Here is a 144,179-nt window from a genome sequence, read left to right as displayed (position 1 = left end):
GGCTTGGCAGCAGTATCTTACACAAAAATAACACAACTCACTTAACATCAGAGAATCACAAAAGCACAATTCCTGACAAAAACACTTTATTTCTTGAACAGCTTTAGGCTACACAGCAGGGGGGGGACACCAAAGGGCATGGAAGCAGTATCTTACACAAAAATAACACAACTCACTTCACATTAAAGAATCACCCCAAAAAATTGCTGTCAAAAGCACTTTATTTCTGTAACTGCTTTAGGTTACACAGTAGGAAGGCACCACAGAGCAGGAAAGCAGTGTACTACACAAAAATAACACAACTCACTTCACATCAGAGAATCACACAAACACAATTGCTGTCAAAAACGGTGAAGTGGGTTGTATTATTTTTTGTAGTACATTGCTATCATGCCCTTTTGTGCCCTCCTACTGTGTAACCTAAAGCTGTTCAAGAAATAAAGTGTTTTTGCCAGGAATTGTGTTTTTGTGATTCTCTGATGTTAAGTGAGTTGTGTTATTTTTGTGTAAGATACTGCTTCCATGCCCTTTGGTGTTCCCCCCCTGCTGTGTAGCCTAAAGCTGTTCAAGAAATAAAGTGTTTTTGCCAGGAATTGTGTTTTTGTGATTCTCTGATGTTAAGTGAGTTGTGTTATTTTTGTGTAAGATACTGCTTCCATGCCCTTTGGTGTTCCCCCCCTGCTGTGTAGCCTAAAGCTGTTCAAGAAATAAAGTGTTTTTGACAGGAATTGTGCTTTTGTGATTCTCTGATGTTAAGTGAGTTGTGTTATTTTTGTGTAAGATACTGCTGCCATGCCCTTTGGTGTTCCCCCCCTGCTGTGTAGCCTAAAGCTGTTCAAGAAATAAAGTGTTTTTGACAGGAATCGTGCTTTGTGATTCTCTGATGTTAAGTGAGTTGTGTTATTTTTCTGTGTGGGGGACTGCTGGTGTTATGTGTCATAATGCTTTGCCTACTTGTACTTTGGAAGGGAGAAAATAATTTTTAAAAAACTTTATTTTGTGTTGTTCTTGTTTTATTCTTTGTTGTGCAGTTGGTTCCCATCATAGGGAACAATGGGGCTGGCTGGCCAGCCATCTCTGTAGGTGGTGGGGGAATTTGAGGGAGGGTGTCTGTGGTTCAGGTGCTCTTTCACAGGGACCAGCTGGCACTCAGAAGTGTGCCCACCATTGTGGCACCCCTGGGCTGTGCAGAATTGCCCAGGGAAAGAGAGTTTAGAAGTTCCCAGCATAGGGAACAAAGGGAGAGGGCTGGCCTTTGCCAGCCTGTTCCTGGGGTTATGGGTGTGGGGCAGGTGGGGGTGGATTTGGGTCTGTGAGGGGCTAATGTGGGGATTTGGGTCTGTGTGTGGCAGCTGGGGGGAATTGGGTTTGTGTGGAGCTGTAAGGGGTGGAATTTAGGGGCTGAGAGGACCTACTTGGGGAGGCCATGAAATGGCCCCCCCAAGTGGGAGCAGGCTGAGCCTTGGTGGGGGGTGGGAGGAGGGGTGGGAGAAGGGCCCCAGAGGGTTGGGGGGCATTTTGCATGCAAAATGCCACCCCTGGCAACACAAGCCTCCCCCAGCTGTCAGTGGTAGAGATTAGAGCACCTACTTGGGGAGGCCATGAAATGGCCCCCCCAAGTGGGAGCAGGCTGAGCCTTGGTGGGGGGTGGGAGGAGGGGTGGGAGAAGGGCCCCTGAGGGTAAGGGGGCATTTTGCATGCAAAATGCCACCCCTGGCAAAGGAAGCCTGCTTCTTCATTTTTTCCCCATAGGAAATAATGAAGAAGATGCTCCTTTATGGGAGGATGGGGGGACCTGCTTTGGGGGGCCATAACATGGCCCCCCAAAGTCCAATCTGTCTGAAACTTGGGTGGTTGTTAGAGAAGGGTTAGAGGAAGGTCCCCACCAATTTTGGGCTTATTCGGTGGGAAGATGCCTCCCCCAGACGTCCGGGAAGACGGAGGCATTTTCCCATTGAAAAGCCGAATGAAAGACGAAAGAATCCCGAAACGTTTCGGCTTTTTTCTTTCGGCTACCCGAAACGTTTCGGGATTCCCCGAAACGTTTCGGCATTCCCTGAAAGAAGCCGAAACACTTTTGTTTCGGCATTCTTTCGGCATTCTGAATGCCGAAACGCACATCCCTATTCCCCACCAATGGGGAAGGGCCAAGTGTGCTCACTGGCTCACTCATTTTCTCCCAACTTCAATCCTGCCACTGCAGAGGCCAAGCCTCAATGCCCCACAAATGGCTTAAAGCCAATCTAAGCCCTTGCCAAAGGTCATTCAAAAATATACTGTTTCCTCTTGTAGAGAGGTGCACATCATCCCCTCGGTAGAGGTCAGCAAACTTGGCCCGAATTTTTGGATGGGGCAAATAAATCCCCACCCCCCTGTCATAGCCTTGAATAGGGCTCTGTTGGCCTATTGCCTAGCCCATTCCACTGCTTTGCGATCCAATGCCTCCTGAGATACCAAGCGCAGAAGCATTGCAGAATAGAAAATCATGACACCATACCAATGCTTGCTAATCTCCGGCAAGTCATCCCATGCCTGCCATGCTAGGGCCATGCCCTTCATCAAACCAGATCATTACCTCCCAAATGCATGACTGGGGTGTGAGGTGGAGAGGCACTCTTCCCATCAAACAAGTGGCAGCAACCCAGACCAGCACTGGCCTCTTCTGCCCTGCCCCTCAACAGTGGTCCTCTGGCTGAGTCCAAGCTGAGACCCAATCAGCTTCCTCTTTGCTTGGTGAGCCACCCAAAAGACCATACTGTGGCCACAGATGAGGATCTGTGGCCTCTCTTGTCGAACCACAGCACCTAAAAGAAAAACAATGTCAGAAAGGTTTACCCCCATCCAAAGTCTGCACATACATTCTATAGACTGAAAAATGCCACTGTCCTACTTTTTGAATATTGGGCCCCAAGAAGCCCATAGCCATAGCCATGGATGCAGAGCCTATCCTAAATGATTGGGTGCTGAATTTGACACCCACCAGGCCCAATTTTTTAAGTGCCCTGTCCATGACAGTCCCATACTGGTATTTAGTCAACGGGGTGCCATCAACATGGCAAAAAAGAATCCCCTCCGCTTCCCTCTGGACAGTAATATAGCTCCAGAGGGCAGAAACAGGACACAAATCAGGCAAAGCTCATGGGCCAAGAATGATGTCCACACCTTTTTGCCGCTGGTCTGTTTTAGAGCTCTGTATTGTAATAACCACTTGCTCCCCTTTAAGTTTGACATCTGCCGTCATAAGGGCCTGACCTGAGTTGTCCCTATGGGACTGAGGAACAAAGTTACTAACCCAGAGCGCTCCAAAGAACACAATCAGAGAAGCAGTGTGGAACAGTAGCACCTCAAACTTTGAATTGCAAACTGAGGATCACATAGCTTTCAGACCCCTAAGGATGTCTGGAGACATGGGCTACTGACTCCTGATACCAACCCTCTAACATCTTCCGAATGTAGAAATTCTCTGTGGCGTCCGCCAAACCACAGCCTTTGGCAGCCAAAGCTAAAGCAGCCAATTGTCTCCTAATATATTTAACCATGTGTCCCTTACCTTTCTGGACCATGTAAAATCTCATCAAGTGCTCCACAGGGACAGGCCACGATTGGCAGAGACCTACCTCCAGCCTGATGCCCGGAAACAGCTGCACAGCCCGATTGTATGCCATCCTGGCACTAGGGGCTAGGGCTAACTGGATGGCCCTGAAGGCCTAGGATTCCCAATTCTCTACAGCTCCTGAAGCATCAGAGCTCGTGCCAAGTTGGCCTCGGGGGCAAACTGACAAAATCAGTCCATCTGCAGGTGAGACAGGGCATCTGTCACCTCATTGTTTAGCCCAGGGATGTCCCTGGCTGAAAACAATATGTTGAGGTACAAGCACCTTAATGTAAAAGTTCAGACCAGTTTCATGACCCTGGGTGATTTAGAAGAGAGGGAGTTTACTACCTGAAACACTGCCATATTATCACACCAAAAATGTACCGTTTGGTTAGCTAGCTTACCGCACACACACACACACCCCACACACAAGCCAATTGCCGCTAAGATTGGGAAAAATTCTAGGAAAGTCAGGTCTCTCCTGTCAGGCCACCACACAGCACACCAAAGCCTACTGAAATAGACACCAAATCCAGTAGAACCAGATGCATCAGAGGAAACCTTTAGCTCCCCCTCTAATAGTATGTCTTGTCTCCAAAAGGAGACCCCATTGAAGGCCCCCAAGAACTGGTGCCAGACCTCAAGGTCCTCCCTCATACCTTCCATAACCCACATCCTATGCTGCGGGAGCCTTAGAGTCCCTATTGTGTCACATAGGCATCTCAAAAATGCCCTGCCAGGTGCAACCCCCCTGCATGCAAAATTAAGGTGGCCCACTATCTGCTGCAGCTCCAATAAGGATGCCTTACGTCTTCCTTTAAGAATTTGCAGGTGGGCCCAAAGATCATGGAGCTTTCTGGACGGCAACCTCGAGGTTTGCTGTACCATGTCCAATCCAATACCTAGAAAGGTCAGGACTGTCATCAAGCCCTTGGTTTTCTCGTGTGCAAGAGGGACCCACAGTTCTCCTGTGGGGCGGACAAAGTCATCCAAAAGATGAGCACATTGCCCAGACTGTGCTGGCCCCACCAGAAGGAAATCATCCAGATAATGGGCTGTGCCATGGCAACACTGTCATTGATGCAGAGCCCACTCCAGGAACATACTAAAATGCTCGAAGACTGCACAAGAGATAGAGCATCCCATAGCGAGAGCCCTGTCCATATAAAATTGGCCTTTGAAAGCAAACCCTAGCAATTCAAAGTCCTCAGGGTGAACTGTGAGGAGGCAAAATGCTGACTTAATGTCACATTTCACCATCTCTGCTCCAAAGCCACATCTAACCACTTTGACTGCCTGGACAAAGGAGTACCTTTGTAAAAGTGCTCGGGTATAGTGTCATTTACAGAGCCACCCCTGTGACTAGGGTAAGAAAATGGTGAATCAGCTGGTATTCACCAGCCGCCTTCTTGAGTACCACCCTCGAACCCTCAGGCAAGGGACCAGGAGGGAGGGGAAGGGGCCCAAAAACCTGCCTTCAGCACATTCCTTTGCTAATTTGGCCCAGACTATTTCCTTCATGCCCACCAACAAACGTAGGTTGGGTGACATGAAGGAACTCCTGGATCCCTAAAATGGGAGCTGAAAACCAAACTGGAATGCAACAAAAACTGTGCTTCAGCCTGCCTGGGATACTAAGCTAAGATAGCTTCAAGGGCCCTCACTTTTATTGGGATGGGGCCATTTTCCAGGAGCCTGTTGCCCAGCAGGGCCATCTCCTCTTTTGGCAAATGACTTCTGTCACTTACAGGCCGTGAAAAGGTGCAGACCTCTGCATACTGGGCATTCATGCTTGAACCTGCAGTTCTTCTGACAACATACCTCCTGGGAGGGAAACTCAAAGCAAAGCAGTCAGGGCTGAACCGACAGCCCCACAGGGGCATGGAAGCCAGGAGCTGTTGTAGAGGATTGCTGCACGATGTACCCACTATTAGATCGGTCCCCTGTGTTGAGTTTCGCAGGAGAAATTAACTGCAGCTATAGCTGCTGGTGCACTTGGTCCCACGGCATAGAAAGATTGAGGACAGCATGCATCCTAAATTCTTCATCGTATTGCAACCATGCTGCAATGATGAAGTCCAAATACCCCCTGTACATAAAATCTATATACTGGAATAGGGGGCCATCTTCCAAGGTTGGGCACGAGCAATGACCCCTGCATAAATCAGAAATCTTGGTAGTCAATTGCCCCAGGACCTGTCAATCTTGCAGTGCTTAAGTTGCTCTTTCTCCCTATCATCCAAGTCCTCTTTATCCTTGTTCTCCAGTTCCCTGAAAAGAAGGGTAAAGACATCCATGTACTCCCCCCGCAAAAAAATTTCCCTCGTAGCAGGGGTAAGGTGGTCACCTATGGGAATAGCTGTATCGTCAAATGGCAGTGTCCGAAAAGGCACCACCCCATAATTGGCTCAGGGAACCCCAAAGGTGCCACCATCTCCATCTCGGTTTGGGCCTGCGAAGCCACGGGCGGCCAACTGGCTGGTCCAATCATCTGCCCAGAAAAGGGTGGCACACCCCATTGAGACCATCCACCAGCTACACCACCGGCATGAGCAGTTCCCAATGTACTTGCCTGTGTGTAGGTAAATTGAGGTATCTTAGGGGGTGCAGGGGCAGTGAGCTGACCCCAGTGACCTCAAGACCATGCATACCTCTGCTGGGACCAAGAGGACTTACCATCAGCCTCCGATGGTTGAACTACCAGCACCACCCGCCCTGACTCAGGCATCCAGCTCCAATCAGTCCCTTGTGGTCCTGCCTCCTCTGACACTTCCTCCATGGCTTGTCCACTTGCAATCAGTGGCCAGACGTACCCTCCAAAGCTGTTAAACTACAAAGAATATCTGTTAGAGAATCAGCCGTGGAAGCAGCCCTAACAGGCCTCTTGTGGTTTGCACCCACCAAGGGGGCTGGCATCCCAAGTACTTGCTCCAGTGCAGTTAATCTAACTAAATTTTCCTGTCTAGTGGGACCCCCATCCTCTTCTTCAGAGGAAGACAAAACCAGTGTGGGCCTCTTGGGAGGGCACTTTGCAAACTGTTTGCCCTTAGATGTTCCAAAATTTTTGGGGGGAGGCATAACTGCTCCTGAATTGTGCTAAGGGAGCACTGCAAAGACAGCTCATCACCCCCAAGGAGGTTCCCACACAATTAGGGCCTAGTTAACTGAGAATAAGGCAAAAGGTGCCCCATCACTGCACACAAAATGGCTGCTTCCACCTACCACAATCAAGGTGGCTGCCCACCACCTAAGGATGACACAGGCCCAGCAAAATGGCTGCCAGGGCAAAGCTCAAGAAAGAATACAGGCCCAAAGGCCTTTGGCTGTCACCAGGCCAAGCCCATTGAGTAAGGGGGGTGGGAGCTGAAAAGCTCAACAGAATGCTCCTCACTTTGCAGCCCCTAATGACTGATAGTGAGGGAGGGGGGAAGTGGCAATGTAGCAAGTAGCTGCTAGCCTCCCCCAAAAGCACCCCAGCCCAAGAGAATGTGCTGCTCAGGGCAGGCAGGGCAGCCAGGGGTTGCCCCAGGCCTGCCACTGACCATTCCTGCTGAACAGTGAAACAGCCACCGGAAAAGACGTGCTGCAAAAGTGCGGCTTGGGGAAGTGCCTAGAAACAGTGTCCAGCAGCCCCAGCCAAGCAGTCGTGCTCAAAAAGTTGCTGTACTCATAAAAGAACGGCTCCAGAGAGTGCTCCGTCATCCCACACCCCAGCTGGCACCTCAGCTGCACTCACCGCTCAGAGCAACACGCTCCCCAACACAGCCTCCCTCACCACCACCACTCCGCTGGCACAGGCAAGCCCCACTTCATTCACTCTGTTCCTCATGCTGAGTGAGCAAACAAACGTGTCCTGCCACACCTGAGCATGAGGCGCAACTGAGATGCTGAGGATGCAGAGCAGGCTTATAAGGCTACTAGCTCTGCCCCCCCCCCCAGCGAAGACCCAGATGCCCCAGTGCACGCTGCCTGCCTTCCTCCTTTGAGGAGGCAAACTGCGGCCCCTGATTGAAGTGTCTGTTGCCACTGGCCAGGAGGGCTGGATTGTTCAATTTGTATTTTATTTCCAAAATTTTGGCCCAGTTAATCAAACTTTCTTTAACCTGTTCTTCCTCTGTCTCCATTTTCAACAAAAGTTTATATATTTTAACAATAACACATTCATACATAATTCTATTTCAAATACCATTGTAAATTGATCAAATCCTTGCAGTCTTTTATCAGCTTTAAACCTTCCTAATAATTGTGCATAAAAGAACCATTGACAATTATATACTTCTGCAATCAAATTTTCTTTCAATTTCATTTCTCTTTCACCTTGGGAAAAATGTAGTAAGTCACAATTAGAGATGGGCACAATCTGCATTACGATAAAAAAAACCCCCACGATAATGGCGTTCGCGCAATCGGGACCTGGTGGATCATTGTCTTCCACGGCAAATGATCCAGTGGTCGGGAGGGGGCTGGACAGGGTGATCATGATAGGATTGGGAAGCTAGACATTCAGGTGCCAACAATCTATTCCCCTGGCAACGGAGGCAGGGGAATGCCTGAGCTCTGTTTGAAACTTGATAATATTTCCCCTAGCGAAGAGAAGCAAACAGTTGTGAGTGAAAAGGTGGCTTCCTGAGAAAAATATAAGCAAAGTTATTGGGAGAGGAAGGGGTTAGGACTTAAGAGAGAGAGAAAACAAAAAACCCTGGCTTTGAGCACGACTAGCAGAAGCTGTTTTGTGCTCCTCTCCTGAGTTCATTCAGTGCATTGAAAGAGAAGAGATCTCTCCTCCTGACTTGAGTTCATTCAGTGCGTTTTGGAAGACTGGCTGCTTGCTTTTAAAATCGGGCGTGGACGATTCTATCCCTGTTTTTTTTTTAAAGCTGGCTGAAACTTGTTGACGGGGTGTCTCTCTCTCTCTCTCTCTCTATTTGGAGAGGCAGAGATGGGTTAAAAACTTTTTCCCCCTCTGCTCTAAGTGCGTGTGTTTGTGTGTGAGAAAATGTCTCTTTCGGCGGCTCATCGCCAGATTAAAAACTCCCCCCCTGCTCTAAGTGTGTGTGTGTGTGTATGTGTGTGAAAATGTCCCCTCCCTAAGGGGAGGTAGCTCATCACTGGGTTAAAAACTCCCCTCCTGCTCTAAGTGTGTGTGTGTGGGGGGGCGCCCCTCTGCTTTGGCCTCCCCGATCCCCGATCGGAAACGGGACTTGATCGGAGTTAATTGGAGATCTGGGGTCGTCACCAGAACAGATCCACAATTAGCTTGATCGGTATTTGGGGGGGGGGATCGTGCCCATGTCTTGTCATGATACGTCAACCACTTTGGTTATCATTCCCCATCTAAAAAAAGCTTTGTTTGTTGAGATCCACAAAGGTGCAAAACTTTGGCACAGCCAAAGTTTTTTTACAGTTTATAAATTTTAAAACAAGCTACTGCAGCAACTCCTTTTAATGGATCCTCTAAAATAAGACCAAGTCATCCACAAGTGCTATTAATATATGATTCTCTTTTAATATCTTTACTCCTCCAATCTTTTCGTCCTGTTTTATATCTCTATTCAGAATTTCAAGGACTAAAATAAACAAGAGAGGTGAAAAAGGACAACTTTGCCTTGTTCCATTTTGAATTTCACATGTTTTTGTTAAATCGCCATTGCTGGGCAATGATCAGAAATGAACCTGTTACCTAGCACTCCATCTTGGACTTCTATACTTTTAACATGGGTTAAGAAGATCTATGGGCAAAGCAACTGCTTTAATTGAGATGTATTGCCCATATTGCATCTCACTCTTTTCCGTGGGAGGAATTGAATTATTTTTTTATATAACATCATTGTGTCTATTTTGTGCTGGGTCAAATATTTTTTGATTTATTAAGTATATTGACAGAGTGCTGTGAATGAGACAGATATATATACTACTGAGGAAGGCCCATAGGCTGAAATACATCTGTTTCTAGTTCTGTATATATGCAGATAAAATATACTAAGATATCTTTATATGTGTGATTTTAATGTGTCTATACACACACACACACACACACACACACACACGAGTATGATACTTACATGCTGAACCAAACTGTGGATGCTTTTAATCAAACCTATGCACTTTTATTTGTTGAATTAAATAATATACTTCTGTTTTAATTATTTGGTTTCTCTTCTTTTGTAGGGCTGTTGATTTTTCTCCCCTTTCTTCTTCTTCCCTTTAGACACCCCAAAAGACTATGCTGGGGATTGAGGGTTATGCATGGACAAGTGCAAAATGGAATATGGGTGTTAGTAAGGAAAATGAGAATAAACAATAAGTGAGATTGAACAGAGATGCTGGCTATAACTCACCCAAAGTAATTCTTGTCTTAACACATGATCAGTTTGTATCACAATTTTGAAATTGGTTTAAAAATTATGCAAAGGAACTGATCAGTTGAGCACTCAATCATTTCCTTGAACTACTCTTTAAATTTCAAATCCCAAACAAATTCATTTAAACTTCTAAATTACAGAAAAGCCACTTTGTGATTGTCATTGACTTTTGTCCTTTGTTAGTGTTTTTGTCCTACCAATTTTCTTGGATAGTTTTCCCATTGCATCTATTTATTTTACCATACTTTACATAAAAATACATGTGAACTGTATCATTAACATGACTACTGAATCGAATTTTTGACCAGAAAAAAAATTCATCCAGTGCACAAAAGAAACATAAAAGAAATACAAGTTTCAAATCAAATTGGGTAATATTCCTATCTCTGACTTCTAACACAGCAGGTTTTTTGGGACATGACCTCAGGGCATGGAACACAGAACACAGGAAGCAGTCTGCAACTAACAAGGGAGCTGATCCATTGCAATGAAAATGAAAAGAAAAATCAGATTGAATACTCTTAGAAACAAGATTAATTCCTTTTCTCTGTTAGCAGCTTCTTGGAGTTGAGGTCAGGTCTTAGAACAAGAATGTAGCATTTGGGGAGAAAGATGCAAGCCAGTATTCCAGTGTTGGAGGCCAAGATAGCAAAGACTTCCACAGCAACTATCATTTTCCCCTTAGTGCTCAGGTATGCTGGAATAAAGGAGATCCAAACACTGCAAAACACCAGCATACTGAAGGTGATGAATTTGGCTTCATTAAAAGTATCTGGCAGTTTTCTGGCTGGAAAGGCTACAATGAAGCTAATGAGGGCGAGAAACCCAGTGTAGCCCAGTGTACAGTAGAACAAGGAGACAGATCCTTCATTGCACCCTATTATGATTTGCCCAGCCTCTGAATGCATGTCAGCTTCTGGGAAAGGAGGAGAGGTCCAAAGCCATGCAATACAAACACCTACTTGAAGGAGGGAGCAGGAAAGAACAATGGAGTTTGCTACTTTCATCCCCAACCATTTCCTCACCCTGTTGCCTGGCTTTGTAGCCATGAAGGCCAAGACCACCATGATGGTTTTGGCCAACATACAAGACACTGAGACACTAAACATAATGCCAAAAGCCATTTGCCGGAAAAGGCAGGTCATCTTTCCAGGCTTCCCAATGAACAGCAGGGAAGACATGTAGCAAAGTAGAATAGAACAGAGAAGAACACAGGTGAGGTTCCGATTATTGGCTTTGACGATAGGAGTATTCCGATTCTTCAGAAAAGTACACATGGCCAGTCCTGTGATTGTAGCAAATAAAATAGCAAGAGAGACCAAAATGAGGCCTAGAGGTTCTTCATAGCTTAGGAAGGTTTGAAGCTTTGGGATACATTGGTCTCGATTCTTATTTGAATACTGATCTTCGGGGCATATGTCACAATAGACTGCATCTGAAAGAAACAAAGACAGTAATTCATTTCAGTGTTGCACATTGCAAGTTTAATGCTAGAGAATATATAATTACTTCTGCATGGCTTTCCTTTACAAACACAAATAAATCCATAAGACGAAATGACCAATAGAGAGATAACAAGCAATGGGTGTGCAATTTTTTTTTTAAATGTATTTCTCTAAGCAAAATGGCCTTTATCCAGTCATGATTAGTGGCAATTGTCTTACTAAAAGAAATGGAAACTGGGTTTTCATGACTTTTCTTGCATTAGTTTTACTTGGACCAAATGCTTGGCTATAGACAAACATAGATTTAGAATTAGGCTGTGCTCCATCTGAACCCTGGAGTTGGATTCAGCTAGGGTTTTTTTGTTTTTTGCTTACTTACTATTGTCCCTATCCCACATGACCTTTGTACATGCAGGGCCCATGTTCTAAGCATAGTCCCCCTTTCATCCTTTTACCTTACAGACTAGCCAGTTAGATTCAACCCCTTAATACAGAAATCCCTTAATATTTCTGCAATCTTAGGCCTTCCAACTCCAATTTGAATTCAGACACAAACAGTACAGTCCTAAGCAGAGATGGGCATGAACCTAAATACGACCAAAAAAACCCACGAAAAACCCACGGTTCAGGGTTCATGAACCAGAGTTCATGGAAGCTCCTTTCCATGCTGGTTCATTGGGTCGTATTTACAGGGGCAGTTTAAATGTCCAGGGAAATGGCCATTTAAACTGCCCCTTTAAGGGCTCTGCCATGGCAAGTCCCTTTAAACTATCAGCTGGCAGGTGGCAGAGGGATCCTTTAAACTGCCCAAACCCCAGCCGCCCTACCCCCACCCCCACACTTACATTATCCTGCAGTGCAGTGTCCTTTCTCTTCTCCCAGAAGGGGTGGGAAGGTCGTTTTTGGCCTCTTCCGCTGCCCTAGGGGCCTGCAGGGCAACAGAAGAGGCTGAAAATGGCCTTCCAGCCCTTCAAATGGACACTGCGGCAGCCATTTGAGGGGCAGGGATGTCATTTTTGGCTTCCCTGCCCCTCACATGGCTGCCACTGCAGCCATTTGAAGGGCAGGAAGGCTGTTTTCAGCCCCTTCCATTGCCCTGCAGGCCCCCAGGGTGGCAGAAGAGGCCGAAAATGGCCTTCCCGCCCCTCCTGGGAGGAGAAGAATGACTGCGCTGCAGGATAAAGTAAGTGTGGGGCTGGGGCTGGGGTTTGGGCAGTTTAAAGGGACCTGACACTGGCAGGTCCCTTTAAACTATCAGCTGGAAGGCGGTAGGGGGGAATCCCCCCACTGCCTTCCAGCTGATAGTTTAGAGGTACCTGCCGCTTGCAAGGCAGGAAAGGGCCCTTTAAACTGTTAAAAGCCCCTTCCCCTGCCGCTGTTAAGACCAGAAAGGGGCATTTAAACCAAACGAACCATGAACTGGTTCATAACGGGTCCAGTTCCGTGGTTCATGGTACATTTTTTTTTGTTCCGTGCCCATATCCAGTCCTAAGTAAAGTTACAGACTTCTAAACCAATCGACTTCAATGGAAATAGATGGAGGCATTTCTGCTTAGGATGGCACTGAAATGAAAGGATTGGCCAACTAATTGTTTTTCAACCTAAGTTCCTTTGAAGTCTGTTTAGGCTTGCACTGTTAAAGCATTGGTACGAGCATATATCTGACAATTCCAAGGAAAACTGCACTGAAACATACCCGTCTGAGAAGAAATCGTATCTTCTGGACATCTATCACAGCCATAGCAACAAAAATCTTTTCCCTCCAGTACTATCTTGCTGTATCCAAGATGGCAGCTTTCTACACATACAGAAGAGGGCGGTACCTAATCACAATAAAATTGAAAGATGTGTGGCCATGGATTGCTCAAACAATCCCAAGGTGCAGCATTTCCCTAAAGTGCTTCCCACTATCATTTTTCACCCCCCCCCCCATCCTTCTTTCAGGGAATATTAAGATCTTATATAATGCACTAAATGTTACCTTCATTTTATGAAGCATATATTTAATATTTATAGCAAATCACTGCTCTGTTAATAGTAATCTTTGCTACCTTTTCTATTCATGATTTTTATGTAGTTTCTTACATATATAGTCACAGTGTTCTATACCTACAGGTATGATATTATTTCTGTTTGATATCAAAAATTTCTGGCTGCAAAAGCCCTAGAGGAAGATAGTTTGTACTCTTATGATACAAGAGGTGAGGCTCAAATGAAACTCGACTCGCTATTGCATTAAGAAACAAAAAGAGCACACGCACCCTTGTGAATCTGTAAATATATCTTTAACATTATTATATCTTATTTAAAAGCATATGACCATTCACAAAAGCAGGAAAACCAGTCCATATGAAGAGAAGGTGAACTTTTCTAGTTGTGGTTTTGCCTAGATAACAGTATGACTTAGACTGCAATCATATGAACATTTTTCTGGGAGTAAGCTCGATTGCATATCATATATACTTTTGAGGAGACATGCTTAGGTTTGCTCCTTTAACTAATAAAAAAAGAATTAGGTGAGACTGAACAAAAAGTCTGGTCACATCCAAACCTCTGTTTACATTTGCTGCACAATTTCTATGTGCAATTTTGATCTCCTTCATATATATCCTACTATATAAAAGGCTAAGCATATTCAAGACAACTCACTTCTAACCCTGATGCATCTCTAGTGGGTGCTGCTATAGAGGGAAGACCAGAAGAGGCAGCCAGACCTGAAGAGAGTGTGCCATGGCAGGAAGTCCAGGCCAAACATAGGCACAGAGCAGGTGGCAAGGCCTGTCCCCCTGCCTTCACCCAGCTGGGAACAGCGGATCACGTCACAATACCCATCCCTTGTCTTCACCCAGCTGGGATCAGGAGCAAAGCAGGGGTCAATGCCCGTCCCCCACTTTCACCCAGCTTGGATTAGGAGCAGAACAGGTGGCAATGCCTGCCTCCCTTCACAAGGCTGGGATCAAGAGGGGAGTAGATGGCAATGCCCCCCGCCCTGTTAACCCAGCTGGGATCAGGAGCAGAGCAGCTGGCAATGCCCACCTGCTGCCTTCACCCAGCTGAGATCAGGAACAGAGCAGGTATCAATGCCTGCCCACCCTTTATGCAACTGAGATTAGGTGCAGAACAAGTGGCAATATCTGCCCTCCACCTTCACCCAGCTCATATCAGGAGCAAAGCAGGTGACAATGCCCCCTCCCCCCTCACTCAGCCGAGATCAGGAGTGGAGCAGGTGGCAATGCCTACCTCCTCCAATGCTTGCCTCCAATGCTTGCCTCCTGCCTTCACCCAGTGGGTATCAGGAGCAGAGCAGGTGGAAATGCCCCCCCCCCATTTCATCCAGCCAGAATCAGGCACAGAGAAGGAGGCAATGCCCATCCTTTCTTCACCCAGCTGGGATCAGGAGCAGAACAGATAGCAATCTCCCCCACTTCATCCAGCTGGGATGAGGCGCACAGCAGGTGACAAGGCCTGTCCTTTCACCCTGCCTGGATCAGGTGTGGAGAAGGTGGCAATACCCACCCAGCTGAGATCAGGTGCAAAGCAGGACTCAATGCCCACCTCCCATTCACTCAGCAAGGATCAGGTGCAGAGGAGATGGCCATCCCCCACTACCTTCATCTGACATGAGTCAGTGATGAAGGAGGGAATGCTGGCCTGCCTGCCCTCCCCTTTCTAGAGTCTGTTGTAGTTTTTCCCACAACGGGCTTTGTTGCTAGTTCAGATGTATAAAAAACTTGTATAATAGTTATTTCCCCCCATTATTATATCATTTAACACAACCCTTAGTAGTGTTACACCTTCTACAATCCTTGGCATAGAAGGGTTTAACTCTGCTGAGGACTACACTTATTGATTACTGCACAGGAAATACATAGTATGAGTAAGCAATAACAAATAGATGTGCTCTAGTAATTTCCCCATTTCTCTATGGTCATTAAGGGAGATTGCTAGAGCATTAACCAGAAGCGATGCCACATCCTCCCCAAACTCCCCTCTCCCGAGGAACTACCCTCAGAATCTCCCAGGATTTGCCAAGGCAGTGATGGTCACTATAGCAATCACTTCAAGTTTGTTCTTCTTCAGTGCTTCACTTCTGTAGATGTGTGCTCTGATGACATGGGTGGGGGAGACAAATGAACTCTGGAAGCAGTCTAAGAAAATGCACACGTTCAATTAGAATTAAGAAGGAGTGGAGTACTAGAGAGAAATCCTTAAAAAGCAGAGGAAAGGTACATCAGCTAATGTGCATAACCACCATGCCACTTTTTTCTGTTCATCACACAGCCTGGTATCATAGGGCCAAGCTACACATGACGAATGACACTTGAACGGCAAGTGGATTGAGTGGAGGGCAAGTGAACAGGGAGAAATACACTTGCTGTTCAAGTGTCATTCATCATGTGTAGCTTGGCCCATAGAGACCTGAACTTACGGAGTAGGTTGTTTGTTGGTTGGCTGGTTTGGTGGTTTGTTTGTTTATATTTTACAAAATTCCTACCTTGCCTTTATGCCCTCAAAAGGGCCACCAAGGTGGCTAAAAAGTTTAAACATGCATAATATAATCACATTAAAAACATTAAAACCAACAAAAATCCCAATACATCATAGAACAAGGAACACGATCAAAACCATCACCACCATTTGGCTAGAGTCCTCACTTGTCTTGCAGTTATCCTGTGCTGATGATTTCAAGAGACACTAAGGACAAGGCATTTTCTGTGATGGCACTTCACTCCTGGACTACGGATACCCCAAACTTTGTGCCACAGCATCCAGGACAGTTACAAATTTCCATTCAAAGGTGACTTATAAGGTGTGCATATAATTCTTACCTGCTGAAATCTGGTATTCCACACAATGGAATCCTCATTGATACTAAACTCTTGGCCTGGTGACATTGTTCCAACCTGGACTTTAAGGAAGGATTGATTGGGGAAGGTGACCCAATTAATGATATCATATCCAGTCAACAACTCCCCATTTTCAAACTGGAGTTCTTCTCTTACACTGTTGTTAAAGTGGGCATTTTTTAGGAAAGAGTGGAGCTACATTGGGAAAGAACAGAACAAACTTTATAGAATGGACCCTCATTGGCATGTCCTCTACAAACATTCTAAAAAACTTTTAAGTACACATGAATAGCAGTTCTCTAATGGTCCAGGGTGGCACAATCACAACTCATGGGTAAAAGCACCTCCCTGCAGGCAAGCAGGCAGGGTCATCAATCTTTTGGTTGGATTTTAAGAAAACTTTCTCCATCATCATCATCATCACCAACATCAACATCAATCAGTAAGAAAGTAAATGCATGCCCATCTGAAAAACAGGAGATGTTTTGGTCTTCCTTCAGTCAGGGTTGGATAAGAGCATGAGTACTATCACCCTTAAAAGCTGGGTGGCAGGTATCTTTGCTGTAATGGGAACAAAAAAGGAGTGAGATTTCTCTTCCTCGCACTGAGAGGTTCCTTTTCACATTGAGAGGTTCTTTAGGGGAGCAGTATTCTGAATCCACCTGTAGCCCGCACGTTCCCCCCCTGGAACTTAAATACTTATGGGCTACATCCAAAGCACCTTCAAGCCTTTGGCATTATGCCCACAAAGGAACTTTAAAATGGCTTCTTAGTGGCCATTATCTCCACACAGAGTATTCCCATGTTTCATGCTCTTTCTGTGGATATGGACCTTGATGTCTGCCACAATGACAAAGTAGTGTTGAGGACAGATCGTGCATGCATCCCTAAGGTGAATTTAGATTTTCACAAATCTGAGGAAATAATTTCCCTTTGCCCTATTCCAAAGCATCTGCAGGAAACTGAGTAGCACTGCCTGAACATTAGAAGGGACTTGAATTATTATATTGATAGATTCAGGGCTGTGAGAAAATTTAACTCTCTTTGTCTCTTTTAGCACATCATCCATGAGTGCCTGGTATCTGTGCCTACCCTCAAAAGGTGGAGCCAAGGCTACGTGAACCTGGCATACAGAGCCAGAAAGTTGGAAATGCCAATGGGGATAATAGATCAAACTCTTCGGGGCTCTGTTACATCAGAGGCTATCCTTCATTGGAAACTATGTGCTTGATGGCTACTTGGAAGTTGGTACACACCAACTATTGATAGGGAAGCCTCAGTGGATGCCTCCTTGTAATGATTTCAAGGTTTCATTGTGTGTTTCTTTAAATGCTTGGTAAATAGCGGAAGAATACGGGGAGTGAAAAGGGAGGATAAATGAGTGAGGTGATTGCTTGGTGACTGAGAGTGTATTGGGGGGGGGGGGAGCTAAGAAGTATGTGAAGAGAGAGAGTCCACAGTTAACAGCTAGGGGAGTCAGCAGTCTACAGAATCTAGAAAAGCATTCTTCTGATTAGAATCCCATGTACTGCTGTGAAAAGCACTAAGAGAAAAGTAGGACACAGAGGAGCCAAATCCTAATATTGTCAGAGTATGAGTGTGAGAGAAAGAAACTGACAGAAACCTGAGTTAAAAAGGGAGAGAGTACCTGAGCAAAATAAAATAAAGATTGAACAAAGTACATTCTGAAGAGAAAAGGAGGATTTTAAAAGGACTGTTTGTGAAATGAAAGATTGGCTGCTTCCACACACATTGGATAATCCACTTTCAATACTCTTTAGTGAACATTTGAAACTGATTTTCCATGTATGGAACAAAAAATCCACTTCAAAAGGATTGCGAAAGTGCATTGAAAGTGCATTATTCAACGTGTGTGGAAATGGCCATTGTGACCACTCAGTTCAAAGTTAATAACATACACCATTTTATTTACTGAAGAAAAGTTGCTAAACATTTTATTTTGTTTATTCTTAAACCTAGAGTTATATGCTATTACTATACGACAGTCTCATCCTCATGACCACATATTTCAATGAAGGAGTCTTAAAGCTTGGGCACAGTACTATGGGAGAGGTTAATTAATCAGGTTGGAATTAAATTCCTGGTGGTATTGTTATAAACCCAGTAAGACAGAGAAACAACAAGAAAATTAAGACACACCATAGCTAACCACATGATTAAAGGAAAGTAGGTGAGAGACACTCCTTCAGGAGCACACTTCTACAACAGAGTCTGACAAAATAATGAGAAGGCCCTTCTGCTTTTATCAGAGGCAGGCAGTGGCAAATCATCTCTGTTAGTCTCTTGCCAGGAAAACCCCACCTGGAGTTGCCATATGTTAGCTATGAATTGAGGGCACTCTCTACACACTGCTCTTATATATCTCATAAGTTGTGTTTGCTCCAGCCTGGACAATGTTTGTTCAGTTACATGAAGTCCCGTTCACAGTTATCCTAGGGAGGAGCTGTCACAACTCATGGGTAGAAGCTCCTCCTTGGAGACTGGCAGGGTAATCAATCTTTGATGACTCCTACTGGAAGGGGCTTCTTTCTCAATCCCCAGGTCAGTCCAGAAGCCATTCTAGTCCCATCAGTAATCTCATTAACTCTAACAGTCAAGACATAAGAACAAGCATAAAGAATAATAAAGAACAGTAGACACGCAAGACAGAGAAAAGCCATCCACCAAGCTTCACCCACCAGGTCTCTGTCAATATGAAGGAAGTGACCACCCCAACCTAAGACCACAGAGAAGGAAACTTCAAAAAAATAAAAAAAAATCAAATTTCTGTAATCTTCTAATTGATTTATTACCATAGAATATGTCTTTATTAGTATCCAGTCTGGGTTTTTTGATAATTCTTCGATGATTCCAAAGCATTTCTGTGTGACCGATACGTTATATGGTTTCAGCTCTCTGACACAATTTCAAACTTATCCAGAAGTATATAACAATGGGGATTTACCTGCCATTGTTGAATGCTCAACTGATCTGACCCTCTACCCAGCATGCTTCTTTTTCTGTAGAAGTATGTATGCAATATATGAGCTATAGCGTAGACAGCATTGTAGATAGTGTAGCTCTGATCCGTCATATCTAGCTCAAACATGTATCCAGGTAGGCTCTCCAGCTCCTCGTCTCCTGTACAGTTTTTGCAGTTTTCTATATATTCATTGAGAATGCAGCACCTAAACACTATTCGCCAGAATACACAGAGAAAATTCATCAGTGACTTATCAGAATTTAGAGTTTTGAGGAAGTTCGAGAATCCTGGCACTGTATTTGTATGGAATGCAAAAGACAAGGTGCCATTGTAGGTTTTTGATGTGAAGCCGTCCACACTGATTGTATTTATGAGATCCCATTGTGCTGTTATAATCCAGACCTTCCCTATATGATTCTTTTCAGTAAACTCAAAACTTTCCAATAAAAGTACTAAAGGAAGTAGAGACCGAGAATCCCCACTGACAATAATTACATTGGCTAAAGTTGAAGAAAGTACTGGATACATTCTTGCTATGTTTTTCATATATGAAAACAAAGATCTTCTGTCTATGGCTGCAGTTCTATGGAAAAATGCAACACACATTTTATTCTGGGCAAGCAGTGCCACCAGGGTTTGAACAAAACTTTCCCCATCATCATCATCAGAGGCAATAAGGCCAACCCATGTCCATCTGAAATGCAGAAGTAGATGGACAATTCCTGTATACAGCATAGATTCCTTTGGCGCCATCCGGTATAAGAAAGGAAATTCCATTTTCTTACTTAGCGTAGTCTCATATATACTGTAAGTGATCTAGTAGGGAGAATGTAGGTTATTGGAGAATGGAGAAAAAATTAGAACTTTCTAGACAGTTGTCCTCTAGAAACACAAAGTCCTCAATTTTGCCTTTCAGGTTATATTTTCAAATATTCTGAATAATTACTTAAATAATTACTGAATAAAACTTAATTTTATTCCAATATTAAATTTTAACTGCAAATATTAGTTACAAGTAACAAATGAGTTTCTAACCACAAAGACCACAATCCATTGAAGTTTTCAGCCTGCAGAAACAGGTGAGAATAGATTTTTTCCCATGTTTTAATAGCATGCATAACTCTACACTAGACTTCCATCTTTTGTACATACACAGAGTTTAACAGATAGATTTGGAAGAGACCCCCCCCCCCAATTCATCTGTGCTAAAAATACTTATCAATCATTATGTATCATCCTGTGCAATTTGGCTAATAATGACTTTCTGAATTTGATCATTTAACAGTTCTAAAACAATGGAATCCAATAAATAGAAAATGTCATGCGAGGTAGGATAAGACTGATTGATTGCTTATCAAAAGCATTCAAGAAATGTGTATTATTTAGATTACTTTTTCAATAATATCATAATTCTCCATCCAAACGGCACCAAGCTTTTTTAAGAGAGTATTTCCTCAAACACCACTGTTATCTATGTCCCATGTATCTCTGTGCAGCAGTTTATTCCCTACAGCTGCTTCCCCCACATACAAAAACATAAACACAACCTGCTGTTTTGTAGAGCTCTGCTGATCCAATATGTAATTCAAGAACTTTACAATGCAGTATGTGTGCATGTGTTAATATCTGTATAATCTGCATACATAGAGACTGATTTAATTAAAATATCTAATTAGTTGATTGCATTGTTTGTTGTATATAACTTCAATGGACAACAACAGGAGAATCAAAAGTCAAGATCTGATTACAATTAAAGTAGTAGACAGGGAGATTAGTCATAACAAAGATCATAAATTCAGGTAGGGAGAAGACACAAAAATATAACTGGGAAGGATCCAATTGATTTAGATTTTCCATAGATTTTGACTTTCTATGATGATGTGGATTCATTCTCCTCCTCCATCCTCAAAAACTCACATTAATCAAAGGTAGACACACTGGGCTGGACCCACTGATTGTTTCTCCTATCATAAGGCATTTCTACGAATGGAAGTTTGATGCCACCTCCTTCTCACTGTAGCCCATTGATCTTTCCAAAATTCTGCTTGCAGTGGACTGGACACCCGAAACAATATGAAGGGTAAGCCAGCATTCTGCAGCAGAAATGAGAACCAGAGAAAAACACCCTCCCTTGCATTTGTGGAAATGATTAGCAGAATTTATCCTGTTCACTCAACCATCATCTTGAGATACACAAGCCAGAACATAAGCATTCTCTGCTTTGTTATTCATGTTATGCGTGTTTTTTTTTTAATTATTGGATGGGTTAACAAATATAAACATACAAGTCATTGCCATTTTCCACCCCATTGCATTTTCCCCATCTTTTCCCCTCCCCCCTTTTTCTGGTGACTCCCAACAGTTTTCCATCCCCAACTTAATCTAAAGAATATATCATATCCTAAAATCTATAATAAGATATATAATATATATCTAGTCTATTTACTTATATTAACTATCATAATATAATACTTATCTAAATTAAGAGTGTAAAAATTATATAGCCATATAATAAGTACATGTATATATATAAAATATACTATTCCTTAACTCCCTATTCTCTATATTATAAATCTATTACTTCTATTACATCCCTAAAATATCATATATACTTACTATTACCCATACAATCTTGTTATTCAATCTTATACTTTCCCAAATAATTATACTATCTTACTCTTAAATTTATACTACTATAATACTGTAACTCTCTAACTCTATACTATTCCATTAAAATATAATATACCCCCTTTTAACCTTAAGTAAATTTCTATCTCCCCTTAACAACTATCCAAAGACCACAATTTCCCCTTCATGTCCCACTTTTTCTCCACATATTTCTTAAATTTTTCCCAGCTTAATGTATATTCCAGTTCTTCTTGTTCTTTCAATTTCCTTGTTAACTTGTCCATTTCTGCCATATTCAGAACTTTCAAAATCCAATCCTCCATAGATAGTATCTCCTGAGTCTTCCACAACTGTGCATAACACATTCTGGCTGCCGTAATCATATAAAATACCATAACTCTGTCCATTTTATCAAAGTCTTCTAGGTTCATACATAATAACAACAATTCCGGGGTTTTAATTACATTCCTTTGTAAAATATCCGACATAACCTTTACTATATCCCCCCAGAACTGTTATGCATGTTTGATCATGCTGATTCAAGGCAAATTAAATCACCGTACACTTGGACAACAACAGCTGTTTATTTCTGAATATATATGCACATACCTGTGGAAACTTGTAAATACTCAGGATAGTGGCCATCTGCGAGATGGTTTCAACACTGTACCCCCCGATGACAATCAACACATCCTTATTTAAGTGACATTTAAAATTGAGAGATTTCCTTTGCTGAGCAAACAACATATCCACAACAGCCTCATAAGTGCAACTTGCGATAAATTGGTTATCATAGATACCAAATCCTAAAGTGACATTGGGCAAGAGTCTAGGATTTTTATTAATCTCATCAATGGCAAATATCAAGGCCAGGGCTTGTTGATAATTTTTAGGTGCCATGCTGCAATGAGACAGACATTGAGACTTAAACACCTGTGTCAAAGATAATGCGCTGAGTTCAGCCAGTTTTTTCAGTGAGTCTTGCACAATTCCCTTCCTAACTCTTACATAAATTTTATCCATACAGGTCCCATTGTAGTTTTTTCTGTTGGTTGAAGGTAGCACCTCCTTCCTTTTTTACCACTAGAAAAGCTGGCCGCATCCAAAATATACAATATTTTGTTCATTGTAACTAGCAACACAGGCTCAGAGGATTCTCAATACATCACCACTACAAAAATGGGAAAGTGAAATTTACAATTGGAATGAGAAGTGTGACTCAGAAGATGGTATATGGATTGCGCATGTGTATGAGGAGTGAAGTTGACTATAAATCCATATCCTAACCAAAGCTAAGCACTTTTAAGTCTTATTGATATAAACAGAAGATCACTGCAGTAGAAGCTAATGGGATTATGTGAGCACAATATCGGCTGAATTAGATTTTTCTCCCCCTTTGAAAAATTTTTGTCTTGACTTATCTATGTCATGGAAACCTCAAGAAAGCATCACATATGTTAAGTGTGGGTCGCTGCAACATGTTGCCTTTAACAAGTACCAGTGTTGTGTCTAAATCCACCCTGCTCCAAACTTGGTGAACATTACTCAAGTTTTTTCTCAGCCTGTATATCCAAGCTGTCCAAGAAACATTAAGCCCTATCTCCCTCCCCACATATGTTGTCTAAGCAACTAAGAGCTTGGTTGATGCTGCTCAGCAACAAAAGTGTTTCCCTCCCCAATACACTTGGCTGCACAAGCCAATCATGAGCTGTCCCTTCATCTACAGATGCATCAAGTTTCTGACCATATAATACATCAACCTGCAGTATTCCTGTCAACCCCTCATTATGGCTTTAACAGGCAAAACCCAACACAATGTACAAGCAAAAAGACCCCTCTCCAGTCAGTTTGAAGAGATCCCTGAACAGTAAACCAGTTAAGCTATATTATTCAAAATAATTTGTATCTAATCAGCTTTTCTACTAAAGAGAAAAGAAGGGGTATTTCCTTTGTTCATTCCCAAATGGCTACACTGAAGATTATGGGCTTGTCATGGGCAGAGGTTATGAGGGCTGGGGACTGTAGATTACTTAATGGAGGGTAATACTTACAGGTACATTTTATAATTGTTGAAGTTTCTGAGATATTCTCAAAGGCAGCCTCACATAGAATGCATTATAGTAGTCCAATCTGGAGGTCACAGTAGTGCAGATCATCATAGCTAGGTTGGCAAAATCTAAATAAGAGGCCAATTTATGAGGAAAAAGCAGGGCTTTTTTTCAGGGGGAACGCGGGGGAATGGAGTTCTGGAACCTCTTGAAAATGGTCACATGGCTGGTGGCCCCGCCCCCTGATCTCCAGACAGAGGGGAGTTTAGATTGCCCTCTGCGCCACTTGGCGGCGCGGAGGGCAATCTAAGCTCCCCTCTGTCTGGAGATCAGGGGGTGGGGCCACCAGCCATGTGACCATTTTCTCCAAGGGCAACCCACTGAGTTCCACCACCTCTTTTCCCAGAAAAAAAGCCCTGGGAAAAAGTAATTGAAAAGGAACTCCTAGCAGCAATGGTGATTTGTGAAATTCATTGGCAGGCGGGGTCCAAGGATACTCACAAAATCTTAACATGATATACTAAAAAACCCTAGCCTCATCTAAGGCTGGTAGATTAATACCGGCTAAACATTCTGTCTTTCTCAGACCTTCTGGCAAATGGTTATACTACTGCCAAATACGAAACAGCAACTTACCCAAAACGAAAGGGAAACCAATTTGGAGGTGCCTTAAATTCCATTAAACCAACATTGGGATGTATAAAAGATAGGGCTCCACCAATTATTATATCTCCTAACCTATAAATGTTACTTGAGATGCCCCTTGTGAAGTCACATTTGTTGTTCATATCCTCACATACAAGAGGAGAGAACAGGAGCAGCAACAAGAATAGCATGAATAAGCACCTGAGTGCAAAGACATGCCTACTCAAATCACAACTGCCCTTATGCATTGTAAACTAGGCTCTGAGGCAGAAGTATCCCCACAGCAGATACTTGCCAGAATGTAGCACACTTCAGAAAGGAACGGCAAAGGCACAATTTGCAGACATAGATATCCAATTAGAATACTATTCTGGGAATGATTAATTAATTAAACCCAACTCCTCTATGAAACACACCTTAACTTTTGTTACTTTAGCATGGAGATTAGTTTAGAATTTAACTATGGGGCTATTTTTTTTTTGACGATTCTACCTGAAAGAACATTAATGACAGTGATTTTGTTAATTGCAGAGCAGAAAACCATCTCTCTGATGTTCTGTCTTTTCTGTCTCTACTGGGAGTGGGGAGAGAAAACAGGCTGTAAGTCTAATCTCTGCTCCTCACTAAGGCAATGAGCAGAAAAGTTTGTTCCTATTGTCTTACTGGAAGTTTATGAATATCTGTTTTCCAAGTATTGGCCTAGCTTCTTGAAGAAGAAACACTTTTAATGTGTTCCTTTTACCCAGGGCTTTTTTTCTGGGAAAAGAGGTGATGGAACTCAGTGGTGGAACTCAAGACCGCGCAATGACGTTACTTTGGGTCAGCTGGAAAAAGTGGGGAGGATTAAAGTTTAAATTGCCCTTGGTGAAAATGGTCACATGGCTGGTGGCCCCACCCCCTGATCTCCAGACAGAGGGGAGTTTAGATTGCCCTCCACACTCCCGAGCAGTGCAGAAGGCAAACTACCCTCTGTCTGGAGATCAGGGGGCGGTGCCACCGGCCATATGACCATTTTTAAGAGGTGCCGGAACTCCGTTACACTGCGTTCCCGTTGAAAAAAAGCCCTGCTTTTACCACAGTATCAGTGTACAGAGTGGTCTTACTTTCCTCTGATTGGAGGATAGAAGACAGGAAGAGGGATGCTCCATTTGCTGAAAATTATTAGGAGGAGGTCATGGCCTTCAGAAACTGTCAATATCATGAGTATAGTTTTCAATAGCCAAGGAGAAGGAGAAATGAACTAGCCTGGAAGAAAGACTGATCCTTTGATTAGGTCCAGCTACAACCAGGAGAAATTGGAACAGTTAAGCAATTTTTTTTAAAATGTAATAATTGAAATAATCTTACAATGGATTAGGTTGCTCACCTGTCAAACCTATTTTATTTTGATATAAATCAGGTTTTGGCATACTTCATCAGTCTTGAAGTCCTTATGGGCCGATATCAGTGTCCCAAAGCTGAACAATCCATCTGAAAGAGCCAGGTATAGCTTAATTTCCACAACTCCCTGATGATGAATGTTGCTTGTCTGTGTAACAACAAAAACTATTTTTGTATGATACCACTGAGATTATTTTAAAGTAAGGTTGAGTGGAAAAGGACCGGTTATTTACTAACACTTAATCAGTATGTATATTGAACATATAAGCTTAATTTTCTGAATAAATGACATTTTTATGAGGAATGTGAGAATTCCTTCCCCTAAGGTGGCATTCTGAGGCTGTTTGGGATATCCTTTATTTTTTAACATTCCCCACAGCTGCTGTGTGGCTGTGGGGTACCCAAGTTGGGTATGGGGAACTCAGATCCATCTCTTTAAAAATCTGAATGTCTACTTTGAGCCTCTTTCCTAAGACTCTTCAGAGCTTCTGACAATCTAGGTTTACAATGCTCAGCTAGATGGACCAATTAATAACTCAGTATAAGGCAGTCTCATATGTTGTCTGCGATCTATTGTTTAAAGTTCTAAATTTTGACAGAAAGCAAAATGCTTTTACTCTCTATCTCACAATACACAGTGTAGATTGTGTTGGCCAAGATACCTTCTCCTAGGCACTGAGGGGAAAGTTGTCAGTAGTGGTTAGACTACTGGATTAGGTTCTGAGAGACATGAGTTCAAATTCTGACTGACATAAAGTTTGCTGGGTGACATTGGACCAATCTTTCTCTCTTAGCCTAACCTTCCTCACAATGTTGTTGTGAGAATAAAATGAAAGGAGTACTACTTTCAACATCCTGTGTTCCTTGAAGGAAAAATGAGATAAAAACATACTAAACAAATAATTAACAAAATAATAAATAAAGCGATAAAAACATCTCCATGCTGAAGCTGATGTGTTCCGACTGGTTGGTGGGAGTCCTATGAAAATTCTGAGCTCTGCCTGAATCTCCCTTGCTTGAAGGTCTAGTAAGAGGGATGTTTTATTACCTTCCTTTCATTTTATCTGGGGTGTAGTCCATAGTATTTCACTACAAACCATATAAACAGCAAATCCATGTCTCAAAATATGTGGTATTTCACTGTTTTCAGCAATACATTCTTGATGTAATAGAAATGTACTCCCATGACATTTTTATTTGCATATGTAACACAGAAAGTCCTGCCAGTACAAAGACAACTACAGAACAATTAATTCAAAATTAGTGTCAAACATTTATGACCTACAACTCTGGAGCAGAATCTGAGGTACCAGTGAACATCTACTTCAGTTTTCTGTTCTGACACATAACCTTCTTTAAGGCACGTATTACTTCTTTGTTCCTTAAAGTATATATCATGGGGTTCAGTGCTGGTGTGATAACAATGTAAAACACAGATGTAATTTTATTTTGTCCCACGGAGGACCTGGAATGAGGTCTTAGGTACATGGAAAGGACTGTTCCAAAGAACAGAGTGACCACAGCCAAGTGTGAAGAGCACGTGGAGAATGCCTTGTGTCCTCCCATGCTACTGTGACTGCCAAGGACAGTGTGGAGAATCCGGGCATAAGAAAAAAATATGAAAAGCAGAGGGAAGACCAGAGTAAGCACACAACTGATGGACACCACAATCTGTGCTCGACGCATCCCTGCACAAGCTATCCTCACCATCGCTGGCATTTCACAGAAGAAATGATCTATTTCTCTGTGACCACAAAAAGACAACATCAAGGTAGCCACTGTATTCATACTAGAAAATAGGAAGCCTCCAACCCAGGAAGCAATTGCCATGGTTGCACACACCTGCTTGGTCATAGTGAGGTTGTAATGGAGGGGATTGCAAATGGCCACGAAACGATCATACGACATGACTGTGAGCAACAAACATTCTGTGATTCCAAAGGAGAGAAAGAGATATAACTGTGTGGCACATCGGTTGAATGACATAGTTGTCTTTTCCACAAGAAGATGTGTCAACATCTGGGGTACTACACATGTGGTGTAGCTAACTTCAAGGATGGAGAAATTGAAAAGGAAGAAATACATGGGGCTGTGAAGGTGAGAGTCCACTAGGAACAATGACAAAATTAGCAAATTACCAAACATGGCCATTATATAGATAATCACAAACAACACAAAAAGTAAAACACGTTTCTCAGGATTGTCTGAGAGTCTTGTTAAGATAAATTCCTCGAGAGAAAGGGTCTGATTGTGTTCTCTCATGATTTCCATCATTACTGTAAGAGAAAGAGTAAAGGAAAAAACTAAGATCAATACTAATATTGTTGCATGTATTACAGACTATAAGAAAGCATCCATGAGAAACACTCTCAATGTCCCCCATAGAGACACATTTAATGGGAACCAAGCCTTGCTACAGTTATTGTCCCACAGTTTTCAGAGGACAGTTCTCTCTGTCTGTGTGATGTAATTTTTATTCAACATAAATTCATGGGAATTGCCACTGGTGAGCTATGGAACTGTTTGTAGATGGTTCCATGTCTTTGCTATCATTTTGCAAGGAAATTCATCCTTGGAATCAGACTTGTAATTTGCGATGTTAGGACTGTCTTTATGACATTACTGCTAAGCAAAGCTATCTTTTGTTAAGCCAATATATTGACCATTTCACCCCATCCATATGTATAGCTATTAATCAAATCCCTATGTTAATATATGACCCAGTCTAATGGAGACAAACTAATTAGTGTTGATAACCAAATGGCGACATAGATGTGTTTTGGGCAGAATGGCTCAAAACCAGTGGGTGCAATAGCATCATATAGCACTGCTGCTCTGCATCTCACAATAGTGGCATCAATCAGCATATGAGAAATGAAGCATGTGTTTGCAGCACTGCACTGTCCATTATCAACTCATGCACAAACATGGTTGCATCAACACCCCCTTCCAGTAGAATAGCACTGGCTTCATGAGGTCCAAATACCACCTTTCCAGAATAGTAATTTAGGACATAAGCACCACTGTAAGGCAGATTTCCCCTCCAAAACAGTCAAGATTACTTGCTGTGGCTGGGCAGCTTCTGGTAGTGTGTATAATTTAAAGGCTTTTTTGTCCCACACTTTAACACATATATATTTATGGCTTATATCCCAGCCCAAATATTTGGTAGGGGAAAAGCAAGAGCCCATGGCACTAGAGGCTGAGTAAAGTTCAAAAGGAAACAGCAAGTTTATTGAACTGGTAGGGTTTGTATATAGGTAGACAGGGAAAGAAAAACTGAGGTAAATTTTGATTGTAGAACAGAATACTTCATAAGCATTAGGAACAATAATCTTCTTAAAGCTTAGTTTCAGTAGCTACAAATCTTAAAAGTGAGAAGTTAGTAGTTTCAGACAGGTTACTTTAACAAGGCTTCTTCATAGATTTCACTTTTCAGCTTAAGTGTTCTAACTTCAATACAGCACTTTTTACCCTACACACCAGACCAAGTGTCCTCCTCAGAGCCCAAACAGCTTTTTAGAGGACAAGAATTGGGCCATTTCCACACACATTGAATAATGCACTTTCAATGCACTTTAGCAATCCTTTGGAAGTGGATTTTTTGTTCCACACATGGAAAAGCAGTTCCAAATGTTCACTAAAGAGTATTGAAAGTGGATTATCCAATGTGTGTGGAAGCAGCCTTGGACAAGAATTATTCTTCTCCAAAAGACATAACCCTGTTCACTTGGCTGAAGGGGGGTCTCCTTTCACTACCCACTTCCTCTGCCAAAAACACCCCCCCCTTCTATCTTGTCTGTGTAAATTAGCGCTGGCTTTCACACTTAACTAATAAGCTGATTTAAACCTAAAACTGTATCAGTTAGGACAAACTTTTCCTTTTTCCTTCTGCAGAGAATTATTAGTTTGACTCTACTTGTCAAACTCCAAACTTCAGCTCCTCCCACAATTCTGTAAGCACCAGCACCTGTTGAACCCTTCTCACTGAACAGTCACAGAGAACAGGGGGCAGCCTGTCAATCGTTCCCTTCTGGCAGTTTTTGTAACCCTTCCTTTTCATTTTGTGGGTGCTCCACTTAGTAAACCTTTCATCTGACAGCCCTTTCCATCACATAACACATAGGAGCAGCTCTTACCAACATCTTTTTTCTTTTATTATATTTAATTTTTTGAGCTAATTTGCAGTAAATATATAAAGAGGCAAATATCACTTCTTGCTACAGAAAGAAGTCTCCTACTCTCCTTTTCATCAGCACCATAATTATCTCAGGTTTCCTAATACAATATCATAAGGAGATTGTGGGAAAACTAAACAAAATAGAAGACAGCAATTGAAATCCAAAGGCATGTTTTAGGGCTTGTGTTCATACAGTTAATACTTAGTATTTGGTTTTTCAAAGGGCAAATAGAAATGACTTTTAAAACTCCTTGCACTAGAGCAGTTTGCCATAAGAAGAAATGCACTGCTGTTTGAGAGTAACCTCAGGATGGTAGAATAAGTGGAGCAGAGTTTTGGATACTGATTAATATAAAGGAAAAGTTCTTACCTGTGTATGTTCATAAGATTTTTACATCAAAGTGTAGCAATAGTCTCCTCTCAAAATCTGATAAGATTCTAATTGTTTTGATTTTAGGCTTACAAGAAAAGCATTATCTTGCAAAGTTTATCCCCACTCTGGAAGAAGATCTTCATTAATACCTAAATTTTCCACAATAAGCATCACATGTAGAAGCCTAACTGCTCCACATAATATAAAGCTCAACAAAGCAGCCTCTATGACAAATATAGATGAGACGAGGCAATTTGTACCAAATTATCTGCTTCCCTAGAGATGTGTTTCCTAAGCATTAATACACTCAGGAATGCATGAGCAATGCTAAGAATATTAGAAAGATTTTGCCTGGGGTACGTCACACTTGTTATTCCCACTCTGCTTCTGCAAGGTCCTTTGAGTGTATTTAAATTTTATGAGGGTTCTGTGCAAAAGTTACAGCTGCTGAAGTTGTACCTTCATAGAACAAATGATGTAGAAGACTAGGTGCTCCTAAATGGTGAGGGACCTCAACAAACATGTAGACAATATTATGGAAAAATATTACCACCTAAGAGACTTTCCTGCAAAATAACTAGAACTATGTGTCTCATTTTAGGCCTGGTGTTCCGATAGAAACGGCATGGTTGATGAGAAGGAAAGGAGAATGTGACTCAGCTGGATGTCCCAGTGTCCTTTGATATTACCAGTCATGTGATCATCCTCGACTGCCTTCATAAGATATTGATAGGATGCACTGCATTGTAGTGGTTTAATCCTACATAAAGGATAGTATCAAAAGGTGGTGATCAGGAGGACCTTAACCTGAGGAGTTCTAGGGGAATCAACATTTGGACATATCCTACCAGGTTTTTTTTCTCTTTTTCTACTGATCACCAAAAAGGATATGCTGAGGATCGTGGGGCAAAAGATATGGGCAACAGATCCTACACTGAGGAAGGGAAGTAGGTGAAATTCAGCAAAAGATATAAGATCTAATTCAATACCTCTTGTGATTTTTTACTACCAATATGTATCTTCCCTGTTATCTGTACAGAACTCACTATCTGACTGTCTGATGATGCAAGCAAAGCTTTGCCCCTATATTAGTTGGTGTAGATCCAAACAGCAACATGGTTCACAAAATCAGGACTTGTGCTAATTTAGTATCCAAATGCCCTGGAGTTGATGCAGTCTTCACCAGCAAGTCAAAAAGCTGTGCACAAAAATGCTCGTTCAGTAAGAACCTTTGACAAACTGTTTTACAGTCACTCTCCCCCTTTGTTGAAACTGAAAGCATACACACAGAGCAACGTAACAGTCAGATACAAATGCTCCAGCCATTATCAAATATCATCAGTCATCGCACTCAGGTCAGTTATATTAATTGTGATACAGAATTGGCATGATTTGAGTTGGATCTTTATTCAGATTCATCCAAAATCATATCACAGAGAATAACTTTCCTCCTTCAGTAGAGCCATGTACAAAAGTAATGTAGCCAATTATTGCCCTGGCTCTAATCTGCCCTTTTTGCGTAACACAGTGGCTGATCAACTCCAGACCTTCTTGGATAACTAATGTGCTCTAGACCCTTTGCAGACTGCATCCAGCTGGGCTGTGGGACAGAAAAGGGGGTGATGGCTTTAGGCAATTAGTTCTGTATGAATGTAGATTAAGGCCATGTGTAATGTAAAAGCTCCACTCCCTCCTCCACTGTGAGGTTAGATTTTCCCTCCAAAACTGACAAGGTTGTTTACTGGGACTGAGAAGCCTTAGGTATTGTGTATTTGGATGTAACTTAGGGTTCCTGTTGTCCCACACTTCCAGTTTGTATATATTTGCCTTCCACTGCACTTCCCATTTCTTTTCCTCAGATCTGTCTGCAGTAATAAAGAAGCAAAACAATCCCATACAACAGTATTGCACAGTCATATCAATGCTACTGCTATCATCACCCACTGAATGATCTTCCAGCTTTTCTACTTTTAATAATGATACCAACATGCCATCAACATTTTGATCTTGTTTGAAACTTCCCTTTCTCCTTTGAATGGTGCACCCAGTACACAGTTTGGGAATGCCCACTGAATCAGGTTCTGTACAAGGCATTGTGTGTCTAGTTTATAATACACACAAGACTCTAGAGGTGGGAACAGCCCAGAAAATGGACCAAAATTTTGCACGGTCCAGCCCAGTTCATGGTTCATGAACATACCGTTTGTAGGACTCACTTTTTTCACAAAATTTGTTCTGTTTGGGCTGGTCCGTTAGCCCGTGGTCCATGAATCCAGATTTCCTGGGGCTGATCTATCAGTTCCCTAGGCAATGGAGAGGACATCCACAGACCTTTTGCTGACCTTAAAAACTTTATAGGCAGCTATGCCTGCCAAACAGAGAGCTCTCATTCTGCAAGGGAGGGGGTGGATGTTCTGCAGCCAATTTTAGCCCTCAAAACCTTGATAGGCAACTCTGCCTGCCAATCAGATCTCTCATTCTTCTCTATGGCTCAAGGATCAAGAATGAATTCCCTAGGCAATGGAGGAGTGGACGTTCTGCAGCCATGACAACACCAATCTTAGCCCTCAAAATGTAGATAGGCAGCTCTGCCTGCCAACTAGACAGCTTCTATTCTGCTCTATGAGAGCAAGAAGAAAGAATTTATTCCCTAGGCAATGGAGGGGTGGACATTCTGCAGCCATGGCAACACCAATCTTAGCCCTCAAAACCTTGAAAGGCAAGTCTGCCTGCCAACCAGAGAGCTCCCATTCTTTTTTATGAGAGCAAGGGGCAAGAATGAATCCCCTGGGCAACAGCTGGGAAGGTGTCTGTGTGGTGAGAAAGGGACCTCTTCCCCCATTTTTTTCTGTTTGATTTTGCCTCATTGCAACTTTTTGGTGCGGCTAGCCAATGCAAGTCAATTGGAATTTGCAGGAATTCCTGCAAATTCCTGAGGGCGGCCTCTTTGGAGGTCTGTAACTCGGATGTCTGAAATGCAATCTTGACCAAACTGGGAGGGTGGCTGGAGACGAGGCTGCTGAAGACTCTCTGTGAGATTGGGCTCTCTGGGTGTGAAGGGGCAGGGCCCAGGCTGCTGGAAGTGATGTACCATGGACCAACAAACTGGTCTGTGAACAGGGCTGGTCTGTGGAAAGTTCGTGGTCAGTGGTCCATGAAAATCGATGGACCATGGACTGGTGGTCCATGGGGTTTTTCCAGTCCTTGCCCACCTCTACTCCCTTCAATTCATGAACTGCACTTCACTTCTCTGGAGAACTTATTAGAACCAGGAGCATTTGATTGCTTGTAGCTCCTTTAAATCATTAAAGCCATCCACTACAACCAATTATGGTCTGGCATAGTGGGAGAGGAACCGTAACTGACATTCAAAGAACAATGTAACCTTAGAAGAAGATCACATCCCTGGTGATGATGTCCACATACTTAGGATTCTCTTTGCCAAAAAATTCTCATTATTTTCAGTTTATGTGTCATACCTTCCCATATAGCAACTGGAGAAAGAGTCAAAAGGTGGAAGATAATACAAATACAAATACATGTACATGTTTTATGAATATTTTTATATGTATATAAGTATATATGTATATATCTGCTAAGTGTTTATCCTATTTGGGCACAAAGCTTTGAACAAGCTTCGAACTTGCAAGAAGTCTCAGCTTTGGCAGCTCTTAAAAATGCAGATGCAGTGCAAAAAAGAAAATCTTAAGTCAACTTCCTGCTGACCATCACCATTCCTCTCTTGAAGACTTCAACAACCTTAGAAATGCTGGCAGGCTTGTAACCTACCAAGAAGTAACCTAAAATCCACCTGAAATTACTGACCTTTTTCTCTTGGATGATCATATATAGACATGGGCATGAACAGAAAAAAAAACCCTGAACAGGTTGTTTGGTGTTTGTTCCCGATGACGAACACGAACAGCCCACCGGAACCGAACATGTCCCGTTACTGAACATGTTCAGTATTCGGTGTTCGTTGGTGCCAGAGCGGCCCCCTTAGCAATTAGAGAGCCCATATTCACATGGAATGTGCAGAAGGTTCTTCTCCAGCCACACCCAAGATTGGTCAAGATTGCAGTATGGATCTCGGAGTTATACATTACCAAATTTGACACACTCAGGAAACTCCCAATCAACACAAATGGAGCCACCCTCCCCAGTTCACTTGTGCCCTGTGCAGTGGTCCTGAAGGTGTGCTGCCTCCCCTCTCGGGGACAGGGGATCTGGCCACTCGCCAGCAGCATCCCCTATGTGCCCACTCACCAGGCCTACTGGTGGGAGGAAAATTATTCACTTACGCAGCAAGGTGGGTGAAGAGTGTGGCTGCCGGGCCTGGTGGGCACAGGAAGGCATTGGATTGGTGCCTCCCCTGAGGGGGCAGGGAGTCTGGCCACTCACTGGTGGCACCCCCCATGTGCCTGCCCGCCAGGCCTCCGGGTCAGAAATGGACAACTCATCTGCTTGTGAAGCAAGGTGGGTGAAGACTGCAGCCGCTGGGCCTGGCGGGCACAAGGAGGTGGTGGCGTGCTGCCTCCCCTTAGGGGGCAGGGGGTCTGGCCACTCACTGGTGGCACCTCTCATGTGCCTGCCTGCCAGGTCTCTGGGTTGGAGGAGGACAACGTATCCGCTTGTGCAGCAAGGTGGGTGAAGACTGTGACCTCCGGGCCTGGTGAGCACAGGCAGGTGGTGGTCTGCCACCTCCCCTCAAGGGGTGGGGGTGTTCCATTATCAATGGATATGAAATAGTGTACTCATAAACACAAATGACTTTGAAGTTTCAGAACACAGGCCAATAGTGTTGTAATTTCCAAAGGAATTAATGGCAAAGTTATGTGTCCCTTGTGAATTTACTCACAATTTACTCAGAATTCCCTTGTGAATTTACTCAGAATGTGTATTAATTAGAATCTCAGGGAAGGTATATGATCTGGTATAAAATCTTTGTTTCCTCAGTTCCACATCCAGATATTTCAGATTCAATTTTTTTTTAGCAGGATGTTATTGTAGTGGGCCATGGAGCAATATCATAACAATGGATTAACAAAGGGAAATAAATAATCTTCATCCCATGAAGAACTGCATTACACCAATCTACTCCTGAATGCTGCTTTCTGTACCATAAATAGAGGAGGAAGGAGAACAGCTGAAAAGAAGACCCAAGTGCTTATTTATCTGAATGTACATTTGAAGAGCCAGTGAGTGCTAAAGGTAAAATGTTTCATTTTCTGAATGAAGCTAAATGAATGCTTGAGTTTTCTGAATGGTTGATGTCAGGAATTTCAGATGGATTTCAGTGACTTCTTGGGTGGTCATAAGCCTGCCAGGGTTGCTAAGGTTGTTGATGTCTTTGAGAGAGGAAAGGTGATAGTCAGCAAGAGGTTTGGGTTTTTTTGCACTGCATCTGCATTTTTAACAGACACCAGAGATGAATCTTTTAGCAATTTAGAAGCTGATTTAAAGCTTTGGTGCCCAGCAGCAGTTATATTTTTTGTTTGTATTTTCTTCTGCCCTTTGATTCTTTCTCCAGTTGCTATAAAGGACATTTTGACACATAAAGTGAAAATAATGAGAAATTTAAGGCAGAGAACGGGCATCATCACCAGACGTTTCATCTCCTTCTAAGGTTACATTGTTCTTTGAATGTCAGTAATGGTTGTTGGTTGCAGGGGATGGCTTTAATGGTTTAAAGGAATGACAAGCAAGCAAATGCTCCTGTATCTAATAATTTCTTAGTTCTCTAGAACGCTGAAGTGTAGTTGGTGAAATGAAAGGAGTTTTGTATATATTTGTACATTGGACACATAATGCCCTTTACAGGACCTGATTCAGTGGGCATACCCGAATTGTGTGCTGGGTGCACCATTCAAAGGAGAAAGGGAGGTTTCATACAAGATCAAAATGTAGATGGCGTGTTAGCATCATTGAAACCCCAGCCGGAAGGAAGAGACAGACACAGGCTTGGAATAAAGGGCTGTTTATTAAAATGACCATAAATGTAATGCACGGCAAGAGCTAACTAAGCAGTACAGGTCAAGCCCTGGGGTCATACCACTGACCACCGCCTTGCCTGTCTGGGAGAGCCCCACTGCCCCGGGTATAGGCCATCTCATGAATGGCTGGAACCCGGCAGCCAGGTCTTGGATCCACTCTCAAGCACCCTTTACACCCCAGCCGACTAGCATGAGGTTAGGCCTTGCTCCTGGGGATCCCCTCAGGTGCCTGCCCTCCTAGCAAAGAGCCGTCAAAAGCATCCCGCCGTCCTGGCAGACCCTGAACCCCACGCATGGGGAAATGCCACAGGGGCTCACCGGCCCACACCCTATTCCCAAAATCTCCTGCCACCGCAAGGGTCAAGCCTCTGCTTAGACCTTCGCGCCCCACAGGTGGCCTAGAGCCACCCGAAGCTCTTGCCGCAGGTCATCTAGGAAAATATCATTGCCCTCAGGTGCCAGGTGTACACCGTCGCCTCTGTAGAGGTGGGCAAACTCGGCCCTAATCTTGGGGTGTGGCAAACAAATCCCCAAGCCTTGCCCCAAAGACCTCTTAATAGCGTGTTAGCCTTACGTCGGGCCCTCTATATTGCCCTGGTGTCAAAGGCCTCCCACCAAACCCGACGTTGTAGCATCTCTGACCATACTATAAGCACACCCAGCCATCGGCTGCTTATGTATTCAAGGTCCTCAGCTACCTGCATCGACAGGGCCTTGCCCTGTACCAGCCCAAGGTCATTACCCCCCAGGTGAATGACCACAATGTGTGGGGGAGGCTTCGTCTGTCCCCTAAACAGGAGAGGCAGCAGGCCGGGCCATCTGAGACCATGCCTGCCCTGCCACTCCACAGTGGCCACAGCGCTCAGGCCCAGCTCGGATCCAACCAGCGTTCTCTTGGCTCGATTGGCTGCCCAGAACACCATGCTGTGGCCACAAATCAGGATTCTCTTCCTCTCATGGCCTGATACGGCACCTGAGAAAAGAACAAGTAGTTTGCCATTTAAAACTGAGGCAGGGGCCGGACATAGGACCGAAACGCCCTTGACCACCACCTGTCGAGGCCGCCCCAATCCGGAAGGAGTGGGTGCCAAATTTGACCCCTGACAAACCAATTTTCTTAAGCGCCCTCTCCGTCACAGCCCAGAATTGATATTTAGTCAAAGGGGCTTGATCTTCGTGGCAGAACAAGCCCCCTTGGGCATCCCCACGAAGTGTGACATATTCCTTGAGGGCCTTAACAGGGCACAGCTCCTGCTCAGAGCAGGGGCCCAAAAGCAAGGTGGTCCCCTGCTGCCGCGGGTCTGTTTTGGACCGTCTGATCCCAATGGAGACTTTGTCCCCCACAAATTTAATGTCCTGGGCCTTCAAGGCCCGTCCAGATGCTTCTGTATGCAATGAGGCCACCTGCTCACTTACTCATAGGGCCCCAAAAAATGCCGTTAAGGCAGCAGTGTGGAAAAGCTTCCGTTCAAAAACGGATGTGCAGACGTCCGCCCACGCTGACCCCAGCCCCTTCAGCACTGATGGGGAGATGGGCTGCCTCGGGTCACTTGGCGTTTTTATTTCCCTGGCCCAGCCTTCCAGCATCTTACAAATCCTGAAAACACCTGTGAATTCAGGTAAGCCACGTGCTTTGCTGCCAAAGGCCAAAGTGGCCAGCTGTCCCCTGATAGACTTTACAGCAAGACCCTGTCCCTGTTGCACTACACAAAAGTGCATCAGGTGCTCAGGCAGGATGGGCCATGACTGCTGGAGCCCCACCGACACCCTAAACTGATAAAGCTGCCCTACTGCACGGTCGTAGGCCCGGCGTGTACTGGGGGCAATGGACAGCTGGATTGCTCTATTTACCTCCGCCATCCAAGCTCCCACAGCTCCTGGGGCATCCTTGCTGGCTGCCTGTCAGCCCAGGGGGCAAGCTGCCAGAATCGTTCCATCTGTTGGCGAGACAAAGCGTCTGCCACACCATTGTTAACACCTGGAACATGCCTGTCCCTGAACAAAATGTTCATCTGCAAACATTTCAAAGTAAAGGCCCTTACCAGCCTCATCACCCTGGGGGATCTAGATGCCATGGTGTTAACCACGTGCACTACAGCCAAGTTGTCACACCAAAAGTGGACATTTTGGTTCGCCAATTGTAATCCCCAAAGCCACACAGCCACTAACAAGGGAAAAAACTCCAAAAACATAAGGTCTTTGGACAATCCCTGGGCTACCCAATCTGCGAGCCATTGGTCAGCACACCAATGCCCCCTGAAAAAGACTCCAAAGCCTGTGGACCCGGAGGCATCAGAGGTGACCTGGACTTCTGCTTCTAACAGCAGAGCCTCCCTCCAGAAGGTGATCCCATTAAAGGTGGCAAGGAATTCCTTCCACACTAATAAATCCTCCCGCATCCCTTTGTTAATTCGCAAGCGATGATGGGGTAACCGCAAGTTCCCCATAGCATCACACAGCCGCCTAAGGAAAGCCCTCCCCGGCGCCATTGCCTTACAGGCAAAGTTTAAATGGCCAACTAATTGCTGCAACTCGAGGAGAGACACCTTGTCTCTACTCAAGCAGTCTTCCAACCTGTCTCTAAGGTCTGCCACCTTCTCCAATGGCAACCTCAAAGTCTGCTGAACCGTGTCCAGTTCAATGCCTAAAAACGTCAGGACAACAGCTGGTTCCTCCATTTTCTCATGAGCCAAGGGAACCCCCAGTTCCTCAGCTAGCTCCATGAACCCTGCCAGTAGCCTGGCACACTGCCCCGTGCCAGCAGGCCCAGACACCATAAAGTCATCTAAATAATGAACGGTGTCTGGGCAGGCACAGCGGCGACACAATTCCCATTCCAAAAAGTAACTGAAGCGCTCAAAAGCAGAGCAAGATATGGAACACCCCATTGGAAGGGCCCTATCCATATAAAACTTGCCCTCAAATGCGAAACCCAGAAGATCAAAGTCCTCTGGATGAACAGGGAGCAGGCGAAAGGCAGATTTAATATCTCACTTTGCCATCTCAGCTCCCACCCCGCACCGACGCACAACCGTGACCACTTTCTCAAAGGAAGTGTAGTGCACTGTGCAGAGTTCATCGGGGATGCCATCATACACCGAGCCCCCTTAGGGGAAAGACAGGTGGTGAATGAGGTGGAGCTCTCCCGGCACCTTTTTTGGCACCACCCCTAAAGGAGAGACCCACAGGGACAGGACAGGAGGGGCATCAAAGGGGCCTAAGACCCTGCCCTCAGCACACTCTTTTAAAATCTTAAGGCGGACCACATCTTCCATGCCAGCCACTGACCTAAGGTTGGCTGCCATGAAAGGTGTCCTGGGACCCTGGAAAGGGATCCTAAAACCGAACTCAAAACCTAAACGTAAATACTCTGCGTCCACGCGCCTTGGGTATGCTTGAAGCAATCGTTCAAGTACCCTCAGCCTTACTGGACTGGGCCCCTTTTCCAGGCCCTTGCTGGCCACCACCACCCCCAAAACGTCTTCCACCTTGTCCTCCCTGGCATCCCCTGGAACAGGCGGAATGTGCATGAGGTCCCGCACAGTTAGGGCACTTGTGCCTAAATTTGCACGCCCTCCTCTGGCACACCCCCTTGGACGTAAAGTCCCAGCAGAGCAGCTGTGATTGAACCTGCTGCCCCGCGAGGGTGCGGGAACCGGAGCCCTGAGCGGGCCGAATAATCATATGCCCGCTGTCAGTCCTGTCTCCTGTGGTGGACTTAGAAGGGGCCATAATCTGGACCCAAAGCTGGACCAATATTTGATCCCAGGGCAAACTAGGGGTCAAGGCCGTGTGCATGCGGAATTCCTTGTCGTAACGAAGCCACACACCCCTCAAAATCAGTGTACCCCCTATATATTATATTCATGTATTGAAATAGGGGGAGGGCCCTTTGTGGCTGTGGCCTAGCCAGAACCCCGGCATAAACCAGGAACCTGGGCAACCAATGAGCCCAGGTCCTGTCAATCCGCTGCTGGCGGATCTTTTCCTTGTCCTGTCCTCAAGATCGTCCTTATCCTTCTTCTCCAGTTCCCTGAAGAGAAGGGTAAAGACGTCCACATACTCACCCCTGATAATTTTCTCCCGAGTGGCCTGTGTCAGATGATCTCCTAGCGGCAAGGCAGTATCCCCCGGGGGCAATGCCCTATAAGGGACCATGCCGTATCCTTGAGCCACATAAGAGGTTAAACCTGTCGGATTGACATATCCGTAAGGCCATCCTGGTGCAGAAGGTGGAAAGGAGTGTCCGTCCCAACTGGCTGCCCCACCCGGAAAAGGCAGGACTGAAGCCTGTTGCTGGTGCAAGGCGCCACCGGCATAGGTAGGCCACACCGAGGGGCCCGCAGCAGGCCAACCCTGTGAGGGGTAAGCACTCCCCACAGAAGGGGCAGAAACACCTGAGGCAGCAGCTTGCCCCCAGGGCCCCCAGGGCCAAGCAGTGCTCTGCTGGGGCAGGGGATCCTTACCCTTGGGTATTGGTGGTTCCACCGTGATGGCAACGTGCCCACTGTCCACCTGCCATTCCTGGCCACCGTCAGCCACACCCTCCAGTGTGGTCGGTTGTTCCAGGGCTCCGCCACCATCACTTGCTGCTACACCTGATAGTTGCTCAAGGGCAGAAAGGCAAGAAGCAAAATCCTTGTTAAAACCCACCTTAGCTACCCGTTTGGCACCCCTACGCAGCTGAGCGGGCATCACAGCAGGCACCAAGCCCCCTTTTTCCCTCTCGAGAGCCATACGGCGCTCCATAAGTTCCTGTCTACTCAGGCCGTCATCCTCGTCCGATGATGACAGAGTTGGAGGAGGGTTCCTCGGTGCAAGCCTCTTAGCAGGCTGCTTCCCCTTAGAGGGGCCACCACCCTTCTTGGGCAGCATAACTGTCACAAAAGAGAACCCTGATGCTGTTAAAGCAAATTGCTGTATAGGACTGGTACCCAGTCCGTTCACCTAATCAATTACAACCCCTCCCTGCAAGGTAGGCCAGTGCCAGAAAATTGTGCAACCAAGAGACAGTAACCAAAGGCCACCACCAGGTGGCACTATGATCCCCGGCACAGCCTACAAGATCAGTCTCCAACTAGGTGGTGCCGAGAGCCCCTGAGCCACCCACAGAGTCAGTTACCCTTAAAGACCAACAGATGGCACCAAGCCTCAGCAAAGTTACACAGGCTAGCCACAAAATGGCTGAGGGCTAGAAACAAAATGTCCCCCAAGCTTAATAAGGCAGTGACCTGTTAGCCCCACCAGCCTCAATGTATGAATCAAACCCAATGTATGAATCAAACCCAGCAATGCGGCATGTGTGTGGAAGATCCCCCAAACCACACGCCAGCCACCCCCAGGCCCACCAACCCGCTCCACACCCTATGCAGGAGCAAAGGGGAGAGGGAGGGCCACAAGGAGCCGAGCAAGGCCCGTTCCCCCCCACGGCCCCCAGTCACACCCACCCTGCCAAGGGGCAACTGTGGATGGAGGGAACCAGGCCACGGATGGGGATGGGTGGGCCAACTAGGGGCTAAACAGTTGACAAACGGGGGGGGGGGCACGAAAACCATTGGTCCCCACAAGAGCCGCAGAGCAGGCAAAGGCCGTCTGCCTCCCACAGCCCCAAGCAGGATGTTAGGTGCCAACTATAACACCGCTGCTCCAGTGGCGGAAGAAAAGGCACGGGAAAAAACACCGCCGAAAAAGCAGCCCTCATGGCCGATGGATGCCGATGCCGCCATGGCGCGAAGCTACCCAGCCTCACACTGGCCCCAACGCTTCCCAGCTGGACCGGCTCCACCGTCATCCCGAGGCCACACCGCCGTGCTGCGCTGCGGCGGAGGCCTGGGCTGAGCCTTCCCTTCATCGCTCGGAGGAGGAGAGAAAAACACTCCACCCTCTCCGAGCGATCGAAGAGACTGGAGCTGGGGAAGGGCGGAGCAGCCAGCAAACAGCTCCTGGCTCCGCCCCCCAGCAAAGCCCCGGATGCCCGGAAAGGGAGACTGTCTCCATTCCATTGGGCGGGGCTTCAAAGGGCGGCTCCCGGCTTCAGCGGCATTCTGCCGTGCTGGGAGAGCCGCATTATCAAAAGTGGCAAAAGCTGGAAGATCATTCAGCTGGTGATGATAACAGTAGGAGCACTGTTGCATGGGATTGTTTTGCTTCTTCTTTATAACCACAGAGGGATATAAGAAATGGGAAGTGCAGTCTTGGTTAAGAGGTATCTATTTGTGGATCTCTTTAATATTTTATTTCCTATCACACATTCGCTGTGCAGCAATACATATGTCAGTTGTTCATGGTCATTTGAATAATTTTTTACTTTGCAAAAAGGCTACATATACACATTTATGGATTGGATCCAGAGTTTCGAGCTGTCAATTTTGACCAACTCCTCCTACCCAGTGGAGACCACCCCTATGTTGTTTCTCAGGGTCCATTATCTCCCAGGAGCAGCATTTTATGGAGATCTGTGGGAGACCACCTCTTATGTTGTTTCTCAGGGTCCCATCTCCCAGGAGCAGCATTTTATGGAGATCTGTGGGCAATGATTGGAAGGGGAGGTAGGAATGTTCTGGTACACACATGAAAGGTTTAGTCTGCATTCAACCATCCTAAATGGGCCATTCTGTGTGGGGATGCATAGGATGTTGAAAAAAATTAACCCAAGCTTAATGAGAAAATGTCAAAATGTGAATTGCTTCTACAGAATGATAGACCAAAAGGTTGGCTGGCAAAAATGATTATGAATTCTTCTTTTCTGTGCAAAGTTAGACAGGGACTGGTGAAACTGGAAACAGCATCCTAAGCAGGTTTTATTCTGTGTACAACGGCGGTCATCATCTTGTACGACCATTATGTCAATACTCATCTGCTGAGCACGATTCAATAAAAAGTGCTTAAGATATCATTGGGCTGAAGATATCAATTTTGTATTGGTTTACAGCTGATATTGTGGCAGAGTCACCTGAGAGCACATCAGGCTATACCAACTGCATCGGGTGAGAAACTGGATTGGTTGGATCAGAACCAAATGACAGGCATGTGAGTGGTCAACTCCAACAAAGCAAACAAGTCCAAAAGGTCAGAGACAGTAATCAGGCAAGGGTCAAGCTGAAAACAGCAACAGGTCAGAGAGACAGGAAGCAGATAACACAGAATTAGGTTTCTCCAGCACAGACAAGTAATGAAAAAGGACCCAGTCAAAGGTACAGTTTATATGTTCCTAACACTGCCCTGAATGGTTCCTCCAGCCACAACTTTCAGAATAGCATTGTGACTTGTATCAGGATAAGTTTGGTCAGCTACCTGGCACTTGTCTTAGCTTCCCAATTCCTGTATTCCAGAGCCTTATGCACTTTCCATGTTGTTGACAAATGTTTTCATTTCCTTTCAGTCTTTCAGGTATGATGGACAGCTCAGAAGAAAGAAACCAGACCTCTTTGCCCAGGGAATTTATTTTAATAGGGCTCACAAACCATACACATATAAAAATTGTACTTTTTGTTGTATTTACCATTATTTACACAGCAGCTATGATCAGCAACCTGCTTATTATTGTCCTGGTCAGAGCAGACTCTCGCCTCCACACACCCATGTATTTCTTCCTTTCCAACTTCTCCATCTTGGAGGTGTGCTATACATCCACTGTGGTGCCCCAGATGTTGTCTCACATCCTTTCTGAAAGGAAGACCATTCCACTTGTCCGCTGTGCCATGCAACTCTGCCTCTTCCTCTCCTTTGGGATTACAGAATGTTTTCTTCTTACCATCATGTCATATGACCGCTACGTTGCCATTTGTCGTCCACTGCATTATAGCCTCATCATAACCAAGCAGGCATGCATTGCACTAGCTCTTGCTTCTTGGGCTGGTGGCTTCATTATTTCAGTCATCAATACTGCATTCACTTTGCAACTTTCATTTGCTGGCCACAAGATAGACCATTTTTTCTGTGAAATGCCAGCCATGATGAGAGCGGCTGATGGAGAAGTACAGCAAGCCAAGATATGCATGCTCATATCCGCTGTGTTTACTTTGATCTTACCCCTTCTATTAGTAGTTGTGTCTTATGCTTGTATTCTCTACACCATTCTTGACAGCCACTCAAATGCAGGAAGACGCAAGGCAATTTCCACTTGCTCTTCGCACCTGGCTGTTGTTACCCTCTTCTTTGGGGCTGTCATTTCCATGTACTTGAGACCAAAATCCAGCTCTTCAATGACAAATTCCAAAATGTCCTCTGTATTTTACATTGTTATCACTCCTGCACTCAACCCAATTATATACAGTTTGAGAAATAAGGAGATGTTGCAGGCTCTGAAGAAAGTGATGAATGTATCGAAACAGATGAACTAATTATCTTGTGATGTTTCAGATCATGAAACTATCCAATGTACATTATCAAATGGATAACTCCTTGTGGTGTTTTGGGTCCAAAATATTGTTGCTTTCTACCCTAGATAAATATTTTTGAGAGAAGAGAGTTTTACTAAACTCAGTTTTGTAACAAATTATAAACAAGTGCACATATCACTAAGTATAATTTATACATGGAGACTGGAAGAAATTCAAGTGAATGGCAAAAAGGGATAGGTACAAGACTGAATGTCAAAAGGTTTACCTTCTACTCTTCCTCTCCACCCTTTCTAATTTACTTTATGATGTCTATGCTGTTTCTGGTTGTATTGACCAGTTGACCAGCCAGTTATCTTGAGAATGAAGAGATGGGAAGAGAGTCAGACACTCTGAGGACTACAGTTCCAAGAGTATCCAAGGTGCATTTCAGATGCTGGGGGAAGAGGAGGAGGCCAAAAACAGATAGTGTCTTTACTCTCCCAACTATTTGATACATGATCAACAAGCTTTCCACCAGGTCATGAACAGTGTGTAAAGGGGGGAAGGAGGAGGAAGGAGGAAAGAATACTTTAAGCTGCTTTATTCTGAGTCAGACAACTGGCCTGTCAAGGTCACTATTGTCTACTCGGACTTGCATCCTCTCTCTAAGGTCAGTATTGTCTACTCTGGAGGAGGAGGAGGAGGAAAGAATACTTTAAGCGGCTCTTTTCTGAATCAGACAATTGGCCTATCAAGGTCAGTATTGTTTACTCTGACTAGTAGCTCCTCTCTAAGGTCAGTATTGGCTACTATGGCCAGCAGTGCCTCTCCAGGATCCCTAGTTGAGGGACCTCTTACCTGATTATTTTAACTGGAGGTGAGATGCCAAAAACTGAATCTGAGGCATTCTGTGTACAAAGAGGATGCCATTTATTTGTTTCTAGTCCACCTTTCTCACTGAGACTCATGGTGGATGGCATAACGTAAGTCAGTGCAATTAATAGGATTATGAGAAATCTAATAAATTAAGAGGTCTAGAATTGCAGAAATGTGAAAAATGATGTAACTATTAAACTTGCAACCTTAGTCGGAATGAAGTGACAGACACAGGCTTGGAATGAAAGGGCCATTTATTGAATAACAATAACCATAAACAACAGCAAGGACCAACTAAGCAGTACAGGTCAAGCCACGGGGTCAACCCCGGACCTCCGCCTTGACCTGTCTGGGCAAGCCCCCCATCAAGCTCCTAATGCCCCAGCCGTACATCATGAGGGAAAGACTTGTGCCTGGGGATCCCTGCAGGCATCTTCCTGTGCTATGGTAGCTATCACAAGCATACTGCACTGATGGCAGACCCTGTTTCCCCACCACGGGAAAATGCCTTTGGGTGCTCACTGGCCCGCTCCCTATTCCCCAATAAACTCCTGCCAGGGGCAAACCTGAACAGCCCACCCAGGCCAAAGCCTCAAACCTCTGTCAGCAGTGCAAGGTAGGCACCCCCCCCCTCCACTCAACAGCCAATTCAGTAAGGGGGCAAAAAATTCCTATCCAGCTCTGGAAACAGCGGCCAGCTTATCCGGCACTACTACAGAGTGAGGTGGGTGGACCGAGTGAAAAAAGTGACTGCTGGCCGGGAGAGCAGAGCTGCCTACTAAGGCTGCATGCTCTGCCCTCGGCCAATCCCTGGATGTAAGGGAGGGGGTCTGTCTCCCTCAGAACACAGCTGCAAAGCCCAGCCCCATGCTTAAGCAGCAATGCTGCTGCCTGGAGTGCTGAATTGTCATGTTAAAAAATGCAAGAAATGGTATTATATAAGGGAAAATATAATGCAGTGAGAGCAAGATGAAAACATACAGCAGCGGCAATTACTAATATACTCTACAGTTCCATTTCTTCTGTTTAAATATCTTTCTGAATAGTTTCTGTTATAATACAGGCCTTTTTCTTTTATTAAAATTCCATCCTTAACAATCTGTTTTATTTAGTTTGTTCAAAACCAAAAGTGTGGGAGCCTTCCTGACCTCCTCAAACAGGTCATTCCATAAGGTGGGGGCCACTACAGATATTGCATATGTATAGTTTATCTCAATTTCAGTAAAGCTTTTGAAAAGGTTCCACAGAATATCCTTGATGACAACTTGGTAAAATGTGATCCTATTACTTGTAGGTATTACTTGTATCTGGTTGACAGATTGCTCCGAAAGAGTGCTAGTTAATGGTCCTGCATCCTCTTGGAGAAGAGTGACAAGTGGAGTTCCTCAGGGTCAGTCCTGGGACCTGTTGTGTTCAACATTTTTATAAATGATTTGGATGAAGGAATAGAGGGAATGCTTATTAAATTGGCAGATGATACTAAATTGAGAGGGGTAGCAAATACGGTCGAAGACAGAGTTAGGATACAGGATGATCTTAACAGCTGGGAAACTGGGCTAAAACAAAATGAATTTCAACAGAGATAAATGCAAAGTTCTGCATTTACGAAGGAAAAATCAAAAGCATAATTATAGGATGAGGGAGATTTGTCTTGGCAGTAGTATGTGCGAAAAAGATCTAGGGGTCTTAGCAGACCATACACTGAACATGAGTCAGCAGTGTGATGTGGTAGCTAAAAAGGCAAATGTGGTTTGGGGCTGTATAAACAGAAGCATAGTATCCAGATCACGAGAAGTGATGGTATCATTGTACTCTGCTCTGGTTAGACCTCACCTAGATTATTGTGTTCAGTTTGGGGCACCACAATTTAAGAAGTTTATAGATTAGCTGGAATGTGTCTAGAGGAGGGCAACAAAGATGGTGAGAGGTCTGGAGACCAAGTTCTATGAGGAAAGGTTGAAGGAGCTCAGAATGTTTAACCTGGAGAGGAAACAACTGAGAAGTGATATGATAACCATCTTCAAGTACTTGAAGGACTGCCATATAGAGAATGGTGCAGAGTTGTTTTCCCCTGCCCCAGAAGCTTGAACCAGAACCAATGGGTTGAAATTAAATCAAAAGAGCTTTTGGCTAAACATTAGGAAGAACTTCCTGACAGAACTGTCCCTCAGTGGAACAGTCTTCCTCGTGAGGTGGTGGGCTCTCCTTCTTTGGAGGTTTTTAAGCAGAGGCTAGATGGCCATATGACAGCAATGCCGATTCTGTGAACCTGGGCAGATCGTGAGGGGAAGGGCAGAAGGTGTTGCATCAGTGGTTGGTTCTTGTGGCCCTTGTTATATGCCCAGGGTAATGCCGATTGCCATCTTGGGGTCAGGTAGCAATTTTCCACAGGCCAGTTTTGGCTAGGTGTTTTGCCATCTTCTGGGCATGGAGCAGGGGTCACTGGGGCAGTTGGGGAGGTAGTTGTGAAGTTCCTGCATTGTTCAGGGGGTTGGACTAGATGACTAGATGGACCTACAGTGTCATCTAGTCCAACTTCCAGCATAGTGCAGGAAATTCACAACTCCCCCCCCCACACACACCCCTGGTGACCCCTGCTCCATGCCCAGAAGATGGCAAAATACCATCAGGATGCCTAGCCAAACTGGCCTGTGAACAGTTGCCTCCTGACCCTGAGTGTGTAAGAAGGGACAAAGAGAATATCTTTCTCCAGCAGTCTTACCGGGTTCAATAAAACCTCTACACTCTTCACCTAATCAGCAAGGGTCAGCTGAACTCATCCAAAGTGGAAAGCACAACATACTTCAAGACCCAGGCTACTAGGCGAGCATTGCCACAGTTTTGTCAGGGTTCAGTTAAAGTTTTTCATTTTCTGTCATTTACCTACAAGCAATTAGGAAGTGGCTGAAGACGTCTACTGCAGGGGTCCTTTTCAAACCTGTGGGAACTTATGGAATTCTGACACAATATAGTGAGAGCAACTGCAAAATGGTTGCCACATGAGGTGGAGCCAACCACAAAAGGATAGGGAACGAGGTTATGCATAACTGTAATACTAATACTAACTCTTCGAGAATTCAAGCAGAATCTCTGCTTAACAGGTTGCCATTGAAGAAATGTGTGCTGTGGTGGTAGCTGTTGCTGAATTTTTTTTGTTTTAAATCTCCTCAGCAAATTAGCAGCCCTGCTGGCAAAAGCTTCACCTGGCGTTGTCTAAAAACAAGTGGCAGAAGCCAGGAAAGGTGTGTGTGTGTGCTTTGTGCCCAAAGGGCACTTTGTTGGGGATCCCTGTTGTACTACATCCCCAGGAGATTTGGATAGAGAGATACAGAGCTGGGTATCATTAGCATACTGGTGGTATCCAATTCCAAATCCCTCCCTGTTTTAAAAGGCAACCCTTTGAGTCCAGTCTGTAAGGAATGATTGAACCCAATCCAAAGCACATTCCCAGATGCCTACTTCTATTTCCAAATGTTTCAACAAGATAGTATAGTCTACTCTATGGTGTATAGTGCGGTCTATGCTTTTACAAAGGTGTGGTGGCTCAATGGAGAAGGTCCCAGGTTCAGTCTGTGGCATCTCCAGTTTTAAAAAGGATCAGACTGCAGATGATGTGAAAAGTAATCACCTGTGCCCCTGGAGAGCTGCTGCCAGTCTGAGGGCCAAGCTACACATGACGAATGACACTTGAACAGCAAGTGTATTTCTCCCTATTCACTTGCCCTCCACTCAATCCACTTGCCGTTCAAGTGTCATTCATCATGTGTAGCTTGGCCCTGAGTAGACAGCACTGACCTTGATGGAGTGATAATCTGATTCAGTATAAGACAGCTTCATATGTCTTACTATATCAAAGGCAGTAGATAAATCCAGTGATGATATTCGGTAATGACTGGAACATTTGTATCTAATTGTTATCTGACTGTTAGTACCTTGCTCTCTATATATGCTTGCATAAAACCCCTGCATTGGCTTGTGCTAATCTCAAACCTCATTCACTGTAGGATCCACACCAAAACTCCAGGGATTTCCCAACTTGCTGGCGTTAACAGTCAGACTTATCCTCAGGGGAATAAGGAAGCTTAAGAATATTACTATATCATAAGCCCCTCTCCTCATGTGTTTCAAGAAACATTTCCTGCCTGGCAAGCAAGAAAGGTTGCCAATCCCTGGCTGGGTGATGGAAAACTACTGGAATGTGAGTCATAAACAGGATTGACTATCAGCCTCACACCCTGGAGATGTGCAAAGACTAAAGACAAAAAAGATCCTCCTCTCATCAACCTTCTGATCTTCCCTCACCCACCTTCCCAATCTGGGCTGTTCAAGGACCTGATAAGCCCCACCTGTCTCAACATTGTGGGTCATCAATCACTTTTCTTACCTTTAGTTCCTCCCAGGATGGTACAATCAAGCTTTCTCAAACTTCATTGTTTCACATCCGGACCAAGCATTAAGTTATGGTCTGAGGGCACTTTTTCCACTGAGCCATCACACCTTTGTAAAGGCATAGAACACACTATACACCATAGAGTAGACCACACCATCTTGTTGAAATATTTGGAAGCAGAAGTAGGCATCTGGGGATATGCTTTGGATTGGGTTCAATCATTCTATACAGACTGGACTCAAGGGGTTGCTATTGGAATCAACATGGGATTTGGAATTTGATTCCATCAGTATGCTGATGATACCAGTTCTTGAGGATGCAGTAGAGCAGAGATCCCCAAGGAATCCCCAAGGAAGTGCCCCTTGGCATCCTGGGGCATGCAGACATCTTTCTTTCTTTATTATTTCTTTATTTGAGGAATTACAGTGAGTAACCATTATATCCATTTAAAACATGAGTATCATAGTCAAATACACAGCTTTGATATAAAAATAATTGTATAAAAGCTTAACAATGTAAGTACAAGAATTTGGGCTTTCACAGTTAAAGTGTAAAAACAAATGTCACTCCTTTACATATTCTCTGTGGATTCTGTAAGCTGCAGCCAGAAACATGGCATTAGCCAGCATGAGCTGGGAATTAGAACCTGATAGGAACTAATTAGTTAGCTCCACATCCAGAAGGCTCGAAAATTTCTTCAATACAGGTTGGATATATTTTATGCGTATTTCATGATAAAGCTTACAGGCAAGCATGATGTGCTCAATTGTTTCTACTTTCCCGGTCTCGCATGGGCAAACACGCTCAGCCATTGGTACCTTTTTGTAACGGTCTTCAAGTAGTGCAGATGGAAATATATTACATCTGGCTAATGAGAAAGCCCTACGATGGGATGGGATTTCCAGACTTGATAAATAGGAAGCTGGAGAAACCACATATCTTATTTGTTAGGGGGGGGGGAATTCGAGACCCTAGCAAGATCCTTCTGTCTTTCAACATCTAACATTCACTGTTTAACCACGGCCCTTGCCTGGTCCGGGGCCATCATCTGAAGAGATTCAAATGAAAAGCCTAGCATAATTAATTTCTGGTAGACGGCCCCGAGCTAGGCAGAACAGTACCTATCCTTAAAAATTAGAGTGGTGATATGTGTGTGTGTGCAGACATCTTTCCTGGCTCCTGCCAAGTGTTTTTAGAAAGTGGACAGAGCCAGGTGGGGCTTTTGCACACAGGTCTGCTGATTTACTGTGGAGATTTTTAGAAAGTTGTTTCAGCATCAGCTACTACCACAGCACACATTTTTTCACTGGCATCCTGTTAAACAGAGATTCTGTCTGACGTGTACAAGAATTAGTGTTACTATTTGAGTTGTGCATAACCTCACTCCCTGACATTTTGTGGTTGGCTCCATCTCCTGCGGCAACCATTTTGTGGTTGCTCTCACTACACTGTCAGAAATCCAAAGCTTGAAAAGGACCCCTGCAGGAGAGGTCTTGAGCCACTCTGATCACTATGGTTAAATGGCAGAAAGAGAACACACTTTAACTGAACCCTGACAAACAGTAGCAATGCAGGGCAGGCAGTATGTTGTGCTTCTCTCATTGGATGGGTTCAGCTGACCCTTGCTGACTAGTTGAAGAGTGTCTGAAGAGTGTTATATTGAACCCAGTAAGATTGTTGGAGAAGCATATAAATGCAGCTGCAAAACTTGCTTCCTTCCAACTTAGTTTAGCCAGGAAGAGGACCTCCTACCTTGATTCAGCTGATCTGGCCACCTGCATATGTGCCAGAGTAACACTGAGACCAGACTACTGTAATGAAGTCAGTATAGGTCTCCCTTCAAGAACAACTCAGAGTATCTAGTTAGAGCAGAATGGCAGAGCTCAGATATTATCAGAAACTAGGCAGTGCTTGAATATTACACCCATTCTGCAATCACTCCGTTGGCTGCCCATTAGTGAGTTCAATTTTCAAGGTACTAGCTGTCACATAGAAAACCCTTCATGGCAGAGGGGGGGGCAGGCTGGAACAAGGTGGAGGAGCTCAAGGGGACTGGCAACCCCCGGGAAGCCCCCACTAGTTCAAAAAGCAAGGACCAAGGGAGTAGCCAACATGGCTACAAAGCTACAAAAGCCGAAAGTCCGACAAGCGAAAATGAATTGAAGCGAAAACAAAGCAGATTCCTGATATGACAAATAAAGACAACTGGAAGACGGAGCATTGTGACCCTACAAGACTTCCCATCAAGTAAGAAGATTGTTTTATGACTTTACGAGGGCTAACCAGCTTGATTGCAAAGTGGTTGCCTGGGCGAAAGCTGGGATGAGGGAGGAAGGCATGGAAGATTGATTGCAAAGTAAACTCTCTCAGCAGAGAGCTGGAAAGCAATAAATCCTTTGAAAATACAAATAAAAGCAAAGCTTTCTACCACTTTGACAAGAGTTTGGACATAACACTTATAAGTAACTTTGAAATGGCTTTCCCAGAAGTATTTTCCAAATTGCAAGAAATTGCTAAATTGATGACTGAATTAATAACTAAAGCAGATATGATATTTGGAGTGGAAATGGATAAAAACACTATAAAAGATGATAAGGCAGAAGAAATTTCTAAAGAGGCAGACCTAGCTGAAAGAAAACTAGAACGGAATGAGGAAAAGTTTAGCCTGCAAAATGGAGGAACTCATCAGTACGTCTCTGTAAAAAGACAAGGCATAAACAAGAAAGAGGAGGGGCAATGAAGGAAACCCATGAAGAAGAAGCCCAGCATACAGTTTCTGAATGAGGAGAAAAGAATGCAACGTATCTTAAAGAAGAAGAATAAACAGAGACCTAACACTATTCTTACTAACCCCTTCCAGAACTGGTTAGAAGATAAGAAGAGTCGTCTTTGGGGGTGCAGATGGGAAAAGGTAAACCTTTAAACCAATTTTGGCATTCTGTCTTTTAGTGATTCACTTGAATATCTCACAAATTACATCTATAGATTAAACTGTGTGATGTGTGTATATGTTTATACTTCTGTACAAAACTGAGTTTGGTAAAGGTGACATTTTTGTGTGACAGAGTTCACAAGAATCAGGCCATATACAGAAATTACAGACATGCTTTCATATATATCTCACAGTAGTTCATGAGAACTAAAACAGATAATACGTTGGATAGAGTCTGCTTTTTCTCTCAGTCTTGTCCAATTCCACTTTTTTTTATTACAGTCCCATTCGCAGGACATTTTTCTGGGAAAGGAAGTGATGGAACTCAGTGGTGTAGCATGGGTTGCCAGCATCCAGGGCAACTTATAGCAGGAAATGGTACCCCTGGCACCACACATGCATGCACAAAGCACACACTCCCAGGACTGTGTGATGACATCACTTCTTAGAAGTGACATCATCATGTAAGGCCAGCTGCCTCCCAGGAGCGCTCCTGCAATTCAGACCTGCTCACTTCCCTGCCCTTTTCAGGCAGCAATGTTCCCTCTAAGCAGTGCAGTGTTGTGAACCAGAAATCTACTTTGTGAACAGCAACTTGAAAGTTTTGAAAGTCTTTTACAAAACCAGAATTCATTTGATTTAAAGAATTTTGAATTAGATTGTCTGAGGCATTAGTCTTGGGTACCATCAATATGTTGATGCAACCCACTTATGCATGTGGTTCCTAAAAGCTTATGTCTCAATAAAGTCGGTTAGTCTTAAAGGTGCTACTGGACTTTTTACTATTTTACAACTACAGAATAACATGGTTAATGCCTCTGGATATCAAAGAGTACATTGATAATTTATGGAATTCACTGCCACATGATGTAGCAACTGCTAGAGGGTATTAGGGGCTTTAAAAATGATTAGAGAAATGTGTGGATGAAAGGTCTATTCACAGTTATTTTAGCATAAGTTTAACTGGATACTCCACATATCCAGTGCCCAGTATACCACCTGAGCCCGGACCAGGACAACCCAGGGTAGCATGATATTAGATCTTGGAAGCTAAGTAGGTGATCCCTCCTGGGTTGTTTCACAGAGACAGGCAATGGCAAACCACCTCTGCACATTTCTTGCAGAGTTGCTATATATCTTATTTTATTTACACTATTTATAGTCAGCCTTTCTCACTGAGACTTAAGGCATATTTCACAGTGTAAGTCAATACAATCAACAGAATATGGCATTCAATAAATAATACAATAGGGAATGGGTTACAGAAATTTGAAAACAACCAGAAGTTGGATCCAGTACTGAAAGTGTTAAGAAACAAGTACCTAACTCCCTTAACATTTATACCAGGGTAATAATGAGGGGTGGACTTGATGTAGGGGGAGAAATACAGCTTGAGTTTCAGAAACTGGAAGCAGACACCCTCAGCCTCTACCCTCTCCAGGTGTCAGCCCCCAAATCTTCAGGAATTTCCCTATCTGGAACTGGCAACCCTAGACAAGTGTGAATCATGTGAGCCACCTGAGGCTAGGATGCACCATGTAGCTGACTGGCCACCTGCACTAGGCCTCCTGCCTGCTGCTGCTGCCTCCTCTGGCTCCCATAGCCACAGCAGAGAGGCTGCACAGGCACTCACTCACCACCGCTGCTGCCTCCAGCTTCAGGTGCTGGGATGGAAAGGCTGCTCAGTGGCCCTGGCAGAGAGGGTGTGTGGGTGCACACCCACCATCTCCAGCTCCCAGCATGGAGACAGAGAGGCTGCTTGGTGTGCCCAGCAAAGATGCTGTTCGGGCACCTGGCTGCTGCTGCCGCCACTGCCTCCTCCTCCAGCTCCTGGCACCAAGTGGTGCTGGAACTGCAACCCACTACATTCTGGCAGAAAAAAAGCCCTGCCTGTTTGATATGGCTATTGTCCATGTAGGTTAGCATAGATGAAGGAACTCTTCCTTTTTCATCAGCTGAAAACCTGGTTGGATCCAAACCACAAGGAGAAGCAACTCTATCTAAGAATACCTAATTCACCACCACAATCACCTTTCCACCCCTGAAAGTTTCATTAAACTTATAAAACTCTTTCAGCTTCTCTCAAAAACCTTCATGTTGTGTAGAAAGCAAAGTTAATTTAGACAAAAAAACCCTGAGTCTTTATCTATTCATAACTATCAATATTTGATAGTTTCATGATTTGAAATATCACAAGATAATTAGTTAATCTGCTTTGATAAATTCATCACTTTCTTCAGAGCCTGCAATACATCCTTATTTCTCAAACTGTATATAATTGGGTTGAGTGCAGGAGTGATAACAATGTAAAATACAGAGGACATTTTGGTGTTAACTCTTGAAGAGCTGGATTTTGGTCTCAGGTACATGGAAAAGACAGCCCCAAAGAAGAGCGTAACAACAGCCAGGTGGGAAGAGCAAGTGGAAATGGCTTTACGTCTTCCTGCATTTGAGTGGCTGTCAAAGATGGTGTAGAGAATTCGAGCATAAGACACAAGTATTAACAGAAATGGTAAAATCAATGTGAAAACACAGGAAATTAACATGCATAGTTTGGCTCGCTGTATTCCTGCATAAGCTGCTCTCATCATGGCTGGCATTTCACAGAGAAAATGGTCTATCTTGTTGTGGCCACCAAATGAAAGTTGCAAAGTGATTGCAGTATTGATAGCTGAAAAAAAGAAACCACCAGCCCAAGAAGCAGCGGCCATTGCAATACATGCTTGCTTGGTTATGATGAAGCTATAGTGCAGAGGAAGGCAAATAGCAACGTAGCGGTCATATGACATGACAGTGAGAAGAAAAGTTTCTGTAATCCCGAAGGAGAGGAAGAGGCAGAGTTGCATGGCACAGTGGACAAGTGGAATGTTCTTCCTCTCAGAAAGGATGTGAGACAACATCTGGGGCACCACAGTGGATGTATAGCACACCTCCAAGATGGAGAAGTTGGAAAGGAAGAAATACATGGGTGTGTGGAGGCGAGAGTCTGCTCTGACCAGGACAACAATAAGTAGGTTGCCAATCATAGCTACTGTGTAAATAATGGTAAATGCAACAAAAAGTACAATTGTTATATGTGGATGATTTGTTAGCCCCATTAAAATAAATTCACTGGGCAAAGAAGTCTGGTTTTGGTCCTCTGAGCTGTCCATTCTATCTGAAAGAATGAAAGGAAATGAAAACAGTAATCAGAAATATGAAAAGTGCATAGTGCTCTGAAATACATGAACTAGGAAGCCAGGCTCCAACATATCAAGGCAATATCTCCTATAAGCCAATACAGAATTGGGCACTCTTCAGCCCAATGATATCTTAAGCGCTTTTTATTTGATTGTGGTCAGCAGATGGGTATTGACTTAATGGTCATAATCAGGGCTTTTTTTCAGGGGGAACGCGGAGGAACGGAGTTCTGGAACCTCTTGAAAATGGTCACATGGCTGGTGGCCCCGCCCCCTGATCTCCAGACAGAGGGGAGTTGAGATTGCCCTCCGCGCAGGGCAATCTCAACTCCCCTCTGTCTGGAGATCAGGGGGTGGGGCTGCCAGCCATGTGACCGTTTTCTTCAAGGGCAACCCATTGAGTTCCACCACCTCTTTTCCCAGAAAAAAAGCCCTGGTCATAATGAATTATGACTGCAATTGTACACAGAGCATGACTTGCTTAGGATGCTGTTTTCAGTTTCACTTATCCCTGTCTAACTTTGCACAGAAAAGAACAATTCATAATCATTTTTGCCAGTCAAGCTTTTGACCTAGTATTCTTTAGAACTGACTTACATCTTGACATTTTCTCATTAAGCTTGGGTTAATTTTTTCCAACATCCTATGCACTCCCAGGCATCCCAGAATGGCCCATTTAGGAGGTTTGAATCCAGATCAAACTTTCCACGTGCGTACCAGAACTTTCCTGCCTCCCCGTCCCACTGCTGCCCAGTGATCTCCATAAAATGCTGCTCCTGGAGGCTAAGGGATCCTGAGAAACAACATGGGGTGGTCTGCAGAAGGAAGAGGGAAATTGACATGCTGCAAATCTGGATCCAAGCCATAAACAGAAGTCAATGTGCATGCTATTTGACATGTGAAAAAATATGCAAATGACCATGACCAACTTGTAAATGTATCGGTGCACAGTGAAAGTGTTAAAGGAAATAAAGTACTAAAGAGAGTGACAAAGGGATACCTCTTAACCAAGAGTGCACTCCCTATTTCTTTTCCTCAGATCTGTCTGTGATGATAAGGATGCAAAACTATACCATGCAACAATGTTGCACAATCACATCAATGCTACTGCTACCATCACCAGCTGAATGATCTTCCAGTTTATGCCACTTTTAATAATGACGCCAACATCTTACCTACATTTTGATCTTGTCTGAAATGCCCCTCACCCCTTTGAATGGTGCCCCTGATACACAATTGGGAAAGCCCATTGAATCCAGTCCTGTACAGGGCACTGTGTGTCCAGTTTACAAATACCCACAAGACTTCTTTCATTTCACCAACTACATTTGACCCTTCTGGAGAACTAAGAAATTAATAGAACCAGGAACATTTGATTTCGTGTACTTCCTTTAAACCATTCAAACAACAATGTGACCTGTAAAGAAAATCACACCTTTGGTGACGATGCCCACATAGGATGCTCTATGCCTTAAATTTCTCATTATTTTCATTTTATGTGTCATACTGTCTCTTATAGCAACTGGAGAAAGAGTCAAAGGGCAGAAGAAAATACAAACAAAAAATATAACTAATACTCTCATCTCTGGTGTCTGTTAAAAATGCAGGTGCAATGCATTGCAAAAAAAACCCACACTTAAGTCAACTTCTTGCTGACCATCACCATTCCTCTCTTGAAGACATCAATGACCTTAGCAACCCTGGCAGGCTTATGATCACCCAAGAAGTCACCTGAAAGCCACCTGAAATTCCTGACATCAACCATTCAGAAAATCCAAGTATTCATTTAGCTTCATTCAGAAAATGAAACTTTTTACCTTTAGCACTCACTGGCTCTTCAATTGTACATTCAGATAAATAAGCACTTGGGTCTTCTTTTCAGTTGTTCTCCTTCCTCCTCTATTTATGATACAGAAAGCAGCATTCAGGAGTAGGTTGGTGTAATGAAGTTCTTCATGGGATGAAGACTATTGATTTCCTTTTTTCAATCCATTGTTATGATATTGCTCCATGGCCCACTAGAATAACATCCTGCTTAAAAAAAAATTGAATCTGAAATATCTGGATGTGGAACTGAGGAAACAAAGATTTTATACCAGATCAGATACCTTTCCTGAGATTCTGATTAATACACATTCTGAGTAAATTCAGAAGGGAATTCTGAGTAAATTGTGAGTAAATTCACAAGGGACACATAACTTTGCCATTAATTCCTTTGGAAATTACAACACTATTGGCCTATGTTCTGAAACTTCGAAGTCATTTGTGTTTATGAGTACACTATTTCACATCCATTGATAATGGAACACATATGAATATTTGGCATCACTGTTCTATCACTTTCAAATACTTAAGGGATGCATCTGCCATCATTGAATATCGCACTATTGTTGTACTTTAAAATCATTTGAAATTGCCTTGTCTTGTCCATACAGAGTAATCCAACTGTATTTCGACAGCAGTTCAATGTCTGTTTATGCAGCCTACATGTCAAGCCTACATGTCAGCCTACATGCAGCCTACATGTCAGCCTACATGTCAGCCTACATGTCAAGCAGGTTCCACTGGTTTTTATGGAGACCAATGCTACATGTTACACTGGGGACACGAGGACCCCAAAAAGCTTACATTGTTCTCCTCTTCTCTTCACAGCAACCCTGTGAAGAACCTGAGGCTGAGAGTGTGCAACTGGCCCAAGTTCATCCAGCAGCCTTCCATGTCAGAGTTGGAATTTGCACCTGGGTCTTTCAGATCCTAGTCTGACATTTTAAGTACTCCACCACTCTTTCGTCTGATTGCACAAACAGCCTTTGATACTAAAACAGACTGACCTCTTAGGTGGTTTAATAAAATCAAGATATTCAAACATTTGGGTTTGGGGCCAGTGCTCAAATGACATGGGGTAGGAGAGGTGGCCTTGGTTCTTTTATCTTTTGTGACATCCAATGTGGTGCAGAGGTCAGAGGTCAGACTAGGATTAGACATGGGCACGAACAGCATTACGAACAGAAAAAAACCAACAAACAGCCTAATCTGCTGTTCTCGAACCCCATCCTAAATGAAAAGGTGGTCGTTAAAAGCCTTGTTCGTTGCCTTTGGAAGCCGTTCAGCAAGCCAGATAGTCTGGCACCTGCTGCAATCAATCCCCTTGGCAACCAAAAGCTGGGAGGAACTGAAATATATCTGAACTCCTTCTGGCTTTCCTTCTGGCTTTAACCCTTCGAAGTACTTCCAGCAGAGAGTCCCGTTTTTGCCACTGTGAAGAGAAAATGACAGCCAACGGGGAGACCCATGTATCATGCCTTTCCCGGGGTGCAATCTCTCTGAAACTTGGGGGGTCTTCAGAGGACAGTGAGGTCTATGTCCCCTGCAAATTTGGTGGGTATTGGACATTGGGAAGGTCAGTTTGTGGGGTGTTTAAAGGGCCCTGCCCCTTGCACATGGCAGGAAAGGGCCCTTTAAACTATCAGCTGGCAGATGGCAGGGGGGAATCCCCCCCTGCCACCTGCTAGCTGATAGTTTAAAGGGATCTTTAAAGGGCCAGGTAAGTGGATTTGAGGGGAAGGGGGCTAAGTGGGGGGGTTGAGGGGTTCTGGTCCACATGAGCAACCAACATGTCCGGGAACAGTTCATGTTCGTCCATGTTCATTGTTCGTGGGTGGCACCGAACGACAAACAGGGTGTTTGGTTTTTTTTTTCCGTTCGTGCCCATGTCTAACTAGGATTTGAGAGAATGAGGTTCAAATCTCAGCCTTGCTGTGGAAGATCCCTGGGTGATGTGGGGCCAGAAAAACCTCTTTTGGATAAGAATCCCATATGACGCCTTTGTCACTTTAATGTAGGGTTGCCAACACCAGGTTGGGAAATCCCTGGAGATTTAGGGTGGATCTTGCAGTGGGTGGGGTTTGATATTAGCATGGACTGATGCAGGACTTTTACGCAGGAGTTGAACAACCACAATATAACACCACATATAGCCAACCTCTGAATACCAGTCCTAGGAGGCAATACCAGGAGGAGAGTGTTGGTTGGCTGTGGTATGACCACTGGTGTAGCATGGGCAGGGCCACAGGGGTGGTTGCCCTGGTGCAAAATTCTTAAAGGCACACATTTTTGAAAGAAAATAAAGTAGTACTAAGAGTAGACTGCCCCAGTCTACCCTCCAGTCCCACCTCTATACCCTCTCCAGGGCGGCCGAGGCAAGTTGCTCATATCTATTGGGGAGCTTCATTTCTCATAATGAACCAGCTCCCCCCACTGCCCCAAGCGGCCACTCATACTGGATCTTGCAGGCCCACACACCACCCATGGACCAGCCACCACCGCCTCAGCCCTGCTTCACATTCAGCACCAAACAGCCATGTGTGCACCCTCCTCCTCACCACAGCCTTCTCATTGAACACTGCATGGCACTGCTCACTCGCATTGGTGGCCTTTCACCTAGTCACACTCGGTGCCCCTTTGGCAGCCAAAGGCTCCATCTGTGTAGTGTCCCCACTTCACTGGAAAAGGAGGAGGGGAGGCGGGCTCCCACATTCCCAACATACAGCTGGCTGGAGGGCTGGCTGGGCCAGGAGTATGTTGGGAGATGTAGTCCTATCAGGCATCATGATTTCAGGCACACTCAGGAGCTCCGATGGATGCCCAGTGTGGGAACCAGTGGGTATCTTGCTGCAGGGGAAACAGCCAAAATGGCCACAGGGAAGCACTGCAGCTCTTGGCCCAGCAGAAGCTCCATGGCTGGGCTGGGGTGCCCACTGCACCTGTCCCAAGCTGCAAGTCTGCATGGCCACCGTCAGGCATGTGAGTATGCGTGGAGGGGAAGATAAGTATTTACTGGACCCAGCAGGGACGGATGGGCAGAGGGTGAAAAAAATATGCAGGAAGGGGTGGGGGAAGGATAAGCCAGCTGGAAATTCTGGTTCCAGGTGACTGAAGGGTTAGGGGGCACAATAATTGCCTTGCCTCTGGTGCTGGCAACCCATGCTATGCTGCAAGGTATGACATATGTGCTGATGGACTACTGGTCTGATCCAACAGGGTAGTTATCATGTTCTTTTGTACCCGTTTCATAAAAGGAGGTACCCCTTTATTTGTAATTTACTGTCAATTAGTACAATCGAAAAAGGAATATTCAAGGAATAAAATGTTCCTTTAACATTTGAACAAAATATACAATAAAATTTGAAAGAAAAAAAATGCAATCTTGTTTCCCTAGTGCTAAAGCATGCCTATGAATTACGTAAAATTATATAAAAGGTAGGCAGAAACCTTGAAAGTTGCAAAATTAATTTCTGGTTGTTCAAAGTGGAAATCTAGATATTATCTAGATTCTATTTTCCTATTCATCAGTCTTCCATTGCTTCCTATCCTCCTTCATATTTCAGGCAGTTGTCTTTTGCATCACTTACTGCCTGTTCCTTTAAACTGATGATGCTAGGGACTGAACCTGGGACTTCTGCATACAAAACAGAGGTTCTTCCACTGAGCCACAGTCCATCCTCTTAATATTCATCCTGGCCAAATTCTTCTTACTTGTTGAGAATTTCAGTATTTTCTTGTTTTGGAATGGTGCAAGGGTATGATTTTTTTCAATAATTCAATAATGTAATTGTTACCAGCTTGATTCCTATTCCTTGCTTTTATTTGTGTCCTTCTTCATCCATAATAGAAGCTGTCTTTGCTGAGCGACACATTCCTCTGACCCTGCAACAGACAAGGGCACAGTGCAAGGAATGCAAGGCTCATTATCCAAGCTTTGTTGCTGTTTTTTCCTCACCCCTCTTTCAAGAAGCTCTGAGCAATACACATGCTCCCCATCCCCATGTTATCCTCACAACAACCCTGTGAGGTAGGTTAGGATGAGGCAGATTGATTAGTACAAAGTCATCCACTGAGGGCCAAGCTACAAGTGACGAATGACACTTGAACGGCAAGTGTATTTCTCCCTGTTCACTTGCGCTCCACTCAATCCACTTGCCGTTCAAGTGTCAATCGTCACTTGTAGCTTAGCCCTGAGTTTTATGGAAGGGTGGGGATTTGAACTCCAGCTTCCCTGATATTAGCTTGACATTATAACCATAATACCATACTAGCCCTGTCTTTTAGGTGGCCATCTGTGACGGACTACACTTGAAAGCAGGTTTCCTAAGTGCAGCAATCAGAAAGCTGGCTGGGATAGAGTTAACTCTTGCTTGGAATGGAGACTTTGAGTGACAGGTTGCTCTCTCTTATCTGAATAGTCAGTTAGAACCCAGCTGAAGAGCTGACTGTTGAATTCTGACAGGATTGTTCAGAGAAAGTTTCTAACTAAGTCTAACAGAAGTCAGATAAGTTCCCCTCTAGAATGACAGAAGAGGAAACTTTTGCCTTAACTTTAACATCACTGTCCTGAAGATGAATTCTATTTTAAGAGTTCTTAGTATAAGTGTCAGCAGAAGCTGAAGCTTGCTGAAGCTTGACACAGATGCCATGGAACTGGGTGTGTGTTTTGGCAAGACTGATTGGGTAGTAGGTTAGACTCCCTTTCAAGCCAAAAGAAGAAGAGTTATATCTTCTTAGAAGAAGATTAATTCCTGCCCAATTTCTAAAGGAGATTTGGCTCTGAGGAGGACCCCAGGTCTGTTGTGAAGATAAAACAGTTTTAAACTATCTCCAGGAAACCTGAGCTGTTATAGGAAATTCTGTGAAGAAACATTGTTGCTGTAACTAAAGTATTAAGTAAAACATCTCTTACTGCTAAGATCCAAGAATTTAAGAAACTAGGCTTCAAGGAAAATATTTTGCCTGTTACTCAAAGTGTATTCTATACTACCAACAAAATTTTACCTCCGCAATTGACTACACTTATTCAATCCCTGCCTGTTAAAGTTATTTCCTTTTGAACATTATACAGTCTCCAGTGCCAATCCTCACAAAAAGAATGAGGGCTCCTGCTTCTCTCCCTCAAGTTTCTGGGCTGGACTAAAAAGCCAAAATTATAACTGACTGCCAGGGTAGGACAAACAGATTTTCAAACACAAAGATTAACATGCTATTTGAGGCTGCTCAGCCGAAGCAAACAAACTGAATTTGGGTGGGAAAATCTGCCTTTCAGTGGAGGAACGAATCTGTCATATCATCTATCTGTTAACATCTCAGTGGGATTCCTTTACTGAACATCCATTTCTGAGCTTGGAGATCTACTTAAGCACCTGCTTTATTCCATCTGAAGGGTCAGCTTAGGTTAACCTTTGGCCACCAAAAGAGTGTAAATTAAACACATTTCCCATGCAGGTTGTGAATTCTACTTTTTGCTGATAACCATTCACCAAGCACATCCTTTCAATGTTATGTGGGAATAGCAGGTTGGATCCAGCCAGCATTTTTCATTCAATTTTGTCAAATATCCCTCCTTAGCATGGTCCCTACCTTATCCGGCTTTTGTCTATTCAAGTTTTTGTCCATCCATGATCCCAGGAATAGCCTTTTTTGACCAAATTATGCTGGTAGAACATCCCAATTACAAATTTAATTTCTTTGAGCTCTGGATCCCAGTGCTGGAATATTTAGGAAAAAAATTGATCTCATTCGTAGAGTCATCTCAAATCAAGTATATTATGAGTGATTCCACACACGTTGGACAATGCACATCCAGTCCTCTTTATAGATCATTTGGAATGGATTTTTTCATGTGTGGAACAAAAAATCTACCTCAAATGATTGATAAAGTGCACTGAAAGTGCATTATCCAATGTGTGCGGAATCAGCCTAAGAAACTGAGTTATATGTAATATATTGTGCTCTCTTTCTTTTCTTTTTTTTCTTGATCATTTTAAATTTTATTTAAAGAAATAGAAAAGGGACAGTTGACAGTCCATAGAACCTTAAACAAAAAACTTTTAAGTACATCTAAAAGATTATGCATAAATATAGTAATAAACTGAATAACAATAATAAAATAGAATAGATACAACGTATAATTAAAACATATAAGGGTTTTTTTACCCTCCTCCCTCAGTTCCAAGCTGATAATCCAGAGTAATACTAATTGTTCTTTCACCTATTGTTAAGGGTCCAGCAGAAATAAAGCTATAAACATTTTAATATTTTATAACTTATATAAAATATATTATTATATATCTTATAATTATATCTTATTATCTACTCTCTTTCTTATTTATTTATCTCTGCCTACAATCCATTTATACTTAAATATGTTATGACTACCTGGTTATTATGCTTAATTAACTATGTTTGTTTATGGTTATTTACTATTTGCTATCAGGCTTTGTTACAAGTCCACTTCAAATTGTATTTATATTGCAACCAAAGTTAAATAAAATTTAAAAAAATGGGGCCACATCCTCCATTTTCACCATCAGTAAAGATGGTTGGATCTTACCAATAGATCATTCAGTGCTGGATGCCTTTCTCTGTTGGCTGAGACCTGAAAGTATGGGGAAAGGAAGCAGAAGAAACCACATCCTGCAAAAAGAAGAACCAACACATCCTTCAAAAAGAGATTGCTGGAATCTTGAGGAAGAACATTGTACTATGGCAAACATCTGGGCTGTTTCCACACGGCTCCCCGCTGCTCGTAACAACCCAGAATATCGCAAAAAAAAGTGGAAGATTGCATTTTCTTGTGTGAGATTTGCGTGATGTCACGTGACATCGCGCGAATCTCACATGAGAAAACGTGATCTTCCGTGGTTTTTTTGAGATATTCCAGGTTGTTACAAGCAGCAGGGAGCCATGTGGAAATGGCCCTGGTCTGTAGTAGGGTCAAAGTTTTCTATTAAATAGTTTCTTCAGGGAAACCTTCATCTCTCTGTTTCTCAGGCTATATACAATTGGGTTAAGCATAGGGATTAAAATAGTGTAAAACAAAGAAAGCAATTTGTTTGCATCCATTGTCTCTTTTGACCTGGGACTCAGATAGACAATAGTTGCTGAGCCATAGAAGAAAGATACCATGATGAGGTGTGAAGAGCAAGTGGCAAACACTTTCTTCCGACCTTCTACAGAAGGCATCTTCAGAATGGCTGAGATGATCTTCACGTAAGAAGCAACAATAAGGAAAAAGGGGATGATTAGGATAACTGTGGTAGCTGCAAACATATAAACTTCATTCACAAAAATGTCAGCGCAGGCCAACTCCAGCACTGGAGGGAGATCACAGAAGAAGTTGTTAAGTTCATGAGAGCCACAAAAAGACAAGGTAAACAATAGATATACCTGCACCACATGCACAGGCATGTTGATGATCAATGACCCAGTCACAAGTTTTAAACAGAGTTCCTTGCTCATGGTGAGTTTATAATGCAAAGGGTCACATATGGCCACATATCGGTCATAGGCCATTGCAGCTAGAAGGAAACACTCTGTGCTTGCTAGTACAAACAAGAAATACATTTGGATTGCACAGCCAATGAATGAGATGCTCTTGTCTTCTGCCAGAAAATTGACCAGCATCTTTGGGAGGGTAACTGAGGTGTAGCAGATCTCCAGAAATGACAGGTTCCTCAAAAAGAAATACATTGGGCTATCAAGAGCAGCGTCAGTCACCGTAATATAAATGATAAGTCCATTTCCTGTTATGATTCCCATGTAGATGAAAAGGAACACCACAAATAGCAGCACCTGCAGAATAGGGAACTTGGAGTATCCAAGTAGAATGAAGACAGGCAATGCAGTGTGATTCCCTTTTATCATTTTTATTGTATTTTCTCTAAAATAATAATAACAAGGAATACATATTAATCACCCCAAACAAAATAGTTATATAATCCCCATGATCAGAAATCTGGCGATTTGTTAAACAGTTAAGTATCTAAATTCAGTCGTTGTCTTCTATGTTGTCCTACATACATTCAGTCTATAAGACAGCTCCTGCCAATTTTTTCCACTGGTGAGTGAGGATGAGGCCATTTTAGGCCACTGGAAAGATTATGCTAGTGGGACCTGCAGAAGCAGAAAGCTTGTGGAGAAGAAGAGGTTGGGAACTCATGAGACTGAGTAGAAAAGCTGGTAGGATCCAGTTCTCTATCTAACTGATCTCAAATTATGTGACTATCACATTGAGATGTGGTAGAAAATTCAGTAGTTTAGTACATGGTAAATGGGAATTAGAAAACAATGAATATCAAGAATGTATCATTTGGATGAACATCAAGTATTCAATGTAATTAAAATTAACTTCCTTCTGCACTAAAAGAACCCATCCACTTTTTAAAGAAATTCCATGCCCTATTAATTAGCCATAATATGGAAAAAAGACCCTACCCCAGAAGAGGAACTGAATGAATGACAGGAGCTGCCCAGGAAGTCATGGTAAGAGACAAGTTTATTCCAAAGGCAACAGGGATATCTCAATGTTTCCTTGGGAAGTTATGGCTAATTTTGTTTACAGGAAAGGAAACAAGAAGACCACTCAAAAGCATGAAAAGTTAAACTATAATAGCTTCTCAAGAATAAAAAATGGAAACAGGAGCTGCTTTAAAGGAAGCAGAGAAAGGGAGAGGCTGAAAAGAACTGAAAGGTGAACCTGTGAGGAGGACAAAAGAGTGTTCATCAGTCCAAGTTCCGACATCTGAACATAGAAGAATCTGTAATGGAACCATAGGGTGGACAAGAATAAGAATATCTCCTACTCTTAGTTACATCTCATGATGTTTTTTTAATAGCAGTTTTTCTGACAGACACCAGTGTATAGGGACTAAGGAGAAGGGCTAGGATTTATAATTTATTGACTAGCATAATCATGTTTTGGAGAAGACAGTACTTATGCTGCAGACAGTCATGTGGAGTACAGTCTTTAAGATCCTGGGAGTGGTACAGCCAGTTTTCTAATCTGAGATACTAAAATAGATGCTTGGATGTTGCAATCTTAAGGATACTTTCCTGAGACTAAGGGCCAAGCTACACATGACGAATGACACTTGAATGGCAAGTGTATTTCTCCCTGTTCACTTGCCCTCCACTCAATCCACTTGCCGTTCAAGTGTCATTCGTCATGTGTAGCTTGGCCCTAAGTCCCACTGAATAACACGGACTGTCTGAGTAGATCTCCTTAGAATTGCTCCTCTCACTTTTCTTTAAAAAGAGTCTTACAGAGCAATCCTAAGAACATTTTCCTGGGAGTAATCCCCATTGAATAACTCTGAGAAAGAACCTGAGTAGACCTATAGAGATGTTCTCTTAGGGCCAAGCTACAAGTGACAAATGACACTTGAACGGCAAGTGGATTGAGTGGAGCGCAAGTGAACAGGGAGAAATACACTTGCCGTTCAAGTGTCATTCGTCACTTGTAGCTTCACCCTTAGAGTGTTTAGTTTGTGGTGTATACTGTGCATATAAAAGAGATTTATACTAGTGTCTTGTATTAAAAATGCTGTTGTTATGAAACAAATCTAACTGCTTCTGAAATTTGGTAAAATAATTATTTTGCTACTACTATAATTAGTTGTTATTAAATACCACAAAAATACAGGTAAGAAAATAAATATGACCAACTTAATTTCCAAAAAGAGCAACGGAAATTAAGCTGATTACACTTAATTTCTATTTCTTTCTTTGGTTATTAGTCATGACTAATTTTACCAAGATCTTATTTATCACATTTTCGTACTTCAGTAAAACTGTAACTACCACACATTCTTCATATTTGCATATTTCAGAAGAGCTGCAATTTATAAATTGTATTCCATCAATTGAAGGCTCCATTAGTACCAGTACAAAACCTTTAAATCAAACCTATGTATATCAGTTAATTGAGCAATCAGTTACAAATCCTGACAACAAGTTTAGAAATTGTCTTTTAACCAGTAGACACTCTAGCTACCAGAACAATGAGATGCTGCTAAGTATAATTCATAAGACTGACAGAATCACAGAAGCATATCTTTTCCCGGGGGTCAAAAACAAATTATTTAAACACTTACAAAAGGAATCTTATATTGAGAGTTAAAAAAAAATATGCCATGTATATCCCTCATTTGTTTATCATGGAGCTAAACATGGCGCATGTAGGGTTCCAGGAAGTTTTCCATCTAGGAACTAACCAGTCCCAGATCTGCTTAACTTCAGCAACATTACTACATCATGTATCACTTAACCATAACCTGGTATCCAAAATCCAAATCTTAGTTTGCTATCTTAACCAAAGTAACAGATTTCAATGGGCTATAACTGTGTGGGTTCAAAAGTTTGTAGCTGTACATCAGTGAGGGTATAATGTTACCTATCTTGTGCCCTATTGGTATGGAAGAAAGATAGGCATATAAGAATTTTAAATTTTAAAAAGAGTGTTTGGACACTGGCGATTTTAACAACCTCTTAGCTTGCTAAATTTCCTACTCACATCTCTGGTGTCTGTGAAAAATTCTGGCTGACCATCACCATTCATCTCTTCAGCAGGCAAGAGAATCCAACAACAGACCTGTGGTTTCTCAGCAAAGCTCTTGCAATTCTTGATGTATTATTTGGGAAATGGAAGAAAATGATCCATTTAGAAAAATAAAGGGGTTTTTTTTACCTCTAGTATTCCTTGTATCTCGAAAGATATGTTTGAATAAATTGCTTGCCTATATCTCTTTCCTTGATACTTGTTTTTCCTCTTGATACATACAAAAAGGCATGTGTGCCATTCAAGAAAAAGTTAGTATGATAATATACTTCCTGGGATAAATTCTACTGATTTTTTTGTTTATCTTCCAGACATAGAAATAAATCACTATTTATTGATCTTGTGTGGTCCTGATTCTGATTGATGAGAGATGTTTCTCTCTGTTATAATTGAATCTGGGAAACCAAAGATCAAATTCAGCACCTTTTATGACATTTGTTTAATTAATACACACAGGAATATTTTGGTAGGACAAATAAATTGTAAGCAAACTTGCAAGGGACACATAACTTTTCAATGATTTAATTAGGAAATTCAGCATAGTTGTGTCCCAAGACTTCTGAACTTATTTGTGCCTTAGGTAGTTTCATCCACTTGCCACTGAAGCAAAAATAAATATTTGGTACCTCACATAATCACCTGAATACCTGCAAATGCAATAAGAAAGCAATCAGGTTAATGAGAGCATGGGGAACATACAATTCCTGCTCACAAATCATTTTCCCACTTAATGCATGTGTTTCTATAGAGGGTTAAACTACATATTACACACAAATGCATCTCAGTGAAACCTAATAACCTCTTTGAAACTTGAAAACTGCTAAAGATACGTGATTGATAATATGATCCTAAACACCCTTGGAAGCCCTTTAACATCAAATAGAAGTGCGTAGTCTTGCTCAGGAACCATTGCACTGTGAGCGTTCAACTTTTCTGAATTTTATGACTATTCTTGTTCGTTTGGAATTAGCTCTGACAAATAGCCAATAACAAAAACTGATAACTCCCCTGTGGATGTGTGTCTGCATCAGCATCAAAAGATGCATACGCCAGTATAGTAGTGCTTTGTTGTAATGATGCAGAAAAAGATATTGCTGTTGCTCAGTGATAGAACATCTGCTTGGCATGCAGAAAATCCCAGGTTTGACACAGACATCTCCAACTAAAAGTATCAGGTAGTAGGTGATCACTACCTGAGACACTAGAGAGCTGCTCCTAGTTTTGAGTAGACAATATTGATCTCGATGGACCAATAGTCTGATTCAGTATAAGGCATCTTCATTTGATCATGTGATGTGTACATTAGTAAGACTTGAGTCAGGCTGATCAGAATAAGTGTGTTGTCATATTCAGGCACAATATGACAGAGGCCAAATCTGTTAGTTTGCCATTCGTTCTTTTCCTGGTGTGCATGTGTTCAGGTTTTTGGAACTAAATCATGTTATGATGGACCCCTCTTCTCTCCTCCACTGTGAGGCAGATTTTCCTGCCAAAATTCAGTTTGCTGTTACAGGTGGCTACTATCATTTCTGAAGGTATTAGTGGAAATGGGCATTCTAAATTATCAATATTCTCAATAGATTATCAATTATCAATTTATTCTCAATAAATTATCAATAGTCCTCAATATTCTAAATTATTGAGGACCAGATATCAAAACTCTTACAAAGGGGTGAAAATAAACAAGTAACATTGTTTGTGGCTAATTTTGGTGGTTGTAGTAAAATCATGTTGTAATTTGGCAGTAAACACTAGGTTTCCCTTTTAGTATGATTTTGGTAGTGAAAACAGTAATGAAGTAGAAGAAGCTACAGGAACTCTTGTGCAGAAATAAGCAACCTTTTAAAGAGCCAAATTCTGCCAGAATATGATAATTCATTTGCTTAACTAAAAATATCCAACTTAACACTGATATATGATTCTTACTCACTGAGGGCCAAACTACAAGGGATGAATGACACAGGTTGGACACTTGTCAGCTTCCCTTAGTTTTGAAGGGAAATGTAGGCAGCTTGGCAGAATGTCGGACAATTGATAGTTGAAAAGTCCATTGGACAGCAGTCAGAGAGCCAAGCTGCAAGACCAGGATGCCTACATTTCCCATCAAAACTTGAGGGAAGCTGACAAGCATCCAACCTGTGTCAGGCATCACTTGTAGCTTGGCCCTGAGACTCATCTAATAAGCAATGTAATACTACTAAAAATTTCAGGAATATAAATTGGGTCTGTCCTCTGAACAAAGCATAAGTATTGAACACCACGTGTTAAAAATGTGGAACATGATATTATGTTAGTTAAAAATGTATGCATTATTCACTCTTTGATTATTAAAAGTGTTCACTCTCAGTATTTTTATCTGAATGAAGGGGTAAATGGGCTACTAATTAAATTTGCTGATGTGTGAATTGGGTCTGTTCAAGTGTACAGTTCATATTTTGTTGGTGTTTGTATGGCTTATGGCTTCGGCCGGAAAAGCAATAAACAATAAAACAATTTGCTGATGATACCAAATTGGGAGGAGTGGCAAACACCCAAGAAGATAGAGTTAAAATTCAACAACACCTGAATACTCTGGAGAAGTGGGTGGTTGTGAACGGGATGCAATTAAACGTAGATAAGTGCACAGTATTACATCTGGGCCACAAAAATGTGAAGCACAAATACAGGATAGGGGATACACTTCTGGGTAGTTGTGTAAGTGAAAGAGATCTTGGGGTAAGAGTGGACTGTAAACTAAATATGAGCAGTCAGTGTGATGCAATGTCAAAAAAGGCAACTCAGTCTTGGGTTGTATCAAAAAGGCCATTGCATCGAAATCACAGGAAGTCATAGTCCCTCTCTATACTGCCTTGGTCAGGCCGCTTCTGAAGTACTGTGTGCAGTTCTGGAGGTCTCACTTCAAAAAGGATGTGGACAAAATCGAGAGAATGCAGAAGAGAGTGATGAGGATGGTCAGGGGTAGAGATGGGCACGATCCAAAAAAAAATTCCCAATCCAGCTGATCGTGGATCAGTGCTGGTGACAATCCCAACTAAACGATCCACACCGATCATCTCCCGTTCCTGATCCGTGGATCGTGGAGGCCAAAGAGGGGCGCACTGCTATTCCCAGCTATATGGCAAGGTGGGTGTTGGTGGCGGCCACCGGGCGCGGCGGGCACGGAGAGAAGGCGACGAGCTGCCTCCCCTCAGGGGGCAGGGGGTCTGGCTGCTCGCCGGTGGCACCCCCCATGTGCCCGCCCGCCAGGCCAAAATGGAGCGCACTGGCGAGAAAAGAAGGGTGGGTGATGCCAGCGGCATCTGTGTTTGTGTTTGGCCGTCTGTGTTTGGCCGTCAGAGCTGCCTATCAGGGTTTGCAGGGATGAGATTGGAGTGCCCATGGCTACAGAACACCCCCTTCCCCCTCCCTCCCCTGGGTGTTTTCTCCCAACTGGTGACTGCTTTGCTGCTCCATGGTTGGAAGGAAGCCCTGCTGATCAAGTAAAGCTGGGCTTCCATTCGGGTTTCCAGGGCGACAGAAGGAGGGGAAACACAGCTCAGGCATTCCCCTGGCTCCGTTGCCCCAGGAATAGATTACTGGCACCTGAGTGTCTGGCTTCCCGATCCGAGCATGATCCAGCCCCGATCCAGCCCCCTCCCGATTGCTGGATCGTTGGCCATGGCTGATCACGATCCGCTGAGTCACGATCATGCGATCACCATTATCGTGGGTTTTTTTGGATTGTAATGCAGATCGTGCCCATCTCTAGTCAGGGGTCTGGAGACTGAGACGAAGAAAGGCTGAGGGCCTTGGAAATGTTTAGTTTGGAGAAGAGGAGATTGAGGGGGGACATGATTGCTCTCTTTAAATATTTGAAGGGCTGTCATTTGGAGGATGGCAAGAAGCTGTTCCAGTTGGCAGCAGAGGATAGGACCTGAAGGAATGAGTTTAATTACATGCAGACAGGTACCGGCTGGATATTAGGAAAAACTTTTTCACAGTCAGTAGTTCAAAGGTGGAATCAGCTGCCTAGGGAGGTGGTGAGCTCCCCTTCACTGGCAGTTTTCAAGACAAGGCTGGATGAATATTTGTCAGGGATGCTTTAGGCTCATCCTGCATTGGGCAAGGGGTTGGACTAGAAGGTCTGTATGGCCCCTTCCAACTCTGTGATTCTGATTAACTAATCTTTATCTCTATTTTTTTCCTTTTCTGTTTAAACATAAAAACCCTCTGAGTGGCTCTTTAATTCCATAAAAATCTTTCCCTGATATTCCCTTCACATACAGATCATTTTAGCACCCCACCACCTCCAACTTATCTTTCATTTTCTTTTTTAAAGAGCCATATTTGGTTCCATGCGGAACCCCATTTGACTCAGCAGCCATACACGGCAGACTCCTGTTCTAAGGGAATGGGAAAAAACATATACCTCTACAGATACAACATTGCACACATTGAAGTCTATGTGCATAGAGGGGAAGTGAGCAGGAGAGTGCTCTCTGAGTCCTTCCTCCATATAATTGCTGGCTCATCAGGATACACATGTGGGAAGCGTACACTTGTGATCTCAGTCTCAAACACTGCTTTTTCAAATATTCTCATACATTGGGAATGCATGGGAACTTTGTGTTCATGAGCTGGTGATCACACATAGGCAAGGAAAAGGGATTATGTTCATACCTACTCTCCCTCTATGCAGGTTGATCTCAACATTTGCAAATGTAATGTAAAGAAGGCTTCTCAACATTTGCAAATGGCTACACAAATGTAGCCATTTGTGTACTCATGAGACCAGTGTCAGCGGTGTCTTAAAATATGCATATGAATATGTATATGAATCATCATCATAAGTAAAGTGAATGAACTAATGTGCAGCAATTAAGTTGTTTACTTCCCGAAAACCTAGGAGAATTGCAGTCACCTACTCAGGGTCTTTCTGGCAGAGGTGTAGCAGATATCATCTGAGTCTTTATGGTGGGAGGGAGAAGAATAAAGCCTGTTTGCATGGTCACAAGTCATTCTGCATACCAGTCATTCTGAACAGCTTGAGAATAAATTAAATAGTGGCTCCATCCTCATAACACATATCATTGATTAAAATGTGGAGGTTTTCTAACTGTAAGTTCCATAAATAACAGAAGACAAATTTATTCCACTGCCTTGTGGCAAGTGTAACCTTTTAGGATAGAGACCTACTACTACTTCCAGAAATCCCACACACCTACTGATGCACCTTTTAGTACTTTTTTGAGAGTAGATAATTATCTGCATGAATCAAATTAAATCTGAGTACTGCTTTATAAGGATATAAAGCATGAATTGAGGAGTAACAGAGGTACTCTGAGGTAAGTGAAATCTAATGTTGGTAGGTGATATATAGAGATTTGTCAGGAATAAAGAACTATTGGATGAGAATGGAGGGGGAGTGAAGAAGAAATGATTGTATGAAAAGACATATTATGCAAATTGGTGATGTAGTTGAAAATATATTTATGAACAACACATGGAAGAAGTAAAAGGAAGTCTATTTAGAATCAAGTAAAGCAAAAAATAAGAACAAGAGATGTTTGCTGACCTGAAAAGGCTTGTAGAAGACAGTGAAGACTTGGAGAGTTGTCTACAACTAATCAATGGAAACAAGAAAAATAGAGAATACAGCCAGTGTGAGCATTCTGTTAATGCATTTTAAAGTACTGTTTAAAGTACTGTCTTTTTGGCTCAGTCGTAGAGTACCAGCTTTGCATGCAGGATTCCTGTGTTAAATCCCTGGCATCTCCAGTTAAAAGGATCAGATAGGCTGTGATGTGAACTACCTTTGCCTGGGATCCTGGAGTATCACTGCCAGTTTATTGGCAATACTGACCCTAATGGACCAAGGGCCTAATTTGGTAAAGTAGCTTCAGATGTTCATGCATTCAATATGCTTTGCATGCTATAATGTATTTGCAAGACTGAGGGAACTCACAAGGACTCGTAAATAGGTAGATGAACAGAACTACAGGCTAACATCCTATGAAATAGTCATTCATATAATTGATCTCCAAATACCATAGTATCAGCCTGCTCAACAAGCTGTGTGTGAAATGACTGTGAATATTGTTATTGTTTTTTGTTTTGTTTTGTTTCTTTGTTCTCTTCAGATGAGATGTGCTTGTGGTATGAATATGAATAAGACTTCCATCACCTATTTCATTTTCTTTGGATTTCCCACCTATTTGGAGGTGCAGATTCTCATGTTTGTTCTACTTTCTGCTGTCTATGTAGTCACTGTAACTGGTAATTCTCTCATCATCCTTATTACCTGGGCAGATGTGACCCTTCACACCCCCATGTACTTCTTTCTGAGAACTTTATCATTTCTGGAGATCTGCTACATCTCTGTCACTCTCCCCAAGATGCTTCACAGCTTGCTGTTGGGGGATAAATCCATCTCATTTAGCGGGTGTGCTGCCCAGATGTATTTTATCTTGTTCCTGGGGACAGTTGAGTGTTTCCTTTTGGCCTCCATGTCTTACGACCGCTGCGTTGCAATATGCCTCCCCTTGCATTATACACTGCTGATGTCCAAAGGAGTTTGTGTCTATCTGACTTTGGCTTCATGGATTGGAGGCATTCTTATCCCACTAGTGAACACAACCTGGACATTCAGTTTGCCCTACTGTGGCTCTAACAAGATCAACCATTTCTTCTGTGACTTCCCACCAGTTCTGAAGCTAGCTTGTGCTGACACATCTCTAAATGAAATGGTGATGCTTGCGAGCAGCTTAGTCATCACTCTGATACCTTTCATCTTCATACTGGCATCCTATACCTGCATCCTTGGCACTATATTAAGGATGCCTTCGGCTGAAAGCAGGCATAAAGCATTCTCCACGTGCTCTTCTCATCTCATCATGGTGACCCTTTTCTATGGCTCAGCCAGCTTTATGTACTTGCACCCCAAATCCAGTTACTGTTTGGAACGAGACAAATTCCTCTCTCTTTTTTACACAGTGATAACACCAATGCTAAATCCTGTCATCTATAGCTTGAGGAACACTGAAGTGAAAAAGGCCCTGATGAGAATGTTAAAAAGGAAAGTATTGTCCTAGAATATAGTTTAAATACAAAGATCAAATGTGTGAGATACCAGAACACCATTAAATGCATTATTTGCAATGGAAATATGCTTTTCCCTTCTAAAATCACCAAAATGTATCTTACTAACTATACTAGCTGTGTACTAAGTATGGTTAATAAGAACTTTTTAGAAATATTTCTTGAAGACCATTCCACATTTATGAAGTGCTCTAAGTATGGATATGTTTCAAGGCTGTTCATGTCACACAGTAACATTTTGAGTTTTTCACCAAGTACACTCAAAAGTATAAACATAATTCTGAAGTCATCAGAAATCATTCCAATGGACTCAGGGCGAAGCTACAAGTGATGAATGGCACTTGAACGGCAAGTGTATTTCTCCCTGTTCACTTGCGCTCCACTCAATCCACTTGCTGTTCAAGTGTCATTCGTCACTTGTAGCTTGGCCCTCAGAGGCTTATGCTGTGATCACAAGAATTTCCATGGACTGGATAAATACAGGTTCTAAAATTATTTAAATTAACATGGAATTACTGTTTTATTTTAAATTGTAGCATTCATTTGTTTTGCTTAGAGTGGTGATTTTGCTTTCCAGCTTTCAACCTGGATTTGTGTGTAATGACATACAAAGGAACATTCAACGCAGTCCTATGTAGACCATTGACTTCAATGGTCTTAGCCTAGAGTAACCCTGCATAGGATTGTACTACTTGACACAGAAAGAGAATCTTTAAGCCATTCCTAGAAAATTAACCTCTTAGGTGGTTGAATGAATGGAGCATTTCAAGCATTTGAGACCAATGATCAAATTATATGCAGTGTTGGATTTGTCGTGTCTCTTGTGACTGCTGTCCCTGTCTACTAATAAAGTTGGTGGGCTGCAGAGGTTGGCCCTTATGGACTTTATTAAGGGACTCCCATTTTTCCCCCTGATATGGGCATTGTTGTGATCCCGTTTTGTACTATAGTATGTATTCTGTTTTTCTCCATTCATTATTTCAAATCTGAAAACCCACACTGAAAACCCAATCTTTTTTTTTTTTTTTTTGCAGTTTAGTTTCAGTTTATTCAAATTTAACAGCCCATAGGCCATACACTATAAGTGAAATACTACATGCAACATGTCACAAAGTTGGGTGAATTCTCCTCTTCCTCCTCAGGTTTTCTCTTTCCTTGCAGCCAGCCAGCCAGATAAAAGCATGCTCTTTCCATCTTGCTGAGTAGCATGCCAGTCATTGGCACTGAATTTTTTTCACTCTGGATGGAGGATCCCTTTACCCATGTTTGCTATAAAGTAATTAAAAAAAAACAATTTTGAATTACAGATCTAAATGAAGCAGTTCTTCTAAAACAGAAGTCACTTAAAATATTCAGCCATTTCCTAACAGTGAAGAACTTCACCTGATATCATTTTCTCTTTTTGTTCAAGTCCCATACAATGAAATGATAGTCACTTTTATTAACACAAACCAAATATCACAAAATTGTGAGTAAGCTTTTGAGTCCTCTAGAAATCTTCACTAGGCTGTATGTTCAGTGCAAAATACAACGAAAAAAAGAGGTGGATATTCTAGCATCTCCTTTTGTTAGGTTTTTTTCTTTTTTTATTATTTTTTTCCTTTTCTTTTCCTTTTTCTTTTTTTTTTTTATTCCCATACCCTTATCCCTCCCGCCCTCCCTTTAGCTACTCATCCTTTCTAGCCAGGGGCACAAGCTTAGGAGCTTCCACCGAACGTCCCGTTGTTGACCCTCCATGACCCATTTTAAATATAAATGCCATTTTTCCTTAATCTTTCCTATTCTTAATTCCCATGACTCATCCTGATTAATTATGGCTATAATGTCTGATTGAATGTATTCAAATAAATAATCCTGCCAGTTTAGTTCCGTCCACTTAGTTTTGTCTTTCCAACCAAATGCTATTACTGCTTTACCGGCTAGCACCATTGCTTTAAATAAGTCCTGTCCTTCTTTTCTGATATCTTTATGACCTAAAGTACTACCTAACATCAATTCTGGGTCTATCTTTGGTCTTATTGCGAAGAACTTATAAAGTTGCTCTGTTACCTTCTCCCAAAAAGCTTTAACTTCTGCACACTCCCACCACATATGGGAGTACCATCCTTTCCCGTTTCTGCAGTGCCAACAGTTTGAACTTAGTCTTGAGAACATATTAGCTAATATAGCCGGGGTTCTATACCACTTCGTGTAGAATTTCAATTCCAGCTCTCTGAATTTATGCACTTTTATCTCCTGTATACCTTTTATAATTCTGTCAACCCTTCTATCCGCTAGACTAATTTCTACGCTCCACTTCCCCTGAAGGAGGGTTCTTGTCCGATCTTTATCAGACATCATCCTTCTATATATCTTGCCTGCTAATCCTCTTTTTGTGTTTATCATCACCTTTAATAACTCCTCCATTGGTTCCCCCGCCGTCAGAGTCCTATTTTCGATTATCTTTTTAAGTCTATTATGTAAACCTATTAGCTTCAACCAATATTGCCTTCCTATTTCATCATGTAATGTTTGTAGTGGTTTAAGTGACTGCCCACATAGTATATCTTGCAATCTAGTGTACCCTTTCTGTTTAAGTAATCTCCACCACTTCTCATCTTCCTCCTCCTCATCCAATGCCTCTAATAATACTTGTTTAGATACTCCCTTTAACCATTTCGGTTGCCATTTCCTCCAAATCATTAATGCTGTTTTTCTCGGTCCCGGTTCTAACATACTGTATTTAAACTTTCCTCCTGTAAATACTCCAAATCTTCCAACCCCTTTATTTGCCTCATTCTCGATTCTAACCCATTTTTGTTCACTTCTCTCCCCTATTTCCATTAATGTTTTTATTTGAAATGCTTCATAATAATTTCCCAGTTCTGGGACACCCCATCCCATGTCAGATCTATGAGCATATATGAAATATCTAGAAACCCTACTTTTTTTACTGCCAAAGACCCATTCTTTTATTCTCGCATTCCAACTGTTAATTTTTTGTCTATTGATTTCTAAAGGTATCGTTTGAAACAAATATAATAACTTTGGGGTCCAGAACATTTTCACTATATTAATCCTAGCTGTTATGCTTAATGTCTTCTTGCCCCACCTCCTCATTTCTTTCAATATTGTGTTCCACGTCCGATTATAATTCCTCTCTACCATCTTATTAACATTTTTAACTATATCTATCCCTAAATATCTGAATTTCTTGACCCCTAAACCTATTCCTGTCCATTTATGTATCGCTTTCCTTTCTTCCATCCTCACATTAATATACATTATCTCTGATTTTGCCATATTAACTTTTAATCCTGAGTTTAACTCAAAGTCTTCTAATATAATTTTTGTCTCTTTGACTCCTTCTTTCGGATTAGATATAACTATGATCAGGTCATCTGCAAATAAGTTTAATTTAATTTCTTCCTTGCCTATTTGACATCCCTCTATCCTCCCAGAGTTCCTAATGCGTTGAGCTAGTTGTTCTATAGCCATTATGAAGAGGAACGGGGAAAGCGGACATCCTTGCCTAACTCCTCTCTGAATTGAGAATTGTGAGGTATGTTCCCCATTGAGCCTAACTACCGCTGTGCCTTCTCTATATATTTCCTGGAATACTTGTATAATTGATTGACTAATTCCATATTTGGCCATAACTGTCCATAAAAATTGATATGACAGTGTATCAAAAGCTTTATAAACATCTAATTTTAATAAAGCCAGTTTCCTAAATTTACTATGACACAAGACATTGATTAAATTTCTTATTGGGTGTGCAATGTTTCTACCCTCCATAAAACCGTATTGATCCTCTTTTATCACTTTCCGAATAATATTCTTAAGTCTATTTGCCAATATTTTGGCAAAGAGTTTATAATCCTGATTCAGCAGGCTAATCGGTCTATATGAACCCACTTCTTGGGGGTCTCTCTTAGGTTTCAAAATCACCGTTATTTCTGCTTTCCTCCAGGTATCCGGGGCCTTTCCTCCTTTTAGTATATTATTAAATACTTCTTGTAATTCAGGGATCAATACCTCTTTCATTTCCCTATAAAATTCAGCTGAAAAACCATCTAACCCTGGAGATCTACCTGTCTTTAAGCTACCTATCGCCTGCTCAATCTCTTGACACTTTACATCCTCCTCAAGCCTCCTTCGTTCAGTTTCCGTTAACACTGTCCCTATCTCTTCCTCAAATTCCTTCACCTCTTTTTCCTCATATAAACTTTTATAAAATTTCTCAAATGCTCCTTTTATCTCCTCTGGATTCTGTGTCACCTTTTTATTTATCTTAATACTCCTCACCCTTTGTCTCTCCTTTTCCCTTCTCAGGTAATTTGCTAATCTCTTGGCTGAATTAAGTGTATTTCTCTGGTATTCGTTTTTTACCATAACCTGCTTTTTCCATAATGCCATGGAGTCAAGAACATCCAGTTTTTTCCGCAGTTCCCTAATTAATTTATGTCTATTGGGGCAAAATTTCTTTATTTGGTCCTCTTGCAACTTACTTAATTCCTGTAGTTTCCCTTCCCTATCGGCATGCCATTTTTTCCTTATCTCCTTTTCTTTCATAATACATTGCCCTCTAATTACCGCCTTAGCCGCATCCCATAGTGTATTTGTCTCCACTGTTCCTCTGTTCTCTTTGAAGTATAGCTTTATTTGATCCGTAATATATCGCTTGTCCTCCTCCCTAGCCATAATCATGTTGTTGTATCTCCATGGTCTTCTAACTTGTTTATGCATTAGTATTATTTCTACACTTACCGGGGCGTGGTCTGAAATCCATGTTGGATGGGTGGTTACTCTTTTTACCTCCCAGGTACTCATTCTATTTATAAGTACATAGTCTAAACATGAGGTGGTTTTATGTCTACTTGAAAAATATGTGGGTTTGGGCACTAGGTTAAGAACTTTGTGTACTTCAGTCAGATCCCATTGTTTCCAATTAATTATGTTATCTTTATTAAAATCCTTATTTAAATCTCCTGCCAAAATTACCTCTCCTTCAGAGAAGCTACGCGCTTTTTTTAATACCTTTAATAAAAAGGTTTTCTGTCCCATATTTGGAGCATATATGTTTATCAATGTTGTTAATCTATTTTCAACCAGGCATTTAACCATTATGAACCTCCCTTCAGCATCTCTTATCACTTCTATTACTCTTATATCATTCCTCTTGTGAGCCAGAATTGCCACACCTCTTGATTTTGATGATCCACGTGCCTCTGCCAAGATCCCCCAATTAGGGTCTCTGAATAAAGGTCTTTTATCTTTCTTTGATTTATGTGTTTCCTGGAGCCATGCTATATCTATATTCTGTTGTTTAAGAAATCTAAGAAGTTTATACCTTTTTAAATCCGAACCCAGACCATTGACGTTCAGTGTCAGCACCTGTAGCGTTTTATCCATTTTCAAACTCAGATTTACCTTCCCTTTGTTCCCCTGGCCCGATATTTAGTTTGATATTCCCCTTTGTATACCCAACTTCCCTTCCCTTCCCCCTCCCTCCCCCTCCCCTTCCCTTGTGTAGAGCCATGAGCTGGGGATGAGTACTCATCCCTTCTCTACACATCTGGGGTAAGCGCACCCTCCACTCCCCGAGTTATATTAATAACCATTTTAATACTATTTTAATTTTGTTTGTATACTTCCCTTAATATGTCTCAGTCTCGAGACAGTCTTGGCCTCTTGTCCTGACGGTTAGATGGACCTTCCTCAGAGTCCGGTTGCTGTGGCCGAGGTTGATGCGTTTCATCCATCGGGATTGACTCAGTATTCCTCACATTTACTCCCAAAGTTTCTAATAGGTCCCGTGCCTCTTCAGGGTTCCTCGCACAAAGCCTCCTCCCCTCTTGGTAGATAACCAGGGATGCTGGGTACGCCCAGCTGAATTTAATGTTGCTTTGGTTAAGTTTCTGTGCAAAAGGTTTCATTTGAGTCCTTTGATAAAGCGTTTCTTTGCAAAAATCTTCCTTCACATAAACCCTTCTGCCTTTAAATGTCAGCTCTTTATTTTTCTTGAGTGTTTTGAATATCCTCTGCTGTAACTTCTCCCTCACAAGCTTCATTATCACTGGGCGCGGTTCCCCCCCCCCCATTCTTCTTGTTTGGAGTCTGTGGGCACGTTCAATATCTTCTTCTTCTATTTCCAGCTCCTGTTGTGATAACCATCCCACCAAGGTCCGCTCTAAATCACATGCTTTAACTTCTTCAGAAATACCAAAGAAAATAATGTTCCCCCTCCTATTACGGTCGGATAAGTCTACGTATTGTTTTTTCAATGAATCAATCTCCACTTTGTTCTGTTGCGCAAGAGCCTTGGCTTCCGATGCAATGCCTGCCACCAATTTAACCTCTGAGCCCAAATTTCTCATTTCTGCTGTTAGCTCAGTTAAAGAAGTTTGTATTTTGGTCTGGGAGTCAAGCATTAGTGCTTGAAATTGTGCCAGTTGTTCTGATAAGCCTTTCACAGTAGCCGCCATGTTATCTGTCTCGGCTCGTCCTCCCTTCCTTTTTAAAACTAAACAAGTTCTGTTATCCTCTCACCTATTCTTTTCACCAAGCTTCTTCTTGTTGTGCCAGACGTCTCATAAATCAGTTTCAGCAGTTTCAATCAGCAGTTTACATTCTTTTAAAGCTGTTAACTTGGATGTCCTCGGGAGAGTGGAGACAAGGCGTCCAAACGCTAGCGCGTGCGCATGGCCCTCTCACTGAAAACCCAATCTTGATATTCATGCAATTCAGGTTTGTAGCCAATTTTAATAAGCATGTGTTTATATGAGCTATTGGGTCATATAAACAGTAGTTTTGTTTATTTATTACATTTGAAAACAATACATAATAATAAAGTTTTTCAAAGCATTTTCACAGTTTTTCAAAATATATTTTATAGTATGCCGTTTGTAGATGTTCTAAATTTATTTTATTTATTTATTTTATTTGGCTTATACTCCGCCCTTCCCACAAGCAGGCTTAGGGCAGCTTACAACACAGTGTATACAATTAAAATATCATTAGAAATATACAACCAATGTAACCGCTAAAATCCAAATGGGCACATTTTCTATTTTGTCAACTCCTAACAGTCAAATACATCACACAACCTTCTTTGCTATGCCCCATTAAAATTAGCAGTGGAGAATGGGAAATCTGTTATTTCAGTCAGTCAAGCAAGCCTTTATTGGCATATATAAAATATAATTTTTTTAAATACAGAGACTCCATACAAAATGAGATTAAAATACAGATAGGAGCAGGGCAACAGTGCAGCAAAACCAGAACAGAATATTCCTTGTCATGGCATATAGCCATGGCACTGTAGAGAAACTTGGCTACTATTTCAGTTATTTCCCCACCTGGGTTGTCAAGCAGGAACTGAACTTTAAAATCATCAGAAAACTCTGAAAGTTGGGCTAATATAGGATGTAGAAGATCCCGGCGTGGCACCAGATAAAAAGGGCACTGTAGAAGAACATGGGAAACAGTTTCAACACAGTCCATCAAACAAGGAAAACACCTGCTATAATAAGGAATCCCATGAAATCTGCCAGATAAAATGGCTGAAGGAAGAACATTAAATCTGGCGAAATCTGTTATTTGTATCTTTATAAAACTCCTGTGGTAAGAACATACAAGAATCCTACTTCTCTTCCCCAGTCACAAGATCTAAAGCAAGGTACATAAAATTTAAACAGTTTAAGACCACAGCAGCAAAGGTTAAAGTGATATGCCACTTGCAGTACAATAATTAAATGACATTTGGGGGATGTTGATAAATCACTTTTCTCATCCATTGCTATGACCATGCCATACATGCTTAAAACATTTACATTGCCTTCACATTAATTTCAACCCAGTTCCCAGCTTTGGTCCCAGCTATTTCTCCTCTACCATACTTTCTTAAGTTATGGTGCTTGAATTGGAAGGGCTCCTCCTCACACATGCATGTCTGTTGCTTCATGAGCACAAGGAGAAACTCCAAGTTTTCTTCAGTTTTCATCCCTGCAGCATTACAGGGGAGCCTCTTCTTCCCAGTCTGTATTGAAATGTAGCCAAGCTGGCTGGTATTCTTTTAGTATTGGCTTTCAAATGGGCACATTTATTAGATTTGAGAGCTGCTGCAGTTCAGTGATTAATTCTAAGCAGAGCTTCACCCAAAGTAAATTTAAGCCCATTGAAGTCAATGGGATGGAGGGTGTGACTCAGTTTAGGATTGCACTTTAGCAGTGTGAGTTGTAAAGACAGGAACAGTATGATCCAAACTGGGATTCAATCTTGGACTCACTATGGTTGAGTTCACAGATTTGGCCTCCGCTCTCAGATGGCTTTGTACATTGTGAGAAGTCCTACTAGATGGATCACAACTCACCTGAGGTTTTATGAAGCTGCTAGTTATATGAACCAATGCTTTATGGTTGACAGGCTGTAAGGTATCCCCATTTAAAATAGTATGATTTTGCACTCAACATTGAGTTTTGGCAACTCAGTCCAAAGGAAGGATGAAAGCTTCAGAGAGTCTGCTCATTGAGGAAGACATCTCTAGTCTAGACATCTGGGAGCAACAGCTGGACTTCCACCTCTGAGTTTGTCATTAACATCCAAAATAGTAGCAGGGGGTGAGGCCAGCTTCCAAATGAAACACAGTATCTTGGAGGAGTACTTAACTTTCCCTCATGACATTGTTCTTTCTCTGTAACTTCACCCTACAACAATCCTCAAGACACCTTGTCCAAATTAGGGAAGGATAGGCAGCAGGTCACACATTGCCAATTCCTTAACACTATAAAATAAGGAAGGGGTGCTTTAAATTTTAAATTCTGTCACTAAATCTGCTGTTTGTAACCTATCTGTTGAGAGGCTGAGATGTTGTCTGTTGAGAAAGTTCCATGGTGCCAAGACATTGCAGTATGAAGCCTGAGCCAAACATTATTGTGATGCTGAAAACAAGTCCAGAGCAGACAGCAGAAACCAAGTAAACAAAAATGAACTTTACTTCAATTGGCTTTCTGATGGATTATCTGAAATAAGATATGGAATGAGTAGGAAAGGAGAGTTCAAGGAACAATAGAAAAGTTCCCAATGGAAAGGCATGTAGTTGACATCAGGTAAAAGGTGCAACCCAACTTCTTGAAATCAGGAATGGCTGTCAGGGGCCCAAGAAATATGGGAAATACAATCCAGCTATGTGAAGACAAGTTTGGAAAAACTCTGATATGTGTGACTCCAATATAAGCCCATAAGACAGATTAGGGGAAAGAATGAAGTAGAGTTTTTAGTCAGGGAGAAACAGAAAGATATACTGGAAAGCAAACAATTGACTTAGGGCCAAGCTACACATGACGAATGACACTTGAACGGCAAGTGGATTGAGTGGAGGGCAAGTGAACAGGGAGAAATACACTTGCTGTTCACGTGTCATTCGTCATGTGTAGCTTGGCCCTTAGTTCTAAAGCTATTGTTAGAGAAAAACAGAGAGGACTTGAAAGGAAACTAAAACTTCTCTCCTGTGTTTTTCTTTTATGCACAAAGAATGAACTTGCATAAGTTGCTAAGAGCTACAACACTTAAGTGGTAATTAGGAAAGCTATTGTTACCTTTGTATCTCAATAATCAATAAACTGAACAGTTTATGAATCTGAATTGTAGTTCTAGATTTTTGTTGGTTTGAGAAACAAATGGGTCAAGTTATGTCTCTGTTTGGCCATTTCAAGACCATTTTTCCACACCTGGGGCTATGCAATGGGAGGGGACTATAGTAACAAAATGCCAAAGACCCATATAATCAAGTTCCATTATTTGTTTTCATATGACATTTGGGTTGGGTCTGAGTCGCATAAGGAAGCAAAAAGGATTGAGGTCCATGATAGTTCTCTGAAGCTCCGCCCATCCCACACTGAATAAAAATGCCTATCCTGAAGCCACCAACAAGTATATGTAGAAATTAGGTACCACTAAAGCTACCACTAGGTTTCTGGTTAGCTTTCAGGTTCAACTCAAGTTACTGTTCATGGTCTGACTGTCAAAACACACAAGATGCACAGGCAAGTTTTGGATCCTGCAAGGACTACTGGGAATTGTAGTTAAAAAAAAAACACCTGCCACTCTATGTGAATCTCAGCTCAGCTGGGAAGAATCACAACTAGAGGGACTTCCTCTCTCACATACTCTCTCTCTCTCTCTCTCTCTCTTTCAAAAATCGTCCAGGAATTCAGGATGGGGGTGGGAGGGGGGATTGGGAATGATATAACAAGAGGCAGGGGGAAAAGCCGAGGTGTTTTGTGAGTGAGAGAGAAATCCCATCCTTCCCATTCTTCTTCTCCCAGCAGGGTCCTGTTACATGATCTCCCCTCACACCATCTCTGAGCTCCTGAAGGAAAGCCAGCCAATTGGATTTTTGAAAAATAATCTTTGAAAGAGAAGTTCTTTGAAAGAGAATCTCTCCAGTCGAACAGCTGTTCTTTCAAAGAAAATCCACTTAACTTTGTTTTCCTCCAGTTGCTTGGAGGGGGGGGCAGGGTAAGACTACAATCCCCAGGAAAGATTGGGGGATCAATCAAGTGCTCTTCACTTGAAGTTTGTCTCATGTGTTTTCACTCTGAGACTGACATATTTCCTGGACCATGACCTCTGATATGCTTTGCAGAGGTTGGTTTACACAGCGGGCCAAATGTTGTTAACTCCATCTTTCCATTAAATTAGCTCTTTTGGCTAGAAATGACATTTTCTGTGCTTGCCTCTACATTGTGGAATGGCCTACCTGAGAATATGAGGAAGGTTTTGTTGTTAAGTTTTTCAAGGCAATGTAAAGCTGGACAGTTCAGTGGGATGTACTGAGCAACACACATGAGGAGATGATGAAGAAATGAACCTGCAAATAATGTCTGTTACAGAGGGGTAGAAACCCCAGACCAGCCTGTGCATACTGTAATAATGAATTGCCTTTTAAATTAATTTGATCTCCACTTCCTTCAAAATGCTGAAACAGATTATAGTGGAATTGGGAATAAGGTACAGTGGCCAAACACATGCCTTTTGAAGGATCAGATGCTTCTCCTAAACAATTTTCTCAAGGAAATCTTCACTTCTCTATTTCTCAGGCTATAGATGATGGGATTAAGCATAGGAATTAAAATTGTATAGAACAAAGAAAGCAACTTGTTCACAATCAATGTCTCTCTTGACCTGGGACTTACATAGACAATAGTTGCTGAACCATAAAAGAGAGATACCATGATAAGGTGTGAAGAGCAAGTGGCAAACACTTTCTTCCTTCCTTCAATTGAAGACATTTTCAAAATGGCTGAGATGATCTTTACATAAGAAACAAAGATAAGGCAAAAGGGGAGGATTAGGATAACTGCAGAGGCTGCAACCATATAAACCTCACTTGCAAAGGTGTCAGCACAGGCCAGTTTCAACACAGGTGGGATATCACAGAAAAAATTGTTAATTTCATGAGAGTCACAATAGGGCAAGGTAAACAGTAGGTATATCTGTCCTATATGGACAGGTATGTTGACAGTCAATGACCCGGTAACAAGTCCTAAACAGAGTTCCTTGCGCATGATGAGTTTATAATGCAAAGGGTTACATATGGCCACGTATCGGTCATAGGCCATGGCAGCCAGTAGGAAGCACTCTGTGCCTCCAAGGAAAAGAATGAAGTAAACCTGTGTAGCACACCCAACAAATGAGATGTTCTTGTTTTGTGCCAAAAAATTGACTAGCATTTTGGGGAGGGTGACTGAGGTGTAGAAGATCTCCAGAAATGACAAGCTCTTCAAAAAGAAATACATTGGGGTATCAAGGGTAGGATCAGTCACTGTAATGTAAATTATGAGTCCATTTCCTGTAACGATGCTCACATAGATCAACAGGAACACCACGAAGAGCAACACCTGCAGAACTTTGAATTCAGAGTATCCAATGAAAATGAAGTCAGACAATGCAGTGTGATTCTCCTTTATCATTTTTGCCTGCATCTGGTGAAGAGTAATGGAAGGAAAAAAACCACTAGTAATTGCTATCTAATTTCTACTCTCATGGTTCTTCAAACCAATGATCAAAGTAAGTTATACCTCTATAAGCACTTTAACTTCAAGGAGCATAGATGGCTGTAATTCTGTTTAGTAGTGGTTAGATCCAGCAAGCAATTTTGCTCAGTCTCACCCAACTCTTCTCCTTGTTATAGTCCCCCATCACAGATGGTTTTTGTCCATTGAGGTCCCATGATCCCCAGTATAGACCTTTTGAGTCATCAACAGGGATCTCGCCTCTTTTCTCACCTTCAAAAATATTGTTTGGATTGACCTCTAGATGCTTGTGCTCACTCTTAGTGTCCATGAAGTTCCACATTAAAAAATATAAAATGATCTGTGATCATTAGAGATGGGCACAAACCGGGAAAATGCCAAACCATGCGGTTCGTGGTTCATTGCATTTCAGGAACCATGAACCATGAACTTTCACAAATTGCTCTGGTTCACGAACGAGTTCATTTGGTCCATGAAAGCGTCCCTTCCAAGACAGCAGAAGGTGCAGGAAGCCCATCCTCCCGTTGCCTAGGAAACTGATTAATCAGCACCAGGCTGTCTGCAGTGACGAACCGAAAAATGAACCAAACGAACTGGCCTAAAGTTCGTGGTAGTTCATCAGAAATGGACTCTGATGAACCGCTGGTTCATGAATCATGAACTGGCCTGGTTTGTGATGAACTTTGGTTTGCATTTCAGTTCGTGTCCATCTCTAGTGATAATATATCTGTTGTGGATGAGCCAAGCACAGTCAGCTCTGACGAAACAGAGGGCTTGGTGGAAGAGGAAAGAACTGCTGAAGTAGGTCCCAGACCACAGTCAGCTACAAACAGCTGCCATCAGAAGTTACTGCTGTTCTGCCAAATAAGGAGATACTGTCCAAAGGCAGCTGTCCAGGCCCATGATTCTGGATCAAACAGTGCTTCACCACCCACCTCTCCTCCTGCAGCTCCACAGCTGCTGGAGTGCAGGTGGAGGAGGGTCTGGCATGAAATATTGGAAAGAATGCATTTAGCAGCCCAGAGTCACCTGGATCTAATCAGTAAGGGGGAACATGTACACATGGGCCAGATGCAACCCAGCTGCGAAACAAGTGTTTCAGCTATAAAGGATGGAGAGGAAGAGAGGCTGACTGTGGAAGCAAGGACTCAAACTATTGTTGACTCCTTTGCCTATCTCTAACTCTGTCTCTAACTTGCTCCTGTGACACATTGGACTGTTCCTGGACTTCAACTTCTGAACTCGCCTCGCACCTGCAGTAGTAACAACAACACTCTGACTCCATGTATAACCTAAAGGCTGAATTCCGACCTTGCTGTATTGGGTTGCCTTGCCTTGCTTGAACTGTGACACCACTGCACTGCCTGGTGCTCAAAGGGACCTTGGACAACATCTTTAATTATGAAATTATAACACTGACAATCATCAGTTAAAGAAATATATAAAAAGTTCAAATGGCACATGGAAAGTGAGAATTGGGAAACTCCCAACATACTTCTGGGTATACAACTGTGAGGAGGACAGAAACATAACTGGAATGAACTTCCAACTCTCTATGACTAAAAAAAGTAATTAAGTAAAGTAATAAAGTAATAAATCCAATACACAGTTCCTTTTAGATATTTCTACATACCAGTGGTGACTGGAAAGTTAACTTTTTAAAATTATGGCACAATAGAGAGAAGAGGTATGTCTTGAACTGATACAAGCTTCAGGGGTGAGACAAGGAGTGCTTATCAACCCATAGCTCTTTTATTACGAGAATGGGTTGATTGGTGCCAGAAACCCTGCAACTTCTGTTCCCTCACAGGGATTCAAATATCATTTTTATTTTAAAAGCTTTTTATGATTTATGTCAGCCAATGGAGCCTAAAGAAGAGGCTTCTAGTTTATAATGTGAAGTAGAGTTTTTTAAAACAGCTATTCAGAAAAATTCTGAAAGCATTGTTTTGACTAGAAATTACTATTGAAAGTACTAGATCAACAGGTGCATTAATCGCGTTCATTTTGGCAGTCATGTTCTAGAAGCTTCAGCATGTCAAAGCAATTGCAGAGCATGATTAATCTCAGTTTTCACTATTGAAAGCCTGAAAGAGATCAGTTTGTCACCTGCCCAGTTTTTGGGTTCAATAAATGTATGTTGAATTTGATATGAAATCAGCATGTCTAGCGGTTAGAGAATCAGGGAAGGACCTAGATCTGAATTCTTAGATATGAACCTTACTGGATGAAAGTGGACCAGTTTCTTTCAGCCTAAACATTCTCAAATGGTTAATATCAGGATTAAAAAGAAGGAAGGGAAAATCATATCTTTCATCTGGAGATGTATATGTAGATTTTTAAAATATAGATTAGTCAAAAATACTCTTCAAATAAACCAACCCATATCTATTTTAAACTCAATTACTTTAGTTTCAACCAACCTACCTACAGTGCCTAAGAATATAAGATGATCCCTGCTGCATCAGATCGGTTGTCCATCTAGTCTGGCATCCTGTTTTATTGCCACTGAATGTGTGGCTTGTAGCCATAGATGGACCCCGCCTCCTCCAATCTATCTAATCCCCTTGTAACGCTAGTTGTGCGTGTGGCCATCACTATGTCCATTGGCACTGAACTCCATCTCTCAATTACTCACTGAGTAAAAAAGTACTTTCTCTTGTCCATCCTCAATCTATTGCCATCAACTTCATCGAGTGTACCCAAGGCCTAGTATTATGGGGGGGGGGGAACCTTTGTCTAATTTTTTGCACCACATACAGAAATGGAAGAGGCAAAGCAGAACAAGAATAGTGTTGCCATACCTGTGCTGGGAGTAAACAAAAACAGGAATTTTGGCCTCTTGGTATACATGTCCATGAGGATTCATCTTTATTTTCTGTTTTCTTGTTCCAAATGAAGGATAAATGCTTCTTCCCCAATAGATATATATCTGTTACCACTCCTTTAGATATTTCTACAGGTTGAACTGACAGTTTGCTTACTCCCAATGGAGTTGTTAGGCATTTTTAATTAGCTCACTGACAGTGTTGTATAGGAATATATTGGTACTTCTGGGCTGAATGCTTCTTAGGAAACAGCCTCAATTGTGATTGTCATTCATAATAACATTTTCCCTAATTAAAAGAGGAAACCATCACTTTAAAGACCCTGTTCTGAAATGTGACATGGGCAACCCAGAAAGCAAGGCAGTGGCATGTTCTGATTGATTGATTGATTGATTGATTGATTGATTGATTGATTGATTGGTTGGTTGGTTGATTGGTTGGTTGGTTGGTTGGTTGGTTGGTTGGTTGGTTGGTTGGTTGGTTGGTTGGTTGGTTGGTAATCCACCTTTCTCACTGAGAGCCAAGGCTGATTATACAAAGCAAGTGAAAATACAATATTATCAACAGCTAGGGCAATGTCTGAGCCAAGTATAATAATGAAAATGACACAAAAGGTATGGTAGCAGAAAATTTGAAAAAAAAACAGGTATAAAGCTGAGTACGGAGATGAAATCTTTCTGAAACAAAGCATAACTAATTTACATAGTGTGTTTAGCCACGTGGAGACTCCCTAGTAGGAGCATGTCTACATCAGCAGACAGCAACCAACAGAGTAGCATATAGTCCCTTTCCCTACCAATTCATCTGCATTACTTCTTATGACATACCCTTTAATATGGATAGAAAACCCTCCTGAATGATTGAGCTTTGCTTAGTTTGCAGAAAGCCAGGAGAGTGGGAGCTTTCCTGACCTCCTCCGGCAGGCTATTCCATAAGGTGGGGGCTACCACAGAGAAAGTACATGTGCAGGCAGCCGTTGATTTTGCCCAACGACAGAGTGGTATCTAAAGAAAGCTTTGTCCATATGAGCAAAGCTGCCATGGTGGAACATAGAGGGAGAGGTGGTCATGCAGATATGAGGGGCCGAGGCCATGAATGTGTTTGAATGTCATAGTCAGTGGAGTGGCAAGTCAGTGGAGTGGCTGCAGAATGAGAGTAATAGGCATGGTCTGGCTAGCTCATGAGAGTAAATAAGCTGCAAGAGTTCTGCACCAGCTGGAGTCTCTGAGGGCGAAGCTACAAGTGACGAATGACAATTGAACGGCAAGTGTATTTCTCCCTGTTCACTTGCGCTCCACTCAATCCACTTGCCGTTCAAGTGTCATTCGTCATGTGTAGCTTGGCCCTGAGTCAACTTTGAGGAGAGGACTATGTAGAGTGCATTACAGTAGTTTAGTCTCACTGTTACTGTGCCTTGAATCCAGGTTGCCAGATCAGCAGCATCAATGTAGGGGGCCATCTTCCAGGCTAGTCTGAGTGGTGAGACAGCCTTATTTGCAGTTGAATTTACTTGCTTCTCTAACAGTACTGCTGAATCTAGGATAACCCTTCGTCACAATTGATGTTGGTAGTCTCTTAACTGAATCAGCCAAGGTCAACTGAACCCCATCAAAGGCTACTGCTCTCTCAACCACTTTGCTGAGAAAGGGTAGATTAGAGACTGGGCAGTAATTGGCTGCATTGTTTTTGTCTAAAGATTTTTTTTTAGTAGTGGATGAATGACCCCCCTCCCCCACTTTGAGAGGCTATGGAAAAGTGCCTTGAGTTAGTGATTGATTTATGATAGATATCAAGGACTCCTTCATGCGGCATTTACAAGATGTTAGTAGCCAGGATGGGCAAGGATCCAGAGTACAAGCAGTGACTTCAACAACATATTCAGATGAGCAGATTTGTGCTTCACCAATCTGGTATTGCATAGGTTTAGAGAGAAGGTGTATGATCCATGTGGTGTCATGTAGTGTTTGCAAACTTAGGATCTGGAAGACCCAGCTTCCGATTTCCACTCAGCCATGAAGCTTGCCTGGTGAGCTAGCGTTAGGGCTGAGTTGCTGTACAGAGAAAATATAAAAAGGAGAACCATTCATAACATGTTGAGCTCCTTGAATGAAGGCCAGGATAAAGATACACTAACAGCCCAATCCTGAGGGCTGTCTTGGGGGGATGAGGCCAGTCACCAGTGTACCTGTGGCACTGCTAATCAGATCCCTAAAGGGTGTCAGAAGAGTCTGGAAGGTGGCCAAAATACTTGCAAGGAGGGCATGTGGGCCATAACTGTGCTGGCATTAAGAGCATCCGTGCTGTTGTGCCCCATGCCCACTCCATCTCCTAGACACACTTTTCTAGAAATCTTTCCTGTTGTTTGACATGAGCCATGATGCCAGAAGGGGCAGCCTCAAAGAAACACTGGCCTTAGTTGGGGACAGTGGCCTTTCAAGGATGGCTTCTGGCCTCATGCGAGGGGAACATGGGAAGTAGATGGGGACACCTGAAGAGAGTAGCCAGATTCCCAGTTCTTACTTACCTGTTTGTACATCCTTGCCCCTTTGAGCAGAAATCCCTGCTCAAAACTTAGGTTATGATTGCAAAAAGCTCATTTTAGAATGGAAATGGTGAGTCCAACAATGTAGACTTTGTTGTCCCCCTTGGGTGTATGTGATAAGTGCTTACTTGTACAGTGCCCACTGTGTCCTTTTCCCACCACCAAATTTCCATATGCTCTAGGTTTACACTGCAGGGAGCTCTAAGACAGAGTGCCAGGCTGTGCAGTCTACCTAATAAATTCTGAGTCATCTTGGCCAGGGTTTATATTACATAGAAACGAAGAAGGAACACCAAAGGCCATCTAGTCCAAACTCCTGCTCAATGCAGGAAATTCTCAGCAGCCTCCTCTCTTCACATGTCCAGTGACCCCTGCTCTATAGTGGGCAAGGGGGGCATTGAATGGGTGCTGGGGAGAGAGTTTGGTCACTACATGAGTGGAAGGTGATTGGTTCTGGCTGTAATCTCTATTCTGTGCTCCTCCTTTTGGGTGGATCCATGACTTTTGGGTGGGTCCACAAAGTTTTGGATGGGTCCTTTTGGATGAGTCTATGCAGTTTCTTTGGTGGGGGGGATGAATTTTGGTTTACACGGGCGTCTGTGGGCTGGGCTGTCTTTTTTATGTGCATTCATATGTAAATCAGCACTTTATCATTTTATTCACACAGCTAGAATTAGATACCCAGCATCTTTTGTGTGCATTTCTACTGCTTCTGTGATCACATTCTGAAACTGTCACATAACATTAACAACACTGGGTTGGATCCAAAATTACACTTTCATGGGCAGAAGGAGGGAAATTTTTATTGAATTCCTGCTTCTGTTGCAAACCTCCACTTAACCCTCACACTGTTGCTGAGAGTTCCCCCAGGAAAACATTTCAGGGACTTTTGTGGGCCATATTGCATAAGAAGTAATAAGCAAAAATCACACATACAAACACACAAACATACAGAAACACCTTTTCTGCTAGCAGAAGATCGCTAACACGTTAAGCTTATCTCTTTTCAAATACACTGTCCTGGTCCTCTTCAGATCCAAACATAGGTACGTTACAGCACAAATATCCCAACTCACTTTATTTTATTGCCTTAAATCTTGCCTTAAAGCTTAACAAATCTTGATATCACCCTTCTCTTCAGGGCTTCATTAATCTCCTTGCTTCTTAAACTGTAGATGATGGGATTAAGGGCTGGAGTGATGATGGAATAGAGTAGTGCAAGAAATTTGTCTTTTTCAAGAACATAGCTAGACCTGGGTCTCAAGTACATAGCACTGGCAGATCCATAGAACAAAATTATGACAATGAGGTGTGAGGAGCAGGTGGAGAAGGCCTTCTGCCTACCCTTCACTGATGTGATTTTCAGGATGGTGGTGATTATATGGATATAGGAGCCTAGTATTAACAGAGATGGTACCAAAGTAATTAAAAGCCCAGCCATGAAGACAGTGATTTCATTGATGGATATGTCTCCACACGCCAGTCTCAAGAGCGGTGGGATGTCACAAAAGAAATAGTTGATCCGGTTGTCCTCACAAAAAGGAAGTACAAATATCAGGCTGGTTTGTCCTAGAGAAAGCACCATCCCACTGGCCCATGATCCAGCCACCAAACAGGCACAAAGATGCTTCTTCATGATGGATGTGTAACGCAGTGGATTGCAGATGGCCAAGAAGCGGTCATATGCCATGGCAGCCAGAAGAAAGCACTCCGTAGTTCCCAGAGAGAGAAGGAAATACAGTTGGGCAGCACAACCAGAGAAGGAAATGACTTTGTCTTTTGAGAAGAAATTTACTAGCATCTTAGGGGCTGTAACAGAGGTATAGCAGATATCCACCAGAGATAAACTGGCAATGAAAAAGCACATGGGGGTGTGGAGGGCAGGATCAAGCCTGACTACTGTACTGATCAGTGCATTCCCCAGCAGTGACATGGTGTACATGGTGAAAAACAATACAAAGAGCAAACCTTGCATTTCCAGACTGCCAGAATATCCCAAAATGATAAATCCAGTACTTTTGTTCTGGCTTTCCATGGGCCAAAATTTTGTCACCTGAATAGATCAAAATATTGATGAATGCCATAGACAGCTGGGCAACTGTTTTATGAATTACTTAGACAATGACCATCATACAGAGTGTTATGCTTTTAAAAATTATTTTATTAAAACTGAAAATAGCATTGAACTGTAGAAAAAATATCAAAACCAGAATATATAACAGAAAGTGACATTAGCCAGTAAATATAATATCAGAAACAGAATATGTAACAAAATATTAAAACTACATAATAATTAAAAAAGACTGTTGTGCATTTAGCTCTGTTCATAAATGGATTGATCCTCACATACCAATGAAACTGTCATCACTCCAATGATATATAATTGGTGTTTTGTTTAACCATGAAGAAAACAAATATAACAACCATAAAGCCCATGCTAGAGGTAAACCTGCAAAGTGTAGGTGTGATGGAAAAAAGGGGAAGACCTTATGAGGAGAGGGGGTACGGGAAAGAGGGAGTATGAGGGGGAGGGGGAGTAATTGGGGTGTATGGGATGAGTGGGATGAGTGGGAACTAGAAAGGTAGGACAAGGTAGACTGTTGTGAGGAAAGGTGACCTCACACCAAAGGAAAGGGGGAGAAAAGGAGACAGAGAACAAAGGGGGGAAGGCAGGAGAAAGGAAGGGTTGTGTTTTGTTAACTTTTGTTGATAAATAGTTGTATACTTAGACTGGTCAGGTCTATTTATCAGCACATTATTTCTTTCTAATAGAATAAAGAAAACAAAAATGGGGTGTGACAATTGTAAGCCACTCAGAACATCAATTCCATACCTTCTGTACATCACATGCAGTCCAGGATAAAGGACATACAGACTGTCTCAATAGCTGTCCTACGACTACAAAGTTTCCTCCTTCTGAATATTTGTCAACATCTGAGGGTAACTTCAACATTATTTTTTGTACATGTGTAGTGAGGAGCTGTAGTGCAAAATAGGTGCTCTTTTCAAAAACATTGTTGCCAAATAAGAAACAATTTTAAAAGCATAATGGAAGAGCTAGGTGAAAACAAAGTGCAAGAAGACTTCTCTTCTGATTTGGGTGCTATGCCCCCGTATGGATAATTAGTACCTGAGCTACACATACATCAGATTGATAGAAGAATCCGAAAGAAGCACTCTCTGCTTCATCATCTAACATCTTAGGGGGGAAATAGCATCAAAGCAATCCATGTTTTGCTGGTGATAAATGAAGGAGTTGCCTTTGACCACTCAAAAAGTCTAAGCAGGAGATCATGGAAGCACAGCCATATGGGACAAGTGTTATAGTAAGGAAAATAAGTGGACAAGATAGAGGGGGGAAATACTCGTCACATTTCTTTTTGCATTTTTCAACAGAAAAACATAACAAAACATTTTCTGAAGATAGCTAAGTGCAAGAAATCAGAAAACATTTACTGCTGAAATTCCCAAATCAACTATATTGTTTGCATGTTTATCAATTTATATGGCCATTTTTAATCTGTACATTTCTAAGTATTAACAGTATTAACATACATGTGTAAATGAATGACAAATTTAAGACAGACATACACACAGACCCCAACTGATGAGCAAAGCTGATTAGAAAACTGACATTTACCCAAAGTTTGAATACTGCTGGAACTTGAATTTTTCTGCTACTACAACAAATACCAAATTCTACCTACCTTTTCAGTTCCTTGCAAAACCTCAAGCTTTCAATCCACAACAAACTTGTCTTGTGTGTATGTGGAAAGAAAGCTCACCAGTTTCCATTTGTTTCTGCTACGCTTGAAATCCCATTTAATTTTGTAATCAAGATAAATGTACCAGAAGCAGAGGAGAGTGCGCTTTTAACTTGCTTGAAGGAACGCTGTTGGTTGTTGCATAATCACTTCCCCCTGCTATGCAACTACCATCAGATGGGTGTCTACCTGGAACTATGGTATATAACAATGCCTCCCTTGATATAATGTCTGTCCCACTAGTGCTGGTGTGAGAATTTATTCTATGAGGTATAGCTATTAGGAAATTCCCCCGTTTGAAATATAATTTGTGGGATTTTTTTAATGTAAGCACAGGAAAAAAAAGCTGTTTCATACTCAATCAGTCCATTGGTCCATTAACGTCAGTGCTTTGTGCTCAGAATGGCAGCGACTCTCCACTAGCAGGTGACAGATAAGACAGGAGTCTTTCCCATCACCTTCCACTAGGTACTTTTAACTGGAAATGCCGGAGATTGGGGCCCTATGTTTGCCAAGTACATGTTTTATCACTGAGCCACAGACCCTCCCCTAAACCATCTTCGCTAACAAGGAAGAATAATTTGGAAATGATTTCAGTTAATTAATACATTTTTTTCATAAAAAGACACAAGTGTTCTTTGATTTTTTTTTTCTTTTGACCTTTCAAAACCTCTGTGAGAGGTCTCAGTATTTTCATATACACAGAGGAAAGTGAGTATGAAATGTGCTTCGTGGGATTGGACACATCCTACTGACAGAAAGAAAGAAAAAAGAACAGAAAAAGATTAAAAGGGAAGACTTCCCTTGTAGCTTTGCCCAAAACTATGCTACATATCATGGGCCCCACATGACAAAAATAATGTGGGAGCTATCATAAGTTAGTGAATTTGAAGGAGCTGACCAGCTCAAAACCTAAATCTGTAATGTGTATCTAAATCTATAATGTTTAAAACTGCTTTGGAGGATTTAGTCAGACTTTTAAAAATTGTATGGCAGCTTTCTACATTAAAAGCCATTCATGCATTCCAGCTGATGATCATCTGATAGACCATGAGGTGGGAATATAGACGTTCTCATTTTCTTGCAGGTGAATTACGAAAGAACATAAAAGCAGCCATGCTGGATCATACCAATAGCCCATATACTCCAACATCCTTTTGCTCACAATGGTCATCCTTATGCCTTTAGTAGACCTACAGGCAGGCCATAGAGGCCATAATCTGCCTCTGGTTTTGACACACACACCTAAAAAGGAGGTTGGATCCAACAAACTTTTCTACTTTGTAAAAAAGGGGGAGGAGGATCTCCATGTTAAGAATTTGGGGACCTGCATGTAGAACAGGGCTATGGCAAGGAGGAGAATTAGGTGAGATTGAGAGGGAAAGATCCAACCCATGGTATTCTGTGGGTTACTTGCTCTGAAAATGGAAGTTCCACATAGCTATTGCAGCCAAGAGTTTTTCATAATGTACCTATTTTTCTTGAATGTGTCTAATCCCTTTTCAAACAAACAGATTTTTTAAATTTTATGTATGTATATATGTACTTCCTTTATACTCCACCCTTCTCCCCAATGGGGATCTAAGGTGGCTTACATATTTTCCTACATTATATTCTCACAGCAACTCTGTGAAGTGTTTTAGGCTAAGTGACTGGCCCAAAGTTACCTGGCAAGCGTCCATGGTAGAATGAGGATTTGGATGTGGATTTCCCAGATCCTCATCCAACACTCTAGCCACTGTATCAAACTGAATTTGTCCAGCAGGTCAGTGAATTGAAAGATGAAAGAAAGTGGGAAATGTTTTGGGCTGTGAAATTAATTTTCTCAGCTAAAATAATGAGGTTAAATATATTGCTCGGTGACTCAGAGAGACTGGATTGAATCCAGACAACCATTTCAATAAATTTTGGCCAGCTTTCCTCCTTAGCTCCCCACCTGCATTGCCTTTTCTATTCCTGACCAATGACACATGGGAACCTATGCAGTAGTCATGCTGGTGAAGTGGGGGTGGGGGGGATTCACTGTTTTCCATCATAATTGTCTCAAGCTACTTTAGCACCTATGGGGAAAACATCACCTAGATCCTGCATTATTTCTCCTGTGGATGAGCAAGCAATTGTGGAGATTCGTTTTGCAAGAAAACTGTACTTTCCAGTTGCATAACTAAGCAAATGACAGATGGACATTGTAGTCATTGAGTTATTTTTATACTATTATTCTTCTTTCTTTAAGAGAGCTAGATACTAGGATATGGGAGACCGAGGTTCAGATTTAAACAAAGCTATGAAGCTCCCTGCTTGAGGGTCTGTCACACTGTCACAGCCTAACCTACCTCACAGGTTTATTGTGAGGATAAACAATGGAAGACAAGAGAATATGTGTGTCATGCAGAATTCCTTGGAAGGACCATATAAAAATGTTCTAGATGGATTTAAAAGATTTTGCTTCTAGCTTGGATGAGGTACCTAAACAATTATCCAACAAAAGATAATATATCTAACACCAGACTATTAAACAACTGACATTGCTGATACTCAGAATACACAACAGTACAATTCTTACTATACATTAAAACTGAATTAATTTGTATTAGCAAAAATAAGGACAAACTAAGGGTTGACAATCTACAGTTGAGGCCTGGATATCACCTGGTGTTACAACTCATCTCCAGGCTACGAATACCAATTTCCCTGGTGAAAATGGCCGCTTTGGAGAGTAGACTATGGCATTATACCCTGCTGAGTCCTCTCTGCTCCCCAAAATCAACATTCTCCAGGCTCCCCCCCCCTAAATCTGTCAGGAATTTCCCAATCTGGAGCTGGCACGCTTCTGAAATCTCACTTGAGGAAGTACATTTCATGCTTACTCAGGAAGTACATTACTTGAGGAAGTACATTTCATGCCTACTCAGGCTGTTGGCTGTGAGTTTCTGCATGAAAAATTATGATTGATTGGGCCTGATGAAATTAAGTCACATCTAACTACATTATGAGGCTGACTGAAGGTACTCTCTATCTAGAGAGACAGTCCTTCAAATTTGTTAACTTTTATGTGTGTATATGTGGGGGGAATAACAAAAGATCAGCCTTAAGATTCACATCTGAGATACAAGCAATATCTTAGCCTGCTGATGAGAATTTTGAGGGCTTCTTTCTTATTCCTCAAAATATAGATTACACAATTTAGCATTAGGGTAACCACCATATACAAAAGGGAGAGGAACATATTACTTTGACTTCCCATTTCAGGAGCAGATACGTTCCCTAAATATATTTCACTGCTTGTTTCATAGAACCAAGATACCAGCCTGAGATGGGACGAGCAGGTTGAGAAGAATTTCCACCTGTCCTCAGCTGAAGGCATGGTAAGGATAGCGGAGATGATATGGATATATGAGACCAGAATTAACATGAAAGGGATCATCACAACAAACATAGACACCACCTCACAGTTCATCCTCAACCTATAGGCGAGTTTGATTAATGGCACAATGTCACAGAAGAAGTGATTGATAATGTTGGATTGGCAGTAATGTCACCTGACCATCAGTATGGCTTGTATGAGAGCAACAATAGTCCCACAGAGCCATGAGCCAACTAGGAGCCCAATACACACCCTCCTGCTTATCTTTAGGAAATAATGCAAAGGATGACATAGGGCTGCTGTCTTTAGATCTAGATATGCTCCTACTGGGTAGTTTCTGTGTCTTTTATATGTCATGTCAAATTATGTATTTTTCTTCCAGCAATGTTTCATTTCTGTATTTGGAATTATGCTTGTTTTCAAACTTTTGCAATCTATAGACTATAACATTTTTTATAGAATGTCCCAGCCATTGATCATATTGGTTTACACTGTGTAATCCACCTTGAATCTCAATGAGAAAGGAAAACTGTAAAGAACATATAATAATAATATAGTATTTCCATTGCAGTAGCATGGATCAGTGTAGTTATGTTAGCTATATCCCACAAAGAGAAGAGTTTTTGAAGCAAATGCAACTGGTCAGGTATAGCACTAAATGGAGAACTAGAACTTCTGACAAAAAGACAAATTAATCTAGATGTGAACGAAACAGGGATCAGTCGCTCATCCTGACTGGGAGAGAGCCATCCACAATTATTCTTCCATCTGGAAATTATAGGAAATCCATTCTGGAAAAACAGTCTATTGGCTATCTATGGTTTAGAAGCCAAGGAAAAAAATAGAATACGGGAAGGAGTAAAATGAAAACAAACAGACATAATAATGAAGAAAAAATATACAGAAACAGCAGAGAGAAAAAACTATAAAATAATCATAAAAATAAAACATTGTGAAGCAATTTTTAAACACATTTGAGTCCTGTTTATTCAGCATATGCTTAATTCTTATGTAAATCAGTGGGATTTAATCATTTATAGAGCTATCCCAAGTAAAAGTACACTCTTCAGAGCCAATTGACTTCAGTGGAATTAGAACAGTTTAACTCTGTTTAGAATTGCACTGATATGGTGCTTTGATGGATTTGGCAAAGCAGAGATCTCTACTTTCTAAACAATATCTTTCTGACCATCATCTTGAGGGAATCCTTCATTTCTTTGTTTCTGAGGCTGTAGATTAAGGGATTCAACATAGGGCACACAACAGTGTAAAAAAAGGAGAGCACTTTGTCAGTTCCCTGAGAATTTGCAGATGTTGGTCTCAAGTACGTTAGAACAGCAGATCCATAAAAAAGAGTCACCACTGTGATGTGAGAAGAACAAGTGGAGAAGGCCTTGCTTCTGCTTGTGTTTGAAGACATCTTTAGCACAGCATGAAGGATGCGGATGTAAGAGACCAGGATCAGAAAAAAGGGAAGCATGATGAAGATGACCGTGACTGTGTAAATTATGACTTCATTTTTATAAATGTCCGCACAGGCTAACCTCAGCAGTGGAGGGAGATCACAGAAGAAGTGCCTAATCTTGTTGGGTCCGCAAAAGGGAAGAGTGAATATTAATGATGCTGGTACTAAAACCACTAGCACTCCACTGAGCCAGCAGACGGCAGAGATCTGCAGACAAATTGTTCTGTTCATAATGACAGAGTAATGCAAAGGGTGACAGATGGCTACGTAGCGATCATATGCCATGGCAGCCAGCAAGCAACATTCTGCAATTCCAAGAGAGCCAAAGAAATACATCTGTGTGGCACAGCCAATGAATGAAATGCTCAGATCTTCTGAAAGAAAATTTGACAGCATTTTGGGAATTATAGTGGAGGTGTAACCAATCTCTAAGAATGATAAATTTCGAAGGAAGAAATACATGGGAGACTGAAGAGCAGGGTTTGTCAAGCTAGCAATAATGATGAAGATGTTTCCCATTATGCTGAAAAGATATGATGTCAGCACCAGCAGGAAGAGAATGATCTTGATAGTGTGGACATCAGATAATGGTTCAAAAATGAATTGAGACACCAGTGAATAGTTCCCAACGTCCATATTACATCATAGTGTTTCTGTAGTAATAAAGAAGATTCATTAGCATGTTACCTTTATCATAAACATGTGGTTGCATCTATTGACTCCTTTCTTTAAAGAAGGAAGCTTTTCTCTATCAACAGAAACTTTTCTCCTTTAAAAGAAGTGTTAGTGGAAGGGAGTAATTATATTCACCTTGGAGGAAGGGACTAAACCAAGCATATAAATATATACCAGCAGGGCGAGGAGAGGGAGGGATGATGCCAAGTGCGCAGATGCAGAACCAGTATATACAATGAGGTGCTTTTATGAAAGAAATATTATTGTAAACTGGAGCTTAACAATCAAGCATGAGCGATAATCAGTTATGTAGCTGCCATGCTGAATGCTGCCGGTTCAAAGAGAATGACTCACAATGCAGTTTGAAAGCACATCTTCAGGGCAGTCAAAACAGGCAGATAGGGTAATCACAGGTAGGTCTACTTGGAAATAAGTCCCAGGTTATTCAATGGAGATTATTCCCATGAAAGTGCCCTTAGGAGGGTAGCCATGATGCAGGAATTACAAAGTTCGTTCAAACGATGATCACTTTTTGGGGGGGGCAAGTTCTCATGATTAATTAAGAGTTAATCATCGTTTGTTCTTCCAACAAAAACAGATGTACCATAAGATCCATGCCAAATTTGGCCAGAAAACTTATCAATAAAATCTTATCTAACAAGGTAGGTAGAAGCATATCCTAAAGTAAAGGTTTCTCATGTACCTGTTTCAGGAAGAGCATCTTTTTTCAGAAGAATCATTCTTTCCTCCTTTACCTTAACAATATTAAACCTTTGCTGTGTCCCTAGTGACTGCCCCTTTGGAGAATTCAATTGTTACTAATCATTTGTGATTCACAAAGAAGATTTTTTAAAGCCCAATTATAAGATGAGCGTATACCGACATTGATTGCTGCAAAAAAAATGGCAACCTTCATTTGAAAAATGCATACATTAGCAGTGTGTGTGTATCTTCAGATATGTCAATACCAAAAGAGGCAATAGTGAATAACATAGCGACAGAAGAGTGCTCAATGGTTAGAACCTAGATTGGTTTTAGAAAACTCAGATATTGTCATTCCTCATATGGTTATTCAGAAGATTGAAACCTTATGTTCATGATGGTCTCCATTTCTTTGCACAGAATTTTTTTTCTAATAAAATATAAGGGTTTCAGCATGGCTTGTAGAACAATAAATCAACATTATACATATACAACCAGGGGCACATGAGAAATTCTTGAAGAAATTCCCCTGCCATTCCCCAGCTCCTTCTCCAGCTTCTAACTAAGCCTTTCTCAGCAACATCCCTCCCCATCCTCTTGTGGCCTCTTCTTCCCATCTCTTCATTTCAGAACCTCGAATAAAAGGGAAAATTTCTCACCATCCTCCTGCTAGGGAAAAAAGAATAGCATGTATAGCAAAGGTTGTCTAAACTGTCTTTTAGTTTGTTCTTTCCTGGTACTACTAGAGATCCTCAGGGCCAAGCTACACATGACGAATGACACTTGAACGGCAAGTGGATTTAGTGGAGGGCAAGTGAACAGGGAGAAATACACTTGCTGTTCAAGTGTCATTCATCATGTGTAGCTTGGCCCTCAGACAGATTGCTATGGAAACTGCCTTTGAAATGGGTCAGAATACTTCAGAGGATCTTGATTTTTCACTAGATGAGTTTAAAAGAGAGTTGAATCAAGAAGAATGTTATTATTAGGCAAACAATTGCTATTTATGAATAACTTTATAATTCATTAGGCTTTCCTCTCCACTTTTCCTGTAACATTTGCTCTCCATCTTTATCCACTGTTTTATTCACTGTTTGTGCAAATGTTTATGTAAGAAGTGGGTCTCTGTTCCACTTCATTTATTGGTTCTGCTCTGAGGCATGGCTCCTGTATTCACAGTCTTGGACCTTATGCCTTATTAAACTGTTTAATTCATTTCAATTAAACAACTAAGATCAAACTAGGACTCAAATTTAGACATGCCATACCACTTCACCCAGTCCACCTTTACATCTACAACTTCCAAATTAATGTGGGGTTTTGTTACATAATACATATTGTTTTCCACAGTGCATGACTAATGGAACAATGAAATACAGTTAACATGTAAGATACTATACAAATTAATACTCAAATCTATAAGGAAAAGAATATATGTTTTCCAGAATTTTTATTTTATTTTATTTTCATGATTAGTGACACTGATTTGCTGGACTTCTGTTCAATAAAAGAATATAAAGGTGTGAACTGAAATAACATTTCTGGGGGTTAAAAAAGGAGAGTATCCCCATTGGTCACCCAGAAATGTAATGGTGGAGATCATTGGACCAACATGTACAAAGCTGTGGAAAATAGAAGCAATGGAAAAGAAAGAAATTGGAAAAACTGAGTGAAAAGACATTCTGGATCTAGCTCAAAAATCAGTAACTTTTAAATGTGTGCCTTTAAATCTTCCTTTGAATAAGGGCGAAGCTACAAGTGACGAATGACACTTGAACGGCAAGTATATTTCTCCCTGTTCACTCGCGCTCCACTCAATCCACTTGCTGTTCAAGTGTCATTCGTCACTTGTAGCTTGGCCCTCAGTCTCTCAAGGCCTCTTTCACTTTTTCATTCCTGAGGGTGTAGATGAAAGGGTTAAGCAAAGGGGTTCTCACAGCTTTCAAGATGCTCACAGCTTTCTTAAGATCCAGAGATTGTGTCTTTGATGTCCTAAGATACATGAATATGGCACTTCCATAGTATATGGAGGCCACAGTGATGTGAGCACCACAAGTGGAGAAGGCTTTTTGCCTTCCACTGGCTGAAGGGATCCTCAGACTGAAACATAAGATACAGTGGTTAGTATCAAGGAGCCTAGAAGTACAATTATTGCAATCATGAAATCTAAATGGTCAATGAGGTGTGTGCTAGCACAAGAAAGTGCAAGGATTGGTTTGATATGACAAAATAAATTATTAATGATATTAGAGCCACAAAATGGCAACTTTGAGATAATGCTCACAGGCCCTATCACAAACACAAAGCCTGTCAGCCAACAAAAAAGGACAAGCCAGGAACAGATCCTGAAGCTCATGATGGAAACATAGTGAAGTGGATTACATATTGCTACATAGCGATCAAAGGACATGATAGCCAAGAGTAGGAACTCTACCACTCCAAGGAAGAAACAGAAAAAAACACTGAATTAAGCAGCCATGAAATGAGATAGGTTTTGTCCTTGAAAGGAGGTTGACTAGCATGACTGGAATAATGGATGATGTGAATGCAATTTCCAGGAAGGACGAGAGGAAGAAGTACATAGGACTATGAAGGCAAGAATCGAATAATACCACAGTGAGGATGAGCAGGTTCCCTGACAACGTTAAGGAAAAATGCATAAAAGTAGATAAAAAAATAAGACCCAGAGGTGATCAGGAAATGGGATGCCCAGGAGAATGAATTCTTCCAATGTGGTGTGGTTCTTTTACTGCATTTATGCTGTAAGCTAGAAATAAAAATGAAACAAACTCTACATTAGTCAATCTGGTAGTTATGTTTTGGTAGAACATAAGACCCACATATCTTAACAGGCCCATTTTCACTTTATTTATTTATTTTATATTATAGTCCACCATAAATCAATTATGACTTGACAGCACACACACACACACACACACATTCACATCTGTGTCCACAAAACAGTGCAACAACTTTGAGTATAAGAAATGTGTCAAATCTGGAGTAGGATTTTTTTTTTCAATTGAAAACTATCATGTACAGAAAAACAAAATAAACTGAAGTAGATTCTAATTCTCTAAAGCACAACTGATTTCATTGTGATATTTTAAAAACAGAATTTCTGAAACACCATGCGGATAGTAAACTTTCTGAAACCCTTTTCCATGGCTTTCTTCACTTCCTTGTTTCTTAAACTATATATGAGGGGATTAAGCATAGGAGTCAAGACTGTGTAGAAGAGGGAGAAGACTTTCTTCACGTATCTCAGATTCCTTGAACGTGGAAGCATATAGACAAGCATTAGAGTTCCATAAAAAAGGGCAACCACAATGAGATGTGATGAGCAGGTGGAGAAGACCTTCTGCCTCCCAGTGGTAGATGGGATTCTGAGGACTGTCACAATTATCAACATATAAGACATTAGTGTGAGTAAAAAGGGAGGCAGGGTGAATGCGCAGGCGAATATGAATGCAGTCATTTCTACAATGTAAGTGTCACTGCAGGAGATTTCCTTTATGACTGGGGATAAATCACACATGTAATGATCAATTTCATTGGGGCCGCAAAAAGATAATAAAGTCACTGAAAGGGTTGTGCTTGTGCTAACTAAAATCCCACTGACCCAAGAAATGGCTGCTAAATACAGGCACAACCGGCCATTCATGAGTGTGGCGTAGTGCAGTGGCTTGCATACAGCTAAGTACCTGTCATAAGACATCACAGAGAGGAGGTAGCATTCAGCACCTCCCAGGCAAGCAAACAGATAAAACTGGATGAAACAGGCTTTGACAGATATACCCCTTTCCCCTGTAAAAAGGCTAGCCAACATTCTGGGCAAGATAGTTGAGCTGTAGCAGGATTCCAAGAAGGACAAGTTTCCCAGGAAGAAATACATGGGTGTTTGAAGGTGTTGATCAGCCAGAACTAACAAAACAATGAGAAGGTTCCCAGCCATGGTTACTAAGTAAATAACAAAGAAGAGCAGGAAAAGAAACAGCTCCAGTTGGGGGAGATCCCCAAATCCCAAGAGAATGAATTCAGAAACAGTTGTTTGGTTTTGCCATTCTTCGTTTCCCATGGGCTGCATCTCAAGAAAATAAAACACAGCATATGTAATATATTATTTTGGAGTACATTTTGTCTATCTCAAATTCACCCCTGTGAATTCCTGAGGCATCATGCAGAAGGTACAGCTCTTGGATAGAAACAAATCTGGGTTGAATCTTCACTGGGTTGGAGCCAATGACTCCCTTCTGCTAAGTTGTATCCAGTGACTCCCTTCCATCCAGGCCAGGTTTACAGACCCCAAGGAAAGAGATGCTTCATTGTTGAGATGGTAGAATACAGTGCAACATTTCACATTGCTGGTGATGAATTCAAGCTATAAAATTTCCTGCACATTAAAAGAAAATCTGTAAAAACAGGAAACTAGCACAGCTGAAAGACAAGTGAATCATGATAATGGAATGTACAATCCTACACACAACATGCTCTTCTTAGGTTATTTTTTAACTAACTAAATGTGTTGCAGAGGAATCATAAGCTTGTGTTCAATAAAAACTTCAAAAAGTGTACAGTGGCAGATATAAAAAATACATTTCCGCATTACGGATTATTAGGAAAAGGATTGAAAAATTCTTTGCATCCACAGTTGGAAATCCAGTGAGCTTCAATGTGATCGAAATCTATTTCCAGTTAGAAATCTATGTAAAATTGTGGTCATTCCATATTAAAAAGAATATCTGGACAAGCTGCAGAGAAAGACAGGCTATTCAACCAATGGGTTGAAGCATCTCTCTTAAAAAAAGGCTAAAACATTGGTTGCTTTTTAGAATTTTAGTAAGAGATGAAAAAGGGATGTGATGGGGGGGGGTGGGCATGGCTCCATGGTAGAGCCTCTGCCTTGCATGCAGAAAGCCCCAGGTTCAGTTTACATCTCCAGATGAGGAGTAGGCAATGTGGAAAACCTCTGCCTGAGAACTGCTGCTGGGAAAAGTAGAAAATAGTAACCTTGATAGACTAATGGTCTGATTACGTATGAGGCAGCTTCATGTATACATATATATGGGAGTTCTGTATTTTATGCATAATTTGAAGATAATGTACACAAAGTTTTGTTTTCTCATAACCCTAGAATTTGGGGGGGGGGGATCATCCAAATCAGTAGATTGTTTACAGACAAAAGAATTTTCACACAATTCATAATTAATTTATGGTATTTGCTATCACAAGGTATGGTGGTGGCCACTGGTTTAGGTAGCACTATAAGGGATTTAGAATCTTTCCATGGAGGAGTAATCTATAGATGGCCATTGCTGCTAAATTGAACCTTTGGATTCAGGAGCAGTTTATCCCTGAATACCAATGGTTGGAGGAACAAAAAATGGGAGAGGACTAGGATTGAATCCTGCTCCTGTTTTCCGCAGATATATTACGATGGGTCAGATGGGTTCTTCATCTGAATCAACTTCCCTCTCCTAAGACCACACAATTATGGGCACTGAAAAAGCAGTTGTGAAAAGTTTTTAAAGATTGTTTCCATGCAAAAATAATGATCCCCCCCAAACGGTAGCCCAATAAGCAAATAACTTGTTAAACTGTGATTTACCTTATGGCTGAAGTAGCTTCCTGAAGGTCTAGTAAGACCTGTTCCATAGCCTAAAGCCACGTCCTATTCTCCACAGATAGATATGTTGCATACTTAGACCTGCTAAAAAATCTTGAATTTCTTGTTGTCCCCACTTCCACATGCAACTTCATTGTTTTTCAAATACTGTTTGCTAGATACCTTGCATCTGTCTCTCTCTATTCTCCTTGTGAATTGGACTCCCTTTAATAGTTTAAAGCCCTATTTAATTTCACAATAAAGCACGTTTCTACTGAATGGTTATTTTTATTCTTTGTAGGAAAGTAGATCATTTCCCTTGATGTTTTCAATAACAGACCTACTGGGAAGGCCAAGCAGGGAGGACCAGTGGCTCAGAAGTAGTATGTACATTTTCCATGAAGGAGGTTCCAAGTTCAATCTCTTGCATCATAATAAGGTGTTGGGAATAGCCTTTCTCTACCAAAAGTCTGGAAAGTTGTTGCCAATCGGAGGAGATAATACCGCATTATATGGACCAATGATGACAGCATCACGTTTCAAGATTCTGAGAAGGGAATTAAGGTATTAATCAAATGTCAATCATATCTTAAAAGAACACATGATTATTGGCCTGTATCCAGCCATGTAGTTCTGAAGACTCCAGACTACTTCAGTTTTTTAAAAATAACAATTTTTGATGATTTCACCCTCCCACTGCAGACGAACACTGTCTCATCCCCTATGCTACTTTTGTAGATCTTCAGACCTCCTCGCCACACACACACAAAACAAAATTTGGGATGGTTCAGTGGTCTGTAGTAATCATTACCCCTTCTTACTAGAGATGGGCACGAACAGCAATACGAATTAAAAAAAGCCACGAACAGCCCAACCTGCTGCTCGTGAACAAGCTGTTCATAAGGCCCCATTCTAAATGAACAGGTGGTCGTAGCAAGCCTCGTTCGTTGCTATTCGTCAAGCCAGACAGTCTGGCACCTGCAATCAATTCCCTTGGCAACTTAGGCAGGGATTGTCTGAATTCTGTCTGAATCGTCGAGCTCAGACTTACCTGGGCCCAGGTTGCCACCGGCGCAGGGGAGGGCAAAGTGCGGCGGTCGCCATGTTGCGGGGCTTCCCAGCGGCCCGGGGCGACCCCCAGCCAATGGATTCAAACCCCGGCCATCCAATCGGGGCAGCCGGGGTTGGCTGGGGGGGGCGGGGCCCGGGGCCGGACTGCGGTCTTCCCTCTGGTCCGGCCCCTCCCTATATAACCCCGTGGCCGGCTCCGCCCCGCTTGAGTCGACGGCGGAGTTTGGTCATCAACCGGCAGTCCTCTCGCTCTGAGCGGGTCATGCGGCTTGTTCGCCGCTTCGTGTTAACCTGTCTAGCTGCTAACATTACCTTCTCAGCACGCCATGTTGCAGGGGTGGAGAACGGCTTGGCCGACGCATTGTCTCGCTTCCAGATGGAGAGATTCTTCACGCTGGCCCCAGAGGCTCGTCACACCCCTGACCCCTTCCCGGAAGACCTGTGGGCGATTGGAGGGACACCGTGATGCAGGGAGTACTTTGCTCGGTGGCCCCTTCCACCCTCCGAGCTTACGCGGCAGCTGCCACCCGCTTCCAGGCCTTTTTCCCGGGCGCGAGGGGCCAGGGTCCCTGGCCCGCGTCTCAGGACATGGTCCTGCAGTACCTGGCACACCTTAAGGGCCTGGGTCTCTCCCCCCGGTCTATGAGGCGGGACCTGGCGGCCATTTCCTTTTTCAGCAAGGCACAGGGCCTCCCCGACCCTTGCAGTGGTTTCCTTGCCCGTCGGGCCCTCGAGGGCTGGGCCAGGCTGGCCCCGCCGCCCCCTGACTCCCGGCGCCCCATTACCTTAGCCATTTTGGAGCAGGTGCTTCATGCACTCCCCCACCTCTGCTGGTCCGCGCCTGAGGTGCGCCTTTTCCGCGCCGCCTTCCTGCTCACCTTTTTCAGTGCCTTCCGCGTCAGTGAGGTGGCCGCGGCTTCCCATTCCGACACGTCGGGGCAGGCCTTGGCCGTCTCTGACGTCTCTTGCTCCCCCCGCAGGGTGACTATTCTCCTGCGGCGTTCTAAGACTGACCAGCGGGGTCGTGGGGCTTCCGTCATGCTTTGGGCAGCCAAGGGCAGGCGCCTGTGCCCGGTACGGGCCATCAGGGCATATCTGTCCAGACGCCCGCCCTGCCCCGGCCCCCTCTTCCTGCACGCGGACCGTTCGCTCCTCACCCGTTACCAGTTTGCTTCGGTCCTGAGGGCGTGCCTGCGTCATGCGGGTTTCCCCCCCATGCAGTTTGGCACTCACTCCTTTCGTATCGGGGCCGCCACTGTGGCCGCAGGGTTGGGGCTCCCAGCGCCGGCCATACAGGCCATCGGCCGCTGGCGCTCCAGCGCGTTTCGTTCCTATATCCGCCCCCACGGGGCGACCCCTCGCTAATGATTGTGTGTTGCTCTGCCCAGGCAGGGGGAAGATCGCATGGTTGTGTGGCCACAGCATCGTCCACTGGGCGGGAAAATACGCGGCGGCCTCCAGCTGGGGTCAACTCCTGGGTTTGGACGACCGGCTCCGGATCCGCTGGATGGGGATTCGGGGCATGTGGTGGGATGCCCTCATTCCCATGCTGACACGCCAGGCCCAGCTCCAGGGCCCACCAGACGCCATCGTGATCCAGCTCGGCGGGAATGACATCGGCGAGCACGAGTGCCCGGAATTGAAGCGATCACTGTGCGCTGACTTGGGCCAGTTGTTCAGGCTCTTCCCGCAGACGGCCTTTCTCTGGTCAGACCTCCTGCAGAGGCAGGTGTGGCGGGGGGCACGCTGCCCCAGGAAGGTGGACGGCATCAGGCAGAGGCTGGCCCGAGCCATTGAGAGGTTCGTCACGGAACAAGGGGCCCTCTTTGTCAGTCACCCGGACATTTCACATTGCTTGGACCCTCTTTTTCGCCCCGACGGGGTCCACCTCTCTAGTTGGGGTCAGGATATCTGGCTGCAAGACATCAGGGATGGCCTGTTATCTTGGCTCCGCATAGGAGCGTTGGCAGGGAGCCCCGAGGGGGGGTCCTGTGGCGGTGAGCATCGGGGCAGATCTCGTTCGGGGGGGCCAGGGCCTGCGCGCCCAGGCCCTCTAAGGGGATCCCCATAAGGGATCTTGGGGGTGAGCTATGGAAGGGCCTGCCCGGCTCGGGGGCGGTCAGGAAAGCTCACTCCCAGGTGGCAGGGGAGGCCACTCAGGGGTGCACACCCAGGTGACTCCCCCGTATGCCGCTCCTTGGGTCCCCCCTTCAGCATGGCTGAGGGGGGTGGGTTCCGGCTGGCACGCGGGCCAGCCGAGGGTTCCTGGGATCTGCCCCTCATGCTGCGCCAATTCTCCTATTGTTATGCTAATAAAGTTGTGGCCTGTTTTTACTCCAACACTGGTTCTGGTCTTGTTATTCTGCGCTCCCCCTCCCCGCCGTCAGCATACGTGGCAATCGTCGGGCTCAGACTTACCTGGGCCCAGGTTGCTGCCGGCGCAGGGGAGGGCGAAGCGCGGCGGTCGCCATGTTGCGGGGCTTCCCAGCGGCCCGGGGCGACCCCCAGCCAATGGATTCAAACCCCGGCCGTCCAATCGGGGTGGCCGGGGTTGGCTGGGGGGGCGGGGCCCGGGGCCGGACTGCAGTCTTCCCTCTGGTCCGGCCCCTCCCTATATAACCCCGTGGCCGGCTCCGCCCCGCTTCAGTCGATGGTGGAGTTTGAACACCCACCTTCCTCTCCCTGTTTCTCTGGCTTCTTTTGCTCCTTCGTCACAACAGTGGATGCGGTGAGCATCGGGGCAGATCTCGTTCGGGGGGCCAGGGCCTGCGCACCCAGGCCCTCTAAGGGGATCCCCATAAGGGATCTTGGGGGTGAGCTATGGAAGGGCCTGCCCGGCTCGGGGGCGGTCAGGAAAGCTCACTCCCAGGTGGCAGGGGAGGCCACTCAGGAGTGCACACCCAGGTGACTCCCCCGTATGCCGCTCGTTGGGTCCCCCCTTCAGCATGGCTGAGGGGGGTGGGTTCTGGCTGGCAGGCGGGCCAGCCGAGGATTCCTGGGATCTGCCCCTCATGCTGCGCCAATGCTGCTATTGTTATGCTAATAAAGTTGTGGCCTGTTTTTACTCCAACACTGGTTCTGGTCTTGTTATTCCGCGCTCCCCCTCCCCGCCGTCAGCATAGGTGGCAACTCCTGCTGTTGCCCTGGAAACCACAATCTAAGCCCAATTTAGCTTGATAGGCAGGTCTTCCTTTCAAATCTGGAGCTCCAAATTTGTTACAAGAAGGGAGCAAAGACCAGGGGAGAGGGGAGATCTCAGCTCTGACTTTGCAGACAGTGGAGAGACAGCTGCTGTTGGCATTTTGATAGAGTGCATTGGAGCTTGAATTTTCTTTGTGTGTAGTGGGATAGGGATCTACCCCTTCAGGTTCCAGGGCTGCTGCCAGGCTCTGAGGCCAAGCTATTATTTATTATTGGTACCTTTCCTGGTGCCTGCTCAGGACAGGTTTCTGGGAGTGGTGCAGTAGGGATCTTGACCAAACTTGGATGATGGCTGGAGGAGAGCTTGCTGGCCCCCACAAACATCCAACCACGAACATGTTCATGAACAGGTCATACTCGTGTTTGTGAGTCCCTGTCCGTGGATGGCAACGAACAACGTGCCCATCTCTACTACTTACTAAAAAAAAAAAAAAAGTGCAATTGAGTTTTCAGAACTGCATAGTTGGATAAGCAACAGTGGCTCCCTGTTTTACTAGCAGAAAGAGGGAGAGTCTGGGGGCAACAAGAAGGAAGTGATGCATAACCTTTTTCCAGCCCACCTTTTGTCTGTTCCAAATCTCCCATTGTTTTACTTTTTCTACATGACAGTCTCAGCCTATGATTGCTTGTGTTGTTAGGCTATAAGCTACAGTCTGTATATCTTATTAATATGGTATAACATTGTTAAGACACTGGAGTAAATTGATTTTTTTTAATGGTAGAGTGTATAAGCCACTTGAGCTGAGTGCTAGGAAATGGATTTAAAGCCAATTCATACTATTTAAGGCACTTGCCAACAAGTGTATTAAGTCAAATTTCTTTTTTCACTATTCTGCTAAAGACATCCTCATTATCATTAGCAGAGATATAAGAATATAAAATATAAAGCAATATAAAAGAACAATTCATTACACATGCAACAAAAGGGGATGGGGAGAAAAGAAGAAAACGAGCACAATCCTTATGTAAATCTGATAAGGAAACATAGGGGGGAAATAATTTAGCAAGTTGCATGCAGAACAATGATCTAGATGGACTGTGAAACCATCAAACAACTCCTTCACCAATGAACTTAACTAGTACAAGTGACAGACTCATTGGTAAATTTCATTACCAGAAACATTTTCTCTGGATCTGATATGCATGGGAATTACCTTAATTTGGAAACAGCGTTAATATCCAACCAATGTTTCTGTTGGTCAAAGATGGAAGAGGGGGAGTCATATGAGATGGCTTTTTTTCCCCCAAAAGAGAAGGGAATAGCCAACAACAACTAATTCAATATGACATGTCCAGTCCCTGCCATTTTATCCCAATGTTTAAAAACAAGATTTTGGAAGTATCTCCAAAATAGTACAAACAGATCTGCAGTTTTGGAGGATCTCTACATCCCAAGGATGAATTCAGAGAGTACTGCTTGATTTTGCTTTTTACTGTTTGCCATTGGCTGCATCTCGAGAAAACAAAAGAATCGCTTTAATATATTGTAGCATGGGGTAGGATACATCTTTTAGACCAGCCTTAAAAATCAGAAGAAACTCTATAAAAATAAATGAACATATATCAAACAATGCACTTTAGTAGCTTGGAAACAAGTTTTGGACCAAACTATTTATTTATTTAATTTATTTAATTAATTCAGTTTGTATTCCACTCTCCCCATAAGAGGGCTCAGAGCAGATCATAGCAGTCTAAAACATACAATAATAAAATATACAATAATAAAACTTGCAGCTTAAATATCAAATCAGCAATTAGCTATACAGTATATAAGACAGCTGTGCACATATTGCACTACTCATTCAGCCTAAACAAACCCGTGGGCAGGGTGGCCAGTTATAGATGGATACAGAGTTGGGGAACGCTCTCCCCGCCCCCGCCCCCCATGACAGGAGGATGGCAGGGACAATTTGGACAGCCTGCTCTCTTCAGTAACCATATGCCTGGTGGAACATCTCTGTCTTGCAGGTCCAATGGAAACTATATATGCAAGGAAGTTGTTTCAACAGAACTGCGCAACATACTATCTTCTTAAATATTATCTGACAATATGAGCATGATGTGAACATTTGCAGAATTGCTGTAACTCAACAGAGATGGTTCAATAAATGAATGCTTGTATCTATGATAATATATATTACGCAGCACAATGTTGAGAAGTCCACTCATTTAAAAAAAAGTTGCTTCAAGACCCCTCCAGGATTAGGGGCCCTGAAGCTTAAGCTTCATTAGTTTCATAGTAGATCTGCCCCTTTGCATACTACCCAAAACCAAAGCCCTCACTATGAAATCTTTTCATCCAATCATAATTTGGGAAAAAGAGGAAGAGGGCATTTCCAAAATACCAAAAACTAGATATCTTGAATGCTAGCCTGGGGGGTGGGAAGGGCAGATCTCCCCTTTTGAAATGTCTATTTGATCACTGAAATAAACAGGTGCAATAAGACAATATTTCCAACTGATGAATTCCTTAGTAATGGTTGTTGTTGGTTTTCCGGGCTGTATTGCCATGGTCTTGGCATTGTAGTTCCTGACGTTTCGCCAGCAGCTGTGGCTGGCATCTTCAGAGGTGTAGCACCAAAAGACAGAGATCTCTCAGTGTCACAGTGTGGAAAAGATGTAGGTCATTTGTATCTACTCAGGAGGGGTGGGGTTGAGCTGAGTCATCCTGTAAGAGTTTAGTAATTCCTTAGTAAGTTTTTCAAAGCTCTCTTCCTTTACCAATTGGATCTATTTCTGTTTCTTATGATCATTGCTAAAGGCAGCTATTCCATGACTGATGGATTTGCAACACTCACTCTTCCTTTCCTCCCCCTTTTCCCTATCCCTTAAATATTTACCCTCACAGAAACTGTCTCACCTCTCTCTGCTCATTCCTAAGGCTTCTGTTTTTTGAGCCAAGGTGTCAATCCAAAAAAAAGTGACTCTTTTTATAGATTAATCTATAGAACTGTTGATTGGGCAGCTTGCACAACTGGAGGGACACCTGAAGGAAGGAAATATGATATCTTCTCTCATTATATGTAGATACAAAATGACCTTGCTCAAGGTGAGTTTGTTTTTAATCCCAGTTCTCTGAGATAAACCCTTCCAAGAACATTGAATATATTAATTTGTTTTTTTAAAATATATATATATAAACCACTTTTCTGGCACAATGGGCCATTTAAGGCAGCTTACAGTACATCAAATATATATTAAAACAATATATAAAAGAACTATAAAAATCAGCAGTAATAAAACAACAGTTAAAACAATACTAATAAGATGTGCAAATTTGTGTGTGTGTGGGGGGGGGGATACACACACACACTTAAGAGCAAAGGCACATGTAAAAAAGATTTTGCCCAGCACCTATATGATGACAAATGTGGCACCAGTTAAACATTATTGAGCATGAAGTAACATATTTGTAGTGCAGCCACAGAAAAGGTCTTCTGTTTGATGGACACCTGCCAAATTTTTGATGATCAGCACATCATGACAAAGACCTTTGATGGTTGGATCCAGTCATCTTTTCCACTTGTGAAAAAGGGAAGATAGAGCCCCCTTTGACCATCAAAAATGTTATTCTGGAGATCTTGAGAACAGCATCAAAAAAACACATGTGGGGCAGGGGCTGTAATAAGGAGGGGCATGGAGAGACTGAGTGAAAAGGCTGGCTGGTTATAAATCAAGGTGATTTTACAGGTACTCTGATCCAAGATTATTTTGGACTCTAAAGGCCATTACCAGCACTTTAGATTGTATCCAGGAAAAGAAGCCTGCAAGTTGGTGGATCTTTGTGAGTCTGTGATTTATTCTACTGTGAGAGCTTGTTAACAATTACTCCACCATACTCCAAAATGTTTTGGAATGCTTTTGAAAGGCAGCTCCACATATAGTGCATTATAAAAATCTAGCATGGTAAACTTTAGCAAGATTATTCTTTTCTCCTAGAGAATCCACACATGATGTACCAGCTACTTGATAGAATGTCATCTGAGCTATGGATACTAGTCATGCATCGATAAGTAATTCAGGATTTATTATCTCTTGCAACATGTGAATCTGATTTTTCAGAGAGATTATCCAGCATCAGTTGTATATCAACTCCATCATATCATTCCATTGAAGAGCCCCTGGTTTAAAGATAGTCTATTTCTTGTAGCCTATGATCTTGAAAGACCAGGCCTAACAGATCTAGGACCAGGCCAGGAGTGGGAGTTCTGTTGTGTGTGTTTTTTTCCTTTTTGTCTAAATTATATATTTTTTTCTTTTTGGAACATGCTTTGAATCCTCAAAGGAGAAAAAAGCAGTAGAGAAAATTCTAAATTAAATAAATGTGAAAGCTATGCTAAAAAGATATGAGAACGGGTATCTGAGCCACAAAGTATTGTGGCTGAATCAACTCCTGCATATGTGAGTGTCTACAAATAAGCATAACAGAAAAAAATAAGGTCCAAAATGGTTGTTGTGGGTTTTCCGGGCTGTATTGCTGTGATCTTGGCATTGTAGTTCCTGACGTTTCGCCAGCAGCTGTGGCTGGCATCTTCAGAGATGTAGCACCAAAAGACAGAGATCTCTCAGTGTCACAGTGTGGAAAAGATGTTGGCAGGTCATTTATATCTACTCAGGAGGGGTGGGGTTGAGCTGAGTCATCCTGTAAGAGTTTCCTAGGGTGTGGAATGCTAATGGCGGGAGGCTTCACTGTATCCTGAGGAGGTTCTTTTGCATATGGATTGGTGCTTGATGTGCTAATCTTCTCTGCAGGGCTATTGTCTGGTATTGAGTGTTTTGTTAGCCTGGTGTTTGAAATACCCAAAATACTCAATACTCGACAATAGCCCTGCAGAGAAGATTAGCACATCAAGCACCAATCCATATGCAAAAGAACCTCCTTTTCCACACTGTGACACTGAGAGATCTCTGTCTTTTGGTGCTACACCTCTGAGGATGCCAGCAACAGCTGCAGGCGAAACGTCAGGAACTACAATGCCAAGACCACGGCAATACAGCCCGGAAAACCCACAACAACCATCGTTCTCCGGCCGTGAAAGCCTTCGACAATAAGGTCCAAAAGCAGGTCAGAATAGGGGTCTTAAAATATAATCAGATTTTTAAAATTGACATGTATAAGCCTGTTATTGAAAATAAAGTCATCATCCTGGAGATAATTTACTACACACTACTATTACACACAAGAAAAAATAACCACATAGATACAGGAAGCAGCAACAGACAATTCAATACATTCCCTAGGATTTCAATGACTCCAAAATCCCAGTGGGGTGGAGCAAATATTATGGTGTCATATATATTATAAACCTCTTGCAACCCCTTCTCATGGCCTCCTTTACTTCCATGTTTCTTAGACTGTATATTAAGGGATTAACCAGAGGAGTCAACACTGTGTAGAAAAGGGAGAAGACTTTCTTTACAACTCTTAAGTTCTTGGATCTTGGTACCATATAGACAAGCATTAGTGTTCCATAATACATGGCCACCACTGTGAGGTGAGATGAACAAGTGGAGAAAGCTTTTCTCCTCCCAGTGGTGGATGGAATTCTGAGGACAGAAACGATGATGAAAATATAAGACAACAGGGTGAGAAGAAAGGGAGGCAGGGTGAATGCACAGGCAAATATGAGAGCCGATAGCTCAAAAAAATGTGTGTCACTGCAGGAAACATATCGTATGTCAGAACTAATATCACAGAAATAGTGATCAATTTCATTAGGGCCACAGAAGGATAACCATGATATTTTCAAAGTCAAGGTTGTGCCGACTAGTACTCCACTGATCCAAGATACAGCTGCTAACTGGAAACTCAATGTGCCATTCATAAGAATAGCATAATGGAGTGGCTTGCAGATTGCTAAGTACCTGTCATAAGACATCATGGACAGAAGGTAGCATTCAGCACCTCCTAGACAAGAAAAGATGAAAAACTGTATGAAGCAGGCTTTGACAGATATGCTTCCATCACCAGTCAGCAGTCCAGCCAACATCTTAGGCAGGATAGTTGAGCTACAGCAGGATTCCAGGAAGGACAGGTTTCCAAGGAAGAAATACATTGGGGTGTGAAGCTGTTGATCAGATATAACTAGCAGAACTATGAGGAGGTTGCCAGCCATAGTTGCCAAATACATCATTAAGAAGAGCAAGAAGAGAAGAGTCTGAAGTTTAGGGAGGTCTCCAAATCCCAAGAGGATGAATTCAGCCACAGTTGTTTGATTGTGCCAGTCTCTGTTTGCCATTGGCTGTGTGTAAAGGAAACAGAATACAGTACTTAATAATGATTATGCATGATGGGATAGTTACAGGTCTGTAGCAGAAGAGGAGCTGTGTTGGTCTGTAGCAGAAGAGGAGCATTCAGGTCCAATAGCACCTTAAGGGTCTTTGAGGTGTTACTGAGCCCAAATCTTGCATGATGGGATATGTCTTTTGACTGCATTTTAAAACAAGATGAGACTCTCAAAACACAAGCACATACATGTATGCATAATACACATGTATAAGTGACAATTGACTGTGGAATCACCAATCTATACACTATACTCCTACCATTGTACCATGTTATTCAATCAAAAATGAATTCATTTGTGCATTTTCCCCCTATCTCTTATCTTAGCTATCGTCAATGGTTCAACTAGGGTAGGGTTTTGGCTGGAGGAGTCCAGGGATCTGGCTCACATAGTTGACAGGGAGGATGACTGATGGTTTTAGTCTGGTATTTGAGGAAGTATGCATTTCCATGTGCAGCCCCTCCCCGTAATAAAGTCCAGGTAAAATGGCCTAATCACCACATTGGATATCGTGTTAGATTTTTTCTTCTATTTTCAAACTACTTACATTATCTAACATTTCTAAATATATTCACTCCAATATTAAAGGCTTTACAAAAACTAAATAATGTATATTGGGGATTGAATATCTTTCAGTAAGTTGCATGCTAAGTATCAATATAGGGTTTCTGGTACAATTTGCAGGGAATTTTTTTCCAGTCTCGTTTCTCCAATTATTTGAAAAGGAAAAGGGGGAAGAAGAAAAAGTTGATTGAAATCTCTTTATATAGTTGAATAAATATAGAAATCTATAGTCCTATCCTGTGTTAACATAGAAGACACTTTCACAGATACTCTTTGGATTTATTTCCATATATATGTTTAGGAATGCAACAGATTTACAGCATTAAGCACTTAATTAAGATATTTTCAGACCATGTGCTGGGAAACCCCTTGAGAACTTATCATAGATTCCTCAAAAGAGCTGATCAGCAAAACTAGACAACTCACAGTCAGTGCAACCTTGACTAGAATTACACTCTTCTAAATCCATTAAAGTCAATGGTCTTACAGGAATATAACTTGCTTAGGCTTGAACTGTTGTGCACCATGTCTGACACTGTCAATCTTCACCTGGGAAGTGGTATGTGTGCACTATTATAGAGGGGAAGTGGAAACCAGTTGAATGAGCATATCAGAGTAAGCCTGAATTTCCTCTGCAATACACCAGGATTCCATCTCAGATGCATGCTGATGCAGAAAGACAGTATAAAAACCACCACATTCCTAAATGAGATGGGACCAACATTCCAGTTTGTCAAGTTATTCCACATTTTGTCAGAGTACCTAATTTTCAAATAGCTATGCAACTTATCCAACCCTAAAGAATAGCTTTGTCTGGATGGCACCACACGAGGTCAGACACCTATGGCAGAAGAACACAAGACATTGAATTTTAAGACCCTTTTGCATTATCCTGGAAGCCGTGCTGCAGCCAATCCTGGATGCTTCAGCAGATGCCTCTTAAAAACCTTGTTGTATTATTACTGAGTGCACAAAATGCTTAACAGTTTTGTTCCTGGACCTGAAAAAAACTCAAACTCCAAGTTGTCTTAGGTCAGGTTTATTATTTAGCATTCCATAGATTGACAGCAGCTCCTTCTGGTTCCCTAGGAGGCCATCCAATAGTCCCAGCCTGGCTCAAAGCTCAGAGCGATGGCAGCTGCCCCTTCCTGCCTGCACACCAAATCTGCCTGAGATATAGTTGTTGCACTCCCCAATGCCACTCAGCATGTAAATTCAGGTGATGATGCCCAGCACTGAGATGGTTTCCCCAGGCTGGTCAGCCTACTAAGCGTCTCTGGAAGTTTCAAAATGAATCCTCTCTCCCTTTCGTCTGCAGAATGTATAAATCAGTTGTTGTTCCTTTAATTTAACCTTTTAAAACAAAAAATAATCAATTCGTTTTAACTGAGTTTGACTCTTGGTTGTTGACTGCCAACTTGACAAAAGATTTTCCAATTGTAAATTATCACACGTGTTGGATCATACCCCAGAAGTGGGAGGAAAAACTATAGACTGAGAGAAAGTATAGACCTGCCCTGTTGTTGGAAGCCTCCTGTCCTTGATCTCCTCGGTGTGCATTGTAATTTTGCCTTGTAAACCACAATGGGTCCCTGTTGGGGAGAAAAGCAGCATATAAACACTTATCCAAAAAAAACAAAAAAACACTATCGTATGTTTGTGTGTATGGGCTGAAATGTTTTATGCCAACTGCCTTGATCCCACATATTGTTGGGAGGAAAGGTGGTATAAAAGCATTTTTAATACATTCACCATTTATTTCAATTGACTTGGACTGGAGTAACTCTGCTTAGGACTACACTGTTAATTTTAATAAATAATAACTATTGGAGATTAGGATGTCCTGCATTGTAGGAAAGGAACACCAACTTTTTTTTCCTTTCGAAGATGAGGATCACAAATTGCAAATACTTATTAGATAGTGCTATCCTAAACAGAGTTATACCCTTCTAAACTCATTAACTTCAATGGACTTAGAAGTTTATATATATTCTTCTGGTGCCACTGTAAAAATATTCATTTGTTTTTATAAGAGGTTCAATTATGCAGAATCTGCTCCTGTTTTTAATAGAATAAGGTATGGTGATTGTCCATAAAAAGAACCATTACATGCTGAACTCTTGCACTCACTTCTAGTTTTGGGTTTTGTGTTTTCCCCACATATATTAGACAATTCCCTGACAGAGGTTTCTTACCTCTCTTTGACTTTTTCTGAAGAGCTCTGTTTCTTCAGTGCTGAGGTCTACATTTATTCATAATAATGATGTATAAAGAATTTGCTATTTATATTCTACACTCTAATGTATAAAACGTCCCTTGACATTTCTGATAATGGATACTCTAATTTGTGAAGAAACAAAAAGGCACATACGGAATAAGATGCTCAGAAGACAGCAAGGCCATATTTCCTCAGCATCAATAACCGCTCTTACTTTCAGTAGTGGAGGGGGAGGGGTGTCATAAAGAGGGTCCAAGCCCTGATTCATTTCATGTTCCAAATCTGCTTAATGCTTGTCTGTCATTTTATTCTAGCAGTTTAGGATTATCATCACTATTTCTGTTATGCATTCCACTTGCAATGCCCAAGGCTAAAGTCAACACAGTGTGATAGATAATCGGGGTATACCCTCCACAAATCATCAAGTTAATTCTATATTGGAAAATTGGGAAGGGCAAAAGTATCATGTTCATTATTCATCTTTTCATTTGCCCCTGCTTTTATGCTAGGTAAAGGTTCAGGTACAAGGGTACACTGAAATAAATTTCTTAGTTACAGACTTACTAAAGATTTATTGTGACATGAAGTTTTTGTTAACTAGGGCTGACTTCATCAGAGGTAAATACATGCATATTGGTAGACACAGGGCTTTTATTCAGGGGGAATGCAGGGGAACGGAGTTCTGGAACCTCTTGAAAATGGTCACATGGCTGGTGGCCCTGCCCCCTGATCTCCAGACAGAGGAGAGTTTAGATTGATCAATCTAAACTCCCCTCTGTTTGGAGATCAGGGGGTGGGGCCACCAGCCATGTGACCATTTTCTCTGAGGGCAACCCACTCAGTTCCACCACCTCTTTTCTCAGAAAAAAAGCCCTGGGTAGACATATATGTGTAAGTGCAAATATAACATTACAAAATTATACACATGGCTGTAGAGAGTAAAAGAAGCTTGCAGACTCACTGTGGGCTGTGTAGCTACCAAGGGCTAGGCTGAGGTGGAGACATGGTCCAGTGACAGAAAAGGAGGAGCAGCAGGAAACCTCTTCCAAGAGGGACAAGTGGTTGGCACCATTCCAGAGGTGCATTGGCAGGAGCAGGACACTTTCCTGCCCACCCATTGCTCAACCAGGGTGGCCAGTGGGCCTGTTACAACTTTAAGGGTTTGGGGTTTTTGAGGAATTGGGCTGGATCCTTAAGGGGTGAGCAGGGCATTGAGGCAGCTCACCCCTGTGGAAAAAGGGGGTAAGGGCTGGCCAGTAGTGCTGGTGGCAGAACACCACTTGCCATCTGACAGAGCCAGCATTGGGCTGAGGTATTATGCATCAAACAGCAAAGGGCCTTTCAATGCCAAAGGATCCGCTGACCATATGCCTGGCTAATGCTCCAATATGGCAGTAATCAATAAAGTTGTGGCCATTCCAATGAAACGGAAGTGTCTGTGTATCATTTGTCAGAGCCCAGCTGGAACACAGCACATAGGTGGCAATATTGAGAGACATGTGGTGTACATACAGTGTAGATGAGGAGGGCGTTTTTAGCAGAAAGAGCTTGTTTGAAAAGGGAGGAAACTGCTTCTGCTTCTTTTATATTGACACTAGAGGCCTGCCCCTGATGGCTGCACTTGCAATATTTAACAGTAGTTTGAATACTGAATGAAAAGTTCTGCCTCCTGCCAAAAGTTGCAGCAGTACCTGATGAAGCAACAGCAAGAGCAATCATCCTTTTTTTGTGCACTGAAGTATTTGAAGTCAGTTTCTAATCAATTCCTTTTCAATCAAAGAGAAATTTGAAGAGAGAAGGGGGGGCACGAAGGTGGTTTCTGCATGTGAAACAGGTCCCTGCAGACCATCAATGCCCTCCTTTTCAAGCAGCATTTTTGGTGTAATTCTCAAAGTACTGGCCCTATTCCTTATTATGTTTGCTGTAAACCATTGGGACGCTAACAAAATAGCTCAGCGTTTCACAAGTACATTAAATCGGCAATGCAATTTTGGAGGTTGAGATTGGACTCTCATGCCCTCACCTCCACACGTCCAGGGTTCTTTTTTTTCACAGAGACGTGTGAGTACACCCAATAAATGTAGGCTTCCTCCTCCCCTCCTTATGGAATGGAAATGGAAATGGGATAAGGGTAAAAGATAAAGGGTAGTCCCCTGTGCAAGCACCGAGTCCTTACTGACCCATGGGGGGACATCGTATCACAACGTTTTCTTGTAAGATTTTTTAGGGGGGGTTTGCCATTGCCTTCCCTAGTCATCTACACTTTACCCCCAGGAAAGTGGGTACTCATTTTACCGACGTTGGAAGGATGGAATGCTGAGTCAACCTTGAGCTGGCTACCTGAACCAGGCTTCCGCCAGTGAGCAGAGCAGAGCAGAGCAGTACTGCAGCTTACCACTGTATGCCACGGGGCTCTTATCATTCCGCACCACAGGAGAGAAGGGAGATGATGTATAATTGGATTCATATAAGTAGGCAAATATGCAAACAGGATCTTGAATGTATGGAGGTACCAAAAGTGACTTGATCTTCCTCTCCATGCACAGCTGACCGCATCATGAACACAACCATGAAGCTAGGTGGTTGTCTTTAAAGTATATGATAGAAAGGAAATTTCTGTGTGTTGTGGGACAACCTACTATCCACTTGGATGGATAAGAGTGTAAAACAGGGGACTTACATGGCATGTCCAGCCTGAAAGCTGGAGTTGTAAATATCAGTGTCTGGTAGCACTATGTTTGAATGATCAGGTGTTACACATGGGAAGAGAGGATTGGTGAGATGTTGCTTGGTGAGACCATTTTACAATAATTATGCAACCCCTTCCACATGGATATTTGTCTATCTCCTTCTATCACTGTCTTTTTGCCAGCTGATAAAGACTTCTAAGTTTCCTTTGCCATTCCCTCAGTGACCCCACCCCCATTCCTGTCTTATGTTTCAATGGCTGTCTGTATTTTATGGGATTTTTTAAAAGCATTTATATGCTTCCTTTCTACTCAAATAGAATCCCTAAGATGACAAACATCAGACATTAAATCACTTATTAAAATTGCATAGACACACACACGGAAGACAGGAAGGAGGGCTAATAAGAAATTACTGGTGGTATGCCAAACAAAACAGAAAAGTCTTGCGGAATACAATGACAGAGGGTGAAAGGCAACTCTCCCTGGGGGGTGGGGGAGTTCCAAGGTTTTGGTGCCACAAACAAGAAGGCCCTTTCTAGGACTGCCACCCATCTAGACTCATAGATCCAGAGGATCACCATAGTTCAACAAAAACATTTCAAAAACAGAATCCAATGGGAAGCTACTGAGCTGAAATTCATATGTAAATTTGACTCAGGGCCAAGCTACACATGACGAATGACACTTGAACGGCAAGTGGATTGAGTGGAGGGCAAGTGAACAGGGAGAAATACACTTGCCATTCAAGTGTCATTCGTCATGTGTAGCTTGGCCCTCAGTCAGATTTTTAAAGTGCAAGGAAGCAAGGGGTTGCACGGAAGCAAGTTTAGGAATATCTTTGTATCAGCTGAATGGGATCTAGGCTGAGCTTTTCTTTATAACCTCTGTTGCAGGTATTTAGCTGGAGACTGGCCAGAAGCATAAGACTTAAAGGGCAAGAACAAAAGACTATTAATTCTCAGATCTTAGTCCATTGCTTGTAGCCTATGACCTTGAGAGAGCAAGCCTAAAAGATCAAGGACCTGACCAGGAAAGGGAGTTGTGTTGTATATTTTTTGCCCTCTCTTTGTCTAAAATTATTATTTTTTCTTTTTGGAAGATGTTTCGAATCAGCAAAGGAGAGAAAAGCAGGACAGAAAATTCTAAATCAAATACACTGGAAAGCTGTACTAAAAAGATATTAGAATGGGTATCTGACCTACAATGTATTGTGGCTGAACCGACTCCTGGATACGCAAGCGTGTACAAATCAGCATAACAGAAAAAAACAAAGTCCAAGACCCACTCAGAATGGAGTCATATATAGTATAAACCTCTTGCAACCTCTTCTCATGGCCTCTTTTACTTCCATGTTTCTTAGACTGTATATTAAAGGATTGACCAGAGGAGTCAACACTGTGTAGAAAAGGGAGAAGACTTTCTTTACATCTCTTAGGTTCTTGGACCTTGGTACCATATAGACAAGCATCAGTGTTCCATAATACAAGGCAACCACTGTGAGGTGAGATGAACAAGTGGAGAAGGCTTTTCTCCTCCCAGTGGTGGATGGAATTCTGAGGACAGAAACAATGATGAAAACATAAGACAATAGGGTGAGAAGAAAGGGAGGCAGGGTGAATGCACAGGCAAATATGAGAGCCGATAGCTCAAAAAAATGTGTGTCACTGCAGGAAACATATCGTATGTCAGAACTAATATCACAGAAATAGTGATCAATTTCATTAGGGCCACAGAAGGATAACCATGATATTTTCAAAGTCAAGGTTGTGCCGACTAGTACTCCACTGATCCAAGATACAGCTGCTAACTGGAAACTCAATGTGCCATTCATAAGAATAGCATAATGGAGTGGCTTGCAAATTGCTAAGTATCTGTCATAAGACATCATGGACAGAAGGTAGCATTCAGCACCTCCTAGACAAGTAAAGATGAAAAACTGCATGAAGCAGGCTTTGACAGATATGCTTCCATCACCAGTCAGCAGTCCAGCCAACATCTTAGGCAGAATAGTTGAGCTACAGCAGGATTCCAGGAAGGACAGGTTTCCAAGGAAGAAATACATTGGGGTGTGAAGCTGTTGATCAGATATAACTAGCAGAACTATGAGGAGGTTGCCAGCCATAGTTGCCAAGTACATCATTAAGAAGAAGAAGAAGAGAAGAGTCTGAAGTTTAGGGAGGTCTCCAAATCCCAAGAGGATGAATTCAGCCACAGTTGTTTGATTGTGCCAGTCTCTGTTTGCCATCGGCTGTGTGTAAAGGAAACAGAATACAGTACTTAACATTGATCACACATGATGGGACAGTTTCAGGCAGGTAGCTGTGCTGGAAATAGCAGAAGACCTTTAAGGTGCTACTGGACCCAACACTTGCATAGTGTGATATGTCTTTTGACTTCACTATAAAATAAGGTGTTCTCAAAACACATGCACATATGTGTATACATAATGCACATGTATAAGTGACAACTGATCGTGGAAACACCAATTTGTACACCATACTCCTCCTACCATTGTACCATGTTATTCAATCAAAAGTGATTTCTGCATTTCCTCCCTATCTCTCATTTTAGCTATTCTCAATGGCTCATCCAGAGCTGAAATACAAGAGGCACCCTCAGTATTCAAACCAAACAACTTGGTGATAAAACTACAACTGGAGGAAGGAATAATAATGTACCTCAAATATAAATAATTTACAAATATATAGAAGTGCAAAAGTGACTGGTGCTCTAATAAATTCTTATAAATATTAAATATTTTAAATAATAAGTAACACGCAATACAATGGTACAAGTTTATATCAGTGCCGGCAGCATATTGAGGTACGTAATAGTCTCTTCAAATATTACAATTTCAAAATATATATTCTTATCTTTTTTTCTTCCTTTCTTTTTCTTTCAGGTGGTTGTAACAAAGAAGGATGCTTAGATGTAAACTAAAATTTGACAGATAAGTATTCCAACCATTCAAAATAATAAAATGTTCATTTTCTTTCTTGTATTTTTAGGTGGAGCCACACAGATGGGGAAAGGACCCGAAGGATCTCCCCTGTCCAACATGTGGCTGGCTATGTGATCAAACTTGTTTCATGTCCAACACTTCATCAGGGGTCAAATAGATCGGCAATTTCCTTGCGGTGCACTAAGAGAATGCACTTGCGTTTTGCTTGACAGCAGTTGTGAATTCTCATTTATTTTAGTGGACTGATCTATTTAGGCTCTGATAAAATGTTGTGGTTTTACCACCTAGTTGGATGGCTCAACCAAGGCAGGGCTTTGACTAGGGGATTCCAGAGTCCTGGCTCACATGGTTTACTAGTAGGACAACTTAATGTTTTAGTCTTGTATTTGAGGAAGTATTACATTTCCATGTGCAGCCCCTCCCCATTGGCTATTGTGTTAATTTTTTCCCTTCTATTTTCAAACAACATATATTAGCTAACATTTCTAAATATATCAGCTCCAGTTTTAAAGTCTTTAAAAAAATGTAGATTGGGAATTGAATCATCTCAGAAAATTACATATAGTTTTATTGGCACAATTTGCAGGGAATTTTTTCCCCAGCCTCATCTTTCTCCAATATTTGAAAAGGAAGAGGGGGGAAGAAGAGAGAAATAAGTTGATTGAAATCTCTATAGTTGAATAAATATAGAAATCTATAGTTCTATCTTAACTGTGTTAACATGGAAGACGCTTTCTCAGATACTCTTTGGATTTATTTCCTTGTATGTGTTTAAGAATGAAGCAGATTTACAGCATTAATCTCTTAATTAAGATATTGTCAAACCATGTGCTGGGAAACCTCTTGAGAACTTATCAGAGATTCCTCAAATGAGCCAGTAAGCCACACTAGACAGCTCACAGTCAGTGCAACCCTGACCAGAGTTACACTCTTCTAAATCCATTAAAATAAATGGGTTTACAGGAATATAACTTGCTTAGGCTTGAACGGTTGTGACACTGTCAATCTTCATTTGGGAAGTGGTATGTGCGCGTTATTATAGGGGGAAAGTAAGAACCAGTGGTGATATGTAAATATCAGAGTAAGGCTGAAAATCCTCTGCAATACAGCAAGATTCCATTCCAGATGCATGTTGATGTAGAAAGACAGTATAAAAACCACCATATCCCTAAATGGGATGGGGCCTGACATTCCAGCTATTCCACATTTTATTGGAGGACCTAATTTCCAAATAACTATGCAACTTATTGAACCCTAAAGAATAGCTTTGTCTGGATGGCATCACAGGAGGTCAGACACCTATGGCAGAAGAACATTAGACATTGAATTTTGAGATGCTTTTGCATTCTACAGCAGGGACCCCCAACCTTTTGGCACATGGGGGCCGCATTAGAGTGCCCAGTGCCTAAAGAGGGCCACAGCTTAACTCAAAATGCAACAAAATTGCAGGGTGATAGCAGCAAATAAGCAGGTTGGAGGGCTGCACAGAAAGAGCTTGGGGGCCGCATGTGGCCCGTGGGCCGCAGGTTGGGGACACCTGTTCTACAGGAAGACATGCTGCAGCCAATCCCAGAAGCTTCAGCAGTTGGTTCTTAAGAACTTTGTTGCATTATTGTTATTGAGTGCACAAAATGCTTAACAATTTTGTTCCTGAACACTAAAAAACTCGAAACTCCAAGTTGGGTTAGGTAAGGTTTATTATTTAGCAGCTCATTTTTTCTTGCCCTCCTTTAGTTCCAGTTACCTGGGAGGCTATCCAACAGTCCCAGCCTGATTCAAAGCTCAGAGTGATGGCAGCTTCCCCTTCCTGCCAGCACACCAAACTTGCTAGAGATATGCTTGTCACACACCCCCAATGCCAGTCAGCTTGTAAGTTCAAGTGATGAATCCCAGTACTGAAGTGGTGCCTGCAGGCCCTTGGCTTGTCAGCCTGCAGAGCTTCTGTTTAGTTTCAAAATGCATTCTCTCTCCTTTTCCTCTGCAGAATATGTAAAACAGTTCTGTTGTTTCTTCAATTTAATTTCTTGTTTTTTTTAAAACTGATTTAACTGATTTTGACTGTCGGGTTTAGGCTGTCATCTTGACAAAATATTTTCTGATTGTAAATTATAATGTGTGTTGGATTATACCCCAGAAGTGTAAGGAAGATCTGTTGGCTGAGAGAGAAAGAAAAAGACCTGCTCTGCTCTTGGAAGCCTCATTTCCTTGATCTCCTTTGTGTGCCTTGTGGTTTTGCTTTGTCAACCACTACGAGTCCCTAATAGGGAGGAAAGCAGCATATAAACACCCAATAAAATAAGACTATTGTATGTTCATGTGTATGGGCTGAACTGTTTTATGCAAACTGCCTTGATCCTACATATTGGTATAAAAGTATTTTTTAGTATATCCACAGTGCTATCTTAAGCATCCCTCTTCTTAGGACTTCACTGTTAATTGAAATAAATTATTAACTATTATATTAACTATTAACTATTAACTATTATATTAACTATATTAACTATATTAACTATTAAATAAATTAATAACTATTGCCGATTTGGGGCTCTTGCAACTTTTTTCCTTTCTAAGGATCCCAAATTGAATTACAAATGCTTAATAGACAGTGCTATCCTAAACGGCCTTATACCCTTCTAAACTCATTGACTTCAACGGACTTAGAAGTGTATAACTATGCTTCTGGTGCTACTGTGAAAACATTCATTTGTATTTATAAAAGCTTCAGTTACAGCAGATTCTGTTTTTTCCTCCTTTTAACAGAATAATGTATGCTTGATTGCTCATGAAAATAATCATTATTTGACTTACTACCCTAGTATTCACTTCTGCTTTTGGTTTTGGTTTTTTCCTCATATCTTAGATAATTCCCTGACAGAGGTTACCTTACCTTTCTCTGGCATCTGAGGAGCTCTGTATCTTCGTGCTGAGGCCTACATCCATCTATAATAATAATGTGTATAGAATTTGCTATTTATATTCTACACTGTAATGTATATAATGTCCCTTGACATTTCTGATAATGAATACTGTAATTTGTGAAGAAAGGAAAAGGCACATAAGGAAATAACTTGCTCAGAAGAGAGTGAGTAGATGTTTCCTCAGCACCAGTAACCTCTACCAATTTCAGCAGTTGGTGGAGGGGAGGTCACAATGAGGGACACAGCTCTTTATCTATGGCTGTCATTTTATTCTAGCAGTTTAGGATTATCATCATTATTATCTCTTCGTTATGTAATACCACTTGGAATGCTCAAGGCTAAAGTAATAGATACTAAGGATGTACCATCCACAAATAATCAGTTTAATTCCGTATCAGAAAGTTGGGAAGGACACAATTAGAATTTTCATTAAATATAAGGAATATTGTTATCGTTCTGGAAAGTACAATTTTCATCGTAATCAATACCAGAAAAACACTCCTAGTTTATTGGTAACCGTGACCCATCTAAAGGAAAATAAAATGACATTTTTGGAGTGGCCACCCCCATCCCACCCCAAGGCAACAGCAGGGAGTGAGGGAGACGAGACTGTCGGGCAAAATTCCAGGTGCTCATATTAGCTCTTGAGGGCCCCTGAAGCTAGCGACGCCGCATTCAGCGAAGGCATTTCAATTTATCTTATTTCTAATGCAGTTCTGCACTGCGCCACTAGGGGCGCAGGGAAGATCAGAGAAGAAATAGCAGCAGCTTTGCTATCTGTTGGCCCTGCCTTTCTGCAAAGTTTGCAGCCAGTCTGTGCAAACCCTGGCCTATTTAATCCTGCCAAAGCCATCAATCAAGCCAGCACTGGAGCAAGGCAAGCTCAGCCTGCCCAGCTAATGGCTGCTATAGTAATTGTTAGAATGCAGCCTGCTCCAGTAGAGCATTTTTTCCAGTAGCCTCCAGTAGAACATTTCCCCCCTCTTATTTTGTTCTTCCTAGCTCCATAGTTGAGTCAGCCCATGGAAAGTTGTTAGTGTGTTGTAGCAAAATAAAACAACCTTCTCTTCTGCTTAATATTGCTCCTTGTTTGCACAGTTGTCTCCTCTTCATTTTGGTCTCTTCAATTCAGAATCTCCTTTTATTTCTCTGCCCTCCTCCCCTTACTTTCAAGTCCTGCTTTTAAATACTGCTCATCCCTAACTTGCTCGGCAATTTAGAATAGACTTAATACTAATATTTAATACTAATATAGCTGTAAACCTTTTTTACCCCATGAGCAGTAAACCCAAGTTTTCAGAGTAGTAGAAGGATGCTCCCGCACCCTCTATATGCATTGTGAGGGTATGTTAATCTGTTTAGTGGTTATACAGTGTTGAGCAGAAGTTAGAATCTCCGCCGCGCACGTGCGCGCGCGCACACACACACACACACACACAATTAGATTCAATTACATTTTGACCACTTCAGATAGTGATTTTTTTATTTTATTGGTAATCCCTCTATATATGCTACTTTACTAAGTGTAGAGATCAAGCTTCATGTTATATGACATATGATGTAATCTTTTTAAAAAATATGTCAGCAAAATCAGCCCTAATGGTCACAGTACTTATCATCCAGCGCCACTACACAATCCATTTTGCCCCTGCTTTTGTGCTAGGTAAAGGTTCAGGTACAAGGGTAAACTGAAATAGATTTCTTAGTTATGGACTTACTAAAGATTTATTGTGACATGAAGTTTTTGTGAACTAGGGCCTGCTTCATCAGAGGTAAGAAGAGTATTGTATATTGATAGACATATACGTATAAGTGCAAACGCAAAATTACAAAATTATACACATGGCTGTAGAGAATAATACTGAGAGACACGGGGTTTACATATACCATAGACGAGGAAAGCATTTTTAGCATGAACAGCTTCTCTAGAAAGGGAGGAAAACTGCTTCTGCTTCTTTTACATTGACACTAGCAGCCTGCTCCTGATGGCTGCACTTGCAATATTTAACAGTAGTTTGAGTACTGAATGAGCAGTTCTGCCTCCTGCCAAGAGCTGCAGTAGTACTTGATGAAGCAACAGCAAGAGCAATAGTCTTTTTTTTTTTTTTTTTGTAAACTGTAGGCAAAATTGTATTTATAACATATGCCATATGCTGCCTTTCTCCCTGATAGGGATCAGGCAGCTTCCATTGTTCTCCTGTCCTCCATAACAACCCTGTGAGATAGGTCTGGCTGAGTGTACATGTCTGACTCGAAGTTTTCCAGCATCAAATGGACAATGACATTTTGGAGGATGAAATTAGAAGAATCTCATGACCTCACCTCCACACATTCAGGGTTCTGTTTTTCCACAAAAAACATGTGAGTACACCCAACACATGTAGGCTTCCTTCCCGCACCCCTCACCCTTCTGTTGTTTTGGAATGGAAATGGGAAATGGGAGAAGGGAGATTATGTATATTTGGATTCATACATGCAGACAACTATGCAAACAGGATCTTGAATGTATGGAGGTACTAAAAGTAATTTGATCTTCCTCTCCACGCACATCTTTGTACACTTCATCAATTTAACCATGCAGCTAGATGCTTGTCATTAATATATATGATAGAAAGAAAATGTGGGACAACCTGCTATCCACCTGGATGGGAAAAAGCATAAAACACTCACTGCTCATGCTCGAAACAGGGGAACTCACACAGCATGTCCAGCCTGAAAGCTGTAGTTGTAAATATCAATATCTGTTAGCACTATGTTTGAATGATCAGGTGTTACACATGAATGCAGGGAAGATTGGCAAGATGTTTGCTTGGTGGACCATTGTAAAATAATTATGGAACCCCTTCCCCGTGGATATTTGTCTATCTCCTATCACTTTTTTGCCAGCTGATAAAGACTTCTTAGTTTCCTTTGACATTTCCTCAATGACCACCTCCTCTTCCTGCCTTATGTTTTAATGGTTGTCTTTGTGTTTTATGGGATTTGTTTAAAATATTTATATGTGTTCTTTCTACACAGATAGGGTCTCTAAGGTGGCAAACATCAGACATTAAATCATTTATAATATTAAAGTAGTATTTAAAATGTATATAAATACAATAACATATAGACAAACAAACACATGCACACAAAATAGGGAGGAAGGCTAATAAGACATTACTGGTAGTATGCCATACAAAATAGAAAAGTCTTATGGAGACAGTGACAGAGACAGGCGAATCTCCCTGGGGAGGGAGTTCCAAAGTTTCAGTGCCACAACCAGGAAGGCCCAAGAGTGCTACCCATCTGGACTCCGATGGCAGGGGCACCTGAAGCAGAGTCTCCAAAGATGACTGGAGTGAATGGGTAAGACGATTCTTAAATTGGGCCTAGAAGCAAACTGGGGGGCAGTGTAGCTGAAACAAGACTGGGCTGTTATGGTCCACAGGACCTACGGCAGTCAACACTGTGGCTGCAGCATTCTGTACTAACTGCAGCTTCAGGTCAGTCTTCAAGGGCCAGCCCCATGTAAAGTGAGTTGCTGTAAGTGCATTGGATTTATGATGCACTTTTTAATGCTTTGCTTCTAATTGTTAGTTGCTTTGGCAGTTCTGATCTCACAGAAAGACAAAATATAAGGTGTGTAAATAGCAATAAATAGTGTAATAAATAGCAGTAAATAATTTAAAAAGTGTCAATAAATAAATAGCTTTGAGCCCCAGGTGATAATTTGTTCATGATGCCATCTCACCTCCATTTCTAAAGCAAGCACCCATTATATGCAGAAATTAAAAACCCACAGGGATATAGACAGCAGTAAGACATATTTCCATTGTTAGGTATATCACTTATTTTACTCCCAAAGCATTAAGCCTCATGCCATTGTATGGTCCATAACCTTTGTGAAACGTGTTTGCACAGCTTGTTTCACTTCTCTGTTTCTTAGGCTGCATATGAGAGGGTTAACCATGGGAGTCAGAACTGTGTAGAAGAGAGACAAGACTTTTTTCACATTGTGTAGATTCTTGGACCTGGGCACCACGTAGACAAGCATCAGCGTTCCATAATACAGGGCCACCACTGTGAGGTGAGAAGAACAGGTGGAGAAAGCTTTTCTCCTGCCAGTGGTAGAAGGGATTCTGAGGATAGTTACTATAATAAGAATGTAGGATAACAGAGTGAGAAGAAAGGGAGGCAGGGTGAATGCACAGGCAAATAAGAATCCTTCCATCTCTACTAAATGGGTGTCACTGCAGGAGAGAAGGATGATTGGAGCCATGTCACAAAAATAATAGTCGATTTCATTAGGCCCACAGAAGGATAGCCATGATGCTCTCAAAGTCAAGCTTGTGCTAACCAAAACTCCGCTAATCCGAGAAACAATGGTTAACTGAAAACTCAACCTGGCACTCATAAGAGCTGCATAATGAAGTGGTTTACATATAGCTAAATATCTGTCATAAGACATCATTGAGAGGGGGTAACATTCAGAACCTTCCAAACAAGCAAAGATGAAATATTGCACAAAGCAAGCTTTGAATGGTATCTTTCTTTCCCCCATCAACAGGTTTGATAACATCTTAGGCAAAATGGTTGTACTGCAGCAGGATTCCAGGAAGGAGAGATTTCCTAGGAAAAAGTACATGGGGGTGTGAAGGTGTCGATCTACTATAACCAGAACAATAATGAGGAGGTTCCCTACCATGGTGGCCAGATAGATCGCCAAGAATGACAGAAAAAGAAGAATCTCCAGTTTACAGAGGACCCCAAATCCCAAGAGTATGAATTCAGAAACAGTAGTTTGATTTTGCCATTCTTCCTTTGCCATTGGGTGTACCTTCAAAACAAAACAAAAAATAACAATTTAAACTGCAATCTGGTGGATCAGGATGTATATTCTGATCCAAACTTTAAAACTGGAATAAATTCTGCTTGTCTAAATACATGTACATATTTATATTAAATATGAATCTTGTCAATTGATTTAATTGAAATAGCAATTGTTGGTATATTTTGATTTAACTCTTTGTCCATCATTTTGGCCTTTTCTGTTATCAGAGATTGGATATTACCTATTTTTTCCTGTATATCAACTTCAGTGCAAATATTAATTAATGTATGCCAAGAATTAGCTTACACAATATGTATTCAACAAAACTGTTACAACTACAGATTTCAAGGATGATTAATTTTTTAGAGTCAGAACAGAAGCCATTTGGCTTTCACATCTGTCCAATTATTAGAAAAGTAGAGAGGCATAATTCAAAGAAAGTAAAGGTTTCTTAAATTCTGTTGAAGTCAGTAGACATTCAATACACTCCTGTGTTTGCTTTAAAATAACCATTTACTCCTATGGGATTTACATCCAAGTTCATTTGTTAGAAACATTTATTTGCTATATTTTTAGTCTGTCTTTCTTGCTGAGACTCAACACAGTTTATAAAAATTAGAAAGCAGTGTAATAAGTTAGATCCAGATAGAAGGGAGGGGTGTGCAAAATTTCAGAATTTTATTCTTCAGATGCTCAGAGGGAGACAATGGCCCTTTTCACACTGCTTACCTTCACTTGCAACAACGTGGAACATCACGCAAAAAACGCGGAAGATCGTGTTTTCTTGCACGAGATTTGTGTGATGTTGCACAAATCTCGCACAAGAAAATGCGATCTTCCACGTTTTTTGTGTGATGTTCCACGTCGTTGCGAGTGAAGGTAAGCAGTGTGAAAAGGGCCAATGTCTTCCCAAACAGTTCTATCCTGAGATAGAGCAGTCTATGGTGTGTAACACCACCCACCCACCCCAAAAAAACCCAGCAAGGGCTGAAGTTATAGAATTGCAACACAAAACTACAAAGAAATCAAATGAATCAGTGAGATTTTGTCTTCCTTTGAAAGAAAAAAAAAAGAATAAAATAATTCAATGGCTGTATCTTAAAAAACTGAATCTCAGACAAAGTGATTCCACTGCACATTACAACAGTATTCAGTATATACTTCAGAAATCCACAGATGTATGAGAGGTATAAAAAAGTTACATGACAATAATCCTCTAGATCCTTCCTTAAGTTTTTTCATCTGATTTTCTCCCCAGTTATCGGTATCTTAATTTTACTTTGTCTTGGTTGGAAGGTGATGTTGGGCCAGTAAGATGTGGAGGGATTTCTGATAGAAATTTCCATGGACCAAAGGCATCAGGGGGCCCAGAGAGCCAGGCAAGCAGCCACTGGACCCATAGTAGCAATAAACCTGTTCTAAGCAAGAATCTGATATGTGTGCTTCTGAATGTGAGGAGAATACGGGCATGGTATGGAGGGGGATCTTTGAGTTTACACAGTTCTTCATTCTCTTTTCTACCTACTCAGCAAAATCTTGAAAGGCTGGTTGTGAGGATGAAAGGGTATCATTCTGACCTCTTTGGAAGAAGGTTGGGTTAAAAATATGTTAGTGCTAATAATGTGATAGCAATTGGTCTGTTGTTGGATTCCTTGCCATCTCTGAAATTCCTTGCCTGCGTGCTGATCTTTCCATAGCCACCATAGCTTCAAAGTCTCCTGTTTATCATCTCTTTGAATCACTTTGCTCCAAGAAATGCATGCTCTAAAGCTATGCTAGAAAATTGTTCCCCCTCTGATGGTGTGGTTGCTTAAGAAACCTTGTACCTGTCTGATCTAATTCAGAATATGGTGCAAAAAGCTACAGAATTACTATCATCGAATTAATGTCACCATGTTTCCCTGATTATCATATAGTTGCCCACAATAAATGCAGGATGGCTCTGACATTATACCTCTCTACAAAGTACAAATTTGGGGAGACTTTTTTAAACCTCTCTGAAATCTGTTTCTGCAAACAAGACAGTAACACACAAGACAGATAATAAGGTGTGTTCTTTTATCCTGTATTCAGAATATTAGGAATCTCTTAACCTAATTTGTGAGAAGGATCCATTTTTTAGTCATGTTTAACATCATCCGATGATAGAGTTACAACTGTTTTTCCAAGTGGTAAATGGCAGATTGGAGACTGAGATAGGATTCCAGTAGTGCTTTGCATTAAAAAGGTTCCCAACTCAACTGTCTAGTTAGAGAACAATCCAGGAGTAGGTGATGTAAAAGACCTCCACCTGAGACCCTGGACAGTCATGGATCTTTATAGACCAATAGTCTGTCTCAAAATTAGACAACTTCATGTGTTTGTGTGTTCAGTAAGCACTTATTTTTTTTGAAGTGCCATCTTTCCTAAGATCTGTTCCTGTCTTCAGAAGCTAACAAAATAATAAACAACTTGATCTCATTTTTTGTCTTCCCTTTATTTTTTTATATACATTTCTATGTAGGCTTCCCAGCCTTCAGGTAGTGGCTGGAGATCTCTCGGAATTACAACTGGTCTCCAGGCCACAGAGATCAGTTCACCAGGAGAAAATGGCTACTTTGGGCAATTGATTCTATGGAATTATGCCATGCCAAGGTCCTTTCCCTCCCCAAACCCCACTTTCTCCAGGTTTCACACCCCAGCTCTCCAGGAATTTCCCAACTTGGAGCTGGCAACCCTTTTTCCATGACAGAAAATATCTTACCTCTACACCTTCTGAGGGCCAAGCTACACATGACGAATGACACTTGAACGGCAAGTGGATTGAGTGGAGGGCAAGTGAACAGGGAGAAATACACTTGCCATTCAAGTGTCATTCGTCATGTGTAGCTTGGCCCTAAGGAACTATATTTTCCTCAGCCAAAATCTATACCTGCCGGTAGAAAGTGATTGTCACCTCTATAGAATCATTATTTATAGTCCAATCAGAAAAAAAGTCTGTTGACAGTTCTGGGTGCTGTAATCTGTGCAAAAAAAAAAAAAAAGGAAAGGACCTTAAGGAAATAAGATTTTCACAGGGGAGTTAGACCACACTCCCTCAACAACAGAAACTTCCACCATTCTTAGCAGACAGGAGAAGTTGGGCTGAAGATTATACTATTGTAATTATTCACTGCTTTGAGTTTCCTGTCAGGAATGATTTGAAATTGCTCAACAATCCAGCAATGTATCATTCTGCAGATATCACCAAGTCACAAATAAAAAAGAAGTTCTGTTTTATTTGAGGTTCTATATCTGCTTTTTCTGTATCTTTCCATTTATTCAACTGACATATCAATTACATTCTGCATTTACTCCTTTAATATTCATTCCTGTGAGCATGTTTATCAAATGGCAGAAAGGAAAATGATGTGAGCTGCTTTGGGTTCTCATAGAGGAGAAAGGAACAGTATAAATGAAGTAAATAAATAAATAAAGTCATGTTTAATGTTGACTATTTAACCAATTGCTGAGTGAAATAGATTTCATAAACTTCTCAATAGCCTGTAAGATCCTTTCCAGTCTGGTGACTGTCACTTATGGTCACTTCATGGAAGAAATCAAATGTACGGGTACAGAGAACAACATTTTCAGTAATTCCTTTTACACTGGGAGAATAGTCTCATCAAAGAAACCTATTGTTATTTTAAGATAACGGTATTTATTTAACTGATGCTATTGCTGTACTGGCTTCCAAGACTTTCACTTTATTGTTTTATTATGAAAGTTTGTTGGTAATGATCTGGCACTTATTTCTAGACATGGATAGATTTCCCTTGAGTCAGTTCCCAAAAGTTTTAGGAATCCAGGCAGATAGATTCCTAGAAAAGTTTGAGACAGTACAGAAAGATTTCATTCCACTAGGCTGTTACAGTGTTGGTATAGAGGTACAATTGGGATGTGGACCATATTCAAATAGAGACATGCCACGGTTAGCCCTGTGTCCAATCGCATTCAAGACTGGGGTGTTGACTGGGCGACAAATCTGCCTGAGGAACTGAAGAGTCAGCCTGTCCCGGAGGGGGTTGCACTCCCTCTGAAGGAAGAGGTTCCTAGTTTGGAGGTGTTGTTGGATCCTGGCCTACAGTTGGAAGCTCAGGTCTCCCCTGTGGCATATAGGGCCTTCTATCAACTTCCACTGATATGCCAGCTATGGCACTTCCTTGAAAAGTATGAACTGGCCATGGTGACCCATGCTTTGATTACATCTAGGTTAGATTGCTAAAATGCACTTTACATGGGGATGCCTTTGAAAATGGTCCTGAAACTTCTGCTTATTTGAAATGCAGCCCACAGGCATTATTTTCCAATCCGTTTATTTTTAAAAGCTTTTCTAAACAAGTCCAACTTGCAGAATTCCCAAAAGACTAATGAAGTGGGGGCCTTCTTGGAGGTTCAGGAAGACTATTCCACAATCTGTAAAGGCTGGAGGGTTGCCTGCCTGTCTCTGGCAACCCCTGAGAATTACCACACCCACATGATAGGATTGGGAAGCATTCATCCATCTCACAAGGGAGAGAGATGCTTATACATTTTAAGTTGAGCTAGATAGTGTAGATAATAATGACATACTTCGTAAACCGCTCTGAGTGGGCATTAAGTTGTCCTGAATGGCGGTATATAAATCAAATGTTGTTGTTGTTGTTGTTATAGAAGCAATCCCCCTGAATCCTCTGGGTTGTTGTTCTTTATATGGGTCAAAAACAAGAGTTCAAAAGCTAGAAGGAGTCTTCACATTTCCAGGGTAGAAATGCCACCACCAGCCTCTGACTAAACCTCAACTTGAGATTAAGAGGTGTCTCAAGTCCTTCAGGCTCTAAGCAAATAGAGGTCAACCTTGCAAGGTAGGACACTTTACAGGCTGAGTTCAGAAAACAATTATTTGGGTAATCGCAGCAAATTGGCCAAGGTGCTGGGTTCCGATTGAAGTGTTGGAAACCCACTGAACTCCACATGGATATAATTAATGAGGTTTATTAAAAGAAGTGCAAGCAAATACAAATTATAAAAATATGCATAAACAGGAGAAGAAAATAACAAGAAGCTAATTAACCAAGCTAGCAGACACTGTAACGCTTTCGGTTCTAAAGCACGTTATCTTTCAAACAAGGGGCAGAGTCCAAAACAGTTTCCCAAGCCCAGTCAAGAGAACAAAGACAAGATGGCATACAGCTGCAGGATTCCACCAGCAAACATAGCATTCAGAAGAAAAAGGCTTGATCCTTCATCTTGATGTTAACCCCCACAGAAGTACAAAAGAAGAACACGTGCATGATTCTAACTGAAAATACTCAAGATGACTGGGAACAGCCTGTTTGGTACTGCTATTCTTTCAATATGGCTAGGGCTTAATTTATGAATTATCATAATTCATAATCTTCCAGTGGTGACAGCAAGAAAGTCTTCCAAGGTTCCCGTGCTTAGGATTCCACTCCTCACACTACCCAGTGAACCCAGATGGAGGGTGGGGAAATGTTAGGGCACTCATTGCAACAGAGTCCTATAATTTCACTTGGAACCAATTTATATTGCTGAGAATCAATAAGGTAGAATCAATTCAGAAATGAAGTGATAGCACTGAGATGTTTGACTCATTCCTGCCACACTGGTACATGGTTATTTAGGGTATGTGTCTTACCTGGTATTAAGAAGAAAAAGATGGATTTTCCCTCTCCTGGACACCCCCACCCCCTGCAAATCCCCATGACTCTCCTCTCCCCAAAAAGTTGACAATGTGGGTTGAGGGAAGAAAATGGCATATGCCATAGAATGCTACAATAAGGAAAGGGAACTGAAGGAAATCAGCACCCCACCTAACTATGCTAAGGGAAAGCCTTTAGCATATAGTTGCTCCTTATATTAAAGGCTTTTTAAGACATGAGTTTGCTCCCAGCAGCTCCTACTCCTGTGCAAAAAGGAGAAGGGGTCCCTCGAAATATTCTAGAGATCATGGGTCTTGCATAGATATTTATTGATTGAATGGTTGATCTACTTTATAGTCTGTCTTTCCGGCTGAGACACAAGGCAGATTGCAAAACTGAACAATGCAATACCAACAATATAAAACATATTATTGCAAAGGTAAAAAATAATGCGGATTGTTTACTTTGAATTCCTGGTGGATGCTGATATTATCAAGGCACTCTTAATTAATTCCTTCCCAGTGTAAATACACACTTATGCCAAGATGCATTGTAGCTGGTCCTGCATGCTATCCATAAATCATGAGTGCAGAGGAGAAAACTGGACAAAAGGGCAGGTTCAGTAGGTATCTTAAAACATCCTTTTCACACATTTTAATATGTCTCTATATAAATATGACAACTGAGAGCCAAAACAGATGAGACGCCTGACACGTAGAGGACACTCATCAGTTTCTCTCAAGGGTTCACGGGAAGTATAGTGAGAAAGAACCTCTGCCAGGGAGAAGAGGGAGAGCTCCGACTCACCACTGTCGGCTCCTCTTGCTCCCCTAAAAGCACTTCACAGCCTCCTGTGGAGACTTCCTGTTCAGAAGGGAGTGGTTTACATATTGCTAAATACCTGTCATAAGACATCATGGAGAGGAGATAGCATTCAGTACCACTCAGGCATGCAAAGGGGAAATATTGAAATTGAGAGGGTTGACCATGGGGGTGATCGCTGTGTGGAAGAGGGAGAAGACTTTCTTCACTTCCATTAGGTTCTTGGATCTGGGTAGCACATAGACAAGCATTAGGGTTCCATAATATAAAGCAACTACAGTGAATATATATCGTGATTCTTATACAATTTCATTTCAAAAACGGGGGTGGCAAATGCCACTCTCTCAGAAAGGTTGCAACTATTATTAACCTTCTTCTTAAGGCCTCTTTCACTTCCATGTTACGTAGACTGTATATGAGAGGGTTGACCATGGGGGTCATCACTGTGTGGAAGAGAGAAAAGAATTTCTTCACTTCCGTGAGGTTCTTGGATCTGGGTAGCAGATAGACAAGCATCAGGGTTCCATAATATAAGGCAACTACAGTGAGGTGTGAGGAACAGGTAGAGAAAGCTTTTTGCCTCCCAGTGGCAGATGAGATCCTGAGGATAGAAACTATGATGGAAATGTAAGACGACAGGGTGAGGAGCAAGGGAGGCAGAGTGAATACAAAAGTGAATATGAATGAGGACAGTTCAAATGACGAAATGTCACTACATGAAAGATACTTTATGTCAAAGGTAAAATCACAAAAATAGTGATCAATGTCATTAGGGCCACAGAAGGACAACCATGATATTTTCAAAGTCATGGTTGTGCTGACTAAGATTCCACTGACCCAAGATACAATTGCTAGCTGGAAGCTCAACTTCCCGTTCATAAGAACCACATAACGGAGTGGTTTACATATTGCTAAATACCTGTCATAAGACATCATGGAGAGGAGGTAGCATTCAGTACCACTCAGGCACGCAAAGAGGAAATATTGTATGAAACAAGATTTGAAAGATATAATTTTCCTCCCTGTCAAGAGGTTTGACAACATCTTTGGCAGGATGGTGGTGCTGCAGCAGGATTCCAAGAAAGAGAGATTTCCCAGGAAGAAGTACATGGGAGTGTGAAGGTGTCGATCCGATGCAATTAACACAACAATGAGAAGATTCACAGTGATGGTTACCAAATAGATCACTAAGAATATCAGGAAAAGAGGAACCTGCAGCTCTGGAAGATCTCCAAATCCCAAGAGGATAAATTCAGAAATAGTTGTCTGGTTTTGCCCTACATTCTTTGCCATATGTCCATCTAGAGAAAGTAATACAGATCTTGTTACAACTGGAGTGAAAGTATTTTTGTTGTATTGTAGTGTGATAGAGAATTCTTTAACGAACCCTGTCTCTTCTGAAGAGTTCTGGTGTTTGCACAGCAGTAATTGGTTCTCTGCTGAATATTTCTTTATATTTTGCACAAAGGAAGAAAGTTTTGCATGATGTTTCTTGCAATTAATGTTGTAACATGTAGCAAAGGGAAAGTAGCATAGCACAAACACGTTTTTCCAAAGGGAATTTATGCTACCATCCGCACAATTCCTTTGGGCTTCCTGTATTCCTTTAATTAAACAAAAATAAACAGGAGTCACGCCACACTTTAAAAATATGCAAGTTTTTATACTTGCATAAGCTTTTGCAGACTAGAATCTTTATGTAAGAATAAAAAATGTGTTGTCCTTTAAACTGCCACAAGTCTATTTTAATTTAGACCATACGATGTATGTAAGCCAGAATAGGCTCTTTCACTTCATTGGAGCTTCTCTGAACTAAATAGTGTTATTCCCCTAATATTAGGGTAAAGGTAAATTTTATTTGTTGCTCCAGATGAAAACAGATATTAGAACTGCAATATCAGTGTTTCCTGAGATAATATATAAACAATGCCTTTCTGATGTGCTACTCATTAACATAGATACACTTTTGAAAAACTATAGAAACGGACAGATAACAGCACTTGGAAAACTGCTTCAGTATCATATAGTGAGAAATAGTAACTGCTTGACCTAATTGTCATACACACAGAGAGACACAAACAAACACACAAACACACGTGGTAGAAACTTGCTGCACAAAAATAGATTAGAGTTCATTACAACTTATGGCAGATGTAGTAATGAACATAAAAGAAGAATTTAAGGGTGCATTTGAAACAAGAATGGTTTTGGTGCAGAGGAAAAATCAAACTTTGTGTGGTTGAACAGAAAACCCACACATTCCATAAAGGCCCTCCTGTCCCACATGCACTATACAATAGAGCCGAAAATCAACTAGAAGAGCTGAAAAACAGGGAGTCATTTCCCCTGCAAAGTTCAGTGATTGTTTTCCC

The 144,179-nt window shown here is 42.2% G+C and overlaps 12 protein-coding genes across 12 annotated transcripts; 2 read left to right on the top strand and 10 right to left on the bottom strand.

Annotated features, from left to right (window-relative positions):
* Window positions 1–10,490: 10,490 nt before the first annotated feature.
* LOC129339154 (vomeronasal type-2 receptor 26-like) lies at window positions 10,491–41,354 on the bottom strand. Its single transcript, XM_054993758.1, has 7 exons — window positions 40,946–41,354; window positions 40,547–40,669; window positions 39,474–39,585; window positions 22,470–22,761; window positions 16,232–16,444; window positions 13,099–13,225; window positions 10,491–11,392 (listed from the first exon to the last, which is right to left on the bottom strand). The coding sequence occupies exons 1-7, from the start codon at window positions 41,352–41,354 to the stop codon at window positions 10,491–10,493; spliced, it is 2,178 nt and encodes a 725-aa protein (XP_054849733.1).
* Window positions 41,355–43,873: 2,519 nt separating this feature from the next.
* Window positions 43,874–44,821, top strand: LOC129339153 (olfactory receptor 2D2-like). The gene has a single exon (XM_054993757.1). It carries the CDS (start codon window positions 43,874–43,876, stop codon window positions 44,819–44,821), a length of 948 nt encoding a protein of 315 aa, XP_054849732.1.
* A 10,378-nt stretch (window positions 44,822–55,199) lies between these two features.
* On the bottom strand, window positions 55,200–56,150 carry LOC129339152 (olfactory receptor 2D2-like). Its single transcript, XM_054993755.1, has one exon. The coding sequence runs from the start codon at window positions 56,148–56,150 to the stop codon at window positions 55,200–55,202; it is 951 nt and encodes a 316-aa protein (XP_054849730.1).
* An 8,793-nt stretch (window positions 56,151–64,943) lies between these two features.
* LOC129340134 (olfactory receptor 10A7-like) lies at window positions 64,944–65,873 on the bottom strand. The gene has a single exon (XM_054994730.1). The coding sequence runs from the start codon at window positions 65,871–65,873 to the stop codon at window positions 64,944–64,946; it is 930 nt and encodes a 309-aa protein (XP_054850705.1).
* An 8,829-nt stretch (window positions 65,874–74,702) lies between these two features.
* On the top strand, window positions 74,703–75,635 carry LOC129340278 (olfactory receptor 10A7-like). Its single transcript, XM_054994983.1, has one exon. The coding sequence runs from the start codon at window positions 74,703–74,705 to the stop codon at window positions 75,633–75,635; it is 933 nt and encodes a 310-aa protein (XP_054850958.1).
* Window positions 75,636–86,666: 11,031 nt separating this feature from the next.
* On the bottom strand, window positions 86,667–89,052 carry LOC129340277 (olfactory receptor 10AG1-like). The gene is made up of 2 exons (XM_054994982.1): window positions 89,041–89,052; window positions 86,667–87,602 (listed from the first exon to the last, which is right to left on the bottom strand). Exons 1-2 carry the CDS (start codon window positions 89,050–89,052, stop codon window positions 86,667–86,669), a joined length of 948 nt encoding a protein of 315 aa, XP_054850957.1.
* Window positions 89,053–94,131: 5,079 nt separating this feature from the next.
* Window positions 94,132–95,064, bottom strand: LOC129340091 (olfactory receptor 5V1-like). The gene has a single exon (XM_054994666.1). The coding sequence runs from the start codon at window positions 95,062–95,064 to the stop codon at window positions 94,132–94,134; it is 933 nt and encodes a 310-aa protein (XP_054850641.1).
* Window positions 95,065–101,319: 6,255 nt separating this feature from the next.
* Window positions 101,320–102,258, bottom strand: LOC129338985 (olfactory receptor 10A4-like). The gene has a single exon (XM_054993571.1). It carries the CDS (start codon window positions 102,256–102,258, stop codon window positions 101,320–101,322), a length of 939 nt encoding a protein of 312 aa, XP_054849546.1.
* Window positions 102,259–106,105: 3,847 nt separating this feature from the next.
* Window positions 106,106–107,077, bottom strand: LOC129339151 (olfactory receptor 10A7-like). The gene has a single exon (XM_054993754.1). The coding sequence runs from the start codon at window positions 107,075–107,077 to the stop codon at window positions 106,106–106,108; it is 972 nt and encodes a 323-aa protein (XP_054849729.1).
* Window positions 107,078–118,158: 11,081 nt separating this feature from the next.
* LOC129339150 (olfactory receptor 11A1-like) lies at window positions 118,159–118,992 on the bottom strand. Its single transcript, XM_054993753.1, has one exon. The coding sequence runs from the start codon at window positions 118,990–118,992 to the stop codon at window positions 118,159–118,161; it is 834 nt and encodes a 277-aa protein (XP_054849728.1).
* Window positions 118,993–125,920: 6,928 nt separating this feature from the next.
* On the bottom strand, window positions 125,921–126,757 carry LOC129339148 (olfactory receptor 11L1-like). The gene has a single exon (XM_054993752.1). The coding sequence runs from the start codon at window positions 126,755–126,757 to the stop codon at window positions 125,921–125,923; it is 837 nt and encodes a 278-aa protein (XP_054849727.1).
* Window positions 126,758–134,368: 7,611 nt separating this feature from the next.
* LOC129339147 (olfactory receptor 10A7-like) lies at window positions 134,369–135,199 on the bottom strand. The gene has a single exon (XM_054993751.1). The coding sequence runs from the start codon at window positions 135,197–135,199 to the stop codon at window positions 134,369–134,371; it is 831 nt and encodes a 276-aa protein (XP_054849726.1).
* Window positions 135,200–144,179: the final 8,980 nt, after the last annotated feature.

Source organism: Eublepharis macularius, chromosome 12 (assembly GCF_028583425.1).
Source record: "Eublepharis macularius isolate TG4126 chromosome 12, MPM_Emac_v1.0, whole genome shotgun sequence".
NCBI classification, from domain to species: Eukaryota; Metazoa; Chordata; class Lepidosauria; order Squamata; family Eublepharidae; genus Eublepharis; species Eublepharis macularius.
The sequence above is the reverse complement of the archived record's forward strand: the minus strand, read 5'-3'. Positions and strand labels throughout refer to the sequence as shown.

Coding starts and splice junctions, on each gene's coding strand:
- LOC129339148 (XM_054993752.1), bottom strand. CDS start 126,757: ATGGCTGGCAACCTCCTCATAGTTCTGCTAGTTATATCTGATCAACAG.
- LOC129339154 (XM_054993758.1), bottom strand. CDS start 41,354: ATGCTGCCCAAGAAGGGTGGTGGCCCCTCTAAGGGGAAGCAGCCTGCT. Junction 39,586..40,546: donor TCGGGAGAAAATTATCAGGG/GTGAGTATGTGG, acceptor CTTTCCCCTAAG/GGGGCTCGGTGTATGATGGC. Junction 16,445..22,469: donor GTATTTACAAGTTTCCACAG/GTATGTGCATAT, acceptor TTCCCAATGTAG/CTCCACTCTTTCCTAAAAAA.
- LOC129339147 (XM_054993751.1), bottom strand. CDS start 135,199: ATGGTAGGGAACCTCCTCATTATTGTTCTGGTTATAGTAGATCGACAC.
- LOC129339153 (XM_054993757.1), top strand. CDS start 43,874: ATGGACAGCTCAGAAGAAAGAAACCAGACCTCTTTGCCCAGGGAATTT.
- LOC129340134 (XM_054994730.1), bottom strand. CDS start 65,873: ATGATAAAAGGGAATCACACTGCATTGCCTGTCTTCATTCTACTTGGA.
- LOC129339151 (XM_054993754.1), bottom strand. CDS start 107,077: ATGGGAAACGAAGAATGGCAAAACCAAACAACTGTTTCTGAATTCATT.
- LOC129340091 (XM_054994666.1), bottom strand. CDS start 95,064: ATGGAAAGCCAGAACAAAAGTACTGGATTTATCATTTTGGGATATTCT.
- LOC129339152 (XM_054993755.1), bottom strand. CDS start 56,150: ATGGACAGCTCAGAGGACCAAAACCAGACTTCTTTGCCCAGTGAATTT.
- LOC129338985 (XM_054993571.1), bottom strand. CDS start 102,258: ATGGACGTTGGGAACTATTCACTGGTGTCTCAATTCATTTTTGAACCA.
- LOC129339150 (XM_054993753.1), bottom strand. CDS start 118,992: ATGGCTGGCAACCTCCTCATAGTTCTGCTAGTTATATCTGATCAACAG.
- LOC129340278 (XM_054994983.1), top strand. CDS start 74,703: ATGAATATGAATAAGACTTCCATCACCTATTTCATTTTCTTTGGATTT.